General features: G+C 51.6%; 13 protein-coding genes across 31 annotated transcripts; 6 read left to right on the plus strand and 7 right to left on the minus strand.

The window, feature by feature from the left end:
- Positions 1-13430: 13430 nt before the first annotated feature.
- SYVN1 (synoviolin 1) lies at positions 13431-20610 on the plus strand. Of its 3 annotated transcripts, XM_082340899.1 has the most exons (16): positions 13432-13545; positions 14383-14531; positions 14757-14849; positions 14939-15091; positions 15222-15270; positions 15686-15789; positions 16438-16564; positions 16662-16761; positions 16839-16904; positions 17000-17116; positions 17211-17374; positions 17661-17789; positions 17891-18043; positions 18131-18317; positions 19151-19302; positions 19379-20610. In XM_082340899.1, the coding sequence occupies exons 2-16, from the start codon at positions 14400-14402 to the stop codon at positions 19483-19485; spliced, it is 1833 nt and encodes a 610-aa protein (XP_082197025.1). In that variant the 5' UTR covers positions 13432-13545; positions 14383-14399; the 3' UTR covers positions 19486-20610. The 3 variants fall into 3 exon arrangements, with proteins under 3 accessions (XP_082197023.1, XP_082197025.1, XP_082197024.1); XM_082340897.1 differs by having other exon boundaries at positions 13431-13545; positions 17891-18317; XM_082340898.1 differs by lacking the exon at positions 13432-13545 and adding an exon at positions 13610-13744 and having other exon boundaries at positions 17891-18317.
- MRPL49 (mitochondrial ribosomal protein L49) lies at positions 20523-24305 on the minus strand. Its single transcript, XM_082340930.1, has 4 exons — positions 24161-24305; positions 22998-23142; positions 22052-22176; positions 20523-21942 (listed from the first exon to the last, which is right to left on the minus strand). The coding sequence occupies exons 1-4, from the start codon at positions 24236-24238 to the stop codon at positions 21796-21798; spliced, it is 495 nt and encodes a 164-aa protein (XP_082197056.1). The 5' UTR covers positions 24239-24305; the 3' UTR covers positions 20523-21795.
- A 48-nt stretch (positions 24306-24353) lies between these two features.
- FAU (FAU ubiquitin like and ribosomal protein S30 fusion) lies at positions 24354-25927 on the plus strand. The gene is made up of 5 exons (XM_082340931.1): positions 24354-24508; positions 24776-24858; positions 24945-25089; positions 25533-25588; positions 25754-25927. Exons 2-5 carry the CDS (start codon positions 24784-24786, stop codon positions 25877-25879), a joined length of 402 nt encoding a protein of 133 aa, XP_082197057.1. The 5' UTR covers positions 24354-24508; positions 24776-24783; the 3' UTR covers positions 25880-25927.
- A 142-nt stretch (positions 25928-26069) lies between these two features.
- Positions 26070-29558, plus strand: ZNHIT2 (zinc finger HIT-type containing 2). The gene has a single exon (XM_082340914.1). It carries the CDS (start codon positions 28311-28313, stop codon positions 29508-29510), a length of 1200 nt encoding a protein of 399 aa, XP_082197040.1. The 5' UTR covers positions 26070-28310; the 3' UTR covers positions 29511-29558.
- A 147-nt stretch (positions 29559-29705) lies between these two features.
- On the minus strand, positions 29706-34722 carry TM7SF2 (transmembrane 7 superfamily member 2). 2 transcript variants are annotated; one of them, XM_082340906.1, is made up of 10 exons: positions 34513-34722; positions 33914-34110; positions 33758-33812; positions 33194-33388; positions 33011-33114; positions 31361-31480; positions 31106-31274; positions 30819-30899; positions 30608-30730; positions 29706-30095 (listed from the first exon to the last, which is right to left on the minus strand). In XM_082340906.1, the coding sequence occupies exons 1-10, from the start codon at positions 34559-34561 to the stop codon at positions 29935-29937; spliced, it is 1254 nt and encodes a 417-aa protein (XP_082197032.1). In that variant the 5' UTR covers positions 34562-34722; the 3' UTR covers positions 29706-29934. The 2 variants fall into 2 exon arrangements, with proteins under 2 accessions (XP_082197032.1, XP_082197033.1); XM_082340907.1 differs by lacking the exon at positions 33194-33388.
- A 172-nt stretch (positions 34723-34894) lies between these two features.
- VPS51 (VPS51 subunit of GARP complex) lies at positions 34895-59198 on the minus strand. Its single transcript, XM_082340889.1, has 10 exons — positions 58867-59198; positions 58249-58378; positions 38789-38935; positions 38488-38707; positions 37664-38381; positions 37064-37279; positions 36648-36866; positions 36077-36198; positions 35898-35985; positions 34895-35267 (listed from the first exon to the last, which is right to left on the minus strand). The coding sequence occupies exons 1-10, from the start codon at positions 59089-59091 to the stop codon at positions 35007-35009; spliced, it is 2346 nt and encodes a 781-aa protein (XP_082197015.1). The 5' UTR covers positions 59092-59198; the 3' UTR covers positions 34895-35006.
- A 39-nt stretch (positions 59199-59237) lies between these two features.
- TMEM262 (transmembrane protein 262) lies at positions 59238-65118 on the plus strand (the record flags this gene model as incomplete). 4 transcript variants are annotated; one of them, XM_082340933.1, is made up of 4 exons in its annotated part: positions 59238-59447; positions 64150-64421; positions 64528-64627; positions 64728-64881. In XM_082340933.1, the coding sequence occupies exons 2-4, from the start codon at positions 64248-64250 to the stop codon at positions 64802-64804; spliced, it is 351 nt and encodes a 116-aa protein (XP_082197059.1). In that variant the 5' UTR covers positions 59238-59447; positions 64150-64247. The 4 variants fall into 4 exon arrangements, with proteins under 4 accessions (XP_082197059.1, XP_082197058.1, XP_082197060.1 ...); XM_082340932.1 differs by having other exon boundaries at positions 59239-59447; positions 64131-64421; XM_082340934.1 differs by lacking the exon at positions 64150-64421 and adding an exon at positions 60034-60080 and having other exon boundaries at positions 59359-59447; positions 64496-64627.
- Positions 60076-69026, minus strand: ZFPL1 (zinc finger protein like 1). Of its 8 annotated transcripts, none has more exons than XM_082340920.1 (8): positions 68581-68731; positions 68386-68495; positions 67962-68073; positions 66564-66757; positions 66399-66471; positions 66178-66324; positions 65803-65926; positions 60076-60565 (listed from the first exon to the last, which is right to left on the minus strand). In XM_082340920.1, exons 1-8 carry the CDS (start codon positions 68660-68662, stop codon positions 60553-60555), a joined length of 855 nt encoding a protein of 284 aa, XP_082197046.1. In that variant the 5' UTR covers positions 68663-68731; the 3' UTR covers positions 60076-60552. The 8 variants fall into 8 exon arrangements, with proteins under 8 accessions (XP_082197046.1, XP_082197042.1, XP_082197047.1 ...); XM_082340916.1 differs by lacking the exons at positions 60076-60565; positions 68581-68731 and adding exons at positions 64852-65313; positions 68813-69026; XM_082340917.1 differs by lacking the exons at positions 60076-60565; positions 68581-68731 and adding exons at positions 65003-65313; positions 68830-68996.
- A 61-nt stretch (positions 69027-69087) lies between these two features.
- On the plus strand, positions 69088-74508 carry CDCA5 (cell division cycle associated 5). Its single transcript, XM_082340927.1, has 6 exons — positions 69088-69259; positions 69480-69574; positions 69656-69721; positions 69808-69843; positions 72195-72632; positions 72825-74508. The coding sequence occupies exons 1-6, from the start codon at positions 69214-69216 to the stop codon at positions 72903-72905; spliced, it is 762 nt and encodes a 253-aa protein (XP_082197053.1). The 5' UTR covers positions 69088-69213; the 3' UTR covers positions 72906-74508.
- A 16737-nt stretch (positions 74509-91245) lies between these two features.
- Positions 91246-103903, plus strand: NAALADL1 (N-acetylated alpha-linked acidic dipeptidase like 1). Its single transcript, XM_082340890.1, has 18 exons — positions 91246-93397; positions 93484-93656; positions 93739-93860; positions 94243-94365; positions 96209-96492; positions 96594-96698; positions 97405-97490; positions 97616-97735; positions 100647-100732; positions 100816-100879; positions 100965-101032; positions 101287-101378; positions 101460-101550; positions 102293-102374; positions 102459-102632; positions 102707-102794; positions 102905-102997; positions 103312-103903. Exons 1-18 carry the CDS (start codon positions 93198-93200, stop codon positions 103496-103498), a joined length of 2238 nt encoding a protein of 745 aa, XP_082197016.1. The 5' UTR covers positions 91246-93197; the 3' UTR covers positions 103499-103903.
- A 94-nt stretch (positions 103904-103997) lies between these two features.
- On the minus strand, positions 103998-107034 carry SAC3D1 (SAC3 domain containing 1). Its single transcript, XM_082340913.1, has 2 exons — positions 106056-107034; positions 103998-104980 (listed from the first exon to the last, which is right to left on the minus strand). The coding sequence occupies exons 1-2, from the start codon at positions 106786-106788 to the stop codon at positions 104478-104480; spliced, it is 1236 nt and encodes a 411-aa protein (XP_082197039.1). The 5' UTR covers positions 106789-107034; the 3' UTR covers positions 103998-104477.
- A 299-nt stretch (positions 107035-107333) lies between these two features.
- Positions 107334-115705, minus strand: SNX15 (sorting nexin 15). 5 transcript variants are annotated; one of them, XM_082340937.1, is made up of 9 exons: positions 115476-115705; positions 113185-113220; positions 112845-112965; positions 111407-111522; positions 111136-111304; positions 110675-110818; positions 109717-109803; positions 108197-108454; positions 107334-107903 (listed from the first exon to the last, which is right to left on the minus strand). In XM_082340937.1, exons 1-9 carry the CDS (start codon positions 115572-115574, stop codon positions 107797-107799), a joined length of 1137 nt encoding a protein of 378 aa, XP_082197063.1. In that variant the 5' UTR covers positions 115575-115705; the 3' UTR covers positions 107334-107796. The 5 variants fall into 5 exon arrangements, with proteins under 5 accessions (XP_082197063.1, XP_082197064.1, XP_082197065.1 ...); XM_082340938.1 differs by lacking the exon at positions 115476-115705 and adding an exon at positions 115136-115288; XM_082340939.1 differs by lacking the exon at positions 109717-109803 and having other exon boundaries at positions 115476-115703.
- A 3907-nt stretch (positions 115706-119612) lies between these two features.
- ARL2 (ARF like GTPase 2) lies at positions 119613-126038 on the minus strand. 2 transcript variants are annotated; one of them, XM_082340944.1, is made up of 5 exons: positions 125882-126038; positions 122735-122845; positions 122476-122638; positions 120924-121004; positions 119613-120064 (listed from the first exon to the last, which is right to left on the minus strand). In XM_082340944.1, the coding sequence occupies exons 1-5, from the start codon at positions 125944-125946 to the stop codon at positions 119930-119932; spliced, it is 555 nt and encodes a 184-aa protein (XP_082197070.1). In that variant the 5' UTR covers positions 125947-126038; the 3' UTR covers positions 119613-119929. The 2 variants fall into 2 exon arrangements, with proteins under 2 accessions (XP_082197070.1, XP_082197069.1); XM_082340943.1 differs by having other exon boundaries at positions 122735-122915; positions 125853-126016.
- Between the last annotated feature and the right edge of the window lie 7745 nt (positions 126039-133783).

Consider the following 133783-nt stretch of genomic DNA (forward strand, 5'->3'; position numbering starts at 1 on the left):
TGTATACACTAATATGTATAAAATAGATAGGTAATAAAAACCTGCGGTATAAAAAATAAATAAAATTCAAAAACAAATAAATAAATAAATTCACCTTAAGCAAATACCACAGTAGTAATTGTTGCAGGCGTGAATCATTGATGGATGCTAAAGTTAGTAAACAAAAGTATGATGAGAAACAAGATATTTGCATAAACTCAAAGTATCTCCCCCCCATGATGTTTACTAATCACAAATGGGAAAAGAGTAAGTTTACAGTGGAGAAACCTGGCAGACACCACCCTAACCAAGTGATCAATGTTAACATGACCAGTAATAAAACAAACCAACATCATATACCATCCAATATGATTCACTGAGAAGCACACATCACTTCCGTTTTATTCTTTCTTTTTAAAATTTTATTTATTTTTGGCTGTGTTGGGTCTTTGTTGCTGCCGCAGGCTTTCTCTTGCTGCAGCAAGCAGGAGCTACTCTTCACTGCGGTGCGCAGGCTTCTTATTTCGGTGGCGTCTCTTGTTGCAGAGCACAGGCTCTAGGCGTGCAGGCTTCATTAGTTGTGGCACGCAGGCTCAGTAGTTGCGGTGAGCAGGCTCAGTAGTTGCGGCAGGCAGACTCTAGGGTGAGCGGGCTTCAGTGGTTGTGGCGCACAGGCTTAATGGCATGTGGGATCTTCCCGGACCAGGGCTCGAACCCGTGTCCCCTGCATTGGCAGGCGGATTCTTAACCACTGCACCACCAGGGAAGTCCCCACTTCTGTTTTATTCTTCTCCCAAATGAATAACCTCAAAGTAATCATTACAAAACATCTGATAAATCCAAACTGAGGGATACTCTACAAAATAACTGGCCAATACTTTTCACAGGTGTCAAGTTCATAGAAGAAAAAGAAATCTGAGATATTGTTCCAGATTGGAGAAGACCAAGGAGACAGGGCAGCTGTGGTAGCCAGCCTCCCAGGTGGCCTCCGAGTGAGCCTGGTATTCATGGAATAGGGTTGACCCGTTTACCAATAGAACGTTGTGGAAATGACACCCTGTGATTTCTGAAGCTAGATCATAAAAGACTTTGCAACTTCAACCTTACTTTCTCTGGGAGAAGCCAGCTGCCTTGTCATGAGGCCACTCAAGCGTCACTACAGAGAGACCCACGTGGTGAGGTACCAAGGCCTCCTGCTCTTCCGTGAATAAGCCATCTTGACAGCAGATCCCCCAGTCTGGTTAAGAGGTCAGACGACCTCAGTCCTGGCTGACATCATGAGTACAATGTCATCAGAGACCCTGAGCAAGAACTACCCAGCTAAGCAGCTCCCAAATTCCTGATCCACAGAAACTAGGAGATAATAAATGTTTGTTGTTTTAAGCTGCTGAGTTTTAGGGTATTTACTACACAACAATGAATAACCGATTACATGCAATTTGGAATCCTGGATTGGATCCTGGACCAGGAAAAGGGCATTAGTGGGACCACTGGCACAATTAAAATAAGATATATCGATTAGCTAATACCAGTATATCGCTGTTAATTTCCTAGCTTCAACAACTGTCATATGCTTGTGTAAGATGTTCCCATTAAAAGAAGTTTGGTGAAGGGTATACAGGAATTCTGCACTGTTTTTGCAATTTTATGTAACTCTAAAGTTATTTCAAAATAAGTATCTTTTTAAAAAGAGCAGAAAAATATACCTAATTAAAAATAGAAGGAATAAAGTAATAAAGAGCAGAAATTAATAGAAAACATATACTAATGGAAAGAACCAGAAAAGTCAAAATTTGGTTCTTTGATGATACCAATAAAATGGACAAACCTCTGGCAAGATGCATTCAGAGTAATTTTTAAAAGAGAAGGCACAACAAAAAATGAAAATAAAAAAATTAATAAAAGAGAAGGCATAAATTAACAATAACAGGAATAAAAAGGGAGATAGGTTCGACAATAAAAATATGAAGATATTATATGAACACCTTTATGCCAACTTTTATATTTTATACAATTTAACTGTTTATATTTAAATTTATATAAAGATAGACAAGTCCCTGTAGAAAAATAAAACTCAGCAAAACTAAAACAAGTAGAAATATACATCCTGATTAGTCCTATAATATTAAACAAATTGAATCAGTAGATAAAATCTTACCTCAAAGATATAGAATGGATAAACAACAAGGTCCTGCTGTACAGCACAGAGAACTATATTCAAGATCCTATGATAAAGCATAATGGAAAAGCATATTTTGAAAAAAGAATGTATATATATGTATAATTGAATCTCTTTGCTGTATAGTAGTAACTAACACAACATTGTAAATCAACTACACTTCAATAAAATAAAATTTTTTTAATCTTATCACAAAGAAAACCCCAGGCCTATATGGCTCCAACAGTAAGATTAATCGAACATTCAAAGAACAAATAATTCTATCTTGTACAAATCCTGCCAGGGTATATAAAAAGAGGGACCTTCCCTCTCACATGTCATAAAGGTAGCATACTTGATACCAAAAGCTAAAAAAGAAAGAAGTACTGCAGGCTCATAGACACGGATGTAAAATATCCTAAGCAAATTATTAAACTGAACCTGGTAATATATAGACAAGATAACACACGGTGCCCAAGTTGGATTTACTCCAAAACTGCAAGGTTAGAGACAAGGAAATTAATGTAATTTACCTCTTTAATAGATTAGAGGAGAAAAAGTGCACCATCTCAATGAATGCCGAGGCACATCTTGCCTTGCCCAGTGATACAGATCCCATGGGGCAGAAGGTGACAAGTGGTTAAAGCAATGGGAGGGGCAGTGGCTGGGCAGAAAGTCTGAGCCAGTTGCTGAGGTGGATCAAGTTATTGGCAGCTTTACCTGGAGTGCAGTCAATTTTGCACTGAAGGGACTTCCCTGGTGGCGCAGTGGTTAAGAATCTGCCTGCCAATGCAGGGGACACCGGTTCGAGCTCTGGTCCTGGAAGACCCCACATGCTGCGGAGCAACTAAACCCGTGCACCACAACTACTGAGCCTGCGCTCTAGAGCCCGTGAGCCACAACTACTGAGCCCGTGTGCCACAACTTCTGAGCCCGTGAGCCTAGAGCCTGTGCTCCGCAACAAGAGAAGCCACTACCATGAGAAGCCTGCCCACCACAAGGAAGAGTAGCCCCCGCTCTCTGCAACTAGAGAAAGCCCGTGTGCAGCAATGAAGAGCCAACGCAGCAAAAAAATAAATAAATAAATGTATATTAAAAAAATTTTGCACTGAAAAAGAAAATCCTTTCAATGATTAACTGGAACATTTTTGTAAGCATATTTATAATAAAATAACCACTTGGGTTTATGAGAAAAATAAAAGCAAGGTAATGAGTTTAAAAATAATTAATATTTAAAAATAATAGGGGACTTCCCTGGCGGTCCAGTGGTTAAGACTCCCCGCTTCCCCTGCAGGGGGTGCGGGTTCCATCCCTGGTTGCGAACTAAGATCTCATATGCCGAGTGGCTCGGCCAAAAAATAAAAAAATTAAATTAAAAAAAAAGATACATCTGAAGGAATACACTATATAAAGGTATTTTAAAAAATAAAAATAATAAAATTGGGGGTGTGGTATCTTGTGGTGGGAGACAGGGAGACGTGATGGGAGACGGCGATGTTGCTAATAGTCTGTTTCTCAAGTTGGGTGTTTATTATTTCACTCTATTGCTTATGTATATTTGACATCAATTATTTTGTACGTATCAAATATTGCATTATTTTACAAAGTGAACTCAACATGCTGCCTGTAAACCTGCTGTCTCTGGGATTCCCCTGTCCTTGAGAATAATTCTACCTTCCACATAGAAGACTGGGCCTGCTGGGGCCCTTTCCCTCCCGCTCCCCCCGCTCCACACACACACACACACACACACACACACACACACACACACACACACACACTTAATCAAATGCTGCCTCCTGGCCCTTCGTACCTGCAGCATCTCCGTCCACCCCGCCCAGCCCAGAGCGGGCTGTCTTTATCTCCCCCTGAGCGGCTGCATCAGCTTCCTGACCACTCTTCCGGCTCCAACTGATGCTCCCCTCCCTCCTCCAGGCCGGCGCTCTGTCCAGATCCGCTCAGCTATCTCCTGCGGAAACCCGCAGTTTCTTCCCACTGACCCTGAATAAAGTCCTAAGAGGCTGTTTTACCAGACCCTGCGCCATCTGGCTCCACCCACCTCCTCAGACTCATTTTCGGCCATTCTCAGCCTCTCTCCCCAAGCTCCAGTCACGCTGGGATTCTCTTTACTTACTAAAATACACCCAGGGCCTCCCTGGTGGTGCAGTGGCGGAGAATCTGCCTGCCAATGCAGGAGACACGGGTTCGAGCCCTGGACTGGGAAGATCCCACATGCCGCGGAGCAACTAGGCCCGTGAGCCACAACTACTGAGCCTGCGCGTCTGGAGCCTGCGCTCCGCAACAAGAGAGGCCGCGATAGTGAGAGGCCCGCGCACCGCGATGAAGAGTGGCCTCCGCTCGCCGCAACTGGAGAGAGCCCTCGCACAAAAATGAAGACCCAACACAGACATAAATAAATAAATAAAAATTTTAAAAAAATCCGTGGACTCCCATATGCCTATGTAATAATCCACGAGCTCAAAAATAAAATACATCCAGACTTTCAGGCCAGAGGTCTTCCCACTGATCTTTCTTCCTTTCTCCCTTCCTACCTTCTAATCATCTTTTGGTTCCATCTTAAAAGTCACTTCCTCATCCCATTTTTCATTACTTTTTATTATTCATTACCAGGTATGGCCTTTGAAAACCTCCCTCTCTTACGATCTGCCTCACTGTCATTTGACTTCCAGCCAAATGCAGAAGATTTCCAGGTAACTCCAAAGGTCCCTAGGGAATGGTAGGGCCACCAGATGCAAGGAGCCTGGGTTCTTGAATTACCCGGTAGAAGCCCACCCTCCAATCGCTCCTCACTCTATCCAAGACACCTGGTGTATTAGTTAACTATTGTTGTGTAAAAATTACCCCAGAACTTTGGGGCTTAAATTTTTTCAAAAAGCATTTCATCTCGCTGTTCTGTGGGTCAGGAATTCAGGAGCAACTTAGCTGGGAGGTTCTGACTCACAGTCTCTCATGAGATTTGTAGTGAAGTTGGCCAGAGCTGCAGTCGTCTGAATGCCTGGCTGAGGCTGGAGGATCCCCTTCCCAGGGGGTCACTGCCATTGCTGTTGGCTGTTGGCCTCAGTTCCTCCGCATGTGGACCTGTCCATAGGGCTGCTTGAGTGTCTTCATGCCATGGCGGCTGGCTTCCTCCAGAGCGATTGACCCAAGACAGAGCAAGCAGGAAGCCAAAGTGCCTCTCGTGACCAAGCCTCCAAAGTCTCACACCATCACTTTTATTCTATTCGTTAGGAGCAAATCACTGAGTCCAGCTTATACTCAAGGGGAGGGGAATTAGGGTCCACCTCTTGAAAAGAGAGGTATCATGAATGTATGGACATATCCTAAAACTACCACACCTAGGAGACTCCAACTCTGGCTGAACCCTTCCATCCACCTACTTAGTACCTGCAACAGAGGAGAAAACAAATCAGATAACCAGAGGGTTGCTTCCCTTTGAACTCGGGGCCTTAAGGTCATAAAATTCTTTGGACACTCATGCTTCCTGGCACTCCTTCTGCAGCTCGATACAAAGTTCCTACTCCCTCTTTCTGAGATAACTAATCACAACTTCTCACTCCTCACCTCCAACACTCTTTCTCTTTTCCTGCTCCTGAATCTACCTGAATCCACATCTGTACACACCTCCTGCTCAGAGAGAACTGGCTGTCCTCCTTTCAAACACTCAGGGTCCTCCTCATCTGCTCCACCTCCCCTACCCTCTTGATTTCCCAAAGTCCTCACTTCCCTATGTGTTTCCTTGTGTATTTGTTGTCTTTTATTGACCGTACGCTCCGTGAGGGCAGGGATTTTTATCTATTTTGTTCACAAATGCATTCTCTACACTTAGAACAAGGCCTGGCTGATGGCGGGGACTCACTATATACTTGTTGGATGAAAAAACAACTGAATCCATGGGAAGAGGGAAACTCCATCTATTCTAAGGGGAAGGAGACAGGAGCAAGCGAGAAGTAGGAGGAAAGGTTTTGTGCCCCAGATTTCTTACCCTGGGCAAGAAGGCTCAGGAGGGCGGAAGGTGTCTTTTTGCTCACAACTGAGTTCCCAGCACCCAGCCCCGTGTCTGACACATAAAAGGTTCCAGAAAAGTGTGTTGATTGGCCGGGTGCCAGCTGTCTGCCCAAGCCACACCTTTCTTTGTCTGTACTAGACTTGGGTGATAGGTGCTGTTCCTGGACCTGTCCCCCGTAATGTATGTCTCTTTCCCTGAAGCCCATGGTGGCCCGAGTTGCGTCCTGCCATGGCCTCACACCTGGCTGCCTGCACCCTGCAGCGGGCAGAGACTTGGGCTCCTGATCCTGCTCTGCCCTCCGAGGACGGCCAGTCTGTCTAGCCTTGTGGTGGCTGTTCCCCGGCTTTGCCCAGAGACTGTTGGGAATGACTCAGCCCCCTGACACTGCTTGGATTGGGGGGTGGAACTCCTCACAGGCACTGGGGGGTGGGGGCCAGGCAGTGGGACCTGGCAGCTGGCTAGGAGGGCTGTGGTGCGTCAGACAGCCAGACAGGCCCAGCTCAGCCACTCTCCAGGGTGACTGAGGCCAAGACCCTTAGCCTCTCTGAGCCTCCGCTTTCTCATGAATGAAACAACACGTTGTCACGGGGATTGAGAAAATGGACATGTTACAAAGTACACAGGGTGAGAGGGGGGCTGTGGGATCACACTGCCTGCTTTAAATCCTGACTTTGCCTTTCCCTATTAGCTGTGCAAACCTTGGGCAAGTCACTTAACTTTTCTGTGCCTCAGTTTCCTCATCTATGAAACAGGCATGAGGGACTTCTTTGGTGGTCCAGAGGTTAAGACTCTGCGCTCCCAATGCCGGGGGCCCGGGTTCCATCCCTGGTCAGGGAACTAGATCCCACATGCCGCAACTAAAGATCCGCCTGCTGCAACGAAGATCCCGTGTGCCACAACTAAGACCCAGCACGGCCAAATAAATAAATAAATATCAAAAAAGTATATCTACTCTCTTAGCAACTTTAAAAAGTATATTTATTGGTCTAGTCATGTTTTCTATTTCATGTTGGGTCAGTTTTACACATCTTTTGTTTTCTAGGAAATTGTTACTTTCACCTAAGTTTTCAAATTTGTCACCATAAAATTGCACCTACTACACTCTTATTATTTTTTTTTGTTAGAGGATGAATATTCTTTTTTTTTTTGGTTGCTGCCGGGTCTTAATTGCGTCAGGCGGGCTCCTTAGTTGTGGCATGCGAACTCTTAGTCGTAGCATGCATGTGGGATCTAGTTCCCTGACCAGGGATTGAACCTGCGTGCCCTGCATTGGAAGGTGGATTCTTAACCACTACGCCACCAGGGAAGTCCCCACACTTATTATTTTTAAATCTCCATTGTGTCTGTGGTTATCTCCCTTTTTCATTCATTATATTGTTTATTTTTACCTTCACTTTATGTTCTTGATCAGTCTTGCCAGAATTTTGCCTATTAGCTTATTCAAAGAGCCAGCTTTGAACTTCATTAATCTTCTCTATTTTATTGGCATCATAGAAGTGTTAAGTGTTCTGATCCACAGACACAGTATACCTCTCCATTTACTTAGATATGTAATTTCTCTTGGCAATGTTTTATACTTTTCACTGTATAAGTCTTGCATATTTTTACATTAATTTTATCATTAAGCATTTCATATTTTAATGCTCTATAAGTAGTATTTTAAATTTTTAAATTTCTGATTGTTTACTGTATTTAGAAATGCAATTTCTTTTGTATATTGACTTTTTATCCTACAACCTTGCTGAACTCACTTGTTAGTTCTAGTAACTTTTTTGTGGCTTCCTTAGGATTATATGTATAGAAAATTATGTTGTCTGTGAACCAAGACAGTTTTATTTCTTCTTTTAAAATCTGTATGCTTTTTTTTCTTGCTTTATTGCCCTGGCAAGGACCTCCAGTATAATGTTGAGTGGAAGTGGGAAAAGCAGACACCCTTGCCTTGCTCCTCATCTTAGAATTTGTCTAATTTATTGGCATAAAATTGTTCATGATACTCCCTATTACCCTTTTAATATCTGTAGAATCTATAGAGATGTCACCTCTCTCAATCCTGATATTGGTAATTTGTATCTTTTTCTTTTTTTCCTGATCAATCTGGTTAGGAAGTCTGTCAATTTTATTGATCTTTTCAAGGAACCAGCTTTTGGTTTCTTTGATTTTCTCTATTTTTTGTTTCTGTTTTCTATTTCATTGATTTCCTTTTTGGAGTTAATTACTTCGTTTATTTTGCTTATTTGGGGTTTGATTTTTTTCTTCTCTTTCTAGTTTCTTAAGGTGGAAGCTGAGGTCATAAGCAGTCCTTTCTTCTTTTCTAATATAAGAATTTAGGACTATAAATTTCCCCCAAATTCTTTAGTGGAATCCCACAAATTCTATTATGTGTGTTTTCATTTTTACTAAGTTAAAAATACTTTCTAGTTTCCCTTTTGATTTATTCTTTAATCCATTACTTACTTAGAAGTGTTTTGTTTCCAAAAATTTTGGGATTTTCCAGGCATCTTTCTCTTATTGATTTCTAAGTTAATTCCATTGCGGTCATAGAAATACTTTATGTGGGTTGAATTCTTTTAAATTTATTGAGTCTTGTTTAATGTCCCCAAATATGTGTGTCATGGTAAATGTTTTATGTGCATTTAAGAAAAACATGTATTCTGCTCTTGTTGGGTGAAGTGTTCTGTAAATGTTAATCAGGTCCAGTGGTTGATAGTATTGCTCAAGTCTACTCGATCCTTGCTGATTTTCTGCCTACTTGTTGTTCTATCAATTAATGAAAGAAGATTATTAAAATCTTTGACTATTATTATGGATTTCCCTATATCTCCCTGCAATTCAATCAGTTGTTACTTGTAATTTGAAGCTCTGTTATTAGGTGCACAAATGTTTAGGATTGTTATATGTCTTCTTGATTGACTGACCCCTTTATCATAATAAAATGACCTTCTTTAACACTGGTGATATTCTTTGCTTGGAAATCTACTTCTTCTGTTCAGTGTGAGGAAAAAAGACTCAGGCCTCCATCCTTAAGCTCAGGGCCTCTGCAAGTGAGATTTAAGTCCATTGCCAATGTCAGCACAGGGTGCTAAGCCCCATGATGGGGGAAACACAAAGCATTGTGGGAACACATGGAAGGGGCCACCATCCAGACTGAGGAGTTAAGCAATGTTTACTGTGTTGATAATTGAAGAGAAAGACAGTCTTTGGAGAAGGAAAGGCCTATACAAAAGGTGAGAGTCGGACTTCCCTGGTGGTGCAGTGGATAAAGAATCTGCCTGCCAGGGCTTCCCTGGTGGCGCACTGGTTGAGAATCCACCTGCCAATGCAGGGGACATGGGTTTGAGCCCTGGTCTGGGAAGATCCCACATGCCGTGGAGCAACTAAGCCCGTGCGCCAAAACTACTGAGCCTGTGCTCTAGAGCCTGTGAGCCACAACTACTGAGCCTGCGTGCCGCAACTACTGAAGCCCATGTGCCTAGAACCCATGCTCCGCAACAAGAGAAGCCACCACAATGAGAAGCCCACGCACCGCAGCAACGAAGAGTAGCCCCCACTCACCGCAACTAGAGAAAGCCTGTGCGCAGCAATGAAGACCCAACGCGGCCAAAAATAAATAAATAAAGTAAATAAATTTATTAAAAAAAAAAAAAAAGAATCCGCCTGCCAGTGCAGGGGACACACGTTCTATCCCAGGTCTGGGAAGATCCCACATGCCGCAGAGCAACTAAGCCCGCGTGCCACAGCTACTGAGCCTGCATGCCACAACTACTGAAGCCCGTGCGCCTAGAGCCTGTGCTCCTCAACAAGAGAAGCCACTGCAAGGAGAAGCCTGCGTGCTGCAACGAAGAGTAGCCCCCACTCGCCACAACTAGAGAAAGCCCACGTGCAGCAACGAAGACCCAACGCAGCCCCCTAAAATTAATTAATTATTTTTTTTTTAAAAAGTTGAGGGTCCCGGGGCTTCCCTGGTGGTGCAGTGGTTGAGAATCTGCCTGCCAATGCAGGGGACACGGGTTCGAGCCCTGGTCTGGGAAGATCCCACATGCCACGGAGCAACTGGGCCCGTGAGCCACAATTACTGAGCCTGCGCGTCTGGAGCCTGTGCTCCGCAACAAGAGAGGCCGCGATGGTGAGAGGCCCACGCACCGCAATGAAGAGTGGTCCCCACTTGCCGCAACTAGAGAAAGGCCTCGCACAGAAAGGAAGACTCAACACAGTCATAAATAAATAAATAAATAAATAAATAAAAGAACGTGAATTTCTAAAAAAAAAAACAAAGTTGAGGGTCCCACTTGGGTCATGGTATGTATGGTGCATCGGGACCCCCCAGAAATGGGGCATAGGCCTGAAGGGCAGTGTTTGGGAAAGGGAGGCAAGATATGTACTGAGGTGTCAGAGGATCTTTTTTGCCACTGCTTGGACAGTTAATAGGGAGGAGAGTGTAGGAAAGGAGATCAGTTAGGTGACTGTTGCATTTGCCCAAGCATGAGATAATGCTGGTCTGAACTAGGCCTAGATGAAGATGGAAGAGAAAGAATAAATTCTAGAGACACTCAGGAGGTAGACTCAATAGAACTTCATATTGATAAATGGAATATTTATATATGGAATATTTCCTGCCATATCAGTAAACAAAGGATGTCACAGCCATCAACGATTGCAGCCATCCAACATGAGCCAGTGAGCCCTGAGGAAACTCAGGATGTGAAAACACAGGATACTGGCCCCAGATAGCTGAGGTGCATATCAAAGGAATGATTTCAGTGAGCCCAGACTCGTGCATCTTCCCATACATAGAAAAGCACTAAATTCCTTAACTTGATATATCTGGTTTTCTTTAATTAACAATAATCTTTTGATGTTCAGACTACCTGCCCTTTGTTACAAAACTTCTATATAACTGGGTTCCCCCCCCTTTGCCTCCTCGGAGCAGCTTCTCAGAGCTATCTGAAATGCTGTCTCTTGGGGTGCAGTCCTTACTTTGACCCGAATACAACTTAACTTGCAACTCTCACGTTGTGCATTTTTTTAAGCCAGTATCTTGCCTGATATACTGCAAGAGCCTCCTAATTGATCTCCTTGCTCCAAACCCTTGTCCTCCACCCCACAACATCCCACAGCACAGGAGCTGGAGTGATCCTTTTAGACCTAAGTAGGACATGTTACACCTCTACTCAACACCCTCCAATGGCTCATCATGTCACTCAGGGTAAAAATCAAAGTCCCTATAATGGCCAACACCTTCTGGCCCTGCCCCCCTCTCCTACTACTCACCCTTTTGCTATTTCTACTCCAGCCACACTCACCTCCTCCAACAAACCAGGACTGGTCCACCCTTACCTAGCTGCAACTCTACCCAGACATCCACTCAGCTCCTTCAACTCTTTGCTCAAATGTCATCTTCTCGCTGATACTGCAACCTGCTTCGAGCACCCCACCACACTCCTGGTCCCCTTTGTTCTGCTCTACTTTTCCCCTACAGCACTTATTACCTTCCAACATATTGGATAATGCACTTACATTATGTATATTATTGTCCACCACATCTACTAGGGTGAAACTTCACAAAGGCAAAGATCTTTGCTTTGTTCACTGAGTTACTAGAACAGGCAGCATGGGATACGTATTTGCAGACAACTGAATAAATAACTTAATTACCAGTTCGGATGTGGGGGGCAGATAGAGAGGGAGATGGTGAGTGTGATGCCCACGTTTCTGGAGCTGGGGTTGGGGTGGAGGACTAGGGACACTGAATTTTTTTCAAAGCAGGAGAGAGCCCAGATGAAGACCTCACATGGGAGTCATCAGCAACAGGGCAGGGGTATTGAAACCACAGGAGCAGAGAGGATCATGCAGGGAAAGCAGACAGAAGTGGCCAATGTGGACAGCATTTAAGTAAAAGGAAGGGGACAGAGACATAGCTGGGGAGAAAAGCAGAGGCATGTGGGAGGAGACAGAAGCTCAGGGAGGAGACTTTTAAGAAGGAGAGAGAGGTTGAGTCAGGCAAGAACTGAAAGCTGGCTACTGGACGTAGTCACTAGACAGTCATAGACGGCCTTATGGGGGAGCCAACTCAGTGACAGGTTACAAGCTAAACTGGTCAGGCCAATTCAGGTCAACAGGTGGTGGTAAAGGTGATTGAGGTTAACGGTACGCGAATATAGGGTCAGAGAGATCTGGTGCCAATCCCAGGACTTGTTAAATTTCTGAACCTCAATTGGTCCCACGTAAAATGAGGATAGCACCACCTAGCTTATTAACTTTAGTGACTGATGATTAAATTAGATGATGGAGGAAAACGCAAGGCACAAAGTGGGTGCATTAGCTCCATTCTGTCAATGAGCCGACTGGGTTGGCTGCGGAGACATAGACAGCCAAGACCAGGGGAAGCTGCGCCTACGGCCCAGGACTGAATGATATAAGGACAGCAAAGCTGTAGGCTTGGGGAGGGGTGCGGGCATGCGACGTTGAAATCCATCCCTTTGCACAGAACACTCCCATCCCAAGATTAGCCGGAATGAAAGGTCTGCCTTCTACTCAGTCGCAGGCACAGCTCCCTTTCGTAGCGCAGCAAACGTCCCCTGGGGCAGAAGAGGAACACCCGCCCACAGATTGCGCCTTTTCTACTCTCTGCCCACCCGGGTTGGACCTAGCCCTAGGCAACGCTACCTTCCGCCCCTAGCAACCACTCACCTGCTTTTCTCTTTCTATAGGCCAGCGATTTTCCTTTCTTTTTCTTATTGGTCCGCGTAACTCTATTTCGAGCAATCAGTAGCAGCCACGGGGACCCAACTCACTCCCACACAATTTGGGGGTGATCTAAGAGGAGACATATGTTTCTTTCCTGCATCCAGTTCTCTTAGAAAGCATCTGATTTGTCAGACTGTTGTGAATCCCCCTGGAATGAGTCTCTAAGACACTTTATTTCTCTTAGACCTTTAATGTCTGTCCCTTGCATACTCACCCCTCCAAATGGTACGGCCCGCACAATGCCCCCCACCCCCCGCCAATCCAGCCGCTTTGAGAGTCCTCCGCTAGGTTGAGTCCACTCAGAGGCGGAGACGATACCATCTGTGACTAATAAATAGGGAGTCTCTAATCCTCTCCGGGTTGCCCTATTCCGCTTAGACCACCTCTCCCATCTGTCGCTCGAACCGTGAGCACGAACCCCAGTTGGGTGGTGGGACTACTGTTCCCGGCACCGCGGGGAGCGCGCTGCGCGGGCAAGGAAAGGCGGCACTTGGTACGATCCATTCCCCGCCCCGCCCCGCCGGAAGTGAGGTGTCTCACCCCCGAAGTTCCGGCTCGCAGTGGGTGGGGAGTGTTGTTAACCGGGGTCGCCTCCGCAGTCGCGGGGTTTGAGCGGGCTCGCGGCGCTGGGCTCCTGGTGAGTGGGCAGGGGTCGGGCCCGGGTTGGGGTTGGAGTCAGGACCTAGATCTTTCCCCTTCAGGTCTCCGGGGTCGGCGCGCCCCCTCAGCCCCGCCGCCCGCTTTCGGCCTGTCAGCTGGCCCTAGACAGGCGCCCGCGCGGCCGCTCTCAGAGGCCCGGCCCCGCCTGCGACGCTCGCAGCTCCTGGCGTTTACAGGTGCGCGACCGTGGAGGCGACCCGGGTCCCTCTCCGTCCCGCCTCTGCATCCTGACGGTCGGCCGTTTCTCCGGTGCCCCGAGTTGTCACTGCCCCGGGGGTTGGGGAGCGCCAGGGTTCCAGGCTGACGTACCCCGCCCGCTCCCGCGGGGCGCGCGTCGGAGCTGCCCACCCTGGCGGAGCTGTCACCGGCGCTGTCGCCTGCCCGGCTGCGCCCCCCAGCGCCTTGGCTTCTCCCGGTCCAGGCCGCACGTTCCCACTGCGGGAGATTTCTTCTTTTGCATCCTACTCCATCACCGTCACTTTAGGGGCACCGGGAGCAGTTCCCTCCTCCTCCGACTCTGCTGCCTTTCCTCATTCTTCCCTGGAGGCGGCGGTCTGGCAGGCGGCGTGGAAAGAGCCCTAGATTTGAAACAAGACTAACCCAGGCTGCTGGCCTTGCGTCAGTGTGATCACTTAACCCCTTTGAGTCTCAGTCTTCTAATTTGTAAAATGGGGGAGTATATGCTATTCTTGATGCGATGATGGTGAGGACGAAGTGAGGTTTCCTTTTGTTTCTCCTGTTTATTCGCACTGCGTCTCAGGCACTGTGCTAGGTGTGCACAGCACGGGCGTCACACAGTTCTTTCCCCCTGCAGGTCCCGAGGCCAGGGCAATGTTCCGCACCGCCGTGATGATGGCGGCCAGCCTGGCGCTGACCGGGGCCGTGGTGGCTCATGCCTACTACCTCAAGCACCAGTTCTACCCCACCGTGGTGTACTTGACCAAGTCTAGCCCCAGCATGGCAGTGAGTTCAGGGCTCAGGGAGGGAGGAGCTTCCTGGGAGGGAAGGAGGAGTCTGTTTGAGACAGGGGCGGGGCTAAAGGTCAGGTAAGTGGGAGACAAGTGAAGTAGCTGCCAGGCCTAACTTTGAACAAATTGTGATGGGGATGTGGAGAGGTTCCTGAATGATGAGCCCCGGACAGAGCAAAGCAGAAAGTGACCTCAAACCATAGCCTCTCCTCCCTCCTAGGTCCTGTACATCCAGGCCTTCGTCCTTGTCTTCCTCTTGGGCAAGGTGATGGGCAAGGTGTTCTTCGGACAGCTGAGGGCAGCAGAGATGGAGGTGAGATGTTCATGGCTCCCAAGGTGAGGGGCAGGGAGCTGGGCAAACAGAATGTCTGAGTTCCACATCATTCCTTGCCCAACCTCCAGCATCTTCTGGAACGCTCCTGGTATGCTGTCACTGAGACTTGTCTGGCCTTCACTGTTTTTCGGGATGACTTCAGCCCCCGCTTTGTTGCGCTCTTCACTCTCCTTCTCTTCCTCAAGTGTTTTCACTGGCTGGCTGAGGACCGTGTGGATTTTGTGAGTTGGGTCGGGAGGTTCTCTGGAGCAGACAGAGGGCTGGAGGGCAGGCTTGTGGAGTGAGGGCTGGGGTGGGGACATGGGGTGAGCCCCAGCCTTGCTGACGGGCCCCCTCTCTCCTCTGCCTCAGATGGAACGCAGCCCCAATATCTCCTGGCTCTTTCACTGCCGCATTGTCTGTGAGTGAGACCCATGGGAGTGGAGAGGAGGGAGCTGGAGGGAGAAGAGGCACCATGAAGGACTGGAACATGAAAAGTCACTAACCGTGGACCTATACCATAGAGCACAGGCTGCCCTCGGCCCTCAGCTGTACAGGAAAGATAATTTAGGAAGTTAATTTGCATCATCTCTGCCTGTTCCACTCCAGGGCTTCTCAGCTGCCTAGCCCCTTAGCTCTTTGCCTCCTCACCTGGAGCCTGGGCCACCCCTAGGCAGAACTGGAGTTCCCAGGGGGCCGGGTTCAATGGAGTGTGCCCACCTGACTAGATGGCTGGGGCCATGGTGGGCTTGAGGGTGGGAGCTGTCTTAGAGCAGGAAGTGGCTGTCAGGCCCTGGGCTGACCCCACCAACCTCCCATTTGGGGGGTCCCCACAGCCCTTATGTTCCTCCTGGGTATCCTGGACTTCCTCTTCGTCAGCCATGCCTATCACAGCATCCTGACCCGTGGGGCCTCTGTGCAGCTGGTGTTTGGCTTTGAGGTAAAACTGGCTTGGGAGGTTGGGAGGACAAGCCCAAGGTGGCACTGTTGTGCCCTGACAAACCTTTATCGAGCACCTGCTCTGTGGCCAGCTCGTGTGGGCCACCAAGGAGCAGCCATCAGTCAGTCCCAGCCCCTGCCCTCTACACACTCCTAGGAGAGTGGGGACGGCACAGAAAGGCGCGTGTGGAGGAGGAGCCCTGACCTGGCGCTCAGGGAAGGCTTCCCGGAAGTTGATGCCAGAGGAGCTGGCTGTTGATGGACAGAAGGAATTAGCTTGATGGACAGCTGGGGAGGTGTGTCCCCAGCAGAGGAAGAACGTGTCCAGTGACAACAGTTCACGTCTGTTGAGTGCTTACTGTATGCCAGGCCCTGTGCTGAGCACTTGACCTGCATCTCTTTTAATCAGCAAAACAACGTTGTTATAAAGGAACAGTTAATTCTGTCATTTACAGACAAGCAAACTGAGGTTCAGAGAGGTCTACGAGTTGCTGAAAGTCACACTAGCTAGTGAGTGGAGAAGCTAGGAGGCCCCCGGCTGTGTCCAAGCCTGTGCTTGTACCGTGGCACTCCGCTGTGCACAGGCCTGGGGACAGCAGTTCGGCTGGAGCACGGGGCCTGTGTTCTTATGTCCGTCCCCCGCCCCCAGTATGCCATCCTGATGACTATGGTGCTCACCATCTTCATCAAGTACGTGCTGCACTCTGTGGACCTCCAGAGCGAGAATCCCTGGGACAATAAGGCCGTGTACATGCTCTACACGGAGCTGTTTACAGGTGAGACGAGCCTGGACCTCCCCTGACCTGCACCAGTGTCCCCAGCCCTGCCTACCAGGTCCTGTGACCTGCCGCTCTCTGCACCCCTTGCCCCCAGGCTTTATCAAGGTTCTGCTGTACATGGCTTTCATGACCATCATGATCAAGGTGCACACTTTCCCTCTCTTTGCCATCCGGCCTATGTACCTGGCCATGAGGTGAGCCTAGCCCTGCCCTGCCACAGCTCTGACCCCTCCCCTCCGTCTCCCTCCTTCTACTGAAACTGTCTTTTCAGGCAGTTCAAGAAAGCTGTGACAGATGCCATCATGTCTCGCCGAGCTATCCGCAACATGAACACACTGTAAGTGGGCCTGTCCTAGCTGCTCGCCCAAGCTCTGCCCAGGTGCCCCTGCCTCCAGCTCTGGTCTTGACGTGTCCTCGGTCTGTCCTAACCAGGTATCCAGACGCCACCCCAGAGGAACTCCAGGCGATGGACAACGTCTGCATCATCTGCCGAGAAGAGATGGTGACTGGTGCCAAGAGACTGCCCTGCAGCCACATTTTCCACACCAGGTGGGGATGCCCTGAGCAGCCTGCACGTCAGGGAGCGGCTTCGGAAGGCAGACCCCTAGGCGCCTGCTAACTGTTGCCTGGTCTTGACCCCCAGCTGCCTGCGCTCCTGGTTCCAGCGGCAGCAGACCTGCCCCACCTGCCGTATGGATGTCCTTCGGGCGTCGCTGCCGACCCAGTCACCGCCGCCCCCTGAGCCCGCGGATCAGGGGCCACCACCTGCCCCCCACCCCCCGCCACTCCTGCCCCAGCCCCCCAACTGTGAGTGGCCCTCATCTGGCCATCCAGCACACTGCTGGGTTCTCTTCCCAGACTGGGAGTGGGAAATGCGGAGGTGAATCAGAGTCCCTGCCCTCGAAGCTCAGTCTGGGGCCGGGGGGCTGGTCACAGGAAGAGACACAGATGATTGCGGTCATGTATGATCCGTGCTGGGCTCAGAGAGAGCCTGTGGGAGCAGAGGACAGAGCCCCAACACCCGGTCCCTTGCGTGCGATCTGGCTCTATCTCAGTTTGGACCTTTTCTCACCACCCCGTCCTCTCTCTGCAGTCGCCCAGGGCCTCCTGCCTCCCTTCCCTCCAGGCATGTTCCCGCTGTGGCCCCCCATGGGCCCCTTTCCTCCTGTCCCACCTCCCCCCAGCTCCGGAGACGCTGTGGCCCCTCCGTCCACCAGTGCAGGTGAGTCTTTTGGGTAGCGCACCAGCCAGGTAGCGAGGTGGAAGGAAGGGAAGCAGAGCCCCCTCAGCACAAACTAACTTCCTGTTCTTGCTCTTTCGCAGCCCTTTCTCGGCCCAGTGGAGCAGCCACAACCACAGCTGGTTCTGCTGCCTCTGCCCCAGCACCTGGCTCGGCCTCTGCCCCTGACGCTGGCCCCGCCCCAGGCTTCCCCTTCCCTCCCCCCTGGATGGGCATGCCACTGCCTCCACCCTTTGGTAAGCTGGGCAGCTCTTGGGGTGGTTTTGGGAGGTGGGGGGGTGTCAGGCCCAGGCAGCCCAGGCTGAGCCTCTCTCTCTCTCCAGCCTTCCCCCCGATGCCTGTGCCTCCTGCCGGCTTTGCTGGGCTGACCCCAGAGGAGCTGCGGGCTCTGGAAGGCCACGAGCGGCAGCACCTGGAGGCCCGGCTACAGAGCCTGCGCAACATCCACACGCTGCTGGATGCCGCCATGCTGCAGATCAACCAGTACCTCACCGTGCTCGCCTCCCTCGGGTGCGTCTACACGGGGGCCAGGGTGGGCAGCAGGGGTGTGGGGCTGCCGAGAGAAGGCCCCGAGCAGTGGTTCTGGGCCTTTTTCTCCCCTGCCACCCTGTGATACCTGTCGATTCAGGCATTCTATCTGTAGGCACACCCAAGGTGTCGGGGTTCTTGGTGCCTTTTTATCCTCCCACTGTAGAAGGCCTGTCTGGATCTAAGGAGGAGTGGTGTTTATTAGAGAGCTATCCTTGAGTCTTGTCCTTTTATATAATTCCCAGTACTTTAGTTAATCATGTATACTCTCTTGACACAGGGTGACACTTTGACTGGGAATCACTGCCCCTGATCTGAGACAGCAAATACAAAGTCACTTGGAGCCAGCTTGGCCCGAGTTCAAGTCCTGATCTTATTACTCACTTGCTCTGTGACCTTCATTACCTTATTTGAATAGAGTTCTAATTCCTATTCGCAGGGGACATATACAAAGTGCCTGGCACCCAGCAGTGTCGGTACAGACTTGGAGGGGAGCTTGACTCTGAGACTTGTGTGCTTTTTGTTATTCAGTGCAGTCTTAGTTGGTACTCTAGAAGGTGCCTGGCATCTCAGAGTGGCAACTCTGCAGTGTAACAGTGAACAAGGCCAGCGGTCCCTCCCTGCAAGTGGTTTACAATCAATTGGTGGTATAGAATTCCAAGAATTCATTCAACATGTGTTCAGTCGTGTCTGCCGGTCACTGGGGCTGCAAGGCACATCAGCGCTGGAGTGCACCCTGCAAGGCTCACGGAGGGCAGAATCTCTCCAGTCGTGCCAGGATGCCAAGGCCCTCCTCTTGTCCCTTCTCTTCCTAGGCCCCCCCGGCCTGCCACCTCAGCCAACCCCACTGAGGAGACTGCCCCTACAGCTGTCGCTGCCGCCTTCTCCACCAGCACCCCCAGCTCTGAGGCCACCACCCCATCCCTGGGAGCCTCCCCACCAGCCCCTGAACCTGAAAAGCCTCCAGGTAGTTGCGGTCAGCCTACAGCGGGGTGGGGCGGGGGACTTCTCTGGGTTCCGCTCCTGGACCTCTCTGTCCCCAGCTCCTGAGTCCGCGGGCACCGAGGAGCTGCCTGAGGATGGGGAGCCTGACGCAGCAGAGCTCCGCCGCCGTCGCCTGCAGAAGTTGGAGTCCCCTGTTGCCCACTGACACTGCCCCAGTCCTGGCCCCTGCCCCCACTCTTGAGCAGTCCTCGCTGGAACACGTCCTGCCACCAAGTGCCAGCTCCCTCTCTATGTGCACCAGGGAGTAGTAACCCCCAGCTCTGAGACAGAGGAGGTGGCATCTGACCAAGTGGAAAGAGGCCTGAGGCCCCAGTTGACTCCAGCCCTTACAGTCCCGGGCAGCCATGGGGATCTTGGGTCAGTTCCAGCCTTCCTCTCCAACCCTTCAGCCCTGTGTTCTGCTGGGGCCACGAAGGCAGAAAGGTGCAGTGTCTGAGAAGCCCTCTGACCCCCCCCCCCAACCCCGTCTGGGAGAAGGGGAGTCCCTCCGAGCCCCCCTTGTGTGTGGAGTCACGCTGCAGTGCCGAACAGTATTAGCTCCCGTTCCCAAGTGTGGACTCAAGGGGCTGGAGGTAGGCCAGGAACTTGCTCCTGGGCCCACCCACCAAGACTGGTACTGATGTCCTTTTCTTACCTGAACTCCCCAGGAGCCCTTTGTGGTGGTGGCTGTGCCCCTTGTGCCCTGTGGCATTTCCATGTCTTACTGGCAACCACACAACTCAGGGAAAGGAGTGTCTAGGGTGGAGGAGCAGGCCGGCAGCACTGAAGGGCCCTGCTCTGCCCCTCCCCCCCAGGCCCTTTTCTCCCTGCAGTTTGTCTAAGGTGAGACCGTCCCTGGTCTCACCCAGCAGCCACTGTGCAGTCTCACTCTAGGCTGAGGGCTCTTGTGTCTGCTTCTGAACCACTGCAAGCCCCAGAACCTACAGAAGGCAACTTCTTAACTTACAGAATTTTTCTTGAGTTTAGAAGAATTGGAATTACTTCCTTGCTATTGTCTTTTGGCTTAAATTTTGTCTTTGAATTTGAATGCTTGACCCCAGGAAAGGGGAGCAGGAGTGCCAAGCTCCCTGTCTTTCCAGTTTAGAAAAGGCTCTGGGCCAGGTGGGGATGACAGGAGCCAAGGCGTTGCCTGCCCCTGTCTTTTGCCCCTTGGTGTTGTGTTACAGGAGTTGCTGGAGACAGTTTCAGATGATTATTTAATTTGTAAATATTGTACAAATTTTAATAGCTTAAATTGTATATACAGCCAAATAAAAACTTGCATTAATGACTGGTGGAACTGGTGTGATAGGATCAGTGTGCCACACTCCTTTTTCTTAACTCAGGCCATAGACTCGAGAGTGGCCTGGAATCTCCAGGAGTGAGGGTTTACTTACACAAGCCAGCACTGTTCTTGGGCACAATGTTGAATATTAAGGTATTAGGACGATATACCCATTTTACATATGAAGAAACTGAACCCCAGAAAGGTTAAGTACCCTGCCTTAGGTCAGAGCAAGTAGGGGAGCCAGGCTCTGAACACTGTCTTAAGCCAGCTTGCCGCTGAGGTGGGGTGGGAACTCGGGCCTTTGGCCCTTGTGACTCCCAAGGATGAGGCAAGTGTGAAGGTTCCTTGGCTGGGGTGGGGTGGGGTGGGATGGGATGGCAGGGACAAAAGGTCACATCTTCCTGCCTGCAAACCCCCTGTCCAGCCTTGATACTAGGTCAGCAACCTGGGAAGGATGGCCCTGTGCTGGGCTGCTAGGAGCGCTCGAGGAGCCCCTTGTGGGCAGACTAGCTAAAGCTAATCAATTAATTTGCTGGAGCTGGAAACCCAGTCAGACCCAACTCTTAATATGGAATGGAATAGAGGTAGCTGGCCTTTTTGCCTCTCCATGGGTAAAAGGAATGAGCCGAGGGGCTGACGTGCACTACACTTGGAACTGAAGACCTCCAGGACCCACGTCTGAGTCGTGTTGTGTTCTCTGTAGCCTCTACCAAGTCAGGTCTGACCTAGAGCAAGGGCTCAGGGATTTTTTGCCGCAGTGAGGGTCTGCGGGCCAAGGAAGGAATGTACCCAATGGGTCTGCCCTGTGCTACCCTCCTGTAAACTGGGCTGGGCTACTGCTTCCAACAGAGGGGCAATCAACAACCTCTACAGCTTGAATAGCTGAGTCCAAGGAGCTCCAATGAAGGGAAAGCAGGAACATGCCAAAGTGGGGGGGGCGGGGGAATTAATGCTCCCCCCTAGCTTGGCTGTTCCTGGTGGGTCTCCAATATTAGACAGCCCTCCCCCAGTGCTGGCACCTATACAGAATCCCATTTCCTCCTTTATGCAAACAAGGCCTGCTCCACGGCCCTCACCCTGGTCTCTGTGCCCCTTTCCCCTAGCTGCCTCAATAGCCACTTCCCTCCTGAGATCCCCGGCACTCCAGTCGCAGGGGAACACTGGTCATGCAGGCTGCTCAGCTGGGCTTCAGAAGCCCTTCTCCAGAAGCCAGGCTTTGAGCTGCTGGTCAAAGTAGCCCTTGACCCGAAGGGTACCTGTCACCTCATTGACCTGGGTGATAGGTGTCTTCCCCAGCAGCGGGCTCAGGAAATCTTCCACATCCTTCTGCAGGGCCTGGGGGAAGATGATGAGTCAGGCCTGGTCAGACCTTTCCCTCTAGAGGGTTCCCATCCCTTCAGCCCTGAAAGGTCAGAATCGGACCCTGACCCACCCACCCACTTACCCAAATGTCCCCCTCCACCTTCCGGATCACAGTCATCTGACGGTTTCCATGCGTGATGTCCTTGTAGACTGGGATGTTGTGCATACGAGAGCGTCGCACAAAGTAGGGCTGGTTGGGTGGGGGGTCTATGACAGAGAGAGACAGTGATAAGTCAAATGTTCCCAAACTTCATCTCACCTCAGCCAAGACCTTTCTCCTCAGAGTGTGCAGGGGGTCAGTGAACCTAACCGCAAAGCCACCTCCAGACTTCAGATCAGGAGACCTGCTCTTTCCCTAAGTTTAGAGCCAGGACCAGCTTGTTCACCCTGGTACCTCAAGGCCGAGCACAGGCCTGGCACCAGAAGGTGCTCAAGAAGAAATAAGGTCAGGGCTATGCCTCCCGGGATCTTTGAGTCCCCCTCTGGAGCCAATCCTTGCCCTTCTCCACTGGGTCAGGGAGGCTAAAATCAATCTCTGTCACAAAGGGATGGGGGTTTATAAGAACTGAACACCTGCCACAGGCTGGGCTCTGCATGACATGCTTTATGTGCTGAGCAGATGATCTCTATTTTGCTGAAACTGAGGTTGGGAGAAGCTAAGTGACTAACTCAACCACACTGGCAATGGATAGCAAAGCCAAATTTGGACCCAGAACTGCCCACCTCCCAAGCTGTGTTCTCAATTATGGCCGGGGGTGGAGGTGGGGGTCCAAATTCTTGGGTCTTCTATGCTTCACTTTTCCCACATGGGAAGACCTCACCCCAGTAGTGTGGATGGATGGGTACTAGCAAAACAGGTCTCCAATCCTGGGCCCTTTGTTGAACGTAAGACAGATGCTAGCTCTGAGAGATCTCAACACAAGTCCTGAACCCTCTGGGGGGTCCAGAGCCTCAGCCAGGGCAGACAGACCTCTAGGGAGGGGGATGTTTCCCTGCAGCCTTCAAGCCATCCCCATCACCCAGCTCACCTCTGGGGGGCTGCCAGCCACTAGGAGTGGGATAATGTTCATGCTTTGGGGGCTTTGGGATGCTGGTGGGGGGTAACAGGCGCTCCACAAAACGGTATTCATCCACAGACTCCACGAAGCTGGGGTAATCAGGAGGCCCCTGGGTCTGGCTCCGAGGGGGGAAAAAAAAAATCTCTCCATCAGCCTACCCATCCCCCACGCCCCACCCACCACCCCAGAACAGGGAGAACTTCAGTTAAGTAGAAAAAGGAAACATGACAAGCAGAGAGAATAGTATAAACAAAAGGTTGGAGGTAGGAAAGCACCAGACTTCAGTTTGCCAGGGTGCAGGGTACAAGTGGGACTGAAAATGAAGTTCAGGAACTCGGAAGGGCCTGCCTCTCTTAGGATTTCTGTGGGACTCAGAAGTGTGTGTATACATCTGAAAAGCTGAGTAACCGTAAGTGTGACCAATACGGCATTTTTCAGTATTTTAAAGTTTCCTGTGAAGATTCTACTTAAATATTCTAGTTCTGGGTTATGCTCTTTCAGCAATCGTGATAATTTCCCACTCACACTCATCCGATGTGACCCTCCCTCACCTGGAATGTTTCAGCCTCATATGGACACCACCAGGCACTAAGTGCTTACACGCACTGTTTTCACTTAATTCGTTTAATTCGACAAATTAGGTATTTTATTACCCCCCTGTGTACATCCAAGAAAGATTAAGACATTAGCAAACAATCTACCTAAGGTCACATTCCGGAGTCTGTCCTCCCATACTTCTCCCAGCAGATACCCTGGACTCCTGATAGGCCCCAGGGTTACAATGAGAATGAGAAGATGAAGTGGCCTATATATCGCGAGTCCCAGGTTCTCAGAAGTGTCGCCAACGAGCTGGGGCCAATTCCCACACTCTGGTACGGTTTCCCCTTCAAAATACTAGGCAGCGAGAGTCTATGTGCAGCACCCCCAGTTCTAACTAACTTAAGTTGTACTCCAATCATATTTCAAGCCCCGCACTCCGAAACGCGCTCCAGGCCCTGCCACCTTCCCTGTCAATCTTTCAACTGAGCTCCAGAAAAGTGCCCCCTAAGTAGGGACGCGGTTTTAAGACTACAAGAAATACAGTGAGCCTCCACCCCGCCCTCTGCCCCCAGCTTCACGCTCAGCGTTCTCACCAGTCGCCGCAGCCCGCAGCCCGGCGGGACACCGGTTCTCCAGCCCCGCTGCACAGCCCGAAACATGGTCGCTGCCATCTTGAACTCCCCCGTACACTCGCTTTCTGCGCGCGCAACCAGCCTGGCCCCACCCCTTCCGGCTCGCCCGGCCCCCGGGACCGAGAGAACGCCTGCGCAAAGCACAAAGAGGCGGAGCCAGGCGGCCTAGGGCGGTACAAAAGTCAGAGGCCCTGGCGGTCGCTCAACAGTGACGTGACACGCAGCAGGCGGTGAGGTCGTGCGCGCCCTCGCTCCTTCCTCTTTCTCGACTCCATCTTCGCGGTAGCGGCAGCGGTATCCGCGGTTCAGGTAAGGTTTGTGCCACGGATGGAGCCGAAGGGCTCGCAGGTTGGCCGCGAGGTTAGAGGACGCGGGAAAAACAGGGGAAGAAGGGCTGCTCTGGGGCCCGGGCCAGTCCCTGTCGGACCTCCCTGGCAGACCCGGCCTTACCCACGTGAGACCCCGAGACCACCTACTTCTTGGCGCCGTCGTCCCCGGCCCGCCACCCATTTCCTGACCCTCTTCTCGCCCAGAGTATTTCTTCTCTTAAAAGCACCCCCCCCCTTTTTTTTTCAGTCGCCAATATGCAGCTCTTTGTCCGCGCCCAGGAGCTACACACTCTCGAGGTGACCGGCCAGGAGACGGTCGCCCAGATCAAGGTAAGGCTCCGTGGTGCTCCCTGGGGTCTTTTGTGTTTTTCATCCTCGCCCGCCGCGGGAACGCTGAGTCTCGTTTTTCCCTGTAGGCTCATGTAGCCTCGTTGGAGGGCATCGCTCCAGAAGATCAAGTCCTGCTCATGGCAGGCACGCCCCTAGAGGACGAGGCTTCCCTGGGCCAGTGTGGGGTGGAGGCTCTGAGCACTCTGGAAGTAGCCGGCCGCATGCTTGGAGGTGAGTTGGGGAGGTCTGTGTTGTGAACTGCTTTGTAAGCTCATGGGTGTAGGGTGTGTTCTCAATCCAGGGTGGTTCTTCCTGTTTACCTCTCTCAGAACGAACTTTTGAGAGGTCCGTGGGAGACTGAGCCAGAGTGTCATTCTATTTCAGTCACTTACTAGATAAGATCCTTGTCTGTGTCCCAATTTACTCCCTAAAACTAGGAGGTTGGACCAGATCTCCACAGTGCTCTTTAGGTCTTAAGGTCAGTAGCTGGAAAATTCTGAAGTGACACCCCAGAATGTACCAGACTAGACATTCTTAGAATTCAAATCTCTGTGACTTTGTTTTCATTCCCTGTTGGGCCCATCTTGCGTTTAAACTTGAGTTGAGGGAGAAAGGGTTCTGCTGGGTGGGGCCTTCTTGTTCTAACTGCTTGCTGTCCTCCTTTCCTATCACAGGTAAAGTCCATGGTTCCCTGGCCCGAGCCGGGAAAGTAAGAGGTCAGACACCGAAGGTAAGTGAGAGTATTAGTGGTGTTGTTTGGACTTTGTTTTCTACTGGCACGGCTAAGCCAAAACCCTTGGCTCTTGCCCTGTTTGCTTTCTCCCTTCCTGGCGATGAACCTGAGGGAAGGCATGGAAGAGACAACCCAGGTTTGATCATCCCTCACTTTTCCCAGGTGGCCAAACAAGAGAAAAAGAAGAAGAAGACGGGCCGGGCCAAGAGACGTATGCAGTACAACCGGCGCTTTGTCAATGTTGTGCCTACCTTTGGCAAGAAGAAGGGCCCCAATGCCAACTCTTAAGTCTGTTGTCATCTTGGCTTTCTCTAATAAAGTCACTTAGCCCAATCATCTCATGGTTTCATCTTCATGTATAGAGCCTCAGGGAGAGATGTGGCTTCTAAGGCTGGTGGTATGAAGAACAGTGAGGCCTCATTTTGGTTTTCTTGGCGGTGTCAGGAGTTAGCAGCTTGGCAGGGATTTGTGGGTGGAGGTGGAGGAGTGGTAAACTACAAAAAGAAGATTCCTGTGAAAACTGGTAACCATAAATGCCAGCCCTTCAGGTGGAGAGTTGAGGAAAATTCCAATCCCATGCCAAATAACTTGATAATTAACTTCCAAATACTTTCTTATTTTCGGTCTTTTTCTTTTAAACAGAAGATAGCAGGAATCATCGTGGTGGGAGAGGTTTTATAGCGGCAGCAATGGAGAGGAGGAGATTGATTGAGTAGAAAATGTATCATGGAACACCAGTCTAGCATTTCCCTGCACTTGGAACCAGCTGTGGCTTTAGTAGAATCCAGACCAGGAATCTGGTCTGCCCCAGCTTCAGAAAGTATTGCCTGATTACATTAGTACTGCAGTGATCGTGTTTGTTCTGATTACCTGATGGGCCTTGCTAACCTAATCACAGGTGAGGTGGCTCAGTTGATTGTTTCAGTGTTCTCAGAATTGGAGTTCTCTGGGGCTGATTCAAGTTTCCTCCTAGCGACACATGCATACCCATTTGTTCATTCTGCTAAGCTGTTTGAACCTGCTGGTTCTTGGAATACAGCATACTATGGGGTAAAGACCTTGGGCTCTAGACTTGGGACTGCCTTGAGTTTGGATCCTTGTTCCATTTATTCACTAGCTGGCTGACTCTTTGGGCTGCGCCACACAGCATGTGAAATCTTAGTTCCCCGACTAGGGATCAACCCCGGGCCCCAGCAGTGAAAGCGCCAAGTCAGTCCTAGCTACTGGACCACCAGGGAAGTCCACTGCCATCATCTCTTGAGAGTTGCTTTGAGAATTTTACGTAAAGTGCTTAGATCAGCGCCTGCATTCTAGAAAGTGCACAAATAAATTGGCTATTTTTGAGTTCTACAGTGAGCTTCCTAGAAAAACATTGGCCCCCATCCGTTTTAGGAGTTTAGATTCTTGTGAGGAAAGCAAGGAAACTAGTTACAAGTGTTAATGGCCTCAGAAAGTAAGCAGGGTGCTGTAATAAAAGGGAGTGTGACAGGTGGACAGATAAGCTAGGGGAGGTCTCTGACGATGGAATGTGTGAGACCTGAAACAGGAGCTGATCAAGCGGTGAGATGGTGAGAGTTCCAGCCAAGAAACCTGTGTGCCAAGGTGTGGCAGATCCTGCAGGGTCTTGTCAGATGTGGAGAGAGTTTGGTTTGAGTCCAGGTACAGGTCAGGGTTTTAAGCAAGGGCCTGATGTGATCTGACTTTTGATCTAGTATTTTCTCTGGCTGACTTTCCTGGAGGGCTGGCAAGAAAAAAGGAAACCAGTTAAGCTGGTGTCATCCAGTTGAGCAAGTAGCTTAGACCACCAGTGGTGAAGGGGCTGCAAAAATGAGCAGACTCTTCAAATCCATCCAGATCTTGGTAGGGAAACATGATCCAAATTGAGATAGAGACAAGGTATTTTGAAGGCAGAGCTGACTAGAGGTAGGGCTGAATATGAGTGAGGTGAGGGACCAAAGAACCAGAGCGAGCTTTTAGGGGTGCCATGGATCAGGGCTTCGCAGCGCTTGGCACAGGTTGTGAGTCGTCACCCGCACTCTACCACAAACTGTGAGCTCCATTAGGGCAGGCACCTCATCTCATTTTGCTCTTCAGTGTGTTTTCGCCGCCTAGTGTGAAGTTTGCACTTTAAAGTTGGATGAGGAAGTCAAGCAGCTCAAATATTTGTTAATGCTTCTTCTCAAGAGGGGAAATGCCCCCAGCACACCCAGTCTAGGCTAGGTACCCCACCTTGGCCTTCTTCCACTCTCCCCTTTGTCTGTGTCCCCTAGTAGAATGGCTGCCCCTTCAGCGCAGGGACGCCTCATCTCCCATGGGCTTGGCACAATTAGTGGCCCAGAGTAGATTAAGGTTAGCAAAGACTGGGTTTTGCCGCAGCGATTTATAGTGCTAAAAAGGAAACCACTAGGGGGCGAGCTGGTACCGGCGAAGCGTCCGCCGGACGCACTTTCCCTACGCTCCCACCGCGCAGGGCCGCGCTCCGCCGAAGCCCGGGACTGAGCTCGTACCTCCCCACCGGTTCCGGCGCATGCCCAAGCGCGGCTCAAGAGAGGGGCGGGGCTTGGCTTCCGAGTGCGGGCGGAAACTGACGAGAGTCCTCGAAGAGCTTTGACTAAGCGCTCCGTCGGCCCCGCAAAGAGGCGGAAGTAACCGAGAAGCGCCGGAAGTTTCCGGTCTGCTGCCCTTGTGCGTTCCCGGGTGGTGTGCGGCGCCAGTTGCCATGGAGCCGCCCGGGCCTTGTGGTTTCTGCCCCGCCGGGGAGGCCCAGCCAGCGCGCTACACCTGCCCTCGCTGTAACGTGCCCTACTGCTCGCTGCGCTGCTACCGGGCGCATGGCACCTGCGCCGAAGACTTCTACCGTGACCAGGTGCTGGGAGAGCTGCGCGGCCGCAGCGCCTCTCCCAGCCGCCTGGCCAGCGCCCTACTCCGGCTGCGTCAGCAACGTGAGACCGAGGACGAGCCCGAGGACGCAGGCCTCAGGCCTGGTCCGGCGCCCGGCGGCCTCTCAGGACTCTGGGAGCGGCTGGCCCCGGCCGAGAAGGCGGCCTTCGAGCGGCTGCTGAGCCGAGGCGAGGCCGGGCGGCTGCTGCCCCCGTGGCGGCCTTGGTGGTGGGGTCGCGGCGCCGGGCCGCGGCTTCTGGAGGAGCTGGGTGATGCCCCAGGCTGTGACGCCGAGGAGCTGGAGCCCTCCCCTGCGAGGACGCCACCGGAACCCGAGAAGGATGAGCCTGCGGCTGCCGAACCAGTTCTCGGAGACGTCCCCGGGGCCTGCCCTCCTGCCGTGCCCACCCGGATCCCCACGCTGGCCAGCCTGAGCAGGGGCCGGGCGTCGCCGCTTGTGCGCTTCCAGCTGCCCAACGTGCTGTTCGCCTACGCACACACTCTTGCCCTGTATCACGGCGGCGACGAGGCACTGCTCTCTGACTTCTGTGCCACGCTGCTCAGCGTTTCTGGAGTCCTGGGCGCCCAGCAAGTCTTCGCCTCTACCGAGGAGGCCCTGCAGGCCGCAGCCCACGTGCTGGAAGCAGGCGAGCATCCCCCCGGACCCCTGGGCACACGGGGCGCCATGCGCGAGGCCGCCCGCATCCTGCTGGGCGAGGACCCGGCCAACCAGAAAGGCTACACGTTGGCAGCACTGGGGGACCTGGCACAGACCCTGGGCCGGGCCCGGAAACAAGCTGTGGCCCCTGAGGAACGAGATCGCCTCTACCGGGCCCGAAAGAAGTGCCAGTTCCTGCTGTCTTGGATCAACGAAAATGAGGAGGCCCTCACACCCCTGGCTCTAGACTGCGCCAGGGCCCACCGAGCCCACACTGTGGCAGCCGTGGAGGTGGCAGCCCTCACTGGGGAGCTGGAGCAGCTTTGGGGAGGCCCCCTGCCACCTGCCCGGAGGACTCTCATTGAGGAGCTCCTTGGCTGAACTGGACACTCTTTGTCATTAATAAAGCTGTGACTGGTCTGCCCTGTCGCCAGTGCCCATTTCTGAGTGACAGCTGTTGTGCCACCCACCCCCAAACGCTTGGGCCCACAGACCACCTGTCAGCTTCTCCCTGATGGGGGCTGACCCAGCCAGTTTTTAAACAACCTGGCCCCAGAAAGGGAGAGAAGCAGCACCAAACGTTCCAGATGTTTATCCAAGGAGGAAGAGCAGCCCCTCCACTCCATTTTGGCTTCGTTTTCCCCTTTTGCTCCAACCACCTATCAGGCTGTTCACCCCTGCCTGTCGGAGCTCAGAGCAGGGTAGGGTGCAGGCCCTTGAGTGCCAGGTGAGTCCAGGCTCCTGGTGCTGGGTGTGCTGGCAGCTGGGTGGGCACGTGGCCCGACCTGGGACACGTGGAGCTGCTTCAGTAGATGTAGGGCACGATTCGATAGGGCACACGCCGGCAGTATGCGTGCCAGGCCAGGCCATACTTCTGCAGACACTGCTGCTCATCCCGGGCCTCACGGTGTACCAACAGCGCAGTGAAGTAAAGGAGGTAGAAGTAGGGCAACAGGTGGGACACCCCTGTGGGGAAAGGGGTCTCTCTTGACCACTCAGCCAGCCCCCCAGTTCACAAAGTTTTCCAAAGCTAACGGCTCGCGGGGCCATCAGGGCTCCATGGTGAAAGGTCCAAGGCCTGCAGGGAGTGCTGGCGTGCGAGGCTGTCACAGAGGTCTGGCCCAGCCACACCCTGAGTCCATCCCCAGCTCCCTGACTACCTCCACTTAGCGCATCCCTCCCAAGTACAGTGTTAATGCCACTCCCCTCTGATGCCGCACCCCAACTCCAGGGCCTGCTTTCGTGAATGAGCCCTCTCTCCCCACAAATCCCCAGAATTTGGCACTATACCTTATATTAGAGCATATGGTAGCCCATCTTCCAGGATGGTCACCAATGTAAAAAGAAAAAAATAAAAAAACAGGGGTGCAGCCCTGTTCTCCATTCCACACCCAGACTGGGCATCCTGTGCTCACCACTCCACCTCTGCCCCTCACACACTTAACGGCCCCTGCCGTGCGCCAACCCAAACCACTCACCGCAGGGCAAGGACCAGGCCAGAGCCATGATGAGGTCTCCAAGGTAGTTGGGATGGCGGACCATACCCCACCACCCAGACACCAGCAGCCGTCGCCCTGTGGCTGTAGAGATGGTCTCAAGGTCTGAGGAAAGACACGTAGTGGGATGGGGGACCCCCTGGAAGTCCAGCTGCCCGACCTCGCTTCATGGCACCCCAGAAACCCAGCTCACCAGCCACTCTGGGATCAGAAGGATTCTTCCGGAAGGTGTTTTTCTGAGAATTGGCTCCACGGAAGATGTAGTAACCAACAGCTGGGAGAAAGCGTGAGCAGGCAGTCAGGGGCCTTCTGTCTGACCCTGACCAACTACCCACAGCCCAGACTCAGTCTGCCAGGAGACCCAGGACCCAGCCCTTGGCTTTAAAGAAGGGTGTGAGGCTTAGCACCTACCTAGTGGGTGCTGAATAAATAGTGAACGAATGAAAGGGGGAGGGAGAACGCTGCCCCTTCGTGACTGACCATTGATGAGGCAGATGACCGAGGCCAGGGGCAACCCCAGGGGCTCTGGGTGGTACAGCAGGAACTGGGCCTGCAGGCTGTAGGTGAAGGGTACCCAGGCGAGGTCCCCAAAGGCCAGCATGAAGCCAAACCCGTCGTGTATGATGTCCATGGTGGTGAGGACGGCCTCCTGCAGGGACAGGACCCAGACACACTGGCTTAGTCCCCACGAGGTCCTCAGGCACCCTCTCCCTCCCTAGCCCAGTCCTGCCTCACCTCGTGCCAAAGGGCATCACCCACATATAGTAGCTGGAAGCCATTGACCAGCCACATGGCCAGTGAGGGACTCCCCCGAAGTTCTGCTTCCTGCATCAGCAAGGCCAGGTTGATGAGGACCTGGGGGTTGCACAGCGGGTGAGACAGGGCAGTCTGTTCCCAGTCCGTCTCCACAGAGGTGAGGTGCAGCGCCTGGAAAGGCAGTGGCCCACCTGTGCCCTTCTCTCAGCTGTCCGTCACTAACTCTCCAGGCCTTTGTTGAGTGGCTCCGGCCCCTGTACCCAGGGGCACAGAGACTGCACTGGACCACCTCCTGACCTGTTTTCTCTTGCCGTGTCCTGTAGTGTTCCCTTTGGGAGAGCACTGTTGGGAGCAACTGCACACTTCAGGCTTGAGAGTTAAAGCAGACCTGGTTTTGGGCTTCCCTGGTATCACCGTGGTTGAGAATCTGCCTGCCAATGCAGGGGACACGGGTTCGATCCCTGGTCTGGGAAGATCCCACATGCCGCGGAGCAACTGGGCCCGTGAGCCACAATTACTGAGCCTGCGCGTCTGGAGCCTGTGCTCCGCAACAAGAGAGGCCGCGATAGTGAGAGGCCCGTGCACCGCGATGAAGAGTGGCCCCCACTTGCCACAACTAGAGAGAAAGCCCTCGCACAGAAACGAAGACCGAACACAGCAATAAATAAATAAATAAATAAACAAACAAACAAACAAACAAACAGACCTGGTTTTGAATCTCAGCTTTGCCACCTGGGCAAGCTGCTTACCCTCTCTAAAGCCTATTTTCCCCACCTCCATGTAGAAAAGGGAGATCATCATGGACCATAATGTGTGTGAAGCACTAAGCACCTAGTAGTAAGTGCTCGATAATGATGAACTGGCAGCCAGCCTACACTGAGCACCCCCATTCTGGTAGCACTGGGCTTGAGGCTGCCAATCAGGTTACCACCTCTAATCCTCACAACAATCTTGGGAGGAAGCTCTTACTTTATCCCATTTCACACATGAGGAAACAGCCTTGAAGACCAGATCTGTGACGGGCGCCCAGCACTCCTCCCGTCTCTGGATGAGGTAGTTTCCAGGGTGACAGGGACCTTGCCCAAGAAACCCTTCAGGAAATCTTGACCACAGTCCAGTATGGGTGATTATAACCAAAAAAACACAGTTGGCCTGTTTTCAAGGCTACCAGTGACAGGTTGCTAAACCCAGTGACCAGTTTGAAGTTCTGCACCGCTTTGACCAGCAAGCAGCACAGGATCACTCTCTCTTCTCCTCGAAATAGATTTTGCGCTTGACCGCTTTATTTATAATTGCACCTGCTCTCCTAACTCCCTCACTTTTTCCCCATAGCACTTAGCGTCCCCTGACATGCGATACATATTTTACTTATTTTTTGTCTATCTTTCCCGCTAGAATGTAGGCTTCATGAAGACAGAGATTTTTTTCTTTCTTTCCTGTAACTTTTCTTTCTTTTGTCTCCCAGTACTTAGAGCAGTGCTTGGGCACATGATGGACTCAACAAATATTTGTGGAATGAACGATTAATGATTTATGTCAGCACAGTATTGGCCCTGCGCAGCCCAGGCACTGCTCACCCATCCCACCCCTCCTCCTGGCTGGAGGCCCACTTAGCCAGGCCCAGCATACCCAGCCGATGAGGCCAGGCCGCAGTTCGCAGAAATATTTGAAGTCAAAGGAACAGATGCGCGGGTTGAGCTCCCGTCCCAGGAAAAAGTCGTAAATGGGATTGCCTGGAGAATAATGGGAGGGTGAGGTGCAAGCAAGCACCCCCATCTGCCTGCATCCACACCCTACTGGGACTCCTCTCACCTGAGTTCCCCCCGGGTGCCAGGGCAGAGGCAGGGGCTACCAGAGCCTTCAGATAGAGAAGGAGGCTGAAGATGAAGGCGGTGAGGGTGGCCGCAAAGGCCAAGGGCAGGAGCATTTCCGGGAGCGCGCTCAGGGGCAGCCCGGCTGACACCCCCAGGCCCACCAACAGGGCTGTCAGCACCAGGGCCTGGAAGCCTGAACCACAGCACACAGTGAGACCTGGGGATTGCGCCCCTCCCCCTCCGCCCCACCCCCAAATACACACGCGCGCACGCACACACACACACACGCACACAGCCTAAAGCCCAGGGAGGTCGCAGACCTTGTCCCAAGCCGTTAGGGTCACCCCAGCCACTTCTCTGGTGCATAGAGTGGCAGCAATGCTGGGAGTGGAGGGAGGAGGGGTGTGGAGGGAGCCAGTGGAACCCCCTACGTCTGTCCTGGGCGTAAAGAGGCACAAAATAGAAATTGGGGTCGCGGGCTCATCTCCATAGACCTCCCCACCGGGCCTGGGGCTCCACCCCCATCCCCACAACTCCGCGCAAGAACCCAGCCCCCAAGCACCGTTAATGGGGTAGCGCAGTCGACTCTTGTCCTTCAGTTCCTGCCCCTCGGCCACCTGTGGGCACAAAAGGGTGCTAAGGGTTGAGGGTGTCTTTCTTCTCGCCAAGCCCCTCTCTCCGCCCGCCTCCCCCGCGCGTCCGCGAGCCGCGTCCGCACCTTGCGCGCCGGCAAGAGGTAGAGCGCCGCCTGCAGGCCGAGCCAGGTGAGACACAGCAACAGCGCCCACGGGCTCCACAGCTCCTCGAGTTCCGGCAGGTAAGGGGGGGGACCCAGGAGGCGCGCCGGGCCCGAGCGGGCTACCAGCAGCAGGTGGAACATGGTGGCGGGAAGCAGCAGCAGCAGCGCCGCAGCGCCTGGGGAAGGGGGCAGTCGCGGCGGGGGTCCGCTCTCCAACTCTCCCGGACCCCCGCAGGCGGCCCCCTCAGCATTCCCGTCGCCGTCTTCCACATCCCGGACTCCGCCCTCGGCCCCCTTCTCTGACTTCTGTCTTGGTCCCCTCGAGGATCCTGCTCCTCTTCCCCCTAGTCCGCCCGGTCCTCCATGCCACAAACCCCCTGCTCTGCAGCCGCCGGACCTGGTTCCTCCTCAGCCCCCTCTCCAGACGCTCCCCCGCAAACTCCTAGATCCTCTGACTCCCGATACCCCTCAAAGCCTTTCATCCTCAGATCCTGCCCCCATCCCCGCTCATAGCTCAACCCTCCAGTTCTCCCTCGCATAGCTCTGGCCCCAAGTACCCCCTCTCTCTGCCCCATTACCCAGGGGTCCTCCGAATTCCAGCTCGGCCTGGGAGCCCTGAGGGGCCATGGTCTCCTCCGCTCCGCCGGGGGTTGGGGGCACTCAAAAATCCGTCAAGGAAACACAGCCCACCCCATCCCCCAGCAGATGGGCTCGGTGACGCGGAGGATCCAGCCCAGCTGGGCTTGCACCTGTCTGCACGGAGCACAGACAGCGACCGCTTTTGTCCCGAGGTCTTTAAATGGACCCGCCCCCGGCCCATCCTGGGCCCAGCAGGTCAGCCAATCGTCTCTCAGGGGCGAGACCAACAGGAACGCCTCCAAAGCCGCCTCTGTAGTCTCAGGCTCACAGCTCCACCTCCCTCCTCCCCCCCCAAGCCCCGCCCAGGCAGGCGACAAGGAGCAGGAGACAACACGTCTTTATTAGGCAGGTCTTGAGGCCCCGAGGGGAAGGGCCACCAGGGCGGGACACCAGGTCGGGACACCAGGGGATGAGCGGATTGGGGTGACCGGGCCTAGCCACGCTCACAGATGACCTCGACGACACTGGGTTCCATGGGCACTGGGTCCGGGCAGCGCAGGGCAGCTGAGGCCACCACTTCGTCCAGCAGCAGGTGCACAAGCTCCTCATCAGCCACAAAGCGCCACAGGTAGAGCTGCAAGAAGTGGCAGTCCACCTGCACCTGCTGCAGCCCGAAGCGCCCAAAGGTGCGCAGTCGCACACACTCCAGCAGTGTCTTCAGGCTGATTTTGATGATGCCGGTCAGCACCGACACCTGCAGGTAGGGACACAGGGATGCAGATCCACTACAGCAGGTGTTGGGGAGGGGTACTAGATCCCCGAGGAAGGGCACCCACGTTCTGTGCAGGGGCCAAGGAGACAGCAAAATGCCAGTAGCTGTGATGGGGTGGAAAGTCCCAGGACCCAGGTAAGAGGGAGGGACAATACAAGGTTGGCCCCATCATCTGGAGGGGAGCAGACAGGGAGGGCCCAGCAACCTGAGGCAGAGATGGGGGTCAGCATTGACATGGGGAGGGGAAAAGCTTACTAAGTTGGAGGGAGAGTATCAGGTCCCCGAGCACGGGCTGGGTTGGGGCAGGGCCCACGGTGTGACTAGGAATCCCTGGGGAGGACCCAGGGCTATGGTGGGGATAAGGACAAGGGCCAAGAGGTATACTAGATTATCACCCAGACGCGGGCTGAGGGCACACCAAGATCAGGGCAGAGGGCTATGAGATGGTGATGGTGGGGCTCTGGATGACCACTCACTCCTAGAAACATCCCTCAGAAACAGAGACTGGGGGTGGGGAGTCAGAGTCCTAGGGCTCCCTGGGCCAATGCGGGGCTGCTTCAGCCAACCTTCCCAAGGGGCCCTGGCAAGGCAGGGTCACTGTGGACTTCGGACCTTATTGAACTCCACAGGACTGAACACGTCAATACGCTCAGAGAACAGCTTCTGGATGTTGCTCAAGAGGTTGGTGTCCATTGGGGCACTGAATGGGAGGAGACAAGCAATCAGAGCCCACCCCTGCACCCCGATCCTCCTTTTTCCATCCTCCCTGCGCCTACCCTGACCAGCCAGACCTGGGTGTGTAGCTGGGTGCATAACGGCCCTGCTGCCGAGAGCTGCTGTAAACGGAGAAGGTCCTCTTGCTAGAGTCGCTGCTCTGGGCCTTGCGGACACCCTCCTCATACAGGAGCCCCACCTGGTGGTGGAAGGAGGAACTGCAAGGAGGCCAGGGCATGGGGAACATCCAGCCCACCAGGTGCCTTGGGCAAGGGCCAAGGATGCCCTAAGTTACACACTCATTTGTTATAAGAATCACAACCGTTATAAAAACCACAGGGTAGTTAGGGCCTGTACCTAGTTGGTACCCAGTCACTATTTACAGAACCAGTGGAGTGGGGCAAAAGTGGAACATAAGAGTTGGTACTGAGGCCAAATCTTCAGGGCCAACCCTGACCTGATTTCCTGGGTGACTCTGCGCCTCAGCTGCCTCCTCCTAGGTGAAATGCGGGTGAGGATGCCACCATGGCTGGAGGAAGGCCGTAGATGCAGGCACTGCCTGGCCCCTCCTGTCATGATCCTCAGAGAGCTGTTCCCCCAGCACCCCCAGCCCACATCAGAGTTCCCCTGGCCAGCCCAGGGCAGCACCTGCACGTCGATAGCTGTCGTGTCCTCCACCACCCGCTTCATGACAGCACGCACGTTCCGAGGCTCCAGGGTACTGAGCCAGTCCCGTGTCTCCACACTCTTGCGCAGCATCTGCGATATGACCAGGCCCTGCACCTTCACATAGTGGGTTAGCAGCCGCCGTGCCGTCTCCCTGGCCTCCGCACACAGTGTGCTCACGGGTGTCACTGGAGACTGGTCCTGAGCCAGGGATGCAGAGGACAGACAGGCAGTGGGTACTGGGGGCAGCTCTGCAGCCACTGCCCACCAGGAGCTGAGCACAGGTTGGGCAAGGGGCAGGCTGAGTTGGGCACAGGCAGCCCTGACCATGAGGGCACTGCCCAGCCTCCTGTGTTCCTAGCATCACCCCCCCACCCTGCTATGAGCTAGCAGTTCACCTGCACCAGAAACTGTTCATCGGTGAGGGTGAGGATGTAGGAGATGGTGGCGGTCTCGTAGTCCAGGCAGAGGCGGGAGAGCAGGAGGAGCAGGGCAGGTGGCGTGGCACCCCCCTTCTCCCCGGGGCTATCACAGAAGTTCTGAGCTGTCTGGCACATGGAGCGGATGAAGCCCACGATGAGGCTCTCACGGACACCCTGGCTGCAGAACTCGCCCTGTGAGGAGGAGCGCCCCAGATACACAGCAGGTCCAACCTCCCAGGCAGAGGCTGCTAGTGACCTTCTACTGGGACTCGAAGTGCCCTGGCCTCTCTCCAAGGGACAGTTTCACCCCGCATTCCAGAACCCCCGAGCAGCTCCCCTGCTGTGGGAAGGGAGTGCAGGGGGGCAAAGCCAGCACTGGGGACCCTGCTTGCAGATGCCCTCAGAGCCTGCCCCACCCCTCCAGGCTGTGCCAGCCTTCCTCAAGGCAGCCTGAAATCACATCCAGACTGCCTGGGGCAAGGACTGTGTGCCCTGGTAGCTGCCAACCTGCATGCAAGATAAACAAAAGAATGCCCTGAAAAGGAAAGAAAAAGGATGCCCAGGGAAAGATCGTACCCGGAAGTAGGGCTTGTTGGAGAAAGACACCTCCTTGGCAGTGAAGAGGTGCACAGAGGCCAGCGAGGCCTTAATGTGGCTCAGGGTGGAGCTGGCCACGTTGGCCAGCAGCTCGGCCAGGCCGGGGCCTTCCTTCCCAGCAACTCGAGGGGCGGCCAGCGCCTGCCGCACGTCCGTCAGGCAGCCCAGGAAGGCCGACTGCAGGCCCTGCAGGTGCTGGCCCAGGCGCTCGCGGGCCACTCGCTCCACGATCCCCGTGGCGGCCTCTGCCAGCCCGGCAGCGGCCAGCAGGGCCCCGGGCGCCCGCAGGCGCCGGTGGAAGCGGTCCAGCGCCCGCACGAGCAGCGAGTTGTCACTGCCACCCTGCTCCTGAGCCAGCCGCCGCTCCACCAGCGCGAAGTAGCGGCTGCCCAGCTCCCGCGCAAAGGCTGCCAGCTTCTCGGCACCCGCCGGGCCCTGGGCCGCAAACAGCTCCTGGTAGGCCGCCGCCACCTGGCAGAGGCCCCCGACGAAGCCGCTGCCGCCGCGGTCAGTGAACTCTAGCACGTCGGGAGCCGGAGGGGAGGGCCCCAGCTCCGCCTCCAGGCTCCTCAGCTCCTCCTCCAGCCGCCCTCGGCCGTGAGCCAGGAACTCCTCGCACAGCTCCTCCGCAGGCTCGCCCAGGGCCAGCAGCAGCTCCACGCACTCGGCTTGCTCCGGGGCGCCGGAGCCGCCCTCCCTGCGGGAAGGGAGAGGGAGGTGAAGGGCAAGAAGACAGAATTCGGGGCGTGGGGGGGCAGACCCAGGAGACCAGCGGGTGTGGCATGAGGGCCCAGAGCCCACACCTGAAGCGCTGCCGTAGCTGCTGGGCCAGGCGGGCCGTGATGACCTGGCAGTCGTCCTGGATGGCGCGGAATGAGGGCAGGTGCTGGTACTGCTGCAGCACGGCCCGCGCGCGGCCTTGGTAGCGCACCGCCTGCCCGTAGGCGCCCAGCTCCACGCACTTGGTGAGGCGCGAGGGCAGCTCGAAGAGGAACTGCAGCTTTCGTAGCAGCGCGTGGACCCCTGGGGGACAGGGGGAGGTGGTGTTAGCCCCAACGCCCTGGGGGTGGCCCACTTTAGCACCAGCTCTGGGGCGGGCCGCACCTGCCAGCTTGGTGATGCGCTCGTGGCGGTCCTGCAGCGTGGCGCTGATGCGCGCGCTGAAGTCCGTGATCACTGCCATGTTGGTGGCCAACCGGTCCATCTCATCCTCCATCTTCCGGAAATCGTTCTTCATCTTCCGGATGGTGTCTAGGAGGACAAGGGCGCAGGAGAGGGAAAGGAGGATGACTAGGGGTGCAGACAGAACACTCAGCTTGAGAGGTAGTCCAAATGCCCTCACACACACGTGCCCCCTTCCCAAACGCGCCTGAGCTCACTCCTCGAGGGTCACATTGATGATTAGGTGCTTGAAAAGGACTGCAGTGGTGCTTGGTCACTATAAATGAGGGTGAGGTGTCATTATGTCAGTGCAGCAGACGTTTTCTGAGCACCCCATGTGTGCCCCTAGTCCCAGTGCAGTGGGGAGATGCCCATGAAGCCGCAGTCCTTGATCTCAGAAGATGCCCAGATCCAAAGGAGGGCACAGGGCACTTGGCAGGGACCTGCTGCTCGTTCCCAAGGGCATCCTCCATGCCCAGCACCCTGCCTGCCATGGCGCAGACAGTAAATACTTGTTCAATCTTACCTCTTTCCCAGACCTCCCTAACCCTTTCACTCTGCCTTCTGGAACATGGTTGACCTTCTCTGAAGGGTTCTTTCCCTTTTGTCCTGACAGAAACCTGCCTAAGGAGGCCGTTCTTCCTTTCAACCCAGGTGCCTCAGGGCCTGGCCCCTTAACACTTCTAGATAGCTTCTACTCCTCCTCCCTTTGAGACCCCAGCTTCTTTGAAGACCATGACATCAAACTACACCCCTTCCTGTTGCCATCCCTACTGTCCTCTTTGCCACGCCCCTCAGTTCCAGATCACGGCCACACCTCCTTGTGGACATCAGCATACACAAGGATGAGCCTTTGGACATTCTTGACTCTCCGTTTGCTGACCTCCTCAACTCCATCCATCCATTCTTTTTTTTTTTTTTTTAAATAAATTTATTTATTTTATGTATTTATTTTTGGCTGCGTTGGGTCTACGTTGCTGTGCACGGGCTTCCTCTAGTTGCAGAGAGCGGGGGCTACTCTTCATTGCAGTGTGCGGGCTTCTCATTGCAGTGGCTTCTCTTGTTGCCGAGCACGGGCTCTAGGCGCACGGGCTTCAGTAGTTGTGGCGCATGGGCTCAGTAGTTGTGGCTCGCGGGCTCTACAGCGCAGGCTCAGTAGCTGTGGCGCACGGGCTTAGTTGCTCCGCGGCATGTGGGATCTTCCCAGACCAGGGATTGAACCCGTGTCCCCTGCATTAGCAGGCGGATTCCCAACCACTTCGCCACCAGGGGAGTCCCTACTCCATGCATTCTTGCATCTGCCTCATCTGTGCCACCCTCTCCCTGCCCTTGCTAAGAACTGCATCCTCTAAAACCTTAACTTCAAGCCTCACCACCTTCTGTAATTCTGATCATTCACCCTGTTGACCCCACTCTAACAATCCTTTGGCCTTTTCAGTAACTCCAGACCCAGTGGCCCTACCACTTGGTCACTGTTTGCAATACCTCTCATGGCTGCACTTCCTTCCTCACTCCTCTTAGAATCTGTGGTCCTCCACGAGCATCAGCACCCATTTGCAAGCCCCCTTGCATCTCTTGCCCCCCGGCCCCCATTATTTGTCGGCAGAACCCTACCACAGGTTAAGCCCAATTACCAACCCACTCCCTAAGAATGACAGCTGAAAATGAGCCACAAAATCATACCAACTGGCCTCCCTTTAAAGTTAGGACTTTAAGTCCCAAAGCAGCACTGCATACTGGTCAGCTGTCCTTCCAAACTTTCTAGTGAGTCTGTGTTTCCATTTTCCAAAATAACATTTTGTCCTCAGTCCTCAAAACGCCAATACGTGCCCCCATTTCTCAAATGGTGACCTTGATTCACACTTCACAGAGAAAATACAGGCAAACATCAACTCCTTCCAAACCTGCAGAGTGAATAGATCCCTGAGGGAGTCTCATCCTGTCCCACGGCTGTGATGACTTGGACATTTCTGCCTCCAGTCCTGACCAAAGCCCTGCCTAACAACTTACTTAATACCCTGATGTGAATGGCAAACAGGCACCTCAAATATGATATGTCGAAAACAGAATTTTTTTTTTGAATTTTTGAATTTCATTTTATTTATTTTTATACAGCAGGTTCTTATTAGTTATGTATTTTATACATATTAGTGTATATATGTCAATCCCAATCCCCCAGTTCGTCCCACCACCACCCCTCCCCACCACTTCCCCCCTTGGTGTCCATACACAAAACAGAATTCTTGACTTTCCCCAAACCTGTTCCTCCACTAACCTTTTCCATTTTGGCTCCTGTTCATTTATTTCTTTACTTATTTTTTAAAATTAATTAATTTTATTTATTTATTTTTGGCTGCATTGGGTCTTCGTTGCTGCACGCCGGCTTTTCTCTAGTTGCGGCGAGCGGGGGTCACTCTTGGTTATGGTGCGCAGGCCTCTCATTGCAGTGGCTTCTCTTGTTGTGGAGCACAGGCTCCAGGCATGCAGGCTTCAGTAGTTGTGGCACACGGGCTCAGTAGTTGTGGCTCACAGGCTCTAGAGCTCAGGCTCAGTAGTTGCGGCTTGCAGGCTTAGTTGCTCCATGGCATGTGGGATCTTCCCGGACCAGGGCTCGAACCTGTGTCCCCTGCATTGGCAGGCGGATTCTTAACCACTGTGCCACCAGGGAAGCCCTCCTGGCCATTTCTTAAGAGTCATCTTTGATTCTTATCTCTCCTTTACCTTACATTCGGTCCATTGGCAAGTTGCATAAGGTTTACCTCCAACATTTTCTTTCCAAGCCACCATCATCTCTTGTCCAACTACTACTAACATTTCCCAACTAATTTCCCTAATTCCACTCTGGAACTCACCATCAATATGCATAAAGGAAAGCAATGAGGATGAAGCAGAAACATATGTATTGTGGAGACTTTAATCCACTTCTGTCAATCCATGACAGACCAAAAGGACAAAAACCAAATGAAGCTACAGAAGTCCTAAATAATATCATTAATACGGAAGACGTATTTGATTTTCATTCTTTTCAAGATTCCATAAAATACACCAAAACCTTACCACATATTAGGTCATAAAGAAAATCTCAATAAATTTACAGAAGAAAAGAAACTAAATGGTACAGAAAGCATTCCTGATCACAATGCAATGAAATTAGAGATTAATAACAAAACTAGAAAATAAAGAGATCCCACTATTTAGAGAAAACCTCATTATTATCAACTACTGGATCAAAAAGGAAATCAAAACTGAAATTTCTGTATATGTAAAAAATAACAATGAAAACACTATAAGAACCTATAGGATATAGCTGAAGCAATGTTCAGAGGAAACCAGTCTTAAATTCTTATAGTACTAATTAGAATAAACATTCAACTCAAGAAGTTAGAAAAAGCACTACAAAAGAAACCAGAAAAAGAAAGCAGAAAAATAAAAAAGAAAGCAGAGAGAAGGAATTAATAAAGGTAAAAGCAGAAATTAATTTATTTTTTAAAATGGGAGAACTAATAAATAGATCAAAGATCAGGGTCACTGAAAAAAAATGAAAAACAAAATACATAAAATGCGAGCTACCCTAATCTTTAAATGGGGAAAAAAACATACACAAAATAAGAAATAAGGGGAGAAACAATCACAAATACACAGATATTTTAAAAATCACAAGATACAACTTAGCTCAATTCCGTGTAAAGAAATTGAAAACCTAGATGAAATGGATAACTTGCCACAAAAAAACATAATTTACCTAAATGGATTCCAGAAAAGCAAGAACACATGAACAGAGAGAATTGAGAATGTTGTCAAAGAAAGATTCTCCAGGACTTCCTTGGTGGTGCAGTGGTTAAGAATCTGCCTGCCAATGCAGGGGACACGAGTTCAAGCCCTGGTCCGGAAAGATCCCAGATGCCATGGAGCAACTAAGCCCGTGTGCCACAACTACTGAGCCTGCGCTCTAGAGCCGTGAGCCACAACTACTGAGCCCACATGCTGCAACTACTGAAGCCCGCACACCTAGAGCCCATGCTCTGCAACAAGAGAAGCCACCGCAATGAGAAGCCTGCGCACCGCAACAGAGTAACCCCCGCTCACCGCAACTAGAGAAAGCCCGCGTGCAGCAATGAAGACCCAATGCAGCCAAAAATTTAAAAATTAAAAAAAAAAAAACAAAAAGAAAGATTCTCCTTCCCCCCAACACAAAGGTGCCAGAGGATGTCATGGGGGTGCTGCCATAGCTCTGAAGGACAGCTCATTCCAAAGCTCTGTGTAAGCAGTACTCAAGCAGAGAAAATTAGAAAAGCGTTCACATTAACTTTGTGGAAGAAACATAACACTGATACAAAAATGTGACAAAAATAGCTCAAAAATGAAAGTGACACATTCATATCTTATGAATTGAGATGCATAGATACATTAATTACATAAATTAAATAAATGGAGATACACATATAAATTAACAAACAGAATCCAGCAATGTATTAAAAGAATAATTGACAAATATGTCCAAATGGTTTTTATTTCAGGAATGCAAGGACAGCTCAATATGAGAGGACCTTGATAATAATTCACCACATTAAGAGATGAAAGAAAGACAATTCAACATCTATTCTTGATTTTTGTAAAAACTCTCAATAAAATATGAACAGCTGAATATTTCCCTAACCTCCAAACACCAGCATCGGGTTTAATGAGGCAATGCTAGAACCAATTCCCACTAAAATCAGAAACATGGCAAGGAGGGTCACGATCACCACTGCTGTCTAACGTTGCTCTGGGGTACTAGCCACCACAATTAGACTCAGGTAATATATTACAGAGATACAAAAATTGTAAAGGAGGTAAAATTATCACTATTTGCAGATGATATAATTGCATAAATTGAAAACTCTAAAAAAAATCACTGAAAATACTACTACAAACAAAAGAGAATTTAGTAAGGTGACTGAACGTGAAATTAATATAAAAAATCTATAGAATTAAGCAACAACATTCACACATACTAATAAGAAGATACAGTAGAAAACGACCCATTTAAAATAGCAATTTTAAAAGGTCAAAGTATCTAGAAATAAATTTAAGAAATGTTCAACATTTACATAAAGAAACCTTTATAAACTAACTGAGGAACATACTAGAAGGCCTGAAGAAGTGTAAAGACATACCACATTCTTGGACAGGAAGCCCCCAAACCTAAGATGTTGATTCTCCCTAGAAATTTAACTTGATCCAGTAAAATTTTAAGAGACCCCCCTCCTTTTTTTTTTAAAGTATAATTTGATGAACAGGTGGGAAAATAAGAAGGGGGAACTAAAATTTGGAAGTGAAAAAGAGTAAGAAGGAACTAGCCTTACTAGAATTTAAAACGTGCAGTTTTATAGCTACAGTAACTTAAAGTGTGTGGCACTGGTACATGAACAATTAGAGATAAATTGAACAAAACAGAAGGTTTTTCAAAAATCCAGAAACATAAAAGAAATTTACTATTATGATAAAGGTAACATTTCAAGTCAGTGCGGAAAAGATGAATTATTAAATAGTGTTGGGACAACTGGAAAGCCATTTGAAATAAAAATATAGTTGGACTCAGACCTCACACCTTATACACACACACAGAGCAGAGGGATCAAAGTTTAAATGTGATTTTAAAATGTAATCACAAAAGTACATGAAGAAAGTCAGGGAGAATTTTAAAAATAATATTAGGAATGGAAAAGGTCTTGCTTAGAAACACCTCAAACTCAGAAGAGATTAGGGTTTCCCTGGTGGTGCAGTGGTTGAGAATCTGCCTGCCAATGCAGGGGACACGGGTTCGAGTCCTGGTCCGGGAAGATCCCACATGCCGTGGAGCAACTAGGCCCGTGAGCCACAATTACTGAGCCTGCACGTCTGGAGCCTGTGCTCCGCAACAAGAGAGGCCGCAATAGTGAGAGGCCCGCACACCGCGACGAAGAGTGGCCCCCACTTGCCACGTGAAGAACTCTTACAAATCATTATGAAAAAGAACAATTCAGGAGTTCCTTGGAGGTCTAGTGGTTAGGACTTGGCACTTTCACTGCCGGGGCCTGGGTTCAACCCCTGGTTGGGGAACTAAGATCCCACAAACTGCGCAGCGCAGTCAAAAAAAAGAAGAAGAAAACAACTCTATAGAAAAATAGGAAAAGGACATCACAGACAAGGATATCAAACAGCTCTTAAGCATACAAAGAATGTTCAACCTCACAAGAGAAATTAAATTAAAACTACACAGAGGGACTTCCCTGGTGGCACAGTGGATAAGACTCTGTGCTCCCAATGCAAGGGGCCCAGGTTCCATTCCTGATCAGGGAATTAGATCCCACATGCATGCCACAACTAAGAGTTCGCATGCCACAACTAAGAAGCCCGCATGCCGCAACTAAGGAGCTGATGAGCTGCAACTAAGGAGACTGCCTGCCGCAACTAAGGAGCCCGCCTGCCGCAACTAAGGAGCCCACGTGCAGCAACTAAGACCTGGTGCAACCAAATAAATAAATATGTAAAAAAAAAATCTTATTAAAAAAAAACTACAGAGATACTACTTTTCAGATTGTCAAAGATTGAAAATTTTGGTAACTTAGTGTTGGCCAGGGTGTATGGAAAGAGCTGTTCTCCTATTTGCTGGTGGTTGTGCAAACAGGTCATTTTTTGTGGAAAAGAATATGGCAATATCTAACAGCAGTCACTTGTGAGCCTTCGTACACCCACACCTGGCCTGTGTGTGGCTCCTGGACTGTGGGAATGTTCTCTAGCAGGATTGGGGCAGCAACCCAACTTGGGCAAAGTGAGGAGAAAAACATCAATGACAATGACAATAAAAAGGAACAGACATAAAATATGCAGAGAAAAAATAGCTGAAAAAAATCAAACAAAAAAAATGCACAAGAAGAACTCACAGAGCTAACACCTGCAGAACAATTAAGAGATTAAAAAAAAAATTACATGAAGAGGTAGACCAAGAATCACAAAATGAACTTCTGATGTTAGCAACACAGTCTATGGGACAAGACCATTCACCCTTCTTAGATCCCACAGAGAGGAAGGTAACTAAAAAAATAAAGTCCCATAATATGAAACATCTGTACTACTCTTTGGGGCTACTGGTTGGAGTTGCTTATATTTTTTTGGAGAATGGTGACTGGGTTGCCAATTCACAAACAATGAATTAATGGACATAGCACGGACAGTGCCTGCAGTTAAAAACTGAATAAAAGGGACTTCCCTGGTGGCGCAGTGGTTAAGAATCTGCCTGCCAACACAGGGGACACAGGTTCGATCCCTGGTCTGGGAAGATCCCACATGCCTTGGAGCAACTAAGCCTGTGCACCACAACTACTGAGCCTGCGCTCAAGAGCTCTCGAGGCACAACTACTGAAGCCCGTGCGCCTAGAGCCTGTGCTCTGCAACAAGAGAAGCCACCGCAATGAGAAGCGCGGACACCGCAACTAAGAGTAGCCCCCACTTGCTGCCAAGTAGAGAAAGCCCAGGCGCAGCAACAAAGACCCAACGCAGCCAAAAAAACAAAACAAAAAAAAAAAACAACTGAATAAGAGCAGAGCAAAGGCAGAAGATGGAAGCTCAGGTACCAGAAGGCTCACGGGCTGACGATCATGAAGAGGCTTGGAAGTTCATGAGGCGTTTCGTCTTCCCCCCAGTGAATTCTTGTTTTTGCTTACAAACCATCTAACCTATGACACAACCTCCTTCCAGGTCTGTCAAATGCTACCATCAGAGGAGCAGATTTGTTTTGGAGTGGGTGTTTGGGACCATGACATTTAGGTACTACATCAGAAAGGAAACTTGAATCTGACTTTCACAGGGAAAAAAAAAATCCAAAAACTAAGTTGCCATTAAAACAGAATAAAAGAAAACCTAGTACTGGTGGCATTGCTGCTGAATGCACAGCCACAGAGCCATTGAAATGGAAATAAAAGTTGCAGCACGGCAAAACAAAAAACATCCACACCACTGAGTAATAAAGACTACACTGTACGTCCCTGAACTCTTTCAAGCTTGCTAAGATAAGCAGTTTGCAACCAGGGCAAACTCTCCTTGGGAGGAGCGTGGGTGGTAACTGGCAGGCGGCTGGAGGGGGCCTTGTTGGTCATGCTGTTGACTGACGTGGGTGCTGACTGCGCAGAAGTGTTCCATCTGTGAAATTCCCGGCGCTGGCCACTACGACCTGTGCGCTTTTCTGGTAATCTTCAATAAAGTGTACCGTTAAAGATTGCTTTGTCTTTACCTGGGGAAAGGAATGGGAAGAGGCTTTTCACTATACAACCTTTGGGACCTTTCCAGTTTTGGAACAGATAAACGCATTATTGCATAAACAAACGCAGTGTCTAGGCCAAAGGTTGGCAAACTATATACCCTGCAGGTCCAACCTGGCTTGATAGCTGTTTGGCTTTTTGATTTTCAACTGGGCTATAATTGACATAGCATAAAATTCAGTGGTTCTTAGTATATTTATTATATTCACAAGATTGCACAACCAATATTACTATCCAATTCAATAATATTTCATCGCCCCAAAAAGAAACCTTGTATCCCTTAGTAGTCACTCCCTGTTTCTCACCTCTGTCCCTGGCAACCATTCATCTGTTTTCTGTCTCCATGGATTTGCCTATTCTGTACATTTAAAATACATGGAATTAGGGACTTCCCTGGTGGTCCAATGGTAAAGGATCTGCCTTACAATGCAGGGGAGGTGGGTTCGATCCCTGGTCAGGGAACTAAGATCCCACATGCCGTGGGGCAACTAAGCCCACGTGCCACAAACTACAGAGCCCACGTGCTCTGGAACCCATGCACCACAACTACAGAGCCCACCCGCCCTGGAGTCTGCGCACCACAACTAGAGAAGAGAAAAGTCGCACGCCACAACTAGAGAGAAGCCCACGCACCATAAGGAAGAGCCCGCACGCCATGACGAAAAATCGTGCACGCCTCAACAAAAATCCCACATGCCACAACTAAGACCCGACGAAGTCAAAAATAAGTTAAATAAATAAATAATAATACCAAAAAATAAAATAAATGGAATTACATACAGTATGCGGCCTTTTGTGTCTGGCTTCTTTCACTTAGCATGTTTTCAAGGCTCATCTAAGTTGTAGCATGTATCAGTACATCATACTTTTTTTTTTTTTTTTTTTTAAGAGATATGCTCCCTGTACATTCACAGTAATTATTCTGGAATCTAGTCTTTTGTTTTCAGATTCCTGGGGGATATTTTTCTTTTTTCTTTTTTTTTTAAATAATTTTTATTTATTTATTTATTTATGGCTGTGTTGGGTCTTCGTTTCTGTGCGAGGGCCCTCGCTTGTTGCGGCAAGTGGGGGCCCCTCTTCATCGCGGTGCGCGGGCCTCTCACTATCGCGGCCTCTCTTGTTGTGGAGCACAGGCTCCAGACGTGCAGGCTCAGCAGTTGTGGCTCACGGGCCCAGCCGCTCCACGGCATGTGGGATCCTCCCAGACCAGGGCTCGAACCCGTGTCCCCTGCACTGGCAGGCAGACTCTCAACCACTGCGCCACCAGGGAAGCCCACATCATACTTTTTTATGGCAGAATAATATTTCCTTGTATGGATAGACCACACCTGTTTTCCATTCATCAATTGGTGGCCATTTGGACTGCTTTCACTCTTTGGCTGTTATGAATAAAGCTGCTATGAACAATTGTGTATGTGTTTTTGTAAACATATGTTTTCAGTTCTCTTTGGTATATTCCTAGGAGTGGAACTGCTGGGCCTCATGATAACTCCATGCTTAGCCTTTTGAAGAATGGCCAAACTGTTTTCGGGTACACCATTTTGCATTCCCACCAGGAATGTAGAGGGTTCCAAATCCTCCACATCTTCACCAACGTTTGTTTTATTCCATTTTCTGGAAAACCTAGTGGGTGTGCAGTGGTATCTCATTGTGGTTTTGATTTGCATTTCCCTAATAACTAATGATGTTGAGCACCTCTACATGTGCTCGTTGGTCATCTGTATATCTTCTTTGGAGAAATGTCTATTCAAATCTTTTGCCCATTTTTAAAAAAATTTATTTATTTTATTTATTTATTTTCGGCTGCATTGAGTCTTCATTGCTGCGTGCGGGCTTTCTCTAGTTGCGGTGAGTGGGGACTACTCTTTGTTGTGGTGCACAGGCTTCTCATTGCGGTGGCTTCTCTTGTTGCGAAGCACGGGCTCTAGGCGCATGGGCTTCAGTAGTTGTAGCATGTGGGCTCAGTAGTTGCGGCTCGCGGGCTCTAGAGCGCAGGCTCAGTGGTTGTGGTGCATGGGCTTAGTTGCTCTGAGGCATGTGGGATCTTCCCAGACCAGGGCTCGAACCCATGTCCCCTGCATTGGCAGGCAGACTCTTAACAACTGCGCCACCAGGGAAGCCCATGCCCATTTTTAAACAGGGTTATTTGTCTTTTTAGTGCTGACTTAATCAAAGTTCTTTACATATTCTGGACATTAGACCCTTATTAGCTATATGATTTGCAAATATTTTCTCCCGTTCTGTGAACTGTCCTTTCACTTTCTCTATAGTGTCCTTTGAAGCACAAGATTTTAATTTTGATTAAGTTCAATTTATCCGATTTTTTTCCTTTGATTACTTGTGCTTTTGGTGTCTATAAAGTAAAAACCCACTCCTGTGTGTCTCTACTCTCAACACTACTTCACATCCTTCACCAGATGTGTGGGTTTTCCACTTATCAAGGAATTCTGTGACATAAGCTGGGCATCCTATGACTTAACTTAATTCTGACACCATCTACCGGGAGTTAGCATCAGATCTCATAGGTTAAGGACTCAGTCCCACAAAACTATCCTCCCTCACTTTAGATTTCAATCACAAGTCCAGGTTGTCAGCTATGATTCTGACTGATTGGCTCTAAATTGGAGGTTCCCATGACCCCCTCCTCAGGTTCAATTAATTTGTTAGAGCAGCTCAGCAAACTCAGGGAAACAGTTTACTTACTAGATTACTGGTTTATTACAAAAGGAAACAACTCAGGAACAGCTAGATGGGAGAGATGTATAGGGCAAGGTATGTGGGAAGGGGTATAGAGTTTCCATGTCCTCTCTGGGCATGCTACTTTCCCAACACCTCCACATGGTTCACCAACCCATCCTTTTGGGTGTTTATGGAGACTTCACTACATAGACATAATTGATTAAACCATGAGCCATTGGTGACTGAATTCAATCCCCAGCCCCTCTCCCCTTCCTGGAGGTCTGGGGGGTGGGGCTGAAAGTTCCAACCCTCTAATCACATGGTTGGTTCTGCTGGCAACCTGCCCCCATCCTTGGGTTATCTAGGAGTTTTCCAAAGATCACCTCATTAACGTAAACTCAGGTGTGGTTGAAAAGGGCTTGTTATATAAATACTAAAAGACATCCATGTCACTTTATTTCACTAGAGCTATTTCAGCAACTGGGAACAAAACTAAATGTTGTTAACAAGGCTCTTATATAGGAAATTACAAGGGGTTAGGAGCTATGCCAGGGATGGTGGACAAAGACCAAATGTATATTTCTTATTATAAATCACAAATCACAGTGTCATATCTAACAAACTCTTGTCTAATCCAAGGACATGAAGATTTACACCCATGTTTTCTTCTAAGAGTGTTTAGTTTTAGCTGTTATATTTAGGTCTATGATCCATTTTGAGTCAATTTTTGTATAGCGTGTGAGGTAGGGATCCAATTTCAATCTTTTGATATGGCTATCCAGGTATCCCAACCATGTGTTGAAAAACCTATTCTCTCTGTTGAATAACTGTGGCACCCTTATAAAAAAATTAACTGACCACAGATGTACAGGTTTATTTATGGACTCAATTCTACTCAATTGACAGAAGCCTACAGGCTGTTATGTGGGGCCAGATATTGGTGAGAAAATGGCAGCCTTCACGAGGGCTCACGCCAGTAAGAACTGCCACTGCCAGTGTCCTTGTCCCTACAGTGAGCCAAAGCCGGCTCCCACCTTAGCAGGAGACCCTCCAATACTAGCAAGTGTCAAAGCACTGTTACCTGCCCCGGCCATATTCCAATTCCTGATCCACAAGTCTCTCTTCTGCAATAGAAAGGTTTTATACCATAAAGTCATCGACTGCCACCTCTTCACTCCCAGCCACAACTAATGGGACTAGAGGGCAAAATCTGACCTATCATCTAGCCACCTCACTGTCACCTGACATTAAAGAAATAAAGACACAGACACAGGAGAAGGCCATGTGGAGACAGAGGCAGAGATTAGAGTGGTGCAACTGCAAGAAATGTTTTAAGTCAACCAGAACCTGGAAGAGGCATGAAAGATTCTCCCCTACAGCCTTTGAAGGGAGTGCAGCCCTGCTGACAACTTGATTTTGAACTTCTGGCCTCCAGAACTATGAGACCATAATTTCTGTTATTTTTTTAAAAATTTCTGTTATTTTAAGCCACCAAAATTGTGACAGTTTGTTATAGCAACCATAGGACACTCACACAAATACTAAGGATTTTTTTCCCCTGTAGGAAGTGAGTGGCAGGGGTTTTCATTAAATATGTTTTGAATATATAAACCTTGCCTCTATTTTCTTAAATATAATATTGTGGATGTAATTTAGACTGTTTTCTTAACTCTGGATAAACTTTATAAACTTTTTACAAAGATAATGATTTGCCAGTGACTGTAGATGTTGATAGAGCTGTTGGTTCCTACACCAAGTGGTCCCAACACCAAGTGGTCCCAGGTTATTAGATTTTCTTGAATTATTATTTCTCCTTTATGGCAGTATTTTTTTAGTCTATTTGTCTACTCTCTGATTGTTATGATTTTATTTTAGTCTATTTGCCTACTCTCTGATTGTTATGATTTTATTTTTCACTTGTTAAACAATAGTCTAACATAAAAATTATTCATTTAGGGATTTATTTATTACGTATAATGTTTGTCTTTTATAGAAATGCAGTTCTTTCAAAAGCTACTACAGGTACTAGAACAAAAAAATCTGACTTTTTAAAGTTATTTTTGGACTTGTTTTGCGTTTGAAACAAGGCATTAAACATTATGTCTTATCTATAAAATTTTGACCAAGTTATTTAGCATCTCATTACCTCAGTTTCCCTATCTGTAAAATGGAGATATAGTTAACTACTTCATAGATGTGTAAGAATTAAATTAATTAATATATGTAAGCAGTTTGATCAGTGTAGTTTTATATTAAACACTCAATAAATATTGCCTAGTATTAACCAGTTAAACTTGCTATTATATATAATTATTAATAAATTAGTTTTACTTGTAAAGATCTGCTAATAATGAACTCTCTTGGTTTTTACTTATCTGCGAATGTCTTAATTTCTTTCTTTTTTTAAAAAATATTTATTTATTGTTAGTTAGTTAGTTAGTTGCACCGGGTCTTAGTTGCAGCACGTGGGCTCCTTAGTTGCGGCAGGTGGGCTCCTAAGTTGCGGCTTCAGGGCTCCTTTAGTTGCGGCTCACCAGCTCCTTTGTTGAGGCACATGGGCTCCTTAGTTGTGGCATGCAAACTCTTAGTTGTGGCATGCATGTGGGATCTAGTTCCCTGACCAGGGATCGAACCGGGGCCCCCTGTATTGGGAGCACAGAGTCTTATCCACTGTGCCACCAAGGAAGTCCCTCTCTTTCTTTTTTACAGGATATTTTTACTGGGTATAGAATTCTTGGTTGACATTTTTTTCATTCAGCACTTTGAAATGTGAATCCACTGTCTTCTGACCTCCACGGTTTCTGACGGGAAATCAGCTGTTAATCTTATTGAGTATCACTTGTATGTGATGAGTCACTTTTCTCTTGATGCTTTCAAGTTTCTGTCTGTCTTTTTTTTTTTTGACAGTTTCAATGTGATATGCCTAGGTGTCAATCTTCCTGCATTTATCCCACTTGGAGATTGCTGTGCTTCTTGGATGTGTAATGTTTTTCAGTAAATTTGGGTAGGTTTGGGCCATTATTTCTTCATATATTCCTTCTGCTATTTTCTCTCTCCTCTCACTCTTCCCATTATGCATATGTGGGTACACTTGGTGTCCCATATGTCTCTAAGGCTCTGTTCAATTTTCTTCATCCTTTTTTCTTTCTATTCCTCACACTGAATAATTTCAACTGACCTATCTTGAAGTTTGCTGATTCTTTCTCTGCTTGTTCAAATCTGTTATAGAGACCCTCTAGTGAATTTCTCATTTTCATTGTGGTACTTCATCATTTCTAGTTGGTTCTTTTGTTAAATAATTTCTTCTCTTTGATATTCTGTATTTGGTGAAACATTCTTATGCCTTCCTTTAGTTCTTTAGATACAGCTTCCTGTAGGTCTTTGAACATATTTAAAATAGTGGATTTAAATCTTTACATTGTAAATTCAATGTCTGGGCTCCTTCAGGGACAGTTTCTACTGCTTTTTCTTGTGTATGGGTCAGATTTTCTACTTTATTTGCATGTCTCATAAATTTTTATTGAAAAAACAGACATGTTAGATAATACTGATATAATATGGCAACTCTAGAAATCAGATCCTCTCTCCTCCCCAGGGTTTGTTGTTGCTGCTTGTTGCTATTGTCTAATTATTTTTCAGAGTTACTAAACCTGTACTAATTAGTTTCTGAACCAACTCTGTAAAGTTTATATTCTTTGTTGTGTATAGCCACTGAAACCTTTACTTGGTTAGCTTAGTGATTAGCTAAGGACTGGACAAGGATCTCCTTAAATATCTAGAACTAATACATCTCCTAGTATTTACTGAGAAGCTGTGTGTGTGTGTGTGTGTGTGTGTGTGTGTGTGTGTGTGTGTGTGTGTGTGTGTGTTGGGGCATACCTTAAACACTGAGCCAGGAGGTTTACAACTCTCCCTTAACCTTCACTTCCTGCTTGCACTGAGCCTGAAGTAAGCCGGAAGTGAGAGCTTAGGACTTTCTCAGGTCTTTCTTTCTTTCTTTTCTTTTTTTTTTTTTTAATAAATTTATTTTATTTATTTATTTATTTTTGGCTGTGTTGGGTCTTCATTGCTGTGCACAGGCTTTCTCTAGTTGCAGCGAGTGGGAGCTACTCTTTGTTGTGGTGCGCGGGCTTCTCATTGAGGTGGCTTCTCTTTGTTGCTGAGCACAGGCTCCAGGGTGTGCGGGCACAGTAGCTGTGGCTTGCAGGCTCTAGAGCGCAGGCTCAGTAGTTGGGGTGCACTGGCTTAGCTGCTCCGTGGCAGGTGGGATCTTCCCAGACCAGGGCTCGAACCCGTGTCCCCTGCACTGGCAGGTGTTTTTTTTTTTTTTTTTTTGGCTGTGTTGGGTCTTTGTTGCTGTATGCAGGCTTTTCTCTGGTTGTGGCGAGCGGGGGCTACTCTTCGTTGTGGTGCACAGGCTTCTCATTGTGGTGGCTTTTCTTGTTGGGAGCACGGGCTCTAGGCATGTGGGCTTCAGTAGTGGTGGCATGCGGGCTCAGTAGTTGTGGCTCGTGGGCTCTAGAGTGCAGGCTCAGTAGTTGTGGCACACGGGCTTAGTTGCTCTGTGGCATGTGGGATCTTCCTGGATCAGGGCTCAAACCTGTGTCTCCTGCATTGGCAGGCGGATTCTTAACCACTGCGCTGCCAGGGAAGCCCTGACAGGTGGATTCTTAACCACTGCGCCACCAGGGAAGTCCCTCAGGTCTTTCTTAAGTATGTGTACTACCCTACACATTTGTGGCCTTCAAGATTCCTAATAATGTGTCAGAGCTTGTCAAAGCCCCTAGGGACATCTCATTCCTCAGCTTTTCCTTTTAAGCTTTTGGGTTAGTACTACTGTTTGCCCAAGTGTTATCTATCACTTCAGACAGACACAACATTTGCCTGTAATTGTTTTTGACAAACAACTCTGGTGAGAGACTTTTAGCACTGGGTGACCTCCAGGTCAAGACAAACCTATGGGGTGGACTGTTTTAGGAAACCACCAGACAGGTTAAATAATGACAATTCTTTGGGCATGAGGCTTTGAAAGAACTCCAGCTTTGTTCTGCTCCCTCTACTATTAGGAGTATGGGCTATTTTTCAAGGCTACTGCTAAGCTGGAGAGGAAATGGTGGGGCTAGGACAAGCTAAAATACCATAGGATTCATTATTTTTACCACGATTCAGCTCTTTTTTTTGAATAAATGCTCCTCTGATTGCTGCACACCTTTGGTTACTTTCCAGAGTGCTAAGAAAGCTTATTCTAACCACTGTGGCCAGTTTTAGGGTTGCTTTTATGGAGGGGATATTTTCAAATGCACTTACTCCACTATTTTTGCTGATGTCACTCTGGATGCCAGGGCTGTTTTTGTAAATGAGTTTTGCTGGAATACAGCCATGCTCATTCATTTATACTGTCTGTAGTTGCTTTCATGATAATGGCAGAGATGAGTAGTTGTGACAGAAACCAGATGGCCCACAAACCCTAAAATATTTACTTTTTGGTCTTTTCAGAAAAACCTAAGAAAAAAAAAAGAAAAGAAAAGAAAAGAAAAACCTCACCACCCCTGTTGTATATCCTATGCAGTCAGACCTCGCTCCCTTCACCCCCACACTCTTGCTTTCCCTGCTCTGGTCGTAGAGTTTCCAGGGCCTTTGCACAAGTTGTTTCCTCAGCCTGGGCCACTCTGCCCTCAAATCCTCCCATCGTCAACTTTTCATCATTCACCTTAACTGTGACTCTTTAGAAAAGCCTTTCTCTGCCACTCTCTCTATATCAGTCCCAACCACCCACTCTCTAATATATTATCCTGTTTCATTTTCTCCAGAGCTCTTGTTGAAGTGAACTGATCTAATTTTCTTTCTTCATTATCTGTCTCTTTCTCTAGAACGTATGTTCTGTGACAGCTGAGAAACTGTCTTATTTACTGCTATATCCCTGGTGCCTAGAATAGTACTTGGCACACAGGCAAATATTTGACAAGCGATTGAATAAATGAATGAATCAGCTGAATTAACGTATATTCATACTGACACCACTCTCCCTCTATGACCACTCCTGTCTCCATCACAGGCTCACCCTCCTCCTCCCCATGGCCATCAAACGGAGGCGTTCCTCCAAGCTCTGTCCTGGGCTCTCTCCTTTTCTCAGGCTCTATCCCATTCTGGAGCAACCCTGCCCACACTTCCCTTTAAACTCTCCTCCTCTTCACAGCTGCCTCCAAGGCTTATTCCTCCAGCTCAGATCTCTCTTCTGAGCTCCAGAGCCACATATGCATCTGCCTTCTTGTTAGCTCCTTATGCACAGCTCCAAAACCTCAAAACCTAGCTCCCTTAGCCTCAGAGGTATGAGTTCTCACCACTAGGTAAAGGTTCCCCACTTCTAGCATGAGTCAGAAGGCTACTCCTTAGAGATACTCTGAGGAAAGAGGAGGTGGATTGGACTAGACCCCCTCAAGCTTCCTTCCATACTGAGGTGCTGTGATTATCTGACATGGATCTCTAGAGTTCTTATGATTAAGACCAAAATCCTTCTTATTTTGTCTACAAAGGCCTTCATGATCTGGCCCCACAGGCTCATCCAGGTTTATTTCATGCCTTGCTCTCCTTAAAAAAACAAAACAAAACCAAGCCTAGCTCATTATGTTCCTTTTCCTACACCTGATCTTCTTGCAGTTTCTTGGGCACCATATCCACCATCCAGTGTTCAAGTTGAAACTTGGGTCATTCTGTACACCCAAAGCTCCTCAACACCATGTCCTGTCAATGCTGCCCCCTAACACTTCTTAATTTACTCCTCAGTGTCCATCTCTACCATTATCATCCTGGTGTTAGCGCCCAGAATCTCTGGTCTGGACTACTGAAATGGCCTCACTCCAGCCACCTCTCCAATCTATTCCTTTCAATGTAGGTAGGGACAAGAGGGATCTTTTCAAAACACAAATCACATCACTCATTTGTCTAAACGCTTTGATTAGCTAAGTACTCTTTAGATAAATGGAAAATTCCTTAATGCATTCTGAAAGGTCTCCAGTTAAACTCTACCACACCTATCCGCCTGACTGGCTCTGCCCACAGTCTGCTTTCCCTCCTGCTACAGTAGATGAGCTCTTGACCTTCTGTTAAGGCCAGCCTCTCCAATGTGCACTGCTCAATCCCCTCCCTCTTTCCTGAGGACTTTGCTTCTGCAGTTTTTCCCTCTCTTGCACCACTGATGAGCACTGCATGAGCTAATGTATTGGTCAAGCTTATCAATTCCATTTCTTGGAATGCCTTCTTCATTTATCTTCTAAGACACCCATGGTCTGGGTTGTTCTCAAACTTTCCCAAATGTTTGTTTCTTTGAGAAAGAAGATTTGTGAGATTTTCCTTCTTTTCATGACTTCTGAAATGTTAGGATGCCCCAGGCTTCTGTCCTCAGACCTCTTCTCTCTGTACACTCCCCCCAGGAGATCTCTTCTTGTTCCATGTACCTCAAGTTCCAGCCTTCTCTGAATTCCAGATCCCTCAACTAACAAATTTTTAAGAATATTGAGCCATTCTACTTTTCCACGGTTACCACCCTGGTCCATACAACCAGCATCTTGCCTGGACTGTTATAATAGCCTCCTAATGGGTGTCTCTGCCATCCTTGCCTCCCTATAGTCCACTCTCAACAAAGTGGACAGAGGGGTCCTTTTAAAACAACAGTCAGGTCACCCCATTCTTCTGTTCATTTCATTTCACTCAGAGTACAGACATTCCCATAGACTGCAGGTAGACCTGCAGGATCTGCCTCTAGGACTAAGTACATGTCGGTCCCAAAAATCTGAACAGTGCATTTCACCAACACAGGACAGAAGCTAGTGTGGATGATACTGAACATTGTCTAGTACCATCTTGAATAGAGAATAAAGAGGACAGAAGGGAAAAAAAAACACCTTTATATGACGTTTGTCCCTTAATGTCATACATTTTCTCTATCTCTGCTTCATTTAAAAAGAGAGAAAGGAAGGGGAGAAGGGGAAAGGGGAAAAGGGGAAAGGGGAAGGAAGGAAGGAAAGAAGGAGAGAGAAAGGAAGAAAAGAAAGAAAAAAAAAAGAGAGAGTGAAAGAGAGAGAGAGAAGCCCATTCTCGAGACAGACCTGAACCAGAGAAGAAAGCTACCACTAACGAGAGAAACTAACCATTACTGAGGCATCCTTAGTGTCAGAGATTCTAAGTGCTTCAGGTAAATTCATTTCTTTTTAAAATTTCATTTTGTCCTTTTCTCCCCTTTGGTCCTCAAAACAACCCTCTGAGAACACTTATCACCTCAGTAGTCATCAAACCATGAAAGCTCTGAGAGAGAAAGATGAGAGTGGATTAGTGTCAGGGCAGGACTAGAATCTGGGTCTGCTCTGTCTAAATCCTCTGCTGGCTTCCCCAACACAGGAGAAACTGGGGGATGTGGGACTGTGAGGAGTGTTCCCCAGTAGGAATCACCTGTGGCTGAGATGAACTTGTTGTAGTTCTCATAGACCAGGGTCTGCATGTCGCTGTCTAGAGCCCGGATCTGCCGCACCATGTCCGTCTCACTGTCCATCAGCTGGGCCAGTGGGCACTCTCTTCGCAGCTGGAGGAAATTAGGTGGTTAGTATCCAGGACAGGGGGCACTCATGTCCCCCAGCCTTGCCCCTAACTGGTAGGCTTTTGGTGCAAGAAAACCCTGATCCCACCCCTGTCAGGAATCTCAGACAAAGAACCTATAAGTGGCATAGCTCAGGAGTTACCAGGTCAGACCCTATTTGGGGTTTGTCGGCATTTGAAATCCTCAGATTCAACCAAGGCCCAGTCCTATGCCTGTCAGCGCCTGGGCCACGCCCCCTACAGCGGGTCTATCAGAACATCAGCCCAGGAGACCTCAGACTTCGCACCATCTCAGGCCAGTCCAAGTCTGCCCACGACCCCTTATCTTCCAGCTCTGCCCCTATTGCCCGGCCCAGGGTCATCCTGCTTTTATGAACCCCTCTTCCCTCGCCCCACCCTCCCCCCCAACAAAGTCGCAGGCGTGATGTGGGGTACAATATATCGGGGGCCTGTTCCCCCTCCCGATACACACACCTTGTCCAGATACACTTCCGGGTCGAAGTGCGCCCCATTAAGATCTATAGGGTCCAAGGGGTCCGGCCCCGCGGGGCGCCCCGCCGCCTCCACCTCCGAGAGGCCGTAGTAAAGCTTCAGCATCCCGTGCGCCTTCCGCCGACGCTCCGGAGCCTCCGCTTCGGGTCCCTCTGGGGAGTCCCCAGGTCCAGAGCCCGGGCCACGTCCTGCGGCTGCCGCCGCCATGGCTCCAAGTGCCGCCCACGGGCGTGAGGCTGGGCAGGGGCTAGGGAGGAGGTACTTCCGGGAGCCATAAAGTTGTTGTTGAAACAAGGCAGTCCTTCAGGTGAAACGTCCCCCTGAAGCCCTGGGTCCTTCGAGACTGGAGTTCCCCCGCACCTTTCCTCCCTGAGCGAAGAGGTTCCGCCAGAGCCCTGGGTTCCCCCAGCTTCGCAGGAAGGATTTTGTGGAACTGGTCGAGTCGCTGTCCTCCCAGAAGGAGGACGAGTCGTGGCTTCCAGCCCTGCACCCCCTCAGACAAGGGCCTGCGGAATATGTCCCTAGATGCAGTGGACGGAGCGCGGGCCGTGGAGCCAGAGAGGGTATGTCTGGCATCCTGCCACTGCCTTGTTACGGGGGTAGCAGCTCAGTTTCCCCTATTCCTAATATTGGGGTACATATTTCACAAGGGGGCTGTGAGGATTAAATGCAGGTACAGTGCTGCACAGAGCCTCTAGCGCAGTGTTTCTCAAGGCCTGGTCCTCTGACGTGCATCAGAATTGCCTTCAGAATTACTTGAGGTGCGTTGCAAAGACTCTGGGCTCCCCTCAGACCTAGCTTATTTTTTTTAAGTCAAGTAATTCTGGTGCACTTGAACTTGAGAACTCCTATTATACGCTGCTTAGAAGACACAGTTGGCACATCTTAAGTGACTGATGGGATGTGCTGACTGAGGGGTTAGGTGGAGATGTTGAGGATAATTATCAGGTTTCCGATTGGGACAAAGGTACAGCTGTTCACCCAGGTGAAGAGCTGAAGATAGGGAAAGACTTGCAGTTCAAATTGAGACACGCTGAGTTTGAATGGATGAAAAGGAGAAAAAGACTGTGTCAATGTGGTCCTTGAAACATCACTTATGATGGGCTGGGGGGCCAGGGATGGAATGGAAACCACTTTATTCTTTGGCAGGGGTCCTGCCAGCCAAACACAGCCCACCACCTGTTTCCATACGGCCTGTAAGCTTTTTTATTTTTCATTTTTGAATGGTTGAAAAAAAATAATGGCATTTCATGATGTGAAAATCATATGAAATTCATATTTCAGTGTCCATGGGAACACGTCCATGCCCATGCATTTACATATTATCTATGCCTACTTTTTGTTTTTTAATTTATTTATTTTTGGCTGCCTTGGGTCTTCATTGCTGCGCATGGGCTTTCTCTAGTTGCGGCGAGTGGGGGCTACTCTTTATTGTGGTGCACGGGCTTCTCATTGCGGTGGCTTCTCTTGTTGCGGAGCACGGGCTCTAGGCATACGGGCTTCAGTAGTTGTGGCACGTGGGCTCCAGTAGTTGTGGGACGCAGGCTCCAGTAGTTGTGGCACGTGGGCTCAGTAGTTGTAGCTCGCGGGCTCTAGAGTGCACGCTCAGTAGTTGTGGCACACGGGTGTAGTTGCTCCGCGGCATGTGGGATCTTCCCAGACCAGGGCTCAAACACGTCCCCTGCATTGGCAGGCAGATTCTTAACCACTGCACCACCAGGGAAGCCCTATGCCTACTTTTAACTCCAACAGCAGAGTTGAGTCATTGCAACAGAGACGTACGGCTGGCAAAACCTGTAACATGTACTATCTTGTTTTTCACAGAAGTTTGCTGACCCCTGACTCTATGGGATACTCAGAGGCTGTATAAAAAATATCCATGAAGATTTAAGCTTATCAAGCTATAATCTTAAGAAAAATGAAGAAAAGAGTATAAAGATTTAGGGGCTTCCCTGGTGGTCCAGTGGGTGGGATTCTGCGCTCCCAATGCAGGGGGCCCGGGTTCGATCCCTGGTCAGGGAACTAGATCCCACATGCCTGCTGCAACTAAGAGTTCTCATGCCGCAACTAAGAAGTCCGCGTGCCACAACTAAAGATCCCACATGCCGAAACTAAACATGCTGCAACGAAGATCCTGCATGCCGCAACTAAGCCCCAGCGCAGCCTGAACAAATAAATATATTCTTTAAAAAGAGTATAAAGATGTAGATCTACTCCAAGAAATCTATAAACTTCAAAAAAAAAAGTTGCAGAATACTGTTAAGAAAAATTATCCAAAATTTGGAATACAAACAGTAGCATGACCTTCCAATATCATACTGGGGCATTGTTTCACAAGCCCGCCCAAGGATTATTTAATTACCTATAGGAGTGTACATTTGTTTGATCTTGCTATTTAGATATTGTCCCAAAGAGATGCAAAACATCTATATCCAATGGAAAAACAACCTCAAAATTTGGTTTGTTTGCCCTGTAGCACACCTGCCAATTTTGTATCTAACCTAGTAATCATGTTCTAATACTCCTCTTTAAATGCCTATCAATATCCAGCTCCTCAAGATGCATTACTACCTTACTGAGGGGGAACCCCTTCTCCGATGAGTTAATACATCTTAGTTACATGCTTATTCTTTATTTAGATATCATGTTTTTAACTTTCTGAAAATTATACTTTGACAGTACATATGGTGTGATTTTGTTTTTTAAATTATGCATGTAGATGTACACGTAGGTGTATGAATTTACATCAAGAAGGGACTCAGGGCTTCATTGGTGGCACAGTGGCTAAGAATCCGCCTGCCAATGCAGGGGACATGGGTTCAAGTCCTGGTACAGGAAGATCCCACATGCCGCAGAGCAACTAAGCCCATGCGCCACAACTACTGAGCCTGCGCTCTAGAGCCCGCGTGCCACAACTACTGAAGCCCATGTGCCTGGAGCCCGTGCTCCGCAACAAGAGAAGCCACTACAATGAGAAGCCTGCACACCGCAACGAGTAGCCCCCACTCGCGGCAGCTAGAGAAAGCCCGCCCGCAGCAACGAAGATCCAACGCAGCGAAAAATAAATAAATAAAACAAATAAATTAAAAATAATAATAATGATAAATTTATAAAAAATTTTTTTTAAAAAGAAGGCACTCAAAAGATGCCCACTCACCGAACTGTTGAAGGGGTTACCTCTGTAGGTGTGGGGGTGGAGGGGGGAGACTGGTACATTCTCCTCTGTATGCCTGTGTATGATGCAAATCTTTTACAAGAACATATTCATACACTACGGGGGTAATTCTTTTAAATGACATTGAGGTAGGAGCCCTAACATAAAAACGTTCGTTTGGGGCTTCCCTGGTGGCGCAGTGGTTGAGAATCTGCCTGCCAATGCAGAGGACACGGGTTCGAGCCCTGGTCTGGGAAGATCCCACATGCCGCGGAGCAACTAGGCCCGTGAGCCACAACTACTGAGCCTGCGCGTCTGGAGCCTGTACTCCACAACAAGAGAGGCCGCGATAGTGAGAGGCCCACGCACCGCGATGAAGAGTGGCCCCCACTTGCCACAACTAGAGAAAGCCCTCGCACAGAAACGAAGACCCAACACAGCCAAAAATAAGTAAATAAATAAGTTAATTAATTAAAAAAAAAAGAAAGCTCCCTCTACAGGCCTTCCTGACTCCAAAAAAAAAAAAAAAGTTCGTTTGTATTCAAATGAGAACTAAAGTGCAAACAATTGTTTCAATAGTGTGAACACAGCTGGGCATCGGGCATCACCCCTTCAATGTGTTAAGATGAGGGTCTGAGGGTCTCTTGTGATTAATGACACTGGGCAGCAATAATGGATGCTGGTGTCAGGCTTTATTCAACCTTACTGCTTCCAGGCAGGAGACTTCCGGTCTTGACCTGACCTGGGACCTGACTTCTGGGGCAGACAGTCAAGCAGGAGGCAATGGGGCTGGCCAAGTTCAACATCAACTCTTCTTCTACAGTACTTTAGTTCCTGGGAGTTTGCTTGTCCCTCCACACCATTTCTGGCCAGTTTTCTGACTTATTTTGTTGACAGTCCTGGAGTTCTCACCTCTCACATGTACAGAGGAAATGTTTTTTTCTTGGCATCTAATTGTCCCTGCCCATTCCACAGCCTCGGGTAGAAGTGGATATTAGTCTTAGTACTGATTCCCTCACTCACTGGCTGCGAAAACTTGAGCTGACAATCCCTCTCTGTGCCCCAGGCTTGTGTGTAAAATAGGATTTGTGCCACCAGTCCCAGCTTTCTCATGGGACTCTTGGAATGGTAGAGACAATGAGTGTTAAGATGCTGAGTGCTGGAAGGCAGCAGAGGGGAGAGCTGGTCAGCATCATGTGTTGGAAGAACATCTGAGGAGAAGATGGAAAAGCCAGTTGCTCTCCAGGGCCCACCTGGGGAGGATGTGGGAAGGTCCTGGGACAGCTATGGAGAATCTGTTGTCCCTTCCCTTACTTCCTCCCCATTAGGGGTTGGAACAAATACTTGGAGCTTGTGATCCAGCCCAGGCCTGCCCTCACCTGGTTATATCCTCCAGTTCTACTGGAGAGATCTCATTAGAAGAGATTACACCTGACCTCTCATCTGCCTAAGACTTGCTGAGGACCTACATGCCCCTTCACTTTTTTTTTTTTTTTTTGGCTCCGTTGGGTCTTCGTTGTTGTGCGCGGGCCTTCTCTAGTTGCGGCGAGCGGGGGCTACTCTTCGTTGTGGTGCGCGTGCTTCTCATTCTGATGGCTTCTCTTGTTGTGGAGCATGGGCTCTAGGCACGCGGGCTTCAATAGCTGTGGCTTACGGGCTCTAGAGCGCAGGCTCAGTAGTTGTGGCACACGGCCTTAGTTGCTCCATGGCATGTGGGATCTCCCTGGACCAGGGCTCAAACCTGTGTCCCCTGCATCGGCAGGCGGATTCTTAACCACTGCGCCACCAGGGAAGTCCCCCCTTCGCTTTTCTGAGCCCCAGTTCTTCATGTGCAGAATGTGCCCACACTACCTCCTGTGTGGAACTGTTGAGGACTTAGTGAGAAGATTCGCCCAAGAGCACAAAGTGTGTGGGCTGGGATGGTGAGGTACGCTGTCCCTCCCTCAACACGCTAGGGCCCTGCTGCTCTGTACCTTTAGCCCAGCCCCCCTCGACAATTCAGAGCTGCCCTGGCCACCCATGAAACACTCTTGTATTGGCTGGAAACAGCCTGTGCTCTAGAATCTTGTTCTCTACGTCCTCCTGATTCTAGAATCCTACGGCTATTCCAGACTGTGCGCTTCAGAACCGGAGGAGTCGGCTGCTTCTCCTGGGCAGTGTCCGCTTGTTCAAGCTGTACCATCTGCCTTGAGTCTGTGCTGCCGCCAGGATGCGGTGGCGGGACCGTGTGGCCATGCTCTTCTTCCCACAAGGCATGATTCTCACCATGGCTGCACTGATGCTCTTCTTCATACACCTGGCCGTCTTCGCCAGCGACGTGCACAACTTCTGCGTCACCCACCACTATGACCGCATGAGCTTCCGCTACACAGTTGTCCTGATGGTAGGCCAGGGCAGGGGCTCGAGGGCTGGTCAGGGGAGGCCCAGGGGCTGATGGAAACCCCCCTGTTGTGTCAGGGGGCCACTCTCCCACGGGATGGGGCCTACAGTTCTCCCAGGTGATCGGCATCTGCTGGGCCGCCGTGGGGTCACTCTACGCTGAGATGACACAGGACAAGTTTCGTCGATGCTTTTCACTGACCATCCTGAGTGAGTAGGGTGTACGCAGGGGGAGGGGGGAGCTCTGGAACCCTGAGATGCAGCAAGGAGGGGGCAGGGAAGGCTGATGGGGGCTCTCTCCTCTGCCCAGTGCTCAACGGAGCCATGTTTTTCAACCGCCTGTCCCTGGAGTTTCTGGCCATTCAGTACCGGGAAGAGAACCACTGAGGCCTGGGGCCCAGGCTGAGAAGGGGGAAGGAAAAGGCTGCTTCGGGTGTTTTAATAAAGTCTGTCATTTATTTCCACCTGTCAGCTCCTTTGGGGGAGGGAGAGGGCAAGCTGGAGACCCAGGAGGAGCAGGTCAAGACAAATGTTTAGTCTGCAGGAACCCCAGGCCTAGCCTGCAGCCACTCTGGTGGACTTGGCTTTGGGCCTGGGATCTTACTGTCTCAGCTTTGAGGAAGAGGAGCAGAGAAGGGCCCCCGGACCTCCTCCCCTACCCACCCTCAGGCCCCCCAGCTCCTAGGCTGGCCCAGCCATAAGCAAGGGCTCAGGAGGGACCCACACGGATGTGAGGGTTCATGAGCGGGTCCAGGTTGGGATCGCTGTCAGCCGCAGCCCGGCCCAGGCGAGACATGAGCACGAGGAGGGCCAGGAAGCCCAGCAGCCCCAGGAGCAGCAGCAGCCCTGCCCGCTGGAGCAGGGTCAGCGGCCGCTTACGAGACCCAGCCCGGCTCCTGGGGGGACGAGGGGGAAGTCAGGTCAGGCCTCCAGTCCCTGGCGGCCCCTGCAGCCGGGAGAGGAGCCCCAGCCATGACGCTCGTCTTCCGGCCCCAGCGCCACCATCCCTGAGCCTGGTTTCCTCAAGGGTGGTCATCCCTGCGCCTGCCCACTACCAGGCTGACTGTGCAGCTCAAACCAGCTGAGGCAACAACTGTGTTCTGAAACTGGAATGTGTCGGGCATAAGGAGAGTCACAAAGATCGGGGGGTGTCAGAGCAGGAAGGGGCCTCAAAGAGCCCGAGTCCGAATCTCATACGTAGCGCGCAAGGGAACACTCTGAGGGGGGCAGACCCAAGCCCAGGCTTCGGTGCACAGCCCCTATACCAGGTCCCATTATTACCCAGAACAAGCCCCTTTTGTCATGAAATCGTCCTGCCAGGGTCTCTGGCTCTCACTTCCCCTCCTCCCCCTTCCTGGCATCCTGCCCCACCTGACCCCATGTACCTGAGCAGCTGGGCCAGCCAGCCCAGGGCAGGCCGGCGACGGTACTTGTCATCGTCACAATCCCCATGGAGGCCTGGTGCCCGGTCATCATCCCGCGTGTCATACACCTTCCTTGCGGCTGAGGCTGCAGGGGCAGAGCCACCGGCATCCACAGGCTCAGGAAAACGGGCCCATAGCGTGGTGGGGAGAGGGGAGGGCAGGAGATCTCGGCCCTTCTCAGCCTAACAGAGCATCTCGGAATTGTGGGGAGGTAACGTCTGTGATGGAGTGAGGAAGGGTCCCTGTGGGTGGGTGTCCAGACCCCCGAGCTCCCTCCACGCAAAGCACCCCACTCCCGTTCTCTCCTCCTCTGGCCTGGACAATTCCCCGGCTCACCGTGAGTCAAAGACTCGGGATTGCTCATGTGGATCACCGTGTGCTGCTCGGGTCGGCTCGGGGAAGCGGGGGGCCGGGGGACTTGGCTGTAGAAGGCTGGGGCAGCAGAAGCGCTGGCTATCTCCTCTTGTTTGGCGCTACCACTGGCTATGGGCAGGAAGAGAGCTGTCAGCAGAACAGGGAGGCAAGGGCCCCAATAGCAGGTGGAGACCACCACTTACCATTAAAGCTGGACCAGTCAGAGAAGTCGGAAGTGTTGAGGGGCTCAGGCTCTGGGCTCACCACCTCGTCAATCTGGAGGAAAGAACAGATGTCACCAGCCTGCCCAGTGCTGTCCCCACCCACCCACCTGGCCCAGGTGGGACCCAGGGGAGACAGGCTCTCACCAGAGGAAGACCCAGTCCTGCCCGGGCCCAGTTGACTGTGGCCAGCTTCTCTCTCAGTGCGGAGGCCACGGGGCCGGCCAGGTTGGTTGGAGGGAAGATGGGGCCACTGCAGCTGGGGCACTGGTAGCCAGCAGGTGCTGTGTTTTGGGGTAGCTGGGCAGCACGTTCATTGAGGCAGGCCCAGTGGAAGAGATCTGAGGGCCCATGAAGTAGCGGAGGAAAGATATGAAGAAGAAGACACTTAGGACCCCTAGCCCAGCAAGAGCCCCCAGCCTGCTGCAGAGATAACATGCACACATAAGTGTAAGCCCAGGGCCTTCTCCTGCCCATCCCCACCCCAAGTCCACTTCATCAGTATTCCCTAAGACTTTGGCCTTCCTGGCCACCACTATCTGACTAAGTCAAGGCAGATGCTACCAAGCTTCCCAGCCCACTAGGGGGTGGGGGGGGGGTGGGGAGAAGATGCCACCGACCCTTTCCATGAGTCCTCTCTGGACTTGCACTCATCACAAGCTCATTGGGCTAACAGCTCATCAAGAACAGTTTCAGAAAAGGTTACTAGACATAGACACAGGCACACGTATGGGTGTACACATCCATGGGCACAGATATACACGTGTTTATATACATGTAGTCAAACACAGGTGCCATCCCCTACATCCACACATACGGGCACACTAACTCTCACACATCTATACACTCACGTTTGCTAACACTCAAGCACCCTCACCCAGGAATTCTCCTGCAACCCCACAACACACCTGTGCTTATATGTTCACATACAACAGTTACCCATTCATTCACCCATAGTACTAATGAATACACTAACACTTACGTAAAGACACAATGCACGTTCAATTCATGCACATATAAACACACTCACAGTGAGAAACACATACATGGAGCGCACTCTTTTACACTAGTTCCTTCAAAAAGTGGAGCTAAGGCTCTTACACCAGAGTCAGGTCAAGGTCATGACACATGCCCCTGCTGACTTCTTTTAGCTGACCTTACTGTGAGGAATGCAGTTCCTCTCTGTTTAATCTTGGAATCAGAAATGGATCCTGAATGTCTGAAAGCCCCATGCTTTCAGCTCACTGCTGGTATGCTACTGCTCACAGCTACAACCACACCCACAAGTTTGACTGGCTCTCGCTCAACCCTAGAGATTGGCAGGGAAGAAGCTAGGAGCTTTAATTTTTAGGGAAAAACACTAAGGCCTCGAAAGGGGAAATGACTTGCCTGAGCTCACACAGCAGGTAAGTAACCTAGCTGGACCAGAATCTGGGGCTCTAGCCTCCCAGGCTTGAGAGGTCACTGTCCTGCTGCTTGGGGAGTGCCTGGAAACTGGTCACGCTGGGCCTGTCCTGATCCCCCCATAAGGTGCCCAGGCCTCACCATAACAGACCAGGCGGGTCGTCTCCCGGGCGGCCAGGGGTATGTTGCAGAGGCGGCAATTGGGGTTGTAATCGCTATCTTGGAGCCACTGCAGGTAGGACTGGACGATGCACTGAAGTGGGAGAAAGAGGTCACAACTGGAGCAAGAACTCCACAGCCCATCTCCCCAAAGCCCAGATGCCTTTTTTCCTCTCATCACAGAGGAGATTCATCCTTCTGTTTGACCAATCAATAAACATTTATTGAGCACACACCCTGTGCCAGACTCTGACTTAAGCACTGGGGATACAACAGTGAACAAAATAAACTAAGTCCTTGTCCTTGTGGCGCTTCCATTCTAGGGCCAGGCCCTTCATGGATTTGGAGGAAGTCAATACTACCTGCCCAGCTAGTGCCCTGCTCAGCCGCTCCCCTGAACACCCACCTTGGCGTGATTGGCTACCAGGCAGTGCTCGCAGACGTTGACCCGGTGTTCGAAGCAGAATAGGTTGGTCACCTTCCTCTTGGGGCACTTGCAAAGCCCCATAGTCGACCCTGAGGAAGGGGTCTGAGTTGGCAGGGAGCCAGGTTCTGGTGGCCGCCACAACGCACTCACCAGCCCAGTTGTTTCCACTCTTACCTGCCCTAGACACCTCTCGTACTCGCCCCAACCCCAAACTCCTGCCCACCGTCCCTCTCAATTCCGGCCACGCCCCCTGCATAAATCCCGCCTCCGGAGACCCCAGATTCCTCCCGCATCCCAACCCTGGCCAGGCACCTCCATCAGTCTCTCCGATACCACCGGCCCCGCCCCCAGGGGCCCCTCCCGAGCCCCACCCCCTCCAAGCCCCGCCCCCACCTTCCCCACAGACCCCACTCTCTGTGTTACTAATCGGCTGCGGCACCCGTCCCCACGGGCGCGAGCGCCGGTCCGAGGCGCGGAAGGTCACACAGCACTCAGTCGAGTTCTCGCTCAGCTCCCTCCAGCTCAGAACCCTCCGATTATCCCTCCACTGCCACGTCTCTTCCGGGTGCGGCGCGCGCTGATGACACTGCGCGCCTCTGGCCCCGCCCCTGCAGACGCTAGACGTGGAGGCGGGTGGAAAAGGGGTGACCAGAGCTCCGCGGCCCTCCCGCCTTACGTCACTTCCGCTTCCTCCCGGGTAAGGCGGGTAATTCGAACGTTTGCACTTCGCGTTGGCGTGAGCCCTGGCGGCGGCGGCGGCGGCGGCGGCGGCGGCTGCGGCAGTAGATATCGAGACCAAGGCTAGACATGTCTGAGAGGCGAACCCGGTCCGGAGGGGCCGCCCAGTGCTCCGGTGAGCGGAGGGCGCGCGGGAGAGATGGGGCTGAGCCGTTTGTGGGACGCAGTTCGGTGAGGAAGGCCCTCCCTCCACCGCCCTAGGAGGCTCGTCCCCAGCCCGAGAAGGCGCCCCCAAGGGGCCTGTTTGGGAACCTTCTCTCGCTCTCTTCAGCACCTGTTCTCTAGACTCTGGGGTCTAGAGTCCTCCCCTACCTGCTAAATTTTTCTCTTTCCAGGGCCCAGCGCCCCAACTCCCACTCAGTCTCTGCGGAGGTCCCAGCGGAAATCAGGCTCTGATCTCCCAAGCATCCTCCCGGAAATCTGGCCTAAGGTGAGCCCCGGGTTCCTCAGTTCCTCCTGCCCCGGAGGCCCCTGGGCTAATGTAGAGCTCAAGTTCACCCCTCTTCTCCAGGCACCCCAGGAGGCTCCAGTCAGAAAGCCCATCGTCTTGAAGAAGATCGTGGCCCACACTGTAGAGGTGAGGGCAGAGAGAGGGATTGTAGGTGGGGAGCCAGAATTGGGATCAACTAGTGTTGATGTGATCAACTAGTGTTGTCTCCACAGATCCCGTCTGTTCACTCGCCTCGAAGGAGCCCCCGGGTAAGTTCATTTTCATTTTCTTAGTTAAGGGGAATCCAGGACAGACAGTCTAGAGCTGGGGCGGAATATAATGGCTGCTTACGTCTGCCCAGGGAGCTGTTTGCTGTATTTGAAACAATTTGCCTTTGGACACCTACACGTGTCACCAGTCTTGCTTACTTCCTGCACACTTGGTGCGTTTAGCTATAGATGCCCTGTATTCTCTACCATTTTCCTTTAAAAGTTGAGCTGTGTCTTAACTACTTTCTTCTTCCTCGTCTGTTGTTCTCAGTGTAGTATAATGTCCTTAACTGTTTTAGCAGAAGTTATTGTTAAGGATGTCTCATTAGAAGAAGATTGTACCTGAAGATATAATGAATGAGAAATACCAACTGCCTTTGAGTGGCTCACGGGGCTTACAGTCAAGTGGGGAGAAAGACAAATAAGTGATAACACAGTGTGCTGAGGACCGCAATAAAGAAAGTACTAGATGCTGTAAAGGCACCTAACCCAGACCAGGTAGCTCAGGGAATGTTTCGCAGAAGAAGTGTTTAAACTGAGTCTTTGAAGACAAGTTAGGAGTGTTCTAGGCAATGGAAGCTGTGTTTGCAGATGCCTGGAGTCCACAAGGAAAAGCATGAGGTTTGGGGAACAGCAGCTTTGGTGTGTCTGCCCCAGACCTTGTCAGGGGAGGGAGTGTGCCAAGCCAGAGCAGATCCTGATGAGGCATGAGGATGAGCTTCAACTTCATCCTTTGTTCTGTGGGCAGCTTTGGAGAGTCTTAAGGTAGTGACTGAGGCAGGCTTGGGTGTTTTAGAAAGATCTCTTTAGGGTCTGGGTGGAGAATGGATTGCAGAAAGCCTTCTGGGGACCCCCAGACCAGGTGGGCGGGCATGAAAGGAATCCCGAAGTGAGATGGTGGGAGCCTGAAGTTAGGTAAAGGCAGAGTGCTCCTCCTTCCCCTGGCTCACCGCGTGACCACCCGTCACACAGGACTCAGCTCACAGGACACTTCCTCCCCGAAGCCTTCCTGATGTATTCCTCCATAGGCTTTATGAATAGCCGAGAGTATTTTGTTTGCATGTTTGTTGTCTTAGGGGCAGGGACTTCTGTCTCCCCTGTGGTGGCCACTCTTTCTTTTTGGTTGAATGATAGATTCATGAGATATTGAACAAAGAATGCGCGATGACTGCTTGGCTGTAGGGATTGAAGAAGAAGTCGTCTGGGTGACTCCCATTTTGTTCAGCATCCCTTTTACTAAGACTCATGGGGCAGATTCCCCAGAATCTGTAGCCAGGAAATGTCTCTCTTGATCATCAATATAATTCTATTAAACCACAAGGGTCCCTAAATTTGTCTTGTTTCTCACCTTGTCTTGGCTGTCACAAAGCTCAGTGTCAAGTTTGTGGAAGTTAATTCAGTGATTATTTATGGAACACCGGCTCCACGCAGGGCCCTGCTGCAGGTGTTGGGCACAGGCAAGGTCGACCAGACAGATGAAGACGCTCACACGTGACACGCACATTCTAGTTGGCGTCACAGTCACCCAGCGAACAGCCACAAGCAGATAGTGAGGCTCACTGTGCGGGAAAGAGGTCATTGTGACAGAGGGTGACTAGCAGAGGTCAGGAGGGGCTGGCCTCCCTGAGGAGGCAGCGTTTCAGCTGAGATTGGAACTATGAGAAGCCAGTGTGTGAACCTCTTAATACACATGTCAGATTAAGTGCTTTCCTGTTCAGAACCTTGCCATGGCTTCCTGGGTCTCGGAGCAAGGGTCTCCATGGGTCTCCCCTGACAGTGGCCAGCAAAATGCCCTGTAACGCCCCCATTACCTCTCGAACCCCATGCTCAGTTCCTCGCCTCACTCCCTCTCACTTCAGCCACACTAGCCCTATTGTTCCTTGACCCTGACTGGCACACTTTCACCTCAGGACTTTTGCACCTTCTGTTCTCTCTGCCTAGAACATTTCTCCTCCAGATGACTTACTCCCTCATCTCCTTCAAGTCATAGCTCAAATGCTGCCTCAGTGAGGCCTACACTGACCTACACCTGCTTAAAATTCCAAACCCCTCCCCCACCCAGTATGCTCAATCCTGTTGTTTTTTTCCAAAGTGCTTAACATGCGACATGATTCTCCCTATCCTCTATTTCCCCACCAGAGTGGAAGCACTGTGGAGACGGGGGTCTTCTTTGTTTTCTTCCCTGCTGTACTGCCGGTGCCTGGCAGGTGACCAATAAGGATGTATTGACTGGATGGACATTTTAGGTCCTGTGGGTCTTTCCCTTCTGCCCTAAATCTCCTTGGGCCTTTCTTGAAGTAAGTAACACAGCCAAGTAACAGGGAGGCGTTCTCTCTTCTGTCCTGGTACAGATCGCTGTTTTTTTGGAGAAAGAAAACAACCCTCCTAGCAAGGAGCCTACTCGGGAGGACCTCTTCCAGACATGCAGTGTCCCTGTCACCTCCGCTTCCACTCCTGTGCTGTGCTCCCTGAATGTTGAGTCCGACTCCGGGGAAGGAGACCTGGACGCCAGAGACTTGGAAATGTCAAAGAAAGTCAGGCGATCCTACAGCCGCCTGGAGACTCTTGGCTCTGCCGCCACCTCCACCCCAGGCCGCCGGTCCTGCTTTGGCTTTGAGGGGCTGCTGGCGACAGAAGACTTGGCTGGAGTCTCACCTGTGGTGGGTTCAAAGTTAACTGAGGTCCCCAGGGTCCCTGTGAAGCCCTGGGCCCCAGACACAACTCTCCCTGGAATCTCTCCCCCGGCCGTGAAAGAGAAACGAAAGAAGAGGAAGGTGCCGGAGATCTTGGTGAGTGAGGGGCAGGGGGCCTTCCTCTGCCATCACGCCAGACACACGGGGAGACGCACTGGGACACGTGCAGGGCCGGGGCTCGGCCCTGGCTGTCACGGGGGAAAGGCGGCGCCTGCAGGGTATGGGTGGAAATGCTCCAGCCAACGTGCCCGCTTCTCCACTCACCTGCCCCCATTTCTCTTCCCCCAGAAATCGGAGCTGGATGAGTGGGCCGCGGCCATGAATGCTGAGTTTGAAGCTGCTGAGCAGTTTGATCTCCTGGTTGAATGAGATGAAGTGGGGGTGTCCCTGGCCAGACTCCCCTTTTCCCCCTGTACATAGTCCCCTCTCCCTGTGGAGAAGACACTTGGGGTCCCCTCCCCTGGTCTTGTTACCTGTGCACGCGCTGTTGCTGCACATGAGGCCTGTCCTCTGAGGGCTGGCACAGCGGCAGCAGCCGTTTCAGCTTGAGGAAACGGGGCCCGCCTGGCCCAGGCCCGCACTGGTGTCCTGTCTGTAGTCAGTCACCTACCATCCTTTCCCCACTACGTCTCAAAGAGTATCCCAGCCGGTTTCCAGTCGGGCCTCAGACTAGGGAGTAGGAATCACTGGCCCAGCCAGAAGAGGTTAAAGGGCTGGGGGCTGGGGGTGAGAGAGAGCACCTCTGCTCTTGTGGGGAAATGTGGCCGCTCTGCAGCAGCCCCAGCAGAGATGGATGCCGAGGGCCACAGCCAGCCTCGGGCTTTCTCTACTGAGTTGCCTCTGCTGGGGCTTGGTTCCCAGCCATGAGCGCATCTAGGTAACGAGGCTTGGGTTTCCTCTTAGATTCTGTAGATGGTCCGGGAGGACTGTCGCCATGGATTGGAGACAATTCTATCTGTGAGGAAGAGGCAGAATATTCAGCCTATAGTCTTAAGTTTTGAAGGAGGGAGGGAAGCCTTGGTTGGGTCTCAGATCGTAAATGTCTGCTGCACAGAAGCTGTGTTTTATAGTTCCGTGTGCTGTTGCTGAGATGTTCGGTTAAATGCAGGCTGATGGAGCAGTGGCTGCTTGGGGAGAGGAGGTGTCCCCAGACCCCCCAGAACCTGAGGCTCAGGGCATCTGGGCTGATAACTGCAGAGGGCAGGAAGGGGCCCATGGCAGGAGGCGCCCCCTCTTATCACTCATACCTGTTTTATACAAAACAAAGTGTACAGCGTCTACTTAGCTCTAGAAGAAGAACTTAGGAGTTGAATGGTCCTGGTGACATTAGCATTTCGTAAAGTTCTAGGAAGCTTTTCTCACGTGCCAGAAAGGGGCCAGGGTTGATAGCAGTTTTAACTTTCAGCTTCCTTAGTGTGCTCTCACAGGAGGACACTGCCTGAGGTAGGTGCTAGGAGTTGAACTAGGGGGAGGGTGGGGTCATCTCATTGTCTCTGGGGATCCCCACTCCCCTAGCCCCTGTTTCTCTTTTCTCAATATTGTTAAAAGGTGAGCTTTCAAAGGCTGCCCAACCACAACTTCCGCCATAGCCCAGGCCTTTGTGCCTTTTGATGTTTACAGGTTCACGGAAGTAGGGGATAAGGGGAGTGTGGAGAGGCTAGTGGATAGCAGAGAATATCAGGGAAGATGAGCGCTTGCTTGGTTAGGGTCCTGAAATGGCACAGGCCTGGTGGGTGCTAGTTAAACTCTTTGCAAGGCCTAGGAGTCCTGAAGAGTCTCGTCCTCGCTGGCTGGCGGGACAACTCCTGGGAAATGTCTTAGTCCTGCAGAATCGGGAGTAGCCAAATGATGTTGAGTTGATGTCATGACTGCAAACTTCTCTCTGTCCCTGAAAAAGTAAGAATGGAGTTTAAGGAAAAACTGGGGTTTGTTTTTTAAAGAAAACAACAATTAAAGAGTTTCTGCCTGTTCATACACTGTTTCTTTTGTTGGGTCAAAGGCAGAGCTGAAGGTGTGGGGCCCAGGAAGCCGTGCCTTCTTTGGGCTGTGTCACCAGGGTTGTCCCTTTGTATGGGGGGCCGCCAGCCTGGCCTCCAGTAGCCTGTGGTAGATCACTCCCACCCCCACCCCACCCCCAGGTCTGTTTTTTCTGTCCAGTCACTCACCCACTCCTCTAAGAAGGGGAGCCCCGTACCCTCCTGTCCCAGGAGGAAAGAAGTCGGTCTGGGGTGAGGCTGCTAAGCTTCGCTTAGTGCCTGGGAACCAACCCTCCAGCCCACCCCGAGTCCGGCTCTTATTCCCCACCCCCTCTCCCTGACAGACTCCTGTGAAGGAGCCAGTTCCTCACACACTGGCCCAACCGGGGTGCTCTACAGCAGTGGGTGCGGAACCCCCTGGGGAGCTAGTCAAAGGTGCGATTCCCAGGAATTACCGCACTCGGCCAGAGGAGGCCCAGGGACATATGTGCACCTTGATGCAGGTGTCACAACCACTGTCCTTCCCCTCATCCTTCCTACGCTTGTCCTTGCCTCCTAGTCCTTAGAACAAATTAAAGCCTTTAAATTCTTTAATTCTCCCTAAATCTCCCCACTTCTACCTCCTTCCCTTACCCAGAGGAGAGCAGGCTTCTCTTTTCAAGGCCAAGCTTCGCATTTTGGCTTTTGATCCAATTCCCTCATCTCTGAGACCTTGTTCCTCTTTCTCCTACAAGTCTTAAACAGGCTTATGTTCATTTTATTGTTAAAAACAACCACCCTAATCCTAACCAAAAAGTTTTGTCCAGCATCTGTTTTCAGCTACTATTATGCCTTTCAAGGTTAAGCTCCTTGAAAAATGTTCAAAAGTTGCTTTCTGCTTCTGTTTCATTTGCTTTGGGTGCCCTCATCACTCCATTTACTGCTTGGGCAGAAGTAACCAGTGACCCCCTAATGCCCAGTGCTAAAGACTCAGGCCTCTGTAGCCTTGGCGGAGAACACCTTCTTGGGGCCATGGCATTGCTGGCCCCTCTTTCTTGGATTCCCCTGAAATATCAGGACACCCAGGTCCAGTCCTGGACCCTCTTTCCAATCTGCTTGCTCTCTCTGGGCCGCCTCCTTGCTCAAGACTTGCTAGTCTATCTCCAAACCATACCTCTCTCCTGGGCTTCAAACTGGAATCTAGAACTGTCTTCTAAAACTATCTCAAAAGATGTTAAAAAAAAAAAACAAAAAATTGTATCTCAATTCAGAAGTCATCGCAAATTCAGCTCATCCACCAGCTTGCCTTTTCCTGTGCTCCCCCTGATGTTAGCAACACCACCAGCTGACCTGAGTCGCACAAGCCAGGAAACTGGGGGGCCTCTGCAGCTCTACCCTCTCCTTTACCCCATCCCATCAGCCCCACTCTCAACATCCCTCCATCCCCATGGCCACTGGACAGTTGCTCTGGCCTAGTGGGTCTTCTTCCCTTTACTCTCACCTCTCCAAACTGTCCACACTGCGGCCAGAATGAGTTTTCTAGGAGACAAAAATATGATGCTGTTTCTCCCCTACTTAAAACGCTTTGATACAATTCATTTCTGGGTACGATACCCAAAAGAATTGAAAGCAGGGTCTTAAGATATTTGTACACCCATGTTCATAGCAGCATTATTTACAATTGCCAAAAGGTGGAAATAACACAAATATCCATCAGTGGATGAATGGATAAACAAAATGCAATATAGAGGTACAATAGAATATTCAGCCTTCAAAAGGAATGATGTTCTGCCATGTGCTACAACATGGATGAACCTTGAAAACATGCTAAGTGAAATGAGACACAAAAGGCCAAATATTGTATGACTCCATTTATATGAGATACCTAAAACAGTCAAATTCATAAAGACAGAAAGTAGGATGGTAGGTGCCAGGGACTGGGGCAGGGGGGAATGGGGAGTTCTTGTTTAACAGGGACAGAGTTTCACTTTGGGAAGATGAAAAAGTTCTGGAGGTGGATGATGGTGATGGTTGCACAGCAATGCGAGTGTGCTGAATGCTACTGAGCTGTACACTTAAAACAGTAAACTTTATGTACTTTGCCGCAATAAAGCAAAAAAAAAAAAACAACCCTTTGGTGACTTCGCATTGTCCATGCCGTCATGTAATGGATGGTTATTGGGTTTTGGCTGCCCAGTCTCAACCTCTACAAATGCGCTGACTGCAAGACGCCACTTCCCTCCATGGGCATGAAGAGGCCAGACACTTGCTCCCCCTGATCCCAGCAACCAGGACATAGGCATCTCACCTGAGCTCAGCCAATCAGATTTTTCATGAGGACCTGGAACAAGGACCAGGAAGACAGGGAAGGATAATTGAGGATTCAGCGAGGTGGTGGCCTCGCGTGTCCAGCGGCAGCCCTGGGCCTCCGCCGTCCAGTGTGGAGATGGCAGAACACTACAGTTGGCTCCTGTGGCAGGGTCCTCACGTGGTCCTGGCAGCCAGCATCCCATACATCCTGCCCTTTGAGTCTGTTCTATGAGTTCTGTGACTCCCTAGTATCCTTCCAATAAAGTCCTTTTTTGCTCAAATTAATCAATGTTGTTTTCTCTTGTTTGCAACCCAGAGCCCTGTTGCTCCAGACTGCTTGGCAGGGCTCATGAGGACTCCAGAGTGAGGCTGGTGGCCACATCTCCAGTCTAAGGCCCACAGAACCAGTGCAGACCCTGAGCTGCTGTAAGGTCCTCGCCTCCCAGCCTTTGCTCAGACTGCTGTCTGCCTCACCTACTCTTCCCAATCCTGTCTCACCTGCTGAGTCCTGACTAGATTAGGTTTGGCTTTGGCTCAAGCGTCACCTCTGCTCAGTCTTTCCTACCTGCCTGTCCCTTCTGCAGTGACAGCATGATGGGTAACAGCACAGATTCCAGAGTTCAATGGAGTTTGGATCCTGGCGCTGCCAGTTTCTAGATGTGAGACCCCAGGCAATTTAATTAATTTCTCTGTGCCTCAGTTTCCTTATCTGTAAAATGGGAACAATAATAGTACAGGTTTCCCCGCTATCTGAAAGTAGAGCATTCCTGTGACCCTTTTGTAAGCCGAAATGGCGTAAGCAAAGACGCAATTTACCTTAGGTCACAACAGCTTGCTATCGGATACACAAAATAAATCGAGGTTAAAGCACAGATGTTCACAATGCTGAGATGTCAAGTGCAGTTCCCGGTGGAAGAGCTTGGCGGGGCCACTCTGGCTGCTCAGGATGTGAGCTGCCTCTGTACCGGCACGCTGCAAAACTGATGCTGGATGCTATTTTCGCTTTTTTCCTAAAAATGAAAATTGTCTTCAGATTTCTTTCGATTAGCAAAAACAGGTGCTAATGTTAGGTCTTTTGTAAAAGTGACTGGCATAAAGTGAACTTTGGAAAAGTGGGGGATACCTGTCCCCACCTCATGGGGTTTCGGTGAGAGAGGGAACGATACAGGTAAAGTGCTTAGTACGTGATACGTGCTCAGTGGACAATAGTTGTTTTCAGGGAAACCTGACCACTCCCTCCTTTCTAACTCCCAGACCTCTCTCACAGCTCCTGTAAGCTTGAGTCTGTCTGTTGGGCACACACATTTACACGGTAGTCTTAGCTCCGAGGGTGGAGGCAGAATTGTATTTGTCTCTGTCCCCCCAGCATCCGGGCGCGTCATGGATGAATAGGGATGGTGGTTTCCCTCCAGCCTGGTCCACAGTAGCTCACACCCTCCTGTAGGAGCTGGGGGCTGAGAGCTTCTGGGTGCCCTGGAGGAGAGAGAGGTGCAGGTGGAGTCAGGAGCAGTGGCCCCTGGGTGGCCTGCGCTCGGGTATGGGGCCTCTGCCTCCCCCAGCATGAATCCTGGCTCCAGCCCCAGGGCTCACACTGACCCCCATGGCCCTGGGAGTGGGCTGCACCCTCCCTCTTCCACAGGACAGCTTCCTACCCGGCCCATGGCCCTCACCTCCTCACCCTGAGTCCTGAGCCTCTGCAACCGCCAACCTTCAGGTGAGGCCTTGGCCCAAGGCCCGGGTGGTCCTCCCAACATATGGGCTTCAAGCAGGCTGCCTTCCCCTCAAGTATTTCCATCTCCTGGCTGGCAAGTTGTCAAACTCTCTGACAGCCATCAGGTTGAGACTCGGGTAGCCCTGGGTCTGAACACTGGCTTTGAGTCTTCTGAGATTATAGGCAAGTCACTTAGCTTCTTCAAGCCTCACTTTTCTCTTATGAAAAGTGGGGCTAATTTTCTTTCTTTCTTTCTTTCGTTTTGGCTGCATTGGGTCTTCCTTGTGGTGCGTAGGCTTCTCATTGCGGTGGCTTCGCTTGTTCCAGAGCACGGGCCCTAGGCGCGTGGACTTCAGTAGTTGTGGCGCGTGGGCTCAGTAGTTGTGGCTCGCAGGCTCTAGAACGCAGGCTCAGCAGCTGTGGCGCACGGGATTAGTTGCTCCGCGGCATGTGGGATCTTCCTGGACAAGGGATCAAACCCATGTCCCCTGCATTGACAGGTGGATTCTTAATCACTGCGCCACCAGGGAAGTCCCAAGTGGGGCTAATTCTACCTCTATTACAGAATTGCTCTGGGGATTGTTTTCCAGGTTGATGGTCACATGCATAGCACCTGGTAGAGTGTAATAACTGACTGCTAGTATTCTTGTACTCAGTCCATGACTGACTCCTTAAAGGAGGAAATTCCTTTTTGTATCCTCCCCACATTCAGAGCAGGGCCTTGAACAAAATCAGGGCTCTGTAAATATTTGTGGAGTTGAATACCCATTTTACAGGCTAGGAAACTGAGCCTGAGTGTCTGGGGCTGCCCCACCTTTGAACGGCAGAGCAGGACTTGAACCCGGGTTTATGGATTTTCAGCTCCGAGCTGTCTTCTCTCTAAATCTGAATTAAGCACCTATCTGAGCTTGGCCAGTGGGACCCTGAGGGGGCACCAAGGGAACCCCAGGCATTCTCTGGGGAAGAGCTCCATGGACTGCGGGGAGAGAGCTTGCGTACAGTCAGCTGGTAGACAGCCAGGCTGAAGGCCGGTGGGGGCACAGAGGGAAGTCAAAGAACTAGTGACCCTCGACTCCCTATCTTATTACAACTTCCTGTATCTCTAATTGTTCAGATACACACCTAGATCTCCAGTCATCCGCCTCTCCAATCCTTCCTGGTTACTAACTGGTAACCAGGAAGCTGTTTGTGCCTCCCAGTTTCCTCTGATGGGTACCAACAGGTGGGCATGGTGTTAGAGTTGCCAGATGTAACAAATAAAAATATACAGGATGCCTGGTTAAATTTGAATGTCAGATAAACGATGAATTTTTGTTTAGCATAAGCAAAACTCCGATAAACAAGGAGTAATTTTGCAGTACAAGTGCGTGCCATGCGATGTTTGGGACATGATCATACTAAAATAAATCTCACTGTTTATATGGCACTCAGATTTAACCAGGCATCCTGTATTTTATTTGGCAACTCTGTGTGGTGCATTGGTACGTAGCACGTACAGACCATGCTCGCCATCCCTGGTACTAACACAGCGTAGACACTTGTCATGGGCAGCAGTTGTGCGTGCCCCTCTCCTTCACCCCCAGGGCCCTGGGCTTCCGCCCCCAGGGTCTCCTCCTCCCATCCATCCTCTCAGCTACGGCCCAAACAACCCACACAGACAAACACTCAAAGGCCTCCCATGCCTCCTTGTCACCTGGGGGGCCACAGCCCAGGCCTGCTCACCCTGGGAGTTAGCGGGAGCACCCCACGCCTGGACGCACCATGCCTGTTGGCACCGTCCTGCCCAAACCATTCCCTCTTCTGACTTGCCCTTCTTCCTTCTCCGGCCAAGATACCGACTCGACTCGTAGATCAAGCAGATCAAAGACTCCCTCGGTGGAGCCTTTCTGGTGCTCCTAAGCCAAGTGGCTCCCTCCTCTCTTGGTCAAGGTTTTCTGTACAGGCCTCTGGATGGCACATGTCCTTGCCCTGTGGTCACCTAGGAGCCTGGGCCACCCCTTCATCCCTGGGGGCTTCTCCTGGGCAGAACCGGGTCACAATCATCTATCAGTGTGTTCTCAGGGCCCAGCCCGAGTCTTGTCCCACAGACAGTGGTTGGTCCACCAATGTTTACTGGGGACCATTAACTTCAGAGTGGATTGTATTCTATCATGTTCATAAGTCATCGTTTACTTACCTTTTCTTACATTTGGGCCCTTTAGGCAGGTTCCAGTTTTTCTTCATGGTGTAAATCGGCTACCGTGGACCTCCATGTGAATTATTTTTATTTCCTTTGGAGTTGTTTCTTTAGGCCTAGTTTCCAAAGCAAAGTTACCAGGGCAAGGGTCTGGCTAGTTTTGTAGATCTTGTACGTTGCCGGCATCCCTTTGGGAAAGATCAAACCCGGTGGCAGAGCTCCCTGCTTCCAAGAATCAGCCTACCCTGAGGCACAGCGAGTCCCCAGGGTAACAGGCCCTCTGCGGGCACTGCCAGCCAATGAGATTCTGTTTACATCACATGCACAGGACTGTGGTATTTCAGGCGCCATCTGGAAAGGTTCGATGTAATGCAGAGAGCACATGGCATAGAATTCCTGCCACAACCCACAGGACTTTCCGAAGCCCAGGTGGAGCTCAGTGTAAAGAAAGACGCGTCTGAGGTCACTATTTGTTCTCCAATTGGATTGTCCTTCACCTTTTGGCCAGCAAGTGTACAAGATTCTGAAAAACTGGAGAGCGAAAAATGGTGACGATTCCATTTGTTGACTTACGGCTTTCTGTGACTTGGGGAGAAGCTGCTATTTCAAGCCTGCTTGGTGGGACATCTTACACCACCTCGTGGAGACAGAAGCATCCTCAGGCTCAGCCCAGCTCCGGCTCCACCACGGATCTAAGGGGGTCCCGGGGGAGGTGCCATCTTTGCTCAGCAGAGAAAAGAGTGGACCAGGTTCAGATTGCCAAGGCAGGAGGGAATGGGAGGGGGGGAACAGTGTGGGTGAGAGCACGGTGGTGGGGACATTTGGGGTGGTGTTGGGAAGGGAAGCTCCTGGCCACGTCTGAGCAGAGGCTTGTTCAAGGACGGTGGAATAGTAGGTGGGTTACAAACAAGGGTGTCCATAGTTCAGGGTCTTGAATGCCACACTATTTGCTTCTCAATGCCCAACTGGTAGATGATTTCTGCAGCAAAAATGGGAGGGAGTCCCCACTTTCCTATAAGCTTCTATAGGATCCCTTTAAATAGTGCCATTCTATCCCCCACCCCCTACCCTGACACCTTGCATTTGCAGAAATTCATTTTACAAAATACTGTTAACATGTAGCTTTAGTAGGGTTGCCAGGTAAGACACAGGACACCCCAGGGAATTCGCTGGTGGTCCAGTGGTTAGGACTGGACGCTTTCACTGCCAAGGGCCTGGGTTCAGTCCCTGGTCAGGGAAATAAGATCCCACAAGCTACACGGTGTGACCAAAAAAAAAAAAAAAAAAAAGAAAACACAACACAGGACACCCCAGTGAAATTTTAATTTCAGGTGGAAAACAAACTTTTTAAAGTATAAGTATGGTCTGTGCAATGTTTGGGATATACTTATGCTTAAAAAATATGACTCACTATTTATTCTGAAATTCACATTTCACTGGGTGTCCTATTTTGACTTGCTAAATCTGGCAACCCAAACTTTGAAGGATCTGGTTTACTGGACAGAGCTGGTGGTGGAGGTCCTCGAGGCTGGAGGCCGCCCCAAGAAAACCAGGGGAGGCTGGAAAGGGGAGGCCAGCGGGATGGTGGACATGGCTCACCAGCCATGTTTCCGTCTCCCTCAGTCTCCCGGGGGTGGACAAAGAGCCCACTCCGAGCCCGAGGAGAAGCCGCTGCCGCAGCCTGCTGGGGAGCAGAAGCCAGAAGACCCTCAGGTCTCCAGGGAGCAGGGCCCAGAGGTGACAGGACCTCCCAAGGCAGAGGGCAGGGGTGGCAGGAGGGCTAGAGAAATTCTTCTCCTGCCTGGATGGAGATCTGAACACCCAGCCATTGCACCCCACCGTCTTGCTGTTGGGTGTGGGAGGACCCCGGTTCTTGGGCTGCCAGCCTCATGCCACTTCAGTCACCAGGGCACCCTCTCTGCCAAAGCCACCTTCTTCAGATTCTTCAGAGCAGAAGCTGGGCCTGCAACAGGAAGCCACCGTCACGTTCCTGTTTACGCTCCTGAGCACAACAGAGCCCACCAAAGACCCTGCAGAGTGAGGCCGTGTGAACGTGCGTGAGGCTGCGGAGGGGAGGCGGGCAAAGTGTACTGCTCCCCCGCCATCAGCATTCAGACCTGGGCTGGGACTCAGCCCGGGGCGGGGTTCAGGGGGTGTGGCCCAGACAGGACTGAAGAAGCCTGGGCCTCGGGCTTGGTTCCCCTCTCTGCCCACCCCACTCTCCCCAGCCTCCAGATTCTGGTCCAACCCTCATTATGCACCCACCCAGGGACTTGGAGATCCAGGAGTGCCAGTTCCTGGATAAGGAAGACTGGGGCCCCCAGCGGACCTCCAAGGAAATGAGCTGTTTGCAGAATGTTTGCATGAGGTGAGCCGGGCAGAGGCAGGTGGGGACAGGAGGGTGACAGGGCCTTTCCCGATGGAGGTCAGGGCCTGGAGCTTGACAGCTGTGGGTTGGCACCTTCACTTGGCCCTCTTCCTTCCCTTGCCTTCTCTCTGTTCTACTCTGGGTGACCCCCTTGCTGGCCAATAGGTCCCTTCCCTCCCAAGCATCAGTGTCCTTGTATGTGAGCAGGACCTGCCCCACGGGAGTGGGGGCCACAGGTCTTTCCCATCAATGTGCCTACATGCCTGGTTAGTGGGCAGTCTATGAAGCTGCCTATAAGGGACGGCCATCTCTCTTTTTTGTTTTAATAGGTATTGGCTGTTTTTTTAAAAATTAATTAATTAATTTATTTATGGCTGTGTTGGGTCTTCATTGCTGCATGCGGGCTTTCTCTAGTTGCGGCGAGCGGGGGCTGCTCTTCATTGTGGTGCACAGGCTCTAGGCGCGTGGGCTTCAGTAGTTGCAGCACATGGGCTCAGTAGTTGTGGCTCGTGGGCTCTAGAGCGCAGGCTCAGTAGTTGTGGTGCACGGGCTTAGTTGCTCCACAGCATGTGGGATCTTCCCGGACCAGGGATCGAACCCATGTCCCCTGCATTGGCAGGCGGGTTCTTAACCACTGGACCACCAGGGAAGTCCCAGGACCACCATCTTTAATTGTCCAAGGACTTGAGGGGTAGTTTGGTCTGTGGAGAAGGGGGGTGGGGGGGTCTGTTCTCTGGATGTCTGGCTCTGGAGCTTAGGTCTGCAGAGTCCCATGGCCGATGCCTGTCAGTGGCAATGCCGGGGTCCGATCTCCACCTGGAGACAGAGGTCTTGGAGTGGGGGGAGTGTGACAGTCCTTTCCCCAGGGCTGCATGTGGCTCCCAGAGCCATGGATCTGAGTGGTCAGCGCTTTTATTCGTACGCAGCTGACCCGGGCGCTCAGGCAGGGCTAGTTCCACACAGAGCCCTGCCACTGCCCCCACTGCAGCCCAGAGGGATGGGCGGCTAGCCCGACACTGCCTTAGAGGATTTGCAGCCTAGCAAACGCGATGAAGCAGCCTGGTTTTCCCTCGCTAAAGAAGAGGAAAAGCACAATTCGTCTTTGTCTGAGTCCCCTGCTGCAAGTCACATGGGGAGAACAATTCCCTCCCTGCCTGCCTGTAGCTTTGCCAGAGTGAGACGGGGCTCCTGGTGAAACCCTGGGCTCCTGGCTGTGCCAGATCACGCAGCTCATGCAAGGGCTGTGTTTTGTGGGTGTGGAGCATTGCGTAGGACAAGAGTCTGGGGCCTGACGGGGGTCTCGCTTCCATCCCTAGGCTTCGGGAGTCTCTGAGCACTATCCAGGCAGACAACCTGGCGCTGGGGGAGAAGCTGCAAGACCTGGTGAGACCTCAGCCCGGGACCCCCTTCCTTGGCTGTGCCTCCTCCCTGCCTCCCAGCCCAGCTCCCGTGCGGGCACGTGGCAGGCAGTCCTGCCTGGGGTCAGCTACCCACCTCTGGCCCCCGCAATCCTTCGTTCCAGCCCAACTCCTTGTATGAGAGCCTGAAGGAGGAAGCAAAGGCCATCCTGAAGGGAGAGAAGGCCATCCTGGAGGAAGGGAAGGCCGTCCAGGAGGGAGCCCAGGCCGCCCAAGACGGGGCACTGTTCCAGGTACCCAGGCCTCCACCCACTCGTGGGTGGGGAGAGAGGACACATTTGCCCAGCATTGCTCACCCGGCTCCCCTTGCCTGCAGCAAGCCGGCTCCCAGAAGGCAGAACTGGTCATCCTGCAGCCTGACCCTGCCCGTGACAATGGAAACCAATGGTCAGCCCTAACCAGGCCCAAGGCTTGAGATAGGACATCTCCTTGGGAAACCATTCTGGCCGCTCCTCTCCAAGTCCCAGCAGTAAACGTTTCCGCAGCTGATCCATGGCTCCCCTGCCAGTCTGTGGGCCCTGGGAATCAGGTGGAGCAGGAGGCCACGGGCTCCCAGCTTGGGCCCTAGGCGGTCCTCTGACATCCACCACCTCCCTCAGCCCTGAGCTGCCCCCCGCCCCCAGGAGGCTCCAGGTCTGGCTCTTATCAGCCTCAAGATCAATGCCCCTGTGATAAGCCCTGGGGTGGGACTGGAAGGGGGCCACACCCTCTCCTGGGAGGACAGAAGCCCCAGGTCTAATTCCAAAGGGCAGAAGACTAGGGAGGGGTGGGAAGAGCCACTTTCCACACTGTGGCCTTGGATAAGTCTCTTCCTCCTTGTCAGTCAAGTCATGGGGGAGGGGGTAGTGAGAACTTCCCAAGGGCCCAACACGCAACATGCTTCAGGCCTGGAGGTGCTTCTGGAATTTGAATTCCCGCTCCCACCTGCAGCCAGGGCCTCCTGGGGCCTCCCTTGAGACCTGCTTCCCTTCACCAATGGGGCTCTCCCTGTCCTGGGTCATAGATCCCACCCCCACCCCATCCATAGGCCTGAGTATCCAGCTGTGGTCACTGTGCCCTGGCCACCGACAGGCCCTCAAGGCTTGTGCCCATCAGCCTTTCTGCCCTCAGACTCTGTCCAGCCCCAGGGAGCCTTTCTAAGCATCCCCTGATTACTGATGTAATGAGAGAGAGAGAGAGAGACAGAGAGACAGAGAGACAGAGAGACAGAGAGACAGAGACACACAGAGAATGTATAGGTAGACTATTCAAAAACTTAGAAATAATTCCCATACAACTAGACAAGGAATGTGCTTTAGATTTTTTTTTTAACTCCCTAATGAGGGAGATGACAGAGCCAGCAAGATGACAAATCCACTTTAAAGGAGGATACAAGAAAGTGGCACACACATATTTTTATATATATATATATATATATTCAAGGGGGAAAAAGGGAAGGAAACCTGAAATAAGATTGCTAAATCAGATACAAAATCAGTCAATATGCTATAGGGCAATTTTTTGCAAAGCCCCATTAACCCTCAGGGTGGTATTATTTACTGGGCAGAATCCTCTAATATGACATGGAAAGAACTGTGACCATCTTTCTGCCTTATACCCGCTACAGGGGGGACACTAGCCAAGAGGATGGAAATCCAGGTTTGTGGTCCCTTGTCAGACCTGGTTTGACTTACACCAGACCCGTGGGACCTTGCCCAGGCCAAAAACTGATGACACACTTGATTAGTGAAGGTTTGAGTTGGTCACAGCTTTAGGCTGAGCTGAGCTCTCCTCCTCTCCCAAGACCCTACCCTCCTCCCCTGGATGGCTCCAGGGCTCCCAGGCCTCTCCCTGATTGGTTCTTCACCAGTGGCCTAGCCAACCAGTGACCCAGCTGTACAGCCATCTTGCTATTTTCCTGAAGGGAATCATCTGATACTGAGATTGAGGGCGATAGGTGGACCAGCAGCTAAATGATTAAATCAATTTAAGCACTTAAGGGCTTCTATCACCAAGATACAGTCATCAGCATGGTCCCATTTGATAGGTGGCAGGTTTTTAAATTTTTATTTTATTGAAGTATAGTTGTTTTACAATGTTGTATTAATTTCTATACAACAAAGTGATTCAGTTATACATATATATATTCTTTTTCATATTCTTTTCCATATGGTTTATTACAGGAGATATATATATATATGTTTTTTTTTTTTTTTCTCTAGACTGCCTCTTTTATAAATATTGGATTAGGGCAGGTGAGAATCGTAAATATTTAAAAAATAAAGTAGGGACTTCCCTGATGGCGCAGTGGTTAAGAATCTGCCTGCCAATGCAGGGGACATGGGTTCAATCCCTTGTCTGGGAAGATCCCACATGCCGTGGAGCAACTAAGCCCATGTGCCACAACTACTGAGCCTGCGCTCTAGAGCCCGCGAGCCACAACTACTGAGCCCATGTGCCACAGCTACTGAAGCCCATGCACCTAGAGCCCGTGTTCTGCAACAAGAGAAGCCACCGCAATGAGAAGCCCACGCACCACAACGAAGAGTAGCCTCCACTCGCCGCAACTAGAGAAAGCCCGCGCACAGCAACCAATGCAGCCAAAAATAAATAAAATAAAATAAATAAATTTTTTAAAAAAATTAAAAAGTAAAGTAGAAGCCAGAGAAATGTCAAAGCTGCCACCATGTAGCACCAGCGACCAATTCTTGCACTTTTCTTCCCTGTCTCAGTAATCCCCTCTACAGAAGACATACATAATTGGAACAGCTCTGTCTTCCTTGTGAAGTCTCTGCTGGCACCAGGTTATAACCTGGACAGTGGGGAGTGTCTGCCTTAGGCTGGTTTTATCACAGGATATTGAATATAGTTCCTGTGCTATAGAGTAGGACCTTGTTGTTTATCCACTCTATATATAATAATAATTTGCATCTGCTAATCCCATACTCCCAATCCATCCCTTCTCCACCTGCCCCCCCACCCTTGGCAAGATAGGTGGCAGTTTTGATAAGCAAAGGAACTTACATACAAGGCTTGTCTTGGGCTCCAAAAGACGAGTAGATCCCTGCATCCACCTGCCAGAATCCTGAAAATTTATATAGAGGCTTTAACTGGGTTTGGTCAGGTATTCAGTCCAGACGGTCTCAACACCACCTTACTCTCTCAAGGCTGCGTCCTTAAAACAGCTCCTAGTGTGGGAACTGTGGGGGCAGAGCTGACATTCTGAAGACAGGGGAGGGGCGAGGAGCCCCCAGTTGCCCCGGTCCAGCTCACGGGTCAACTGGCGGTCACGTCCTCTCAATGACCTCCTCCAACAGTCTATAACTAATATACTTCATATAAATTCATATGAGTTGAATCTTCATATAAATGGAATTCTACAATATATTATCTTTTGTGTCGGGCTTCATTTGCTCATCTTTACATTTGTGAGATTCATCCATGTTGCTACAGGTGAGAGTATGTAAATGTAGTTTGTTCTTTTATTGCTGTATAAATAATCCACGATTTATTTTTTTTAAAAAAAGAGTTTTTTCTGAAAGCCTCCAGCATCTCAGCCTGGGAAAGCAGGCGCATGTGGCGACATCCACGCTGCTTGGCTGCAGGAAATGGAGACGGTTACAGAGCCCCCTCCCCAGTTATGTCTAAACCACAGAAGTGCTGACAGATGTCCCAAATGCATCCAGGCCACAGCCCAGCAGCCCAGGGCCCCAGCATTGCCCCGAGCTCAGTCCCTACAACCACTCTTGTTGATGCCACGTCCCTGCAATTCTGCAGCCCAGTCAGGAAGCCCTTCTCAAGGGGAAGTCCCAAGGCAAAGCTGTGTGGGCCTCAGGGCATTACTCAGACACACATTTCCCCCAGAACTACTAGTCAAAGCTGGCTACTGTGTCCGTCACAAGCTGTGCCAGATCTTCCAGCCTCTATGCCATCAAGGTGCTGGGGCCAGGTTGGCAAATCAGCCTCTTGTGTCCGCATGGTCCCATCTCTCTTCTGAAGCCAACCTCCAGTGGATCTACCCAAACCTCCGACTGGCTTCGGAGGCCCAGTGGAAGTGGGTTGGGATACCTCTAGAGGCTCCCAGCAGGCTCCCCACTCCTGCCCAGCCTAAAGGTCCAGCTATTCCTGCCCGAGAAGGTGGCCCCTGTCCTGCAGCCTGGCAGCGTCACCCTCCGTCCCGGGGAATCATCCTTCAGAAAGATCCTGCCCTAGAGGTCTGTTAAATCCCACAGCCCCTGTGCTATGCAGGCTCCCACCCATGGCTGGCTCAGCAATCCTGTTGAGGCTTGTTCTGATGGGGTCTGTTTCCCAGGAGTTCTGTGCCCACCTTTTGTATCCCTTGTGGTTGCCCTGGACACTCCTTAAATATCAGACAGCTGTACGAATGCCCAGGGTGGAGGAACTGAGCTCGTTTGGGTCAGTTTTTCATCCATTCTACAAGCACTTGTTGAGTGCCTCCTACGTGCCAGGCACTGCTCTTGGCTCTGGAGATTCAGCGATGAATAAAACAAAGATCCAGGCCCCAGTAGAACTTACATTCTAGGAGGGGAGATAAGGAATAATTAATGTCAGATAGTGATAGATGCAATGGAGAAAAATGAAGCGGGAGACGGAGAGGAAGCCTGAGGGAGGTGAAGGAACACGATTTAGAGAAAGTGGCACTCGTGCAGAAATGACATTTGAGCAGAGATATGGAGGACCTGAGGGAGGGGCCACAGTGGAATTTACAGTCAGGAGATCGCTTGGGAAATGGGTGTAGCTAGAGAAGCGATCCAAGGACTCTTGATCAGCTGTGACCAGCACTGCTGCCGGATCAAGTAAGAAGAGAGGACAGAACTGACCACTGGATCCAGCAACATGGAGCAAAGTGGACGTTTTCAAGAGTAATTTTAGTGGAGTAAAGCCTGAATGGAGCAGCCTCAAGAAAGAACGGGAGGGCTTCCCTGGTGGCACAGTGGTTAAGAATCCGCCTGCCAATGCAGGGGACACGGGTTCGAGCCCTGGTCCGGGAAGATCCCACATGCCACGGAGCAACTAAGCCCGTGCGTCACAACTACTGAGCCTGCGCTCTAGAGCCCGCGAGCCACAACTACTGAAGCCTGTGCATCTAGAGCCCGTGCTCCGCAACAAGAGAAGCCACCGCAGTGAGAAGCCCGTGCACCACAACAAAGAGTAGCCCGCACTCGCCGCAACTAGAGAAAGCCCGCGCGCAGCAATGAAGACCCAACGCAGCCAAAAATAAATAAATTAATAAATTAATTAAAAAAAAAAAAAGAACAGGAGGAGAGGATCTGGAGACCAGCATGGTCCACTCTTCCGAGGAGTTTTATCATAAAAGGGGACAGAAAAATGGGACGGTTCCTAGAGGAGTGAGTGGAATTGAGAGATTTTTTTAAAAGATGGTATTAAACACCATAAACAGGTGCTTTAGGTGGATGGAAGTGATCCACTAAAGGCAGGGAGACTTGTGCAGCGAGGGTGTGGGCTCTGCACAGGGGAGAGGCTGCCTCGGACAGGCGTGTGGATCACACATCACGGTGACGTTCCCTCTGATTTTCTCAGTGAAGTAGGAAGCACGGTCATCAGCGGAGCGTGAGGGTGGAGGAGAATGTGTTGGAGGCTTGAGAAGAGAGGAGGGGATGTGCAACCGCCATCTAGAAGTGCGGGAGGGAGCGTGGACCGGGGAAGGACGGTAGGACTGTCGGGCAGTACTGAGGGCCTGTTCGAGGTCTAGGATCGTAAACTTAAAGCGAGATGAGTGAGGTCATCTGACTCCACAGGCATATTCAGGGTCAAGGGTGCAGGTGCAGAGTAGGTGGAGGGGCAGATGTAACCAGGTCGGGGGTTTTGCAGTGAATGTGACCAAAACAGAGAGGGTCAAGGGGGTGGAGAGGGTTTGCAAGGGACTCAGGCTGGGCGAGGAGGGAGGAAAGCACACGTGGGAGGTGAGGGAGAGTGGAAAGGAGCTAGCACCAAAGGACCGGCTGTCTGGAGGGGTGGAAGAACTCTCCAAGTCCGAGTGATGGAGGGAGCGAGGTGGGAAGGCAAAAAGGAAATCAAATGCGTTAGCTCCCTGAAGGGATTTCCATCAACACTCACAGGCCAAAACGTTCAGGGAGGGGCCGTACGATCTTCCCAGCCAAGAAGGGGACAAAAGATTGATCGAGTTATTGTCTGGTGCCTACAGCAGCATAGACATCAGCTGATTCCAACAGCCTGAGCCAGAGTTCTCCGGTGTCACCCACTCAGATGTCACATGCTCTTGTCCAGATGTCATGTCTGTGGCTTCACATGTTCCTTCCAGGAGAGGGTGGGGCAGGACCATGGAGCTGCTGCCTCATGGTGTCATCACCATGTCTGCTCCTCAGCTTATCAGCTGAGCTCGGTGTCTGGCTGGCTGCCTGGTTGTGGGTGTCCTCCTGTGCCCTCGTAAGGAATGTGTGTGCTCCCCACACCGATGGCCTTCTGATAAGATTATACCCTGGGTGCTGATAATCAGCTCTGCAAGGACTGTGGCTTTCTGGTGCACCTTCCTGAAGTCCCTGATCACACTATACCCTACCCCTAGTCCTGCCACGCTAACATGCTAACCCTCCCAACCAGCACAAGGGGACGTGGGTACGGTGGTGCAGGTGAATGGGGCTGCAAGCAGTAGGAAGGGGGCTGCTCTGAGAGGGTGCTGTGAAATCACACACACACACACACACACGTGCACACACAAAGTCTACCATGCCCAGCTCCCCCAGATTTCCAGGCATCTTTGGGCCAAACAATGGGTTGCAGCCTGGGGACGTCCCTGGTGGTCCAGTGGCTAAGAATCCGCTTTCTAATGCAGGGGATGCGGGTTCTATCCCTGGTTGGGGAACTAAGAGCCCACATTCCGAGGGGCAACTAAGCCCGCACGCCGCAACTACTGAGCCCGCGCACTCTGGAGCCCACGCACCACAACTAGAGAGCCCGCGTGCCACAACTAGAGAGAAGCCGGCGTGCCGCAACTGGGGAAGCCCATGCGCCGCAACTAGGACCCAATGTAGCCAAATAAATAAATAAATAAATATTTAAACAACAAACAAACAAAAAAACTCCAATGTGTTGCAGGCTGGCTGGGCAGAATCCCAAGGCAGGATAGGCCATGGCAGGTGGAAGGAGTCACACTTGAGCCCCAGAGACCTTCCCAGCCCGGCCTGGCTGTCTATGAAGTCTGAAAGAGGCTTATACCGAGTACTTGGTGGCTCTCTCTCCCTCTCAGCCCTTATACATGCCAGGCCATCTGTAAGGATGGCCTGCCACTTGCCTTCTCTGCGTGCTGAATACCTTCTCATCCTTGGAAGATTCCCCTCAAGTGTTCCCTTCTGGACAGAATTTGTCATTCTCTCCACTGGGAGCATGTCGGTCCTCCCTCTATAGGGGCGCTTACCACATGGTTGAACCCAAAGCCTATCTGACTCCCTTGCTAGACTTGAGTTCCTGGGCACCTTGGCTTCCCCAGGGCCTGGCATGGATGTGGCATAGGGCTGAATAACTGAAAGATGCTTTCAGGTATGAGTGAAGGAGTGAATAAATGAATGGATGGATGAATGAATGGATGGATGAATGAATAGATGGATGGATGAATAGATGGATGGATTCCTGGTAGGGTCAGGGGATGGAGGTCAGCTTGTCAAGAAAGTGTGCTTCTCCGGCTCTGTCCTCTAGAACAGTCTTCCTTTTTTTTTTAATTTAATTTACTTTTTGGCTGCGTTGTGTCTTTGTGGCTGCACGCGGGCTTTATCTAGTTGCAGCGACTGGCGGCTACTTTTCGTTGCAGTGCGTGGGCCTCTCATTGCGGTGGCTTCTCTTGTTGCGGAGCAGGGGCTCCAGGCACACGGGCTTCAGTAGTGGGGGCTCGCAAGCTTAGTCGCTCTGTGGCATGTGGGACATTCCTGGACCAGGGCTCGAACCCGTGTCCCCTGTGTTGGCAGGCGGACTCTTAACCACTGCACCACCAGGGAAGTCCCCAGTCTCCTTTTCTAAGAGTCCCACTTCCTCCCATAAACTGGAACCCCTGCAGGATAGTTACAGAGAATTCTTCTGAGTCCCTCTTCTTCCCTTAGCTCTAGGCTTAGCATTTTAAGGGGTCAGATGAGGCAGGAGTGGCTAAAATGTACTGAGTTCCTACTACGGGCCCAACACCACGCTAGACATTTTTACAGATGTGGCCTTGTTTAATGAAAACAGCACCACAGTTTTGTGAAATAGGTTCTATTATCCCATTTTACAGCTAAGAAAACAGGCTCAGAGAAGTTAAGTGAATTGCCTAAGGTCACACAACTTACGTCTAGCAAAGGATGGGATTTGAACTTAAAACCCAGTCAAGTAGCCAGGGCTGGATGTGCTGGAGATGGAATGACACCAGGGAAACAGGGGCAGGGATGGTGGGCAGCAGGCCCAGCCCCGCTCTGGAGACAGGGGCTGAGTTCTAGTCCTACCTTGGCCTCTCCTACTGGGAGACCGTGGGTGAAACTTTGTCCCTCTCCAAGCCTCAGCGTCCACGTATGGGTTTGATGCCCCTTGGAGGTCTCTTCCAAGTGAATGTTGCAGAAATCGAGCTGGATGTGAAGAGCTCTTGGCCCTTCCTGCAGGACACTCCCTTACTTTCCCTGCCAGCTAGTGGCCAAAGGGCAGGGCCACCTATTAGGTAATGGTTAACTGGACCTGACACCCCATCTATAAGGAGCCACAGCAGCTGGCCAAGACTCTGCAGGATGCAGTGCGTGAAGGTGCTAGGAGGGCTGCTGGGGGCCGCTGCCCTCTTGGGGCTGGGGATCATCCTGGGCCACTTTGCCATCCCCAAGGGGACTGACCTGCCAGCCCCCAGTGCCTCAGCCTCCCAGGACCTGGACCTGGAGATCCTTGAGGCTGTCATGGGACAGCTCGATGCCAACAGGATCCGGGAGAACCTTAGGTGAGAGGCCTGCCCGTGTGCCCCTCCTGTTTGCCAGAGGCTCCTCCCTGACCCTGGGCCCACCCTTCCCTCTGCCCACCCTGCAGGGAACTCTCCAAGGAGCCGCACCTGGCCACCAGCCCCCGGGATGAGGCACTGGTGCAGCTGCTACTGCGGCGCTGGCAGGACCCGGAGTCAGGCCTGGACTCAGCCGGGACCTCTGAGTACGAAGTGCTGCTGTCCTTCCCCAGCCAGGAGCAGCCCAACCGTGTGGATGTTGGTGAGGTCCTGCTCTGGCCTGGGGAGGCCTGTGGGCCGGGGGAGCCGCCGGGCCCAGCCCGGACACTGCCCTCTCTCCACAGTGGGTCCTGCTGGGGACATCCTCTTCTCCTCCCAACGAAGTGAAGAGAACCTGACTGGGGAGCAGGGGGACCCCAATGTGGTGCCACCGTATGCTGCCTATGCTCCCCCCGGAACCCCGCAGGTGGGCCTGGGACACCCTCTCCCTGCTGCCATGGCCCAGCTCCCGCTGGCTCCTACCCCAGCTGCTCCCATCCTGACCCAGGGGCAGTTGAAGAAAAGCGCCTCAACTGGGGCTCAGCCCCACCCAGAATTTACTTGCTTCCACACTCCACTACGACTCCTTTTGCCCATCACTTATTCAACAAACACTAATGGGCCCTGCTCAAAGCCAGACCTGATACAGGGTACCTGGACACAGAGCAAACCAGGTGTGACTTTGTCTTGGGGAGCTTATAAGCTCTAGGCGAGGTTGGGGGACAGAATCTAAATCCTTCCTCCTGCCACTCAGCCTTTCCCCTTATTTCCTGGGCCTGGCTCTAAGGGTCACCTTCTCTGGGGAACAGGGCCTCCTCGTCTATGCCAACCGGGGCTCGGAAGAAGACTTCATGGAGCTATACCATCAGGGCATCAAACTCCAAGATAGCATCGTCCTGACCCGCTATGGGGGTGTAGGGCGCAGGGCTAAGGTAAGCAGCAGCCCCCAGTGCAAGGGGCTGGGTGGGGAGGGGGGCTGGCAGTGGGCAGGAGGATGTGCGAGGGAAGGGGATGGAGCAGGGCTGAGGGGTAGGCCAGCCCTGGGCTCGGGGCAGGAGAGGGTGAAGGACTCCTTCCACCCACCAATGGCCTGCTTTGGCACTCTGCCCAGCCAGGCTCTAGCCCATTGATTGGCCCAAAGAACACTTAGGTGCTGTGCGACCTTGGATATCTCCCCTAACCTCCCTGAGCCTTGGGAAATAAAGGAATTGGGCAAATTTTTCAGCTTTGATATTCTGGAAGTCTAAGTCCTCCTGTGAAGTAGTTCTTCTGAACTTTCGACTTAAATCCCTCCTGCTGTCCCCTCCTCAACAACTTGCTTCTTTTCAACACAAAATTTTGACTGAGGGTTACATGTCTGTGTTTTTTTAAATGTTTACTTACTTATTTATTTTAAATATAAAGAGGTATAGAGTGGGAGCAGGGACTAGGGAGTTAGTCTTTAGTGGGTCCAGAGTTTCAAATCTGCAAAATGAAGAGAGTTCTGGAGGTGAATGGAGGTGATGGTAGCACAATAGTAGGAATATACTTAATGCCACTGAACTGTATGCTTTAAAATGGTTAAGATAGTAAATTTCATGTTATGCGTACTTTATCACAATTTAAAAAGAAGTAAAATAAATACATAAATAAAAGATGTGCCCATGATAAGAGCTGGAGGTAAAAAAATGGAAAGAAAAGAGAAGAAAAGAAAGGGGAACAGGCGTGGTGGAATTATACAGATTATGAAACTTCCAGTTTTAAAAAAAAAAAAAGTACAGAGTGAAAAAGTTTTCTCATAATGCCATCCTCCCAAAAGGTAGCTTGTTTGTTTGTTTATGGGATATGTATCCAGAGTTTCTTTGGGAAGAAGAACATATGAAGATATATTCTTACTTACTTCTCCTTTTATATAAAAGTAGCATACAATACTGCTCTGAGCTATGCTTTTTTCACCTTAATACATCCTGGAGATCATTCTCAATTGGTACATAAACTCTGTCCTTGATTTTTTTTCTTTTTAATGTACTTTTTTGTTTTTACTGTCCTAAAATATATATAACATATATTTTACCAGTTTACCAGGTTAACCATTTTTAAAATGTACAATGCAATGGCATTAAGGATATTCACAATATTGTGCAACCATCACTACTATCCATTTCCAGAATGCTTTCATGGTTCCAAATGAAACTCTGTACCCATTAAACACTAACTCCCTTATTCTCCCTCTGCAGCCCCTGGTAACCTCTATTTGACTTTCTGTCTCTATGAATTTGCCTCATCTAGGTACCTCACATAAGAGGAATCATGTGATATTTGTCCTTTTGTGTCTGGCTTATTTCACTTAGCATAATGTTTTCAAAGTTCATTGATGTATCAGAACTTCACTCCTTTTTAAGACTGAGTAATATTCCTTTGCACGTTATATACTAGGTTTTTCTTATCCATTCATCAGTGATGGACAGTTGGGTTGTTTCCACCTTTTGGCTACTATGAACAGGGCTCATATGAACATGAGTTTAGGAGCACATCCTCCTTCTTTTATACAGCTGCATAGTACTCCACTGTAGGGTACCTCAGTTTATTTAATGACCCGATTGATGAGCCATTGCCTAGGCTCAACAGTCTTTTGCTGTCTCAGGCAGCACAGCAACAAATGACTTGTGTAAGTATCATCTTGCCGGTGGGAAGACAGATCTGTCCTGGCTTCCACAGTGAGGGAGGGAGGAAGAGGAACAAGATGTGCCCCCTTCTCGCCCCTCCCCTAAACACAGTCTCCTCTGCCTTCTGCAGGCTGTGAATGCTGCCAAGTATGGGGTGGCTGGGGTGCTGGTGTACACGGACCCTGCAGATATCAACGACGGGAAAAGCTTGCCGAACGAGACCTTCCCGCACTCCTGGGGACTTCCTCCCTCGGGGGTGGAGCGAGGCTCCTACTTTGAGTATTTTGGGGACCCCCTGACTCCTTACCTTCCAGCCAACCCCTCCTCCTTCCGCCTGGACTCTGACAATGCCTCAGGATTTCCCCCAATTCCCACTCAGCCCATTGGCTTCAAGGATGCAGAAGTCCTTCTCTGGTGAGCTTTTGCCCTGGGGTCTCCTGCCCACTCTCCAGTGGCCCCCTAACTTCAACCCCCGCACCCATATTTGCTCTGATGGGCCTCCCCCTCCTCCCCAGCAACCTCCAGGGAACCTCAGCCCCGGCTGCCTGGCAGGGAGCCCTGGGCTGTGACTACAAGCTGGGGCCCGGCTTCCGTTCTGATGGTATCTTCCCAGCAGGCAGGTGAGATGGGGCCCCCTCCTCCCCCAACGCTCCCCTTCTCTTCCCTTGTTATGCTTCCTTGCCCCTGGTTTCCTCTCTGCTCACTTCAAGGCCTGGCCTTTCCCTTTCTCCTGTCTCCCAACCCCTCCCTGATTCCAGAATATCTGTCTTGTCTTTGGGGAAGCCTGTGAAACAGCTGCGTGCCCCACAAGGCCCTGTGGGGTCCCCCCACCACCTCATCTTGGACCTCCATTCTCCAGCCGCCCCCTCTCTTGAACACACCAAGCTCCTTCCCACATCAGGGCCTCTGCACTTGCTGTTCCTGCTGATGGGAACATCCTTCCCCACGCTCTGTCATTCCTGGCCAGCACTAACCTCCCCACCCGCCACCAGATACCTGTCAGTGTCCTCCCGAGCCCCTTCACTGCCTGCAGTTGTTCACTTCCTTGGGGTCTGCCTCCCTCAGGAGAGGGAGGCCCCACGAGGGTGGGGTCCATGTCTGTCTCAGTCATCGCCCAGAGCCTGGTACGCTACTGGCATACACTAGATATCCAATAAGTGAGTGACTACAAAGGAGAATTGGAATCAGCAGAGCTGGGCTCTAGCCTCGCTGTCTCTCCCGGTATTTCTGGGCAAGTGACCTTGCCAGGTCTCTTTCCTGCTCTGGGCCTCAGTTTCTCCCACATTGGTGGAGGGGAAGACTCCTAACATCCCTACACTCCCCCAGCCAGGTGAACGTGAGTGTCTACAACCGCCTGGAGCTGCGGAACTCCTCCAACGTCCTGGGGATCATCCGCGGGGCCGTGGAGCCTGGTGAGCGCCTCCTCACTGCTGCCTGCGCCCCCAGGACCCGGCCCTGCTCTGAGCGCCCCTGACCACACCCCCTCTACCCACCCTGGCTCCTCCTCTCGGGTGTCTGACTCTGCTCCTCCCGCCAGACCGCTACGTGCTGTATGGAAACCACCGGGACAGCTGGGTTCACGGGGCCGTGGACCCCAGCAGTGGCACTGCTGTCCTCCTGGAGCTCTCCCGCGTCCTGGGAACTCTGCTGAAGAAGGGTGAGCGGATCCTGCTCCCCTGGTCCAGGGACTCTCTCCCCAGGAGGTCACCTCCAGCCCAGTCCTCCCTGAGCTTTTGGGCGTCCTGTCCCCCCTCCTCTCTCTCATTCTCCAGTGCCCACTTGGGCGAAGCTTGAGGGCCCTGGGGGCAGACATGCATGGACACCAGCCCTGGCCTCGCTCGAGTAGCCCAGTGTGGTACAGGGAACTTGTGCAATACCTTCTGAGGGTTTCCTGGGCCTCTCCAATGAAGCGAGGCCAGATGTGGCCTCGAGCGAGGCAGTGCCCAGGCTCTGCCCTCAGGGAGTCTCAGCCCAGTTGAGGCAGGGGTGACGGACAATCGTCAACTCAACACATATGTCCCCCATGGCTACTATGTGCCAGGTCAGTTCTAGGCACTGGACATCCCCCAGTGAACACCAGAGTTCATGCTGTAATGACAACTGTGAAACGTGCTATAAGGAAAAATATCTACCAGGCTTTCCAGATGCAAGCCAGAGCTCAGGGAGGCAGCAGTTTTGGGAGCGGTAGGGGTGGAGATCCAGGTGGAGGGCACAGCATGTGGGAAGCAGCAGCTGGACCAGGTGGCAGAGCTGTATATTTCCTAAAAATGAGGACATTTTCTTTCCTAACCACAGTGCAACGCTCAGAATCAGGAAATTAACAATTTTGCCAATTGTTCTGAAAACTTTTGTTTTATTTGTTTTTAAATGGGCAAAGTACTTTATTTTATTTACTTTTTTGGCTGCATTGGGTCTTCGTTGTAGCACGCGGGCTTTGTCTAGTTGAGGCGAGGCGGGGCTACTCTTTGTTGCGGTGCGCGGGCTTCTCATTGCGGTGGCTTCTCTTGTTGCGGAGCACGGACTCTACGCGTGCGGGCTTCGGTAGTTGTGGTGCATGGGCTCAGTAGTTGTGGCTCGCGGGCTCTAGAGCGCAGGCTCAGTAGTCGTGGCGCACGGGCTTAGTTGCTCCGCGGCATGTGGGATCTTCCCGGACCAGGGCTCGAACCCCTGCATTGGCAGGCGGATTCTTAACCACTGCGCCACCACGGAAGCCCCTGTTCCAATAACTTTTAGAGCAAAAGAAATTTCTGGTCCAAGAACAAATCCAGGATCACACGTTGCACATGTAGTAGTTGCATGGGTCGTTTGTAATAGTTTCTTAGCTGTTCTTTCTTTCATGATCCTGATATTTAATTTGTTGACTGTCCCTCAATTTGGGTTTGTCTGATTAGATTCATCTTATGCATTTTTGGCAGAAAAAAATGGGAATTTTTCATTGCAAGCATGTATCATTTTATACTTAAAAAAATTTTTTAGGGCTTCCCTGGTGGCACAGTGGTTAAGAATCTGCCTGCCAATGCAGGGCACACAGGTTGGAGCCCTGGTCCGGGAAGATCCCACAGGCCACGGAGCAACTAAGCCCGTGCGTCACAACTACTGAGCCTGCGCTCTCGAGCCCGCGCACCTAGAGCCCGTGCTCTGCAGCAAGAGAAGTCACTTCAATGAGAAGCCTGCACACTGCAACGAAGAGTAGCCTCTGCTCGCTGCAACTAGAGAAAGACTGTGCGCAGCAATGAAGACACAACACAGCCAAAAATAAATAAATAAAATTTAAAAAATTTTTTTAAAATTTATTTATTTATTTTTGGCTGTGTTGGGTCTTCGTTTCTGTGCCAGGGCTTTCTCTAGTTGCAGCGAGCAGGGCCCACTCTTCATCGCGGTGCACGGACCTCTCACTATCGCGGCCTCTCTTGCTGCGGAGCACAGGCTCCAGACGCGCAGGCTCAGTAATTGTGGCTCACGGGCCCAGTTGCTCTGCGGCATGTGGGATCTTCCCAGACCAGGGCTCGAACCCGTGTCCCCTGTATTGGCAGGCGGATTCTCAACCACTGCACCACCAGGGAAGCCCTAAAAATTTTTTTTTACTTTTATTTATTTGGCTGCACCGGGTCTTAGTTGTGGCACTCAGTATCTTTTAGTTGCGGCATGCGGGATCTAGTTCCCTGACCAGGTATCGAACCCAGGCCCCCTGCATTAGAAGCGCGGAGTCTTAACCACTGGGCCACCAGGGAAGTCCCTATACTTAAAAATTTTTGGTTTAAAACAAAAAGATGAGGAATGATCAAAGGGGACCGAGTTGCATCCAGAGATGGGAGCACAGCCAGGAGCCCATAGTGCCGTGGAGGGGGAGGGGGAGTCTGAAGGAGGTGAGGGGGCAAGCAAGGACCTCGGAGGCTTCCGGGAGGTGGCTGAGGCCTGTGGCAAGAGCAGCGAGGGCACAGAGACTGGAGATGGAAGCCAGGCTGCGGGAAGCTATGAGAAGCAATGTGGGGCATTGGTTAAGCCCCTGGACTCTGGAGCCAGGCCTTGGATTTGAACCCTGGCTCTGCTGCCTACCAGCTGTGTAATCCTGGCAAGTCATTAAACTTCTCTATGGCTCAGTTTCCTCAATGGAGACAGTCATAGTCTGTCCCTCACGACGTGTTGTAAGGATTTGGCTCAGTATGGATAACGCTCTAAGGAGAATGTGAACGTATCATCACCAAGTGAAGACGATTAGGGGAGAGTTTTGCATAGGATGCACGGAGGAGAGAGTTGGGGGACCTCTAATCAGCACGGCCAGAGAGAAGAGGGGGATAGGGCATTCTGGCAGAAGGGACCACCTGACGGAGGCAGATCGGTGTTGGCGACAATGTTGGGGGGGGGGGTTTCACAGCAGAGGAGGGGCGCTGGTAAAAGGAGGATGGAGCCTCAGGGAAGGCTTGGCCAGGGAGGTGCCAGGACCTACCTCCAGTCGCCTGTGCCCCGCCCATTCCAGCCCTCCCTCCCCTCCACATCCTCAACCTTCCCCCTAAGCCACCCCAGGATCCGAGGGATCTTGCCCTCCAGCCCTTTATCCCCCTCCCCAGGCACCTGGCGTCCCCGAAGATCAATCGTGTTTGCGAGCTGGGGGGCAGAGGAGTTTGGGCTCATCGGCTCCACAGAGTTCACGGAGGTGAGCGAGCCCCGCAGCTCGGCGCTCGAGGGGATTTCCGGGGCAGGGCAGCGCGGGGCTGACGGGGTCCCATCCACCTGCAGGAGCTCTTCAGCAAGCTGCAGGAGCGCGCCGTAGCCTACATCAACGTGGACATCTCGGTGTTTGGTATGAGGGGCGGCTGGGCTTACTCGGGGAGGAGGGAAACGAAAGGGCGGGGCCCGAATAGAGTCTTTCTCGGATCCCCTCACAGCCAATGCCACCCTGAGGGCGCAGGGGACGCCCCCGGTCCAAAGCGTCATCTTCTCTGCAACCAAACAGGTGGAAATGGGAGGGGCTGGGAGCTGGGCCGGGAGGAGGACGGTCGGGGCGGGGCGGGGCTACACGGGGTAGGCGGAGCTGGAGCTGGTAACTTATTAGAGGGGCTGGGGGTGGGACTGAGGCTGCGGGGTGGGCCTTGTAGGACACGCAGGACTGTGCGTGGGCTGGAAACTCGGGTGGGCAGAGCGGAGGACCAGCCTGGTCGTTGGGCCTGCGGAGGGGCCAGCCCCGAGACTGGATCCCCCTCCCCTCAGATCCCCGCACCAGGCCCCAGCAGTCTCAGCATCTATGACAACTGGATCCGATATTCCAACCGTAGCAGCCCGGTGTACGGCCTGGTCCCCAGGTGATCCCAGGGCCGGGATGGGGACTCCGGGCTGGTGAGCGGGCCCAGCGCCCTGCAGCCTGACCATCTTCCTTCCCGCAGCCTGGGCACTCTGGGTGCGGGCAGCGACTACGCACCCTTCATTCACTTCCTGGGCATCTCCTCCATGGACATCGCCTACACCTATGACCGGGTAAGCGGACACCCCTCCATCCCCCAGCCCGGTTCCTTGCTCCACCAGCCCCCTCCTCTCCTTCGGGCTGCTCCAGTGCAAACTGCATCCGGCTCCATCACTCAGTAGCTGTGCTACCTCAGCCAAGTTTCTTTACCTCTCTTGAGCATGTTCACCCTCATCTATGTTATTTTATCAAATTTAAGATACAACTGAGTATAAGATGCACTGTTATGATATGCACTATTCAGGAGGGAAAAAAAGCACTGTCAGTTAGTTGCAGGATGACACTGACTGTAAGAAGCATCCTGATTCCAGAGATCTTAAAATGTTTATCTCAGAACAGATTAAATAACAGTATAAAACAGGGGTGGTCTGAGGGTAAAATGAGATAAGGGATGCAGAGTGCCCAGCCTGTCTCCCTGTTTGATGCTCCAAAAGGCCCTTTCTCCCCTCCACGGCTACACCACTCTTGAGTGGTGGAGTTGGGATTTGAATCCTCTTGTCTGACTGCAAACCCCAGGTTCTTCTCCTTCATCTGAAATGGGAAACTGGCACCTGACCCAGCTTTGCCACTTATTAGCTGTGTGATGTCAGGAAGGTTACTTAACCTCTCTGAGCCTGCTTCCACCTCTGTAAAGTAGGAATCCTAGAACCTTCCTCACAGATGTGGTGACAATTGAATTGAAATAACGTCTCTACATTGTACACTTCCTTCCACTTCCCATCCCAAGCTTGTCACCTCTGGGTCTTGTTCCCCCAGAGCAAGACCTCAGCCCGGATCTACCCTACCTACCACACAGCCTTTGACACCTTTGATTACGTGGACAAGTTTGTGGACCCTGGTGAGGACGAGGGCAAGGGGCATCCTGAGGCTGGAGGAGGATGGGCTGAAGACTGAGCCCTGGCCTTGTCGCCCTTCCTGCAAGGTTTCAGCAGCCATCAGGCCGTGGCCCAGACCGCGGGTAGTGTGCTTCTCCGGCTCAGTGACAGCCTCTTCCTGCCTCTTAATGTCAGTGACTACAGCGAGACCCTCCGCAGCTTTCTGCATGCTGCCCAGCAGGACCTTGGTGGCCTGTTGGAGCAGCACAACATCAGCCTGGGTACGGAGCCCCCCAACACTGGGGCATGGGGAGCCCTGCACCCCCAGGGCTAAGATGCTGGCTGTTCCCCACAGGACCTCTGGTGACCGCAGTGGAGAAGTTTGAGGAGGCAGCCACGGTGTTGGGCCAACACATATCAGCACTGCAGAAGGGCACCCCCGAGTGAGCAAGGGCTGCAAGCAGCTGTCTGGGAGGGCGGCATCCAGGGCAGGATGCAGGCTGGCAGCTGGGCTGCTGGCTGTAGGGTGACCAGAGGGCCCTGTCACCTCCAGACCCCTGCAGGTGCGGATGCTCAATGACCAGCTGATGCTCTTGGAACGGGCTTTCCTGAATTCGCGAGCCTTCCCAGAGGAACGCTACTACAGGTGAGCCTATCCTGAAGCTCTTGGGAGGTGCAGTGAGATGAGGCTGGGTAATGGGCACCCGCCGGAGGGAGGAAAATGTCAGTTTTGCTGGCCTTTAGAGCACAACCCCGTCCCTTGAGACAGTTGGAGAGTCAGGCTCAAAGGATGGGAGGCAAATCGGTGAAGGTCACCCTGGGACTAGAACCTACATCTCTTCGCACCCCCAGTGGAGAGGGGCTTTTGTGCCTAGCTGTATACAGGAGCTCTTCCAGGCTGAAGCTCCCCTCTCTCCTGGTCCCTGAATGGTCCTGAACCTCCCCCATTTCTCCTGTCAGCCATGTGCTCTGGGCACCCCGCACCGGCTCTGCAGCCACGTTCCCGGGCCTGTCCAATGCCTGCTCCAAGGCCATGAACACAGGCCCCGGCTCTGCAGCCTGGGCTGAGGTGAAGAGGCAGCTCAGCATCCTGGTGGTGGCCCTGGAGGGCGCAGCAGCCACCCTGAGGCCTGTGGCTGACCTCTGACCCTAGCCCTCATTCTTCAGCTCCCATCCCCACCCTTTATCCTAACCCTCTCCCACTCCAGTTTTGAGTGTGTCCCCGTCTCTCCTGATGCTAGGAAAGGGCACAACCACAGGACCCTCTCAAACTTCTGAGGCAACAGTTCAGGGCCCCACCAGTGCAGACACTTGAAGGGAGTGACAAGCCCCAGATGAAACTTTCCCTCTTCCTGGCTCTTGGTTGGCAGCGGGTGAACAGGAGATAGGGATGGTGGGGATGGCAAAACCACCAACTGCTCTTGGTGGTGGGTGGGTGAGCATGGGACGCATAATGCCAACCTTAGATGTCAACTCAGAGACCACCAGAGCTACTCCTCAGCGACCAGTGGGGAAACTGAGGCCAGGGTGGATAGGGCATTACCCAATTTGGGTTCCTCTCCCCCCACGCCCCTAGCATGTCTCAACTCCTCCCTGCCCTTCCCAAATAAATTGAGCCTAGCTGTTGTCCCTGCAAGACAAGTTCCTTTCATTTATTTATTTATTTTTAGACTTATTTTATTTATTTTTGGCCACGTTGGGTCTTTGTTGCTGTGTGCAGGCTTTCTCTAGTTGCGGCGAACGGGGGCTACTCTTCGTGGCGGTGCGCGGGCTTCTCATTGCGGTGGCTTCTCTTGTTGCAGAGCATGGGCTCTAGGCGCACGGGCTTCAGTAGTTGTGGCGCTCAGGCTCAGTAGTTGTGGCTCACAGGCTCAGTAGTTGTGGTTCGCGGGCTCTAGAGCACAGGCTCAGTAGTTGTGGCGCACGGGATTAGTTGCTCCGCAGCACGTGGGATCTTCCCTGACCAGGGCTCGAACCCGTGTCCCCTGCGTTGTCAGGTGGATTCTTAACCTCTGCGCCACTAGGGATGCCCAACGAGTTCCTTTTACTGTGTGGGAATCATGAAAAAAGAAACCTGAGCACTTCAGCCCCCAGTCCTGGGGCTCTGGGAGACTGCACAGCCCTCCTCATGCCGCAGACTTGGGTCTGTCCACAGCCTCATCTTCCTCCTCTGCCGTGACCACCTCTTCCAGGGTACGCCCTCCAAGCTTGTTCCCCACCAGTACTTGGCAGGTCCCGGCAGGTGGCAGCCCCTCCTCAGTGTAGCGACCCCTCAGGAACACAACTCTCTCCTGTCCATCTAAGGGCAGTCCATGGGCCTGGCACAGGTCCCGTGCCTCCTTGGGCCCATCCAGGGCCAGCAGGTGGACCATGAAGCCCAGGGGCAAGGTCTGGCCTTTGGGGGTGCTCAGGGCACGAGCGAGGCGGGCCAGGGCTCCCCGGCGGGCACGGCCCACATGGCACTGCACGGCGCAGCTCTGCAGGTAGGGCAGGGTCCGGAGCAGGCGAAACAGGCGTGCAGCGTTGCCTTCGCGGAAGGCAGAGTCGACTGCCAGGGCAGTGCGCAGGGCCGGGCAGGAACGCAGGGCAGTGGGCAGCTGCAGAATCTCGTGAAGGGCCTCCACCGAGCCTGTGAGGGCGGGAAGCCTGAATGAGGACGCTGATTCCTTCTGGAGCAGGCCCGCCTTCCGTGCCATCCCCTTAGGTCTCCCCCTATCTCCCCTCCCACCTGCTCGGGTCTTCAGCCACGCCACGTCCTCGGGCCCTCCACTGAGCTCATCACCCTACCTCACTCCCCACCCCACCCCCACCTCCCAGTCTGGCCACGCCCCTCCCCCAGGCCAAGCCCACCCTCCCTCCCCCTTTCCCCCTTGGCTCCTTCCTAAGCCATATCAGAATTTGTTGCCAGAGGTTCCAGAACCCCTTCAAATAGTCTGGGTCCTCATAATAAAGTGAGGCAGTGTCTACCGAGGCAGGAAACAGGCCCAGATAATTTAATGACTTGCCTCAGACTGCCTTAGAGTTTGTATGTAGTAGAACTTGACCCAACCAAATCTGAGTTTTCTGACTTCCAGCCCAGTCCTTTCTCCACTGCCCTAGCTGCCCCAAGGTTTGGGAGTTGCTTCTGCCACACCTTCCTCTGTCCGCCTGGTGAGGCAATTATTTTTTCAAATTCTGCCTCTGCTCCTCTTCCAAGGAGAATCACGACACTGGAAACTTGGGTCACTTTTTGTAAACTGAGGCTTCTGACCCATTAGTGGGTTGTGAAGTCAACAGCATTTTATTACAATTAAATAGAATTTATTAAAATGAACCATCCATCCATAGAAAAGATCTAGTCTTGAACCTTTTGTTTCAGATACGTTTGTTAGCATATGTGTTCTTGGCTGCTTTGTAACACTGACTGAACTGGAGGTTTAAAAAAAAGCTTGAAAACCACTATCTAGGTCAACTGTCCCATTCTAACCCCATCCCCTCCACTTTTGTAACGAGAAAACTGAGACCCAAAAATGGGAAGAGACAGGCCAGAAGGTCCAAGTAGGGGCTCCGTGCATCTTGTGCATTGGCTGAGATACACATTTAGGAGGCAGGGATGGAAAGGGAGCTACTGGTGAGGTTTTAAAGCTTCTCCTTCCTTTCCCGGCCTCCACTGTCCTCACAGAGGGCCGCCTGCCCCTTGTTCTATCGCGGGGACCCCGACTCACCTAGGTTATAGAGCAGAAAGAGGCTCTGGAAGGTGGCCTGGCGGGGGTGGGGCCCGGCGCCCAGCGCATAGCAGCGCCGCAGAGAACCAAAGCCCTCCTGCACCTGGGCCTGCAGCAACATCGGGTCCGCCGGCCCGTGCGCTGTGCTGGGTCCGAGCCGCGCCACCACTGCCAGCAGCACTGCCAGCGCCGCTTCCAGCACCAACGCCGCCTCGACGTCGCCCGCGCCCTGCAGGGCCAGGTCCAGCCGCACGGCGCGCAAGCGGTCCGCCACGAAGCTGGCTACCTCCGCGCGGGACGCGTCGGTGCGCTCCACCACCTCGCTGGCCAGGTAGCGCACGGTGGCCAGCAGCACGGACGGCGGACGCAGCAGACTCGGTGGGGGCCGGATCTTCCCGGCGGCCGGCCGGCTGTACTCCTTCACTGTGCGCTGCGGATCGGCTCGGGGCCTGTGCCCGCGACACCCCGGCGCTACCTCGAAGCGGTGCAGGCGGCGCTCTTTTTCGCGCTGGGCGCGCTCAGCGGCCGGACACATGTCCACGCACGTGCCCACGGGCAGCTCGTAGCCGGGCATGGGTGGGCTCGGGGGGAAGGATGGGCGCTCAGCATCCGGTGGACAGGTGCGGCCACTCGCCCCATCCTGCGGGAGAGCACGCCAAGGCCGGCGGAGGCTCAGGGGAGGCGGGGCGGGGCCGACCCCGACGGGCCCGCCTCCCCGCCCTGGTCTAAGCATCCCCGTCGCCCGTTTGGCACCGCCGTTCTCTCACCGAGTCCTGTCGCTTCCCACAGATCTTCGAGCAGGCCTCCCGAGATGCTCTGCGTTGTAGTTCAGGGTCAACACTGTTCCTCACGCTCAGGCCCAGCTAAAGCCCGCACATCATGCAACTCTGCGGTCTGGGGCACTCCCATGATGCACCGGTTTGTAGTCCCTTCCGCAACCAATCGCTTTGTAGGAGAGGCGGGGCAGGAGTGGGGCCACGCCTTCCCAGGCTCCAGCCCTCTGAATCAAGCCCTCTGGGCTTGAAGTGCGTGCACCCGCTTTGGTTCCTCTTCACCCAATAACCGGGCTCAAGGGGCCTTGCTGTCATTCTCTTATCTTTCCCTGGAGACTCTTCTCCCTATTTTCTAGATCAGGGGTCAGCAAACTTTTTCTGCAAAGGGCCAGAGCAGTAAATGTTCTGGGATTTACAGGTCGTAACCTGTCAACTCTGCAACTATTCAACTCTGCTGGTGTAGTGAAAAAGCAACCATAGACAACACGTAAACAAACGAGCCTGGTTGTGTTCCAATAAACTTTTATTTTTTAGTTACTTACATTTCATGTAATTTTCACCTGCCACAGAATATTATTCTTTTGAATTTTTTCAACTATTAAAAAAAAGTAAAAACTCTTCTAGCTTGTGGGCCTTACAAAAAAAAGGCAGTGGGCCATATTTGGCTGCGGGGCGTAGTTTGTAGACCCCGGTTCTAGATGGACAAACAAAGAGCCTAGGGACCAGAGCTGCTGCTCACATATCAAGATAGAGACAGGCAGGATCAGACGTGTGAGTCCCTGATTCCAAGGTGGCAGGTGTGGTCAGGGAGCTGAGAATTCATTATTTGTCTCATTCTTGGTCCAGTTACACACAGAAATGGCCTCTGGAGTTACAAGACCAGGAGATCAGGCCAGGCACCAGGGAGAGGAGAAGAGGGTGGCTGGCAGTGCTGGAGCTAGAGTCCTGGGAAAGAGTCCTCTCCCGTCTCAGGGTGGGAGCTGGGACAGATGCAGGTGCAGGATTTCCTCTGCCCGCTTCAGGTACTCAGCCGCCTTCTTCTTCACACCCTCCCGGCGGGCAGGTGATGGGTCACCTGTGAAGACAGAATGGCTCAGCGGAGGCACCTGGGTTCAGAACCCTTGGTCTAGCCCCTTACAGTTCAAAGCATCACCATGTGTCTTTCCCTGCTCCCTGGGAGGCAGATATATTCTCCCCATTTTACAAATAAAACTGAGGCCACAAGAGGTAAAGAAACAGCCCAAGGTTATACAATTGGTCAGTGAGGAGCAATTCTGATTCTTGACTTGCTTGTTTTTTACTTTCCTCTCCCTTCACTGCACCATCCAGTACCCCAGGCCTGACCCTCCACCCTCCAGTCCCGCTCACCAGGAACTCCCTGAAGCAGGATGTGCACACCATCCCGGTAGCCCTGCAAAGCTGCAGGGTAGGCGCCTGCCTTCTCATCCCGTAGGGCCTGGGTGATGAGCTCTGTGGCTTCGCTCAGATAGGCAGGGGTGGGTCCTCCTTCCTCGTCCTCTTCCTCCGCCTGCCCTCCTGGCTCCCAGGGTTCCTGGTCCAGTCTTTCAGATTCTGCCTCCAATGCTGCCAGCTCACCCATGTGGGTAGGACTGGGGCCTACGCCTTCTGCAATCAGATATGGAGGACTCAAGACAGACTGGACCTCCTATTCCCAGGGCCTGCTGCCCATCCCCAGACCTCTCTTGCCCACCAACCTGTCCTGGGTTCTTCAGTGCCTGAGCAATCCAAAAGCCACTTGTACATAGCACACTAGCCATGATCTATTTGATTGGTGGAGTTCGTGTACTTTGGTAAAAACAGCCATACCTCCCTAATTCATTGTTTCCCTTTCCTTCTTTCTTTTTCTTTCTTTCCTCCTTTCTTTCTTTCCTCCTTTCTTTCTTTCTTTCAAGGTATAATTGATTTACAATATTATGTAAGTTTCAGATGTACAATGTAGCCTAATTCTTTCTTTAGGTACACATTAACATTAGTTTGCAAGCTCTGGGTCACTGGTTCTACTTCCGTCCTGACTACGCTTGACCTATAAATCCAAGAATTTCCTCCATAAAGTTTAACTGAAGGATGCTAGACCAACTATGCCAGGTCAAGGGTAGAAATGCTCCAAGCCTTGTAATCTTAGAATAATGGATCCAGAAAATCTCAAGGCTTTTTTAAGGTCTTACAATTTCAGCTGAGGCCCCCAAATGTGAAGACAGTGGGTGGTAGGTATTCGCACATTCCAGAGAGAAGGGCTCTTATATCCTCTAGGACTGGCAAAGAGATGGTTAAAGATGCCCTCCATAGCTTACACAAAAGAAGGCTAGAGATTTGGTGAATCTTTGATGAAAGGGCCTTTGAAGGGAAGGTGCAGGACTAGGAACCACCACTGCACACCACCGGCCTGGAGAGGGAAGGGTGGGCCTCTCTCCAACCCTATCCAAGGGACTCCATGTGGAGACCAGGGGCCTCTTACAGGAAGGGGAGGTGACATCTCACTTCCCAGTTGGACTACAGCCCTCCCTGTGTTGCTAATGGAGCAGAAGACGGAAGAGTTCTTGGGACGCCCTAGTACTTGAGCTCAAGAGCCTGGTGTACGTGCTGAAGAGAGAGAGACGAGCGCCGGCTCCTCGCCTGGAGAATTCCGATGGTGAAAGGCTGGCTGGAGGTGCCCACAAAGTGGGGCAAGGGTAGGAGGCAGCATCTGAGTGAAGTGCACTTCCAGGCCTGGTGTGGGCAAGGATTTAGGAGTTTGTCCGTGGGCCAAGGGAATGTCTTATGGGAGCTGCCTTTGAGGAGTCTTGACAGGCTCCTGCCCAAGCATCTGGGCACTGGGTACCCCAGGGGGCTTGGCTGGGGCAAGGCAGAGTATCTGGATGCCCGCTTACCTGTGGCCGGTTCATCAGCCATGGTGACACCACTCTTGCCTTTCCCCTCCAGTCCCTTCTTTCCCTTCCCCAGCCCTGGGAGCGGGGCTGGGGGGGGAAGAAGAACAAGAAGAGTAAAAGGACAGTCCTCACACCCTTGTCACCATGGCCAAGGGCAGTCAGGCCTGAGCTGGTGGGAACGTGGATGGGAGACTGAGGTCCTGATTTGGATCGGACCCCAGAAAGCTAAGGGCCTGCCCAAGAGGTCACCAAGGGAAGCCAACAAAATGGGCTTAAAAAGACTGCTGCGGAATCCAAAATGAAACTGCTGCATGATGATCCGGAAGTGCAATCAGCCACTTCAATACCCCAGTCGTAGTAACAGCATAAACTTGGAGAATTTTAAAACGGAAAGACCCCGTGTCTCAGAGCCTGGCATGGTCAAGTCCCTGATCTGACAAGGAGCTCAGGACCAGGGCCTCCATGGGGGGCCTTCCATCTCTGGTGCCCTCACATGTCAGTGGCTGCTCCAGGGGCCTCCTCTGCTGTTCTCTGAGCCCAGACCTCCCCTCCCTTGACCAACAGGGCCTCTTGGCAAAAGATCTACAGCCAGACCCCGAGCTAGCCAGGAATCCCCACCTCGGGCTTCCAGCAAAGGAACTGAAACCCTCCCGGGGCACGGTGACACTCTGCTGGTTCCACAGCTTTCTCAGGGAGAAGATGCCACGGTGGGAAGTGGCTCACTTCCTCCGTGGTTGCTCACTGTACAGGACCATCCAGCTTGCCAGCGCGGGGGAAAGGGCACTGCTTCTAATTCTCACCAAGGCTGCCTTTCGCCCACAGGGGCCGCCTTTCTCAGATTTACACGGGCAAGGCGCAGGCCAGCCAGTGGCTGTGCCCGCCTCTGCCTCCCTGCCCCTAAGGACCTCCTGCCCAGCTCCCCCCCTCGCCCCACCCCTCACTTGTCCCAACTTGTTACCTTCCTTGGAGAAGGGGTCAAAGAGGGCAAGCTCAGCCTCGGTGAGGGGGCCTCGGCCGGGGGAACTGGACGCCTCCTCGATGCTCCCACAGTTAAAGAGGAGATCCAGGGCCTCCTGGGCAGGGCTGGATGGCAGGGGGTCCACTGAGGAACAGATCATTGGGGACATTCATGCCTGCTTTTATTATTTCCCAGCTTTCAAAATGTAATTACCCTCTCACTGTATCCTTCCAGCAACCGCAGGCATAGATAAGCCCGTTCTTAGGGCTTGTGCCCATTTTACAGATTAAGAAGCTAAAGCCCAGAGAAGGAAAATGACCTGTGCAGAGTTCCTCAGCAGGATGGTGGTAGAGGAGCTGGGAAACACCCCAGGCTTTTCACTGAGGAGGGAGTGGTCCCCACCCCCCATATACACATGCTCTGGGCCCTCCAGCCCTGGCTCCTTCTCCCACCCCATGTACCTGGCACCTCCAACTCCTCGAGGCCCCTCCTCTCTGCGGGGAGCGGCTGGGGCAACCAGGGCTCATGAGGCTGCACCCGGGGTTCATCAGGGGGCGGTGTGGGGATCAGAGGGGGTGGCAGGATATGCACGTCTCTGGACATCTCGGAAGGCCGTGTCACCTCCCCACCCTTCAGGAGAGAAAGACCAGCCAGGGGGAGTCACAGGGTGCAGCCTGGTGGGCAGGTAAGCTTCCCAGGTGCGGGGGACGGGGGAAGAGCAGGTACACATACCCGGAAGAACTCCTTGAGTTGGGGGCTGTTGTTGAGTGCGGGGATGTGCACAGTAAAGCGAAGCAAGTCCTCGGCCCCCTTTCGCCGCTCCTCGATCACCGAGGCTTCAAACCGGCCTGCACCCGCCAGGACAAGGGGCAGGGAGAGAACAGTGACCCACAAGGGCTTCTGGCCCCCAGGCCACTTTTCCTGGTTCTGAGGAGCCCACTGCCCCCCTTCCCATTCTCCTAGGAATCTTCCTTGGCTCAGCCTGGGGTGAGGGTCTTGCAAGGAGTGACCAATCTCCCTATTCATCCGTTTACCAGATGTTTGTTGAGCACCTACTATGTGCTAGGTTCAGAAGGTAAATGAGAGAGAAGCAAGGTCTCTGCCCTCATGCATATCACATCCTAGACAGGGGGAAGCGGGCAACCAACAGGAAACAAATAATTACAGGTGGTTTTGATGTATTAGGGAGGAAAGTAAGACTTAGAGAGGGGAGGTGACTCACCCAAGGTCACACAGCAAGTGGCCCCATTTTTACAGTTTCACTGTTCTGGTCTAGGTATCATGCAGAGTTATTTAACTCTGGGCTAGTTATCATGCTGTCAGGGTGGGTAGCCTGCTGTACTTCCCATTACCTGGCATAATCTGCCAGGAACGAGCTTTCACCTTGCTACAAAAGAACATCTCCTGTGAGTCTAGAGATACACGTAACAAGGAATATGAGCCTCACATATAATTTACTATTTTCTAGAAGCCACCTATTTTCTTTTTTTTGGCCGTGCTGCACCAGCTTGTGGGATCTTAGTTCCCCGACCAGGGCTCGAACCCGGGACCACAGCAGTGAAAGTGCCAAGTCCTAACCACTGGACCACCAGGGAATTCCCGAGAAGCCACATTTTACAAAAGTAAAAAGAAACAGGTTCATTTTAATTATACACTCTATTTAACCCAGTATATCCAAAATATTCTCATTTGAACATGTAATCAATATGTAAATTACTGAGATAGTTTACATTCTTTTTTCAGTGTGTATTTGACCAGACAGCACATCTCAGTTCAGACTAGCCACATCTCTGGTGCTCCTCAACCACAGGTGGTCCGTGGCTGCTATTTCTGGACAAGCGCAGGTCTAGAGGAAACACTGGCTTGTGGCTTGTAGTTCAGGTTCTGCCACTTACAGGTCAAGCCCCTTCATCTCCCTGAGCCTCAGTTTCCTCACCTTGAAAATGGGGCTAATGAGAACAGGAATGTTAAAGGGCTCGACACACAATAAGGGCAGAGCAGTTTCCCCATCTGTCAAATGAGGCCATCTATCTCTAAGGGCCCTTCCAGCTGTCTGAAACACGTCTTTGCCAGGAGTTTCAGAGTCCCTCTATCCAGCCCTCACCAGCAGGGGTCCCCTTTGCTCAATGCCCTCTCCATCTTTGGCCTGAAAGCTGGGATCAAGACTCACCAAACACCTGGGCGCGGGGGAAGGCAGGGAACTCCTCCAGGCGGCGGAAGAGGTTGCGGTGGGTATAGGCCAGGTCTCCATGCAGCTTTCGAAAGTCACTGTACCGCTTCCAGACCACCACCTAAGAGGGACACGTGACTTGACAGGGCTGAACAACGGTAGGAAGCGGCCTTCCCCACCCCCAGCCTGGCCCCACACTGTGTGTGCATTAGGGCACAGCACCCACTCCTCCCAGGGCCAGCGAGGAAGGGGGGCTGGTCTCCTGGCAGAGTTACCCCCGTCCCTTTACTGTTTCCAGATCTGGAATTGCGAAATGGTCCCTTCCTCCCAGGAGGCTCACCTCTTTGACATCCTCCGGGTCCCTCTTTGAGATGAACTGAGGAAGAAAGTTAAGAACCAGTGAGACCAGAGATTGACATCGCAGACACCCCATCACCCTGTAAAATCGGAGCCACCTCCTAGCCACCTTCAGAGGGGCAGAGCGCTTTGGCCAGTGGTATCAAGGTGTCCTGGCTTTAAGGCTTTGAGTGTAACTTTTAGCAGTTTTTCTACCATGCACCTTAGTTTCTTCATCTGTCAAATTGTTACCGGTCCTTGGACTCTTTAATCAACAGAAATTGATGAGGCCAGCTGAGAAATTCAGGCAAGGCTTCATTGGGACCTAAGGCTTTACTGGTTTGGGAGGGAAAACAAGTAACATGTGCCCTTATCCGCTGTCTCCGAGGAGGGTTGACTGTTTCCTTAAATGGGGTGAGGGCAGGGGCGGATCAGTGGGTTGGGCTGGAGGGGCGGCTTAGGTGGTCTGCCCACCCCCTTGGTGGTGCTGTGTGCAGGGAGCATGCGCAGTACCCTGCTTCTGCTCCAGGCACCTCAGAAGCGGCAACTGGTTTGTGGTCTTTTTGTATCTTATTGTTCATAATTGCCTAGACTTTGCAGGCACGCAGTTATTTTTAGCCCCTTATAGTTTCTTTGTTTTCTGTTTGTCTAGGTGCAAGTGCAGGCACTCCAGTAAAGGGTCCCAGGCCCCAGCCTGTCTCAAAATGGGAGGCTCCATCCCTAAAGGCCCGTCTAGAGGACTCCAGCCTCAGCCCAACTTTTATCTCAGTTCCTTCAAAGGGCCAAGTCCCTGCATCTCCTTCTGAAACCAAAGAACCCCAAGTTCTCTAAAGAATGAGGTTCTGTCCCAGGAGCCATTTCTCCCTTAAAGGAGGAAGCCTGTGTGTGTGAACACTCCCGGACATAGAAGAAACCCTCACTGGGGTTGTGACCCAAGAAGAGCAGACTGGTGTCTGAGGTGGAAAAAAAGACTCCATTTGCATTATGTTACGTTCATAATAATTAAAAAAAAAAAATCCTACAGCTTGAAGTAACTCTGACAGTTTTCAAAACATCTGTTCATTATCCTAGACCCCAGGAAGGCAGACATGATTCACATGCCCATTTAAAAGATGAGGAAGTAGAGGCTCAGAGAGGGGACATGACCTGTGGAGGGACTGCTAGCACTGAAACCCTGGACTTTGCTTTTCACAACAGACTTGCCTAAAATATTTTGGATAAAAGAAACTATATTTAAAAACCATTGAGGAGGACTTCCTTGGTGGCACAGTGGTTAAGAATCCGCCTGCCAATGCAGGGGACACGGGTTTGATCCCTGGCCCGGATAGATCCCACATGCCACGGAGCAACTAAGCCCGCGCGCCACAACTACTGAAGCCTGTGCACCTAGAGCCGGTGCTCTGCAATGAGAGAAGCCACCACAATGAGAAGCCCGCGCACTGCAACGAAGAGTAGCCCCCACTCACCACGACTGGAGAAAGCCCGCGCACAGCAACAAAGACCCAACGCAGCCAAAAATACAAACAAATAAATAAATTTCTAAATCACTTTGGAAGTCTCTACATTTTTGCTTCACTTTAATAGTCATTAATGAACCAGTTTAATATTTGCCTACTTCAAAATTGTAAAAGTACAAAAATTTTACAGTGAAAAATCTTCCCCAGGCAGTTATTGTATATCATTCTACAGATACTCTGTTATACTGTTTGTTTTTAATTCTTTTCATGATTTCTTCCATCTTTATATATGCTTATAACGTTGTTACTGCTTCATACATCAACTTTAGTCTTTATCTATTGACTTCCTGCTGTGTGAAGAGACTTACTCCTTAATTTCTTTTGACCTGTATGAATTTTTAGTCATCCACAAGCATTATTTATTTTAAAATTAAAAGTAATTCAACTCCTTAAAGGGCTTTTATGTAAATATCAAACAAACCAATAGACAAAACTTATTCCAAGAGATTGGAGAACTAACCAGTATTTGAGTTGAGCCAGAGTATTCATGTTAACTTAAATTCACAGCCTGACGGATAGATGCCACGCGTTGCGCGTGGCCACCCACACCTCACAGTCTGGGCACTGCCGTCACGCCCTTTTAAAAGGGCAGCGCCCTCCTATGGCCCCGCCCCTTGATGGCTAAAGAAGTAAACTAAGGCGCTACCGGCACCTCCCCTTAAAGGGGAAATCCATTTCTGTCGTCTAAAATGGGAGCTTCCAGCAGCGTCTTGCCTTAACGTAAAACACGGCCCCCCTCTTGTTAAAAGGGCAAAGTCTCCGCTGGGCCCCACCTCACCTGCGCCGTCACTTTGTACTCTGTGTAGCCCTTTGGGTGGGTCCGGGGTTCGGAGACTGTGTAGTGCCGCAGGAAGTCGTCCTTCGCCTGGCGGGACATGGCAATCGAGCTGGAGCAGAGCTGACCGCCGGCTTCCGCCTCCTCCACGCCGCCCCCGCCCCTGCCCCTCCAGGTCAGTCTCCGCTGGCCACAGCCTCTCCCGGGCCTGCGCCTTTCGTCCTCGGGCCCAGGGAGCTGGTCGCAAGTGACAGTGCAATTCTCGGCCAGGGCGCTTGGCCAAGGGAGCGTCTAAAAAGTCCTCGGTTGTTGGTAAAGCAGGAACTAAGTGATTTGAGAATAAGGATTGGGGAGGTTGGATCAACTCAGGTCTGCTTAGAGATAAGCCCACCCCATGCGATCGTAAACCCTCATCACATATCTCCAAATGACTTCTCCTTTGCTTCCCAATTCCCTTCTTTCATCCATCCACCCAACTTTTATTGTGTTCAGTATGTGCCAGACATTGCCAAGTTATTTCCCTGTCTCCTTCCCGAGGATTCACTAAATTCACATTTTCTGGAAAGGTGGGGGGAGCAAAAAGAACTCCAGAGAAGCACAATGGTGTCATAGGTTCTGAAGTCACATGTCTTACTAGCTGCAAGAGATTCCCTTAACTACTCGAGCCTCAGTTTGTCATCTCTAGAATGGGGATGCTTATAATAGAATCTACTGCAGTGGATATTTCTTTTTCCTTTGTTGATCTGTCCAGCGTTCACCCCTGCCTCTTTCTGTTAGCACCATAGCACCAGATCTTTAGAGGTAGTTTGCTAGTATGTGCAGCCCTCCAGCCTCTTAGTCCAGAATCCAAAGGTGCCAGCCCCTTTCCTTGCCCCAGGTCCCAAGTGGGGGCGGGGGACTCCCTCCTGAAGCCTTGAATCTTGAGTGAGGGACAGAGGGCACAGTGCCTGGCAAGGGGACTAAGTTGCTCCTTGAGTACAGTGCTGGCTGCGGGTTTGGTCGCCCAGCCTTTGGAACACTCTGTTTTCTAAGCCTGGATGTCCGACCTCCATCGAGATGCCATGAGTTCCCAGTATCCTTCCAAGAGAGGCTTTTTCTGCTAAAGGCTGTAATCTGTGTCCGGGCAAACCATCCAGGACCCTGGCTGATACCGCTGAAACCGAGTGGGGCCTGGGCACAGAGGCCTCCTTTTGTCCACCATTTCTTAGAGGCAAGACTCCAGCCTCCATGACCTTCCCTGAGTTCCAAAGGGCGGATCTGAACAGTTGCTAATCAAGGGAGGAGCAGCCAAGAAACCCCCTGAGGCGAGATTAAAGGGACCAGAGAAGCCCATCAAGATTGAGATGACCACCTGAGATTAGCCTGCTCACGCCCTTGTCGGAGAACCCACCTTTGAACCACCATTATAAAACCCTCCATCAAATCCTCTGGGGTCGGGGCACATAGTTTTTCGAGACAGAAGCCCCGGTGTGTTCCCCTTTGCCTGGCAAAGCAATAAAGCTATCCTTTTCTACTTCACCCAAAACCCTGTCTCCGGGATTTGATTTGGCGCCGGTGTACAGAGAGGCCGAGCTTTCGGTAACACCACCACCACCAGGGTTCAAAGCTTGAATGCAGTAGTATGGGTGAAGTGCTCATGGCTACTCTTGTTACTGGAACTCAGATGAGTGGGCGCTGTAACTCCAGAAAGAAACACAAAGCAAACTCCCAAATCAGACTCCTGGGAGCAGGGAAAGAGGGGAGTACATCCAGGAGGTGTTTGGGAGAAGGTTGGGATGGAGTGGTGTCCCCTCCCACAGCCCACACCAGGGCACCTCTGAAGACCCCTTTAGACATCCGCTCCTGGTCTTCAGAGTTCTCTCAGCAGGACTGTGGCTCCAAGTTCCCTTCTTGCCCATCATTCCCTCCCCTCCCTTGCCCAGATGAGTGAGTCAACCCAGATCAGTGGATGGCTGAGTTCACATTGATTGGATCTGCTTGAACTCCTACTGGTTCAAATAATGATAATTATAGCTGACATACAGCGCGCTTATGACACACAAGGAACACACCCATTTGGTCCTCCTCCCAACCCTAGGAGGTAGGTGACACTATCTTTAACCCAGATGGGGAAACTGAGGTACAGACAGGTAAAGCAACTTGCTCAGCGTCAGTCAGTGAGTGGCAGAGCCAGGGTTTGGCTCTGGAGACTGGGTGTCCGCTCACCGCAGGGATGGAACCTTGGGGACCACAGTGCCAGTCTTGCACAGAGGACAGGGCAAGTGGTTCTAAATTTCTACACTAAAGGACAGTTTATGTTCTAAGGTTGTCCACCCAACATCCATTTCCCTTCTTCCACGAGGGATCCTAGTGGCAGTCTACGAGTAAATCAGTATCTCTTCCTCGCCTTTCCCTTGGGAAAACTGACCTTCCCTCATAAACACATTAGGCTCCTTCTATCTGGCACTTGAATTTCAAGCAGAGAAACAAAACCAGAATACAACTGAATATTACTCAGTCATAAAAAGGAATGAAATTGGGTCATTTGTAGAGACGTGGATGGACCTGGAGACTGTCATACAGAGTGAAATAAGTCAGAAAGAGAAAAACAAGTCTCATATGTTAACGCATATATGTGGAATCTAGAAAAATGGTACAGATGAACCAGTTTGCAAGGCAGAAATAGAGACCCAGACGTAGAGAACAAACGTATGGACACAAGGGGGGAAAGGGTGGGGATGAATTGGAAGATTGCAACTGACATATATACACTAATATGTATAAAATAGATTAACTACTGAGAACCTGCTGTATAGCACAGAGAACTCTACTCAATGCTCTGTGGTAACCTAAATGGGAAGGAGATCCAAAAAGGAGGGGATAGATGTATACATACAGCTGATTCACTTTGCTGTACAGCAAAAACTAACACAACATTGAAAAGCAACTATACCCAAATTAAAAAAAAAAAAAGAAAACAGGTTAGTAGGGTGTAGTGGCTAAGCATGCTGGGTCCAAATCCCAGCCCCGCTGCTTCCTAGCTAGGTGGCTTTGAGTAAGTCACGTAAACTTCTGGAGGCTCAGTTCTTACACAGATGGGGACACTAAGAGTCTGTGCTGCTTGGGGCTGTTCTTCAATGTGACGGTAAGTGAGAGTGCTTCAAACCGAACCCTACAGAGTAAGCCCCCCCCCCCCCCGCTGGTAGGACCACAGCAGGGGGCCCTGTGAAAACATCCGTCTATCTTGCCACCTGGATGGGGGCCCTGGCATCCCCCCCCCACCAGTTCCCATTCTTTCCCAGCCTCAGAGAGTGCCCTTTAGCCTTCAGGGAAGGCCCCTTCCCAGCTCTGCTCTTGGCGAGCTAACCTGGCTTGATGTCCACATACTTCACCGGAGACCTTACCCTTCTGTGCTTCCCAAGAGCCCTTGCTCTGCTTTCCTTTATTCTTCCTGTAATTACCTCTACTTGAACCAATGCTGCCTCACAGGGCTGTGCAGGTTGTCCACTGCACATGGGTTCCTGGCTGCAGTGGGAAGCTGGGAGCTGAAATTCAGTCCATGTTCCATTCAGTAAGCTGTGAGCCCTGATGTGGCAGTGCGTTCCTTTTTCTAATTCATACCCTCTGATGGTAGCAGTTGCTCTAGTAAACTTTCCTCCCATCCTCTAGCCAGAAAACTTCTACTCAGCCTTCACTCTCAGCTTTTTTTTTAAATTAATTAATTAATTTGGTTGTGTCGGGTCTTAGTTGCAGCCGGGGGGCTCTTTAGTTGCAGCAGGCGGGCTCCTTAGTTGTGGCTCGCAGGCTCCTTAGTTGCGGTTCACTGGCTCCTTAGTTGCGGCATGCATGTGGGATCTAGTTCCTGGACCAGGGATAGAACTCGGGCCCCCTGCATTGGGAGCGCGGAGTCTTAACCACTGCGCCACCCAGGGAAGTCCCAACTCTCAGCTTTCATGTCACCTCCTCTGGGAAGCCCACCTGGACTCTTCCAAATGCAATTACACAGCGCTGTCCTGTGCTTCTATAATTCTTTGCCATCCCTTTGACACAGCGACAGTTAACCCTCTGACTGAAATCATCTGTCCCTTTCTGTCCCCCACTGGACTGTGGGTTCTAGGCAGTCTCTAGAGCTGTTGAATCAACAAATGACTCAGCCAGGAATGGGAGCGAGGAACAATTTATTCTCACAGCTGAGCGAATGGCGAGGCTCACAGCCTCGGTAGCAGCAGAGGCAGGCCCTCCCAGCCCCAGCCCTCTCCTCTTGGTACGGCAGCTGCAAGCAGGCCGGCTCAGGAGCCAGGGTGACAGCCCTCCCGCCACGGGAGCCGGCTGGCCACAGAGCAGCAGTAGCAGCAGCAGGTTACGGGGTGGGCAGGGGGTGTTAGGTGGGCTGGCTGACTCCCGCCCCCCCATGGATGGTGCTTGGTGAGGGCCTGCTGGGGGCGCCTGGACCGTGAGCTGGGGAGCATCTGAGCGGCTCAGTCGGCCATGAAGATGCGGCTAGAGATGTCATCCAGGAGCCAGTCGATGCCGGGCAGCAGGTTCTCCCCAGTGACAGCGCTGCAGCCCTGGATGCACCAGTGGTGGCTGCGGATGGAGTCCAGCTCCAGGGCCTGGGAGGGTAGAAGGTGATGGTGGGCCCCAGCAACCACAGGCCCTGCCCACCCTCAGCCCCTGCCCTCTGCTGGCCCAGGGGAAATGCATGCCTCCCTCAAGGGCCTGCTTTGGGAAGCCTCCCTTGACCCCTGGTGAAGATCTGTCAGGGCCCCAGGGCACCCAGGCTCTCTGTACACCGCCACGCCAGTACTACCCCTTAGTAATAAGATGGCAACAAGGGCTTCTGACATTGTGCTATGGGCCCTACAAATGTCCTCTCATCCATTCTCCCCAAAAGCCCCATAAGCCAGGGACTGTGTTGGCCATTTTACTGAGGAGGAAACCTCAGAGAGGTTAAGCAAAGTGCGTAAGGTCACACAGCTAGTAAGTGGCAGAACCTAGATTCTAACCCCACTCTTTCTCATTCTGGTGTTCAAGCTCTAGAATAGGAGTTAAGATGCAACCTGGGGTTACACAGGCCTGTGTTTAAATCCTGGCTTCTCTGCTTACTGGCTGTGTGACCTTGGGTGAGTTACCTAACCTCTCTAAGCTTGCTTCACCATCTGTAGAAGGATTATAAAAGTTCCTACCTCATGAGGTTGCTTTGAGAATTGAATGAGTTAATCCATGCAAAGAGCCTGGCACATAGAAAGCACCCACTGCTTGTTGGCTACTGTTATCCTGTGGAATAATCTATTTGCAGGTCTGCCTTCCCCCAGGCTGTGGGACACAACTATATCCTATTAATCACTGAATCTCCAGTATCCCAAATAGGTCCAGCCATGCAAGAGGGGCTAATAAATGTTTTTAAAATAAATTAACAAAGAAATACGTGCCCCTTTTCCTCCGTGAGCCTGCGTCAAGGCCTGGACTCACCTCACGGATAGCATTAGAGGACAGCGCTCCAGGCAGGTCCTGCTTGTTGGCAAAGATGAGGAGGGTCGCTCCAGCCAGGCGCTGGGGAAGAGAAACAGAGGGGGTCAAGGGGGTGGAGGCTCAGAGGGCAGCCTGGCCCCTGCACTAATCACCCAGAGCACCTGGGGTCAGAGATCAACCTGGAAGCTCAGGGGAAGGCCCCGTGGTAGTTGCAAAGGCACAAGCGGGGTGGGTAGTGTGGAGACGGCCTTTGTGTCCAGCCATTTACGGGGTGGAGGGAGCCCTGGGCTGGGCTGGGACCCTAGCTCCAGCCCAATCACCAGCCCAGTGGGCACTTCTCTCCTCCGTGCCCCACATTCCTCTTCCATAAATGGGGAGGGGGTGATGGGTAAGATGCTCCCCAGTTCTAGACTGCTCCGATCTGATGACCTGACATGCGCAAGGAATGAGACTGTCCCAGAGGCTATGGGGTCTATTGGAAATGACCTTTCCCTCTTCCAAGTTCACGTAGCCCTCTAACTGTCCCACTACCCTGACAGGCCGCACTCTCTGCCTGTGATTCCAGTTATTTCCATACATGTGTTTGTGACTGGGAGCTCCTCCATGTGGATGGTGGATCTGGCCCTTAAAAAGGGCCTTGACAGGCCAGGCCAGCGCTGAGCATTCAACAGCCAGGGTCTCACTGGACCTGCTCGACCCCCCTGTTTATGCCAGTTGTCCCTCCATAATTATTAACAGCTCTCTTTTACTCTCAAAAGTGTCCTGGTTTTCAACTAAATGAAGTGTAGTAACCTGGCTCAAACCCTGGAACAGAGAAAGGACATTAGTGGAAAAACTGGTGAAATCCAAACAAAACCTGTAGTTCAGTTAACAGTAACTTACCAATGTTAATTTCTTAGTTTTGACATGTATATGGCAGTTCTGTAAGATGTTAACATTAAGAGAAGCTAAGTGAAAGCTATATGGGGTATCTTTTTACTATCATTGTAACTTTTCTGTAAATCTAAAATTTTATTTAAAGAAGAGCATTTTGGCCCAGACAATAACTTTTAAGATCGCCATAATTATAATGCCCATCTGAGAGATGAGGCGGTGGAGATTCAGAGAAGTTAAGTGCCTTGCCTGAGGTCACACAGCGAAGAGTCCGACTGCTGAGCCAGGTTCCACTGCCTCCCAAAGCTTCACACACTGGCCTCAAGTCATCCTCCCTGAAGCCCAATTCAAGGTGCAGAAACTGAAGCTCAGGGTGGTGAAGCAGTGACATCGCAGGGACGTCAACTAATGTCTCCATCCACAGAGTGTCTTGCTCAAGGCACTGTGGGCCTCCCTAGACCAGGTGTACAGGTTGTCTCTGCCTCCACAAGGGTGCTGGACACGTGGTGAGGGCTCAGTGAAGGAACAGACCCCACCTGAGGTGTCCCTCTGGGTTCACGGCCCCCTCAGGGAATCTGCTGAGGAAGGTGTGCACACATCCACATATGCGCACAAAGTACTGGGGCCCAGACACTGGGGAAAGCCCCGCTTCCCCTGCTCAGCCAGGCCTCCTGCCCACCTCCTCCACCAACAGGTTCTGGAGCTCCCGCTGGCAGTCCTGCATGCGCTGGCGGTCGGCGCTGTCCACCACCCAGATGAGGCCGTCGGTGCTCTCAAAGTAGTTCCGCCAGTAGGACCGCAGGGACTTCTGGCCGCCCACATCCCAGATGTTCAGCTTGAATCTGGACAGGGAGGGGGTGGCTGGAGGGTCAGCCTGGCCCCTCGCCTGCCCTCCCTGCCCTGCTCTGGGCGGGCCCCCCCTCGGGGACCCCGCTCACCCTCGGTGCTCCAGGGTCTTGATGTTGAAGCCCAGCGTCGGGGAGATGGTGTCGATGTCTTCCCCATTGAACTTCTTGAGGATGGTTGTTTTGCCAGCATTGTCCAGGCCACTGGGGTGTGCCAGGTTAAGGAGGAGTCCCCATGCTCTGCAGCCTGGTGACATCATCACAGTGCCCCTCTCTTGGGGGACAAATCATTTCCCACCACGTATCAAAATAAGTTGAATACATGCCAGACCCACACGATAAATGTGAAAGTATCAAGAAAGACCTTATCATCTTCTGACCAGAGGCTCCTTCATTCATCCCACGAAATATACTGAAGGCCTACTCTGTGCCAGAATACCTCTGGTGCTGGGGGTGGCCTGGAGGCACAGTCCCCACCTCGTGCAGCGCACACCCTAGTGCGGGACAGTTGGCACGGTGCCCACAAGTGAGAAGGAAGGCACTGTCAGAGCCCGGTGAGTGTCAGCACAGTGGAGAGGCTTTCGGAGAGCGCCATCGAGGAGCCCCTTTAGCTCAGCACCAGGGAAGGCCTCTCTGACCGGGTCTCGAGCTGAGGCCCAGACTGCAAGAAGCCAGCTTTTTGAAGGACTGGGGGAAGAGCATTCTAGGCAGAGGGAATAACAAAAAAAAGTATCTGGAGGCAGCCTCCCTTGCCTTTCCTGTTTTTCGAATATTCCAAACCCTTTGCTGCTGAGCGTGCACACGAAATGGGTAAGTTCACCAGCAGGAGAGAACCACCCTCCTCTTTCCTTCGAACACTTAAGGGGGCTTGCAGCTGGGAGGGGGGCGAGAGGACCTCTCCCGAGACCCAGCCGTAGTCCCTGATAACTGGCGGCTGATCATCCCCCTCACCCGCCCCAGCTCCATCAGCCATGCTTCCTTCTCCACTGGATCATTCCCGTCAGCTGACAAGCGGGTGTCTCTCCCACCTACAAGAAGCAAACAACACCCTCTCTTGATCCCTCTCCCCGACTTTTTCCTTTATTTCCTTCCCTTTATAGCAAATCTCAGAACTGTTGTCCATACTCACCCTCTCCAATTTCTGTCCTCCTTCTCTTTCTTGAACCCGTTAGACTTTTGCTCCCACTGCTTCCCCGAAACTGCTCTGGCCAAGGTCAGTCCTTAGAGACGCCATGTTGTTCTCCACTGGCTGGGCAGTCCTCAGCCCTTTTCCTCCTGCTCAATCAGCAGCGCTGACAGAGTCCATCCCCCTCCTCCACTCCGGGACACGCCCTTGCCTGGCTCTCCTCTGACCTCCCTGGTCATTCCTCCTCATCTCCCTGACCTCTTGATCTGAGCAGCCTAGGTTCTCTTCCCTGTCCACACTCACTGCCTCAGTGATCTCATCCAGGATCACGGCCTCAAACACCATCTTTATGCTGATGACTCCCAAATTCACACGTCCCACCCAGCTGCTCCCCTGGACGTTGGTCCCTATATCCAGCCGCCTAGCTGACATTTCTAGGACGTCTCAGAGGCATCTCGCATGGCGCAATCTGAGCTCTCATCCTCCCCCCGGCATGTGTTCCCCACGCCCTTCTACCTCTCAGCAAGTGGCTCCTCATTTTTCTAATTGCTCAGGCCAGAAACCTAGGAGTCACACTTGACTTTACACTCCTTCTCACACTCATGTCTAATCCAGCAGCAATTCCTAGTGGCCTACTATCAAGACGTCCCTCAACTTCCATCACCTCACTGCTTCCATCGTGATCCAAGCTCCCATAGTATCTCACCTGTGTTACTGCAGTGGCCTAACTAGTCTCAGATCTCACCTCCTCTCTGCACTTCTAAGGAAAAGTCCCCTACTGTATGGCACAGGGAACACTACTCAGTATTCTGTAATAACCTTTACGGGAAAAGAATCTGAAAAAGAATGGACATATGTAAACGTGTAACTGAGTCACTCTGCTGTACACCTGCAACAAACACAATATTGTAAATCAACTATACTCCAATATAAAATGAAAATTAAATTAAAAAAAAGAAAAGAAAAAAAAGGAAAAGTCCAGAACCAAAAGGTCCCACGTGAGGTGGCTCTTCCATCTGACCTCCTGGACAGTCCTTCGAACACACCAGCTGAGTTCCTCCTTGGAGACCCTTACACTTGTTGTTCCCTTTGTTTAAACAATTTTTCCCAGATATCTACATGGTTCATCCCTCACCTCCCTGTCTTTATTCAACTGTTATTTTCTCAGTGTGGCCTTCTTTGACCACCTTATTTAAGCTGCATTATTCTCCGTACATGCTATGCATTTTACTCATTTTGTTAAGGTCTTTCTCCCCTCAGCATTACATAGAATGTCCGTGAAGGTCGGGTTTTTTTGTTTTGCTGTTTTACCCCAGCCCCCAGGACAGTGCCTAGCACACAGTAGGCGCTCAATAAATGCTTACTGCATGAGTGAATTCTCTGTGCCTTTCTCAGAGTTCTTCAAAAACAGACATGATGTAAATATTATTTTTAAGTTATCTGCGCACAGAAATGTCTTCTCTCTGCTAGGGGTGCCCCCGTGCCTGGCACAGAGGAGGGCGAACGAGTGCAGATGCCTGCTAATGGGACTCAGAAGGTCAGCGGGGCCCTCGGGCCTGCAAGCCGTCAGCCGCGGGGACACCGACTGGCCGTGAGGCAGGAAAGAGACGCACAGTTGGACCCATGGGCTGAACAACCCGCGGACTCCACACCCCCATCTCCCGGGAGTGAAGGGCGGGGCCCACACGCCCCCGGGATTCCGACCTTGAGGGCGGGGCCGAGGCCAGGCACCCTCCGACAGGGAGAGGAGGCGCCCAGGGCCGAAGAGGACAGCGGCCCCACGCTCGGGCCAGACCGACGGGTGGTAACGTTCGAGTCACCTCCGGACCCCACCTCCGCCTACACTGGGACATCTGGTCCGGCCGCTGCTCCTTTACGCCCACACCTTTGGCCTTAGGAACGAAACCCCCCGCCCCCCCCCGCCCGAGCCGGTGGTACGGCCTCCTCCCGGCCACCCGCCAAACGCTTTGGTAGGGCCCACGTGCGTGACGCACAAAGGGCAGTTGGTATGGGCCGGCCGGCCGCACATCCCGCACCCGGTAGGGGGCGCCTGGCACCGCCCACCCGGCGGGGCCCCCCTGCTACCCTCGCGGCTCCGGCATCGGGGAGGATACAGCATGAGCAGTCGCAACTCCCGCTCTTTCTGCTTCATCTTCTTCAGAATAGTCAGAAGCCCCATGTCCCGGTAGCCCCTTCCCGGCCGCCGTTTCTCCGTAGTCCCGGGACCCCTTTCCCTGCTCCTATTGGCTATCACGCCCACAGACAGCACAGCCTATTGGCGGGCTCCGCGCTTGGTCCCGCCCTCGCTCCCACGTGACTGTGAAGCTGCCTGGCGGTGCTGCGACGGACGGTCCCCCTAGCGGCGCTGGCGGCTTGTGCGCGGCCGCCTGCGTTAACCCTTAGCATGCCGAGGGCTTGGGTGACTAGAGCACCGCCATTCTTTCCTTTCCAGGACCCCAGGCTCGGCTGGGAGCGGAAACTTGAAATTCCTGGGTTGTATCTTGGCTGCGTATAGGGAGTAGGAGTTCTGACTTAGAAGCCAGAACCAAGAGCCCGAAGGATGTTGACGTCACCTTGGGGCCACTGTGAGGCTCAGTTCTCCGGAAGCATGGTCCATATCCTGCTCATCTTGGGACTCGGCATCATCCCAAATCTGCCAGTTACAGGGCTTCCCTACTTTTCCTGGCTCCTGAAATCGTAGAGGGTAGGCCGGGGATTCTCCATCCAGGATGGAAATGGCCTTTAGGGCCCCTTTGGAAATGTGTAGAGGCGTCATTGGATTGTACCAATTACAAGGTAGAGTCCCTGTCGTTTAGAGGTCAGGGGAAAGACTTGCATAAAGAATTGTCCCGCCCAAGATGCTCATTGTTTCTTTATTGAGAAGCACAATTTTCATTTTGCCGATAAGAAGATTGAAGCTCACATGGTGCTTAGCGTGATTGACATAGTGACTGACATACAGTAGGTACTCAGTAAATATTTGTGGTTGAACGAATGACTGTGCAAGAGTTTGGTTCTTAACCTTACCGCTCAAGTCCAGAAAAAATGAGGAAGCCGAGGCCGGGGACTAGGCAGATTTGTAAACGAAGAAGGGTGAGCCTTATTGTCTTTTCTTGAGCCCTTCCCCCAGGCCACCCCAGGGTAAATGTGAGTAGGCAGCAGAGTAGGCTCTGTCTAATGCTTGGGAAAGAACAGTGAGGCACCAGATAAAGATAATGGCTAACTTCTGTGTCATAAAGCATTCACGTTTTCTGCTTTATCCTCCCCGCAACCCTGAGAAGTTTATTTCCTTTTTGTAGATGTGATAGTGAAGTCCCCAGAATTTAAGGAGCTTGGGCAGCAATTTAAACTCAGGTCTGGTCAACAGGAAAGTGCACTCTTTTTCTGGGTCCCTCCATGGTGTTTGTCTAGAGAGGGAGAGGTCTGGAGTGAGCTGGAGCTCCCATCTTGCAGAAGAAGGTTGCAGACAGATGAGGGCTGGACAGAAGCGGGTGCCTGGCTGGGCCCCCCTCCGTCAGCACCATTTGCTCTCCACCAAGTGCACACGAGGGAAGAAAGTGAGCTTAACTCCTCTTCAAAGCCTTTGAGACACAACTAAGATCACAATGTGTTGCCATCCTGCCTCCATGAGTCTATGCTACAGAATTTCTAGCACCAGCACGTGGACCTTTATGACAGGGAAGTTCACTTTGGCATGGTTTGGAACAGCAAGAAACTGGAAAAAATCTAAGTGCCTTCACCGGGGATCAGTTACCTAAGCCAGGGTATCCCTGTGTGGTGGGTTCCATGAAGCCTTTGAGAAAGATGAAGTACCTGTGTGGAAAGCTGTCCATGCCATAATTAAGTGGAAAAAAACCCCCGAATTTCAAACCCATTTTAACATTTAAAATAACAATAACCCCCTAAACAATGTTTTTTCACACTATGGGATACAACCCATTAAGTATATTGTGAAATTATTTTAGTGTCACAAGTTGAAATGTATGAAATTGCCCATATTTGACCGTTTTGACGACAAAGATATCATTTTCATATAGCTCAAACTAGTAGCATTAGCAAAAATTAAATAGAATGAACAGAGCAGAAAACATTGCTGCCGGTGCCCGTGAAGAGAAGGTAAGTGGTGTTTGTTGAAACATTTGTTTCAGATACTTACATGGATATATGTACACACTGAGTCACAGTCACAAAAGTTTTAAAATTGCTGCAATTCAACTGTTGACTCTGGAGCAGTTTTGAGGGAAACTTAAAATTATTACCATAAGCACTTCTGGATTGTTTCACTTCACTACTGCTACTGGCATTGAAATGCTTGCTTAAATGTCAAGGCTTTAAAGCCCTGTCCTGTCCAAGCTGTTGTAGCTTCCCAGGGGCTAGAGTAGGATTCCAGTGGACACCAATTTGAAAAACAGCCTCATAGCTTGGTGAAACATTAGGAGACCAGGAGCAACTGTATTGAACTTTTGAATAATGATTGCCAGTAGCTAGAAGTCAAGGGTAGGGGAGTGAGGGTGGAGGGGCTTTTAAGGACCAATGTAGGGGCCTCGTGACAGTATTTTCATTTGCCTCATGGAAAGGGGGAAAGGGTGCTCCTGAGGAAATAAAATCTTTGGGGAATACCTTTGGAAGAAAACTGGGAAAGAAGATCTCTAGAGTTGTAGTTATATATAACTGTGAATATATATATATATATATTCACAGGAGAGAATCATGAGATTAAAATACCCAAATCCTGACAGCTGTGAAACAGGCGTTTGAAGGGAGGGTTTCTTGGGGCTAAGTAAGTGCATTATAACTTGAGGGAAGAGTTCTAGATGCCTTTTGAAAGTGCAAATTTACCCAATGTCTGGGGAGGAAAATTTGGCATTATGGTTTTAATTTTAAGAGGTGTAGCCTTTTTGATCCAGACAGTCAATGTATCACCTTTATAATCATAAAGGAAACTATTTGTTACTCAGAAACAGCAAGAACAACAAAAAGCCAGGGGAAAAGACCCTGCTTAAGTATAATTGTTGATCATTAAGCATTAGCAAGAAGTATATCTAGGGGCTTCCCTGGTGGCGCAGTGGTTAAGAATCCGCCTGTCAATGCAGGGGACACGGGTTCGAGCCCTGGTCTGGGAAGATCCCACATGCCGCGGAGCAGCTAGGCCCGTGAGCCACAACTACTGAGCCTGCGTGTCTGGAGCCTGTGCTCCGCAGCAAGAGAGGCCGCGATAGTGAGAGGCCCGCGCACCGCGATGAAGAGTGGCCCCCGCTCGCCGCAACTAGTGAAAGCCCTCACACAGAAACGAAGACCCAACACAGCCAAAAATAAATAAATAAAATAAAGAATTATTTTAAAAAAAAGTGTATCTAAGTATTTTATTTATTTATTTGTATATATAAATATTTAAGCTTGCTCTAGATGAATTTCCTATTTGATTCTTTTAAACTGTAATGTTCATATGAGGTTGTTTAAAATCAGGTTACAGTTTTGATAAGAGGAATCCTGTTTTTCTCTCTGTTGAAACACATCTGTGATGCAAGTTTTATTTTGGGGACCATATGCATATGACAGAGTCACCAACCAGCACTTGATGGCAGCATACCCAAGTGTAGCTTTCGTCCTACTAATGAGTAAACAACTGGAGGGTTGAATGTACATCCTAATCACTGAACCAGCAACTGCCTACAGAGCACAGTTCTACCCTGGCCTGCTCCGGTACTCCCACCCCTTATCTCCCTATAAGCCTTAAGTATCCAAGGGCCACCCTGTCCCCAGTGCATGTGTACAACGTGCAGGCCACAGCAGAATGCCTCAAATGGCGAGTCAGTGTTTGAGCACCCTCGTTCTAGGTCTCAGCCCAGCTGCCTCTTGTGGGGGACAGAGGAGGTATCCTCTTCAACTTCCAGATGACGCAATGAGCTGTTATACCCCTGTCATCCTCCTCAGGGCACATGACATCCTCAGGCCTTTCCAGAACCTTAGGAGTGATTAACGATATGAAAATCTGAGCTATTCTAACAACTACATCCACGTCCACCTGACCTGTGCCTTGGCATCCCCAAGAGTAAGGCTGTGCCAGCAGCTTCTTGTCTCTGCAGGGCCTGGCCTGGTGAATGGGGCTGGGGGGAGGGACTAGTTGCTGTGCCTTCACTCAGCAACCAGAGAGGCAGGTACCACACTTATCTCCACTCGACAGGTGAGCCAGGGGCTCTACTCACCCAGATTGCTGCCGCAGCCTCTCCATCCGTTTCCCTGTTCCTCCTCCCCAAGGCAGAGGGACCTTTTAACCTCTGGTCACATCATGTCTGGCCTCTGCTCAAAGCCCTCCACTGGGGACTTCCCTGGTGGTCCAGTGGGTAAGACTCCACGCTCGCAATGCAGAGGGCCTGGGTTCGATCCCTGGTCGGGGAACTAGATGCCGCATGCACGCTGCAACTAAGAGTCTGCGTGCCGCAACTGAGTCTACATGCCGCAACTAAGACCCGGTGCAGCCTAAATAAATAAATATTAAAAAAAAAAAAAGCCCTCCACTGTCTGCTGGGTGCTCCCCGTATCTTTACGTGTTAGAGCCCAAGGGCTTCAGTGACCTACCAGGCCCTGCGTGAGTGGTCCCCATGGCTCTGTGCCCCCATCACCTGTTCCTCCCCTGCTTACCAATTCTCCAGCTGGCCAGTGCCTTAGGGGCCAGCACCCCTAACCCACACCTCCCTGTCACCTCCCTCTTTTCAATTTTTTGCTCAAATGTCCAATGTCTCAAAAAAATTTTTTGTTCAAATGTCACAATAAGGCCCAGCCTGACCACCCTATTTAAGTCTGAAACTGCTCAATCCCCTACCCAAATTCCCCAAATCCTTTATTTTGCTCTATATTCCCCTGTGACAGTTAAGGTCTTCTACCAGCCTATATAATTCCCTTAATTTATTACATTTATTCTCCCCCACCCCTCCATCCCCTCTAAAATGGAAGCACCATGAGGGCAGAGAGTTGGATCTTTTTTTTTTTTTTAAAGCTGTCTCGCAGCACCTAGAACAAGGCCCGCCACATAGTAGATGCTCAATAAGTATCTGTTGAGTAAAAGGAACGGGGCAGAGGGTTCATTAACTGCTTTCCAGCTACTCACCCAGCCAGAAAGCAGCAGGACCTCATCAGCTTTGTTCCTAACCACCAGGCTTCTCAGTCCCCAGACCAAGGCAGGCCTGGCCCCCACCATCTCCTGTGAGATCCCACAGAGGGTAACTCCTAGACCAGGCCCAAACCGAGGCGGGCATCTCATAGGCAGCCCTCCTGCAGGTGTCCGGAGTGGGAGCTGGGGCCTGGAGTGGAAGGCAGGGAAGTGCCAGGTCTCCTGTGCCCACGTGTCCACCCTCAGTTCAATGCTCAGCCCCTGGTTCGGTAAAATGCCCACTCTGTTCCCTCAAATGGCACAACCCCCCCTTAGCCTTGTAGGTGTCCACCTCCCAAGAGGCCTCAGGCTAATCGCAACCTCCAGCCGCAGGAAAGGGGCCGTCCGAGGTCAGTTGTCACATTTCCATAGAGGAAATTGGGCCCCAGAGAGGACACAAGGCTGCCTGAGGCCTTGCACTTGGTAGCACCTGAGCTGCAGGTGAACCCAGTTCTCCTGGGACAACTTCCTAGCCGCCTGCTGGCTGGGGCCCCCTCCCGGCTTCAGGAACCCTGGCCCAGGACCCGTGGGAGGCCCCATCGTCAATGGTGCTTCAGTGAAGGTCAGCAGTCCTGCCCCCTCTGACCCATGGCAGGTTTCTGCCACAGGTGCGAATGCTCCCCTTTCTTCTGAGGGTGCCCTGTGTCCCTGTTATTTCCACTCCAGAGCTGGGAGACGTTAGCTGCATCGGCAAGGAGTAAGATGGGAAGAGCATACGCGAGCTGCAGCAGAACCCCGTCTGCCTGGCTCTGCCTCCTCCCCGCCCTGGGCCAAGTACCCTCCTCTCACTGAGCCTGTTTCCCCAGCTATAAAGCGAGGACACTGGACGACAATCTCTAGAATCTTCTCACCAGACCGACTGCCAATCCACCTTGCCAAACCTCTTAGCACCCTTGGTACAAGTCCTGGGCTGGGTCAGCCAAGGCAAGCCCTCTCTTGTCTGTGCTTGTGGGTCACTGGCCACACAGGCTTGGGCTTTATCCCCCATCCCACCCCAGCCCTCCAGGCCCTTGCTCGTGACCCTGGCTGGCCACTTCCCCAAACCAGCCTCTGAGTGAGGCCTTCCTGTCTCTCAGAGCTCTTGTGGGAACCGACACAGAAGCTAAGAAGGGAGAGAGCTGTTTGAGGAGTGGAAAGGCTCCCTCCAGGGCCGGGGTGGTTGTCCTTTCTCTCCAGTGTCCAGGATCTCAGCAGGGTGCCCAGCGTGGACTTCTCCACCATCCAAAGTGGACAGTGGGAATGTGACATCACAAGGGAGGTACAGCCAGGGACACTGGGACAAGAAGGAGCTCCCTGGTGACTGCTTTCCATGCATGGTTTCAGTTATCATGACAGCCTATTATACAGACAAGGAAACTGAGGCCCAGAGAAACCAAGGGCCCTGTCCAAGATCACGTGGTTAAAAGAGGCAGAGCAAGAGACTTCCCTGGTGGCGCAGTGGTTAAGAATCTGCCTGCCAATGCAGGGGACATGGGTTCGAGCCCTGGTCCGGGAGGATCCCACATGCCGCAGAGCAGCTGGGCCTGTGAGCCACAACTACTGAGCCTGCGTGTCTGGAGTCTGTGCTCCGCAACAAGAGAGGCCGCGATAGTGAGAGGCCCGCGCACTGCGATGAAGAGTGGCCCCCGCTTGCCGCAACTGAGGGAGGCCCTCACACAGAAACGAATACCCAGCACAGCCAAAAATAATTAATAAATAAATAAATAAAAAGGAAATTTGAAATGACCTATTTCTTAAAAAAAAAAAAAAAGAGGCAGAGCAGGGATTTGAACTCAAGCCTGTTTGGGACGTGGACAACCGGGGAAAATCCACGTGCTGTGGTCACTACTGCCACATCCTGCGAAATCCTGGGAGGCTCGCTGACTCTTCAGTGCTCAGTTGTTTATAATTTATAGTCCCTGCCCTCTTCCAGAAGTTTAAGTCAGCTTCCCAGAAAGATGTGTACGTTCACGGAGCAGCAGAGAATCAGAAGCACAAGGTTTTGGAGGCAGCAGGGGGCCCAGCAGGACTGGGGGGGTGGGAACGTGCACCAGCTCCCACCTAGGACTGGGCGGTGATGGCGTCATAGAGCCCCCGTGAAGTCACCCAGTTCCTGGAAGGCCCAACTATTGACAGATTCCAGCTTTAATGAGAGCCCCCAAGGTCAAGGTGCTGTACTGAAGTGAGAGTCAGTCCTTTCCTCTCTATGCCCTGGGTTGTCCCCACGATGTCGCTGCCCCAGTCCTTGCTCAGCATTCAGTTCATCTGGAGTCGTCCCCTTAGCAAGACTTTCCTTTCCCACTTATGGGTCTCTGTGAAACAATAAAAAGAGAGAGGGCTGGGCTTGGTGTCAGAGACACGTGGGAATTGAGTCCATCCCACCTGGGGATGTGACCTGGCCAGGGGATGTACCGCTGAGCGGCAGCTTCCTCATATCTGAATCTGAACCAAGGTGATGGTGTCAGCCCAGCATTCGTTCCCTCTTCTCCTGCCAACAGCACCCCAGTACCCTCTGGAAGTTTCCCCTCCCTCACCCCTAGTCCCTATGGGACCCCAGCTTTAACTATTTCACCTTATCTCCTGGCCACAGTGAGTGATGTCAGGAATAGCCACAGGACTCAAGCCAGACCAAGCAGAGCCAGGTCTGGGACCTTTGTTGGAAGTATTGGGAAAGTGGCAGGGGATGGAGGAATGCACCCTCCTGGGGCAGCTAAGCTGGTGTTTCAGGTGGCCAGCTTACCACCTTGAGCCGGACCTGCCTGAGAATGTATCCAGCGGGGGAAGAGCAGATAGGGTGAGACAAGGACTCCTGATGACATTGCTTGGGCATCATGATCTAGCCGTACCTGAAGCTGTTATACTCGAGACTTGTCAGTAACTTAAGCTT

Source organism: Balaenoptera borealis, assembly GCF_965194805.1.
Source record: "Balaenoptera borealis genome assembly, chromosome: 11".
In the NCBI taxonomy this organism is placed as follows: Eukaryota; Metazoa; Chordata; class Mammalia; order Artiodactyla; family Balaenopteridae; genus Balaenoptera; species Balaenoptera borealis.

Bases quoted from the DNA above. Each gene is read 5' to 3' on its own strand.
- ZFPL1 (XM_082340915.1), bottom strand. From the start codon at position 68,662: ATGCAGGGGGCGTGGCCGGAATTGAGAGGGACGGTGGGCAGGAGTTTG. The intron at 66,472-66,563 runs GTGAGAGCCTGT...TCTTTCCTCCAG, and splicing joins CAGGACTGGGTCTTCCTCTG to ATTGACGAGGTGGTGAGCCC. The intron at 66,325-66,398 runs GTAAGTGGTGGT...TCCTGCCCATAG, and splicing joins TGACTGGTCCAGCTTTAATG to CCAGTGGTAGCGCCAAACAA.
- MRPL49 (XM_082340930.1), bottom strand. From the start codon at position 24,238: ATGGCAGCGACCATGTTTCGGGCTGTGCAGCGGGGCTGGAGAACCGGT. The intron at 23,143-24,160 runs GTGAGAACGCTG...CCTCGGAGCCAG, and splicing joins GCTGCGGGCTGCGGCGACTG to ACCCAGGGGCCTCCTGATTA. The intron at 21,943-22,051 runs GTAAGTGGGTGG...ATCTTCCCCCAG, and splicing joins AGGTGGAGGGGGACATTTGG to GCCCTGCAGAAGGATGTGGA.
- CDCA5 (XM_082340927.1), top strand. From the start codon at position 69,214: ATGTCTGAGAGGCGAACCCGGTCCGGAGGGGCCGCCCAGTGCTCCG. The intron at 69,722-69,807 runs GTGAGGGCAGAG...TTGTCTCCACAG, and splicing joins TCGTGGCCCACACTGTAGAG to ATCCCGTCTGTTCACTCGCC. The intron at 72,633-72,824 runs GTGAGTGAGGGG...CTCTTCCCCCAG, and splicing joins GGAAGGTGCCGGAGATCTTG to AAATCGGAGCTGGATGAGTG.
- SAC3D1 (XM_082340913.1), bottom strand. From the start codon at position 106,788: ATGCTTAGACCAGGGCGGGGAGGCGGGCCCGTCGGGGTCGGCCCCGCC. The intron at 104,981-106,055 runs GTGAGTCGGGGT...CCGCCCTCACAG, and splicing joins CTTTCTGCTCTATAACCTAG to GCTCGGTGGAGGCCCTTCAC.
- TM7SF2 (XM_082340906.1), bottom strand. From the start codon at position 34,561: ATGGCCCCTCAGGGCTCCCAGGCCGAGCTGGAATTCGGAGGACCCCTG. The intron at 31,481-33,010 runs GTATGCTGGGCC...TGCAACCCCCAG, and splicing joins GGCCTGGCCTCATCGGCTGG to GTCCTCATCAACCTGGCCTT. The intron at 30,900-31,105 runs GTCAGTCACGAA...GCTTTCTCCCAG, and splicing joins GGTCATCTGCCTCATCAATG to CTGTTGGTTACTACATCTTC.
- FAU (XM_082340931.1), top strand. From the start codon at position 24,784: ATGCAGCTCTTTGTCCGCGCCCAGGAGCTACACACTCTCGAGGTGACC. The intron at 25,090-25,532 runs GTGAGTTGGGGA...TTCCTATCACAG, and splicing joins AGCCGGCCGCATGCTTGGAG to GTAAAGTCCATGGTTCCCTG. The intron at 25,589-25,753 runs GTAAGTGAGAGT...CACTTTTCCCAG, and splicing joins TAAGAGGTCAGACACCGAAG to GTGGCCAAACAAGAGAAAAA.
- ZNHIT2 (XM_082340914.1), top strand. From the start codon at position 28,311: ATGGAGCCGCCCGGGCCTTGTGGTTTCTGCCCCGCCGGGGAGGCCCAG.
- NAALADL1 (XM_082340890.1), top strand. From the start codon at position 93,198: ATGCAGTGCGTGAAGGTGCTAGGAGGGCTGCTGGGGGCCGCTGCCCTC. The intron at 93,398-93,483 runs GTGAGAGGCCTG...CCCACCCTGCAG, and splicing joins AGGATCCGGGAGAACCTTAG to GGAACTCTCCAAGGAGCCGC. The intron at 102,998-103,311 runs GTGAGCCTATCC...TTCTCCTGTCAG, and splicing joins CCAGAGGAACGCTACTACAG to CCATGTGCTCTGGGCACCCC.
- SYVN1 (XM_082340897.1), top strand. From the start codon at position 14,400: ATGTTCCGCACCGCCGTGATGATGGCGGCCAGCCTGGCGCTGACCGGG. The intron at 14,850-14,938 runs GTGAGATGTTCA...CCCAACCTCCAG, and splicing joins TGAGGGCAGCAGAGATGGAG to CATCTTCTGGAACGCTCCTG. The intron at 16,565-16,661 runs GTGAGACGAGCC...CCTTGCCCCCAG, and splicing joins CTACACGGAGCTGTTTACAG to GCTTTATCAAGGTTCTGCTG.
- SNX15 (XM_082340937.1), bottom strand. From the start codon at position 115,574: ATGTCCCGCCAGGCGAAGGACGACTTCCTGCGGCACTACACAGTCTCC. The intron at 112,966-113,184 runs GTGAGCCTCCTG...TGTCCCTCTTAG, and splicing joins ACCCGGAGGATGTCAAAGAG to GTGGTGGTCTGGAAGCGGTA. The intron at 111,523-112,844 runs GTGAGTCTTGAT...TGGCGGGTGCAG, and splicing joins CCCCCGCGCCCAGGTGTTTG to GCCGGTTTGAAGCCTCGGTG.
- VPS51 (XM_082340889.1), bottom strand. From the start codon at position 59,091: ATGGCGGCGGCAGCCGCAGGACGTGGCCCGGGCTCTGGACCTGGGGAC. The intron at 38,936-58,248 runs GTGATTCCTACT...TTGTCCTCCTAG, and splicing joins CAAGTTCATCTCAGCCACAG to ACACCATCCGGAAGATGAAG. The intron at 35,268-35,897 runs GTCCGAAGTCCA...CCCTACCTGCAG, and splicing joins GTCCTGTGGAGTTCAATAAG to GTGTCGGTGCTGACCGGCAT.
- ARL2 (XM_082340943.1), bottom strand. From the start codon at position 125,946: ATGGGGCTTCTGACTATTCTGAAGAAGATGAAGCAGAAAGAGCGGGAG. The intron at 122,916-125,852 runs GTAGCAGGGGGG...TTGTCCCCCAAG, and splicing joins CCGATGCCGGAGCCGCGAGG to AGAGGGGCACTGTGATGATG. The intron at 120,065-120,923 runs GTGAGTCCAGGC...CTACCCTCCCAG, and splicing joins CCTCTAATGCTATCCGTGAG to GCCCTGGAGCTGGACTCCAT.